At 26.0% G+C, this 134,520-nt stretch overlaps 5 protein-coding genes across 8 annotated transcripts; 1 reads left to right on the forward strand and 4 right to left on the reverse strand.

The window, feature by feature from the left end:
• Positions 1 to 3,854: 3,854 nt before the first annotated feature.
• LOC145840686 (microtubule-associated protein 1 light chain 3 beta-like) lies at positions 3,855 to 10,315 on the reverse strand. Its single transcript, XM_082948011.1, has 4 exons — positions 10,187 to 10,315; positions 6,866 to 6,921; positions 6,363 to 6,469; positions 3,855 to 4,721 (listed from the first exon to the last, which is right to left on the reverse strand). The coding sequence occupies exons 1-4, from the start codon at positions 10,218 to 10,220 to the stop codon at positions 4,562 to 4,564; spliced, it is 357 nt and encodes a 118-aa protein (XP_082804137.1). The 5' UTR covers positions 10,221 to 10,315; the 3' UTR covers positions 3,855 to 4,561.
• Positions 10,316 to 10,421: 106 nt separating this feature from the next.
• LOC145840685 (cytochrome P450 4V2-like) lies at positions 10,422 to 17,702 on the reverse strand. The gene is made up of 2 exons (XM_082948010.1): positions 17,045 to 17,702; positions 10,422 to 13,381 (listed from the first exon to the last, which is right to left on the reverse strand). The coding sequence occupies exons 1-2, from the start codon at positions 17,671 to 17,673 to the stop codon at positions 12,520 to 12,522; spliced, it is 1,491 nt and encodes a 496-aa protein (XP_082804136.1). The 5' UTR covers positions 17,674 to 17,702; the 3' UTR covers positions 10,422 to 12,519.
• A 19,518-nt stretch (positions 17,703 to 37,220) lies between these two features.
• Positions 37,221 to 62,090, reverse strand: LOC145841766 (adenylate kinase 9-like). Its single transcript, XM_082949121.1, has 33 exons — positions 61,956 to 62,090; positions 61,498 to 61,561; positions 60,925 to 61,039; positions 60,686 to 60,836; positions 58,618 to 58,803; positions 58,050 to 58,178; positions 57,356 to 57,571; positions 56,933 to 57,049; positions 56,581 to 56,778; positions 55,793 to 55,873; positions 55,653 to 55,727; positions 55,404 to 55,549; positions 55,178 to 55,324; positions 54,580 to 54,698; positions 53,982 to 54,173; positions 52,546 to 52,746; positions 50,659 to 50,864; positions 49,838 to 50,095; positions 48,943 to 49,077; positions 48,500 to 48,666; positions 47,995 to 48,214; positions 47,091 to 47,228; positions 46,603 to 46,713; positions 46,129 to 46,356; positions 45,586 to 45,808; positions 44,767 to 44,968; positions 44,117 to 44,287; positions 43,582 to 43,778; positions 42,181 to 42,384; positions 40,407 to 40,560; positions 39,876 to 40,040; positions 39,445 to 39,596; positions 37,221 to 37,663 (listed from the first exon to the last, which is right to left on the reverse strand). Exons 1-33 carry the CDS (start codon positions 62,058 to 62,060, stop codon positions 37,449 to 37,451), a joined length of 5,388 nt encoding a protein of 1,795 aa, XP_082805247.1. The 5' UTR covers positions 62,061 to 62,090; the 3' UTR covers positions 37,221 to 37,448.
• Positions 62,091 to 74,758: 12,668 nt separating this feature from the next.
• Positions 74,759 to 94,219, reverse strand: LOC145840390 (uncharacterized). Of its 4 annotated transcripts, none has more exons than XM_082947638.1 (7): positions 93,341 to 94,219; positions 90,934 to 91,080; positions 89,036 to 89,148; positions 87,340 to 87,466; positions 85,155 to 85,238; positions 76,895 to 77,008; positions 74,759 to 76,586 (listed from the first exon to the last, which is right to left on the reverse strand). In XM_082947638.1, exons 1-7 carry the CDS (start codon positions 93,525 to 93,527, stop codon positions 75,994 to 75,996), a joined length of 1,365 nt encoding a protein of 454 aa, XP_082803764.1. In that variant the 5' UTR covers positions 93,528 to 94,219; the 3' UTR covers positions 74,759 to 75,993. The 4 variants fall into 4 exon arrangements, with proteins under 4 accessions (XP_082803764.1, XP_082803765.1, XP_082803763.1 ...); XM_082947639.1 differs by having other exon boundaries at positions 74,759 to 76,577; positions 90,934 to 91,086; XM_082947637.1 differs by having other exon boundaries at positions 90,934 to 91,086.
• A 23,937-nt stretch (positions 94,220 to 118,156) lies between these two features.
• LOC145840140 (SMAD family member 4-like) lies at positions 118,157 to 128,800 on the forward strand. The gene is made up of 11 exons (XM_082947282.1): positions 118,157 to 118,254; positions 118,478 to 118,646; positions 122,461 to 122,686; positions 123,617 to 123,802; positions 124,124 to 124,288; positions 124,472 to 124,588; positions 124,695 to 124,761; positions 125,061 to 125,229; positions 125,501 to 125,639; positions 127,276 to 127,429; positions 127,780 to 128,800. Exons 1-11 carry the CDS (start codon positions 118,190 to 118,192, stop codon positions 127,838 to 127,840), a joined length of 1,518 nt encoding a protein of 505 aa, XP_082803408.1. The 5' UTR covers positions 118,157 to 118,189; the 3' UTR covers positions 127,841 to 128,800.
• The last annotated feature ends 5,720 nt before the right edge of the window (positions 128,801 to 134,520 follow it).

Here is a 134,520-nt window from a genome sequence, read left to right on the forward strand (position 1 = left end):
GCAGTTCGATTAAAATACATATTTTAGACTAAGTTTTTATTTCGTAGAGATTTTTTTCTAATAAAAATATTAACTTATAGTATTTTTATAATAGCTGTGTAACTAAAATATTTTTTTGCTGACAATGTCGTTTAAAAATTTTGTTTGTTTTATTTTTTAGTTTTGACATGTTTTCCATCACAAAACTAACTTTAATAGAGTAGGTAGAAGTTTTAAAATTTTCGAATCCATATTGAAAAAATAGCTATCAAAAAACAAGAGGGTTGATCACATCAATTCGATCATCAGAACACAAGCCTTTGGTAGACTGAGACCGGTTTCGTCCTCAATAGGACTCATCAGTTTGCCACCTAATTTCTAAAAAAACTTTCACTTATTTTTATAGAAAATTATTTTTTTAAATAATACTTTACAATTAAAACTATCAATTATTAGAAATAAAACTTAGTGAGTTTTTATTTTCTAACTTCCCTTTTATTTAAAATCCTGTACATAAAGCCTAAAAACGCAAATTTTTATCTTAATTAATAAAAATTACTCGTATTAACAAAGACTTGTGTTCATCTTTAAAAGTTTAAATGTTTGTTTAAAATTAGGTTTATTTTAAAAGTTTTGACAAACATTTGTATGACCAGTTTTGTACCGGAACAGGTTGTTTGGCCAGCATTATTGCTTCATAGCAGTTTTTGAGAATGATAGTGAAAATATTTAATATTACGATCTGCCTTATTTGATGAAAATTTTTAGCACTAAACGATTTCTTCATTAGCTGTTAAAACAATCATGTGGAAGTAAAATAGTTACATAGGTTTCGACCTTTTTGAAACCTAATCAACTTCAACTGGTAGCTAAAATTTACGGCCAGTGATGAAAATAGAAAGAAAAAATTCTGCTAAATGTACAAGCTTTTTGTTTTTTGCGGGAGTAGTATTGGAGTTAAATTTTGTATTTAAATTTGTAAATTTAAAATTTGTATTTTTTATAATGTATAAGTAAAAATTAGGTATACACATCGGCTAGAATGGAAGATAGAGGTAGTACAGACTGTACAGATTCAAAGTTAAGTTGTAGTTTCTGGAGATAGTTAAGAAGATTTTGTTCATGACTATTATACATTTACGTATCTTTAAGAGAATAGCAACTTAATTTTCATGAAAACAAATGGTCTCAGTTTATTTTATTAAAAAGGCAAATAAAACACACTGCTCGTAACAAAAGAAACAAAATGTTTTAATTATAGAGTGCATGATGAAAAATAGTTGTAAAATTTCCGATAGTGTCATCAGAAAATATACATCTATTCATACCGAAACTTTAAAGACCAACGTGAAGACTAAATTAGTACCTTATCAAACACTTTGTATTAGTTATACTTTTTTGTTTTTAAGGTAATACACTCGTTATAATGTTGTGGTATGTATTTATAACGTGCACAAAGGTTTTTAACTGTAAATACTTATTGAGCACTAGAATGCCAAGTTACTGAAAGTTTCTTTATTTCATTGGTACAGTACGTTCATAGCTACAACCTTCTTCTGTTGAGTTTGTGAAATTATAAACATAATTACTTACCTTTTTTAGTTACAAAACTGATTATTTGTTTACTAATACAATCAATGCTCAGTTTTATTAAATAAAACTATTGTAACATTTATTTTAAATATATGAAGCAAATGGTTACTTTAGTTGGAATCACAACCCTTTGCGGTAGTTTTGACATAAATGAAAAGTAATGTCTTTATGAATCACAAACAGTCTTTAACCGTTTTAAAAATAGCATATGTGCTACAAGATGTGAGTTTTTGTATATAATCTAAGCATAAAAAATTTGATGAGATAAAATAAAAAGTATATACTGTCCTAGACAAGATATAAAAGGTATCCAAGTGGTGCGCGAATCGATAACCGAAAGTTTTTTTCTTGAACCAGGTTGTAGTACCGAATATTTTGAGCGTTTTATTTTTGATGTTCAATAGACATTATATATAGTATATATACTAACTTTTCTTTATTTAATAAGCTTACTCAAATTTTTGGCTCAAATTAAGTTTGCTTTTAAAGCTTAGCGGTTGTAAATGAAGCTTCCTCAAACCGGTCTATTCTAAATTTTTTCATTGGTTAATCAACACTTACGCATGAAAATTCAAAAGTGGGAAAGCTTAGTATTTACAACATATAAACTAACAAAACTGTGCATGGACTATATTAGTTTTACGGCACATTCAAGTCTTTAAAAGCATCTCTAATAAAAATATGTTTATAAAAAAATTAAATGCTTAATATATTATTATAATCATATATAAATAATTAAATAAATATTAAAATATTGATATTTTTTATCAAGCAACTTTCAAAAGAAACTTTGGTTAACTTTCTTAATCAAAAGACTTAAAAAACAGCTTGCGCGACTTGGAAAATTTTACTTTGAAAATATCTAAAAAAACGTTTTGTTTAATTATACGCAATCGTAGGTATGGTTTTTGTAAAATAAAATCGGTTTTAAAATATTTTTATATAAAAATAAAAACATATTAGATTTCGTTAACTTAATAATCAAGTCTTCATTAAAGAACTAGTTAAGTTAGAAACAGTACGTAAAGTAGCTTAATTACCGTAAAACCTGTTGTTGTTAATATTTTTAAGGGCATAGGGGGGTTCACCTTGATTTTTACAAGTTGATCTTATTTTATAGAGTTTTATCTGAGCTATCAGACATTTTTAACCGCTTGAAAAAATTCAAAGTAATTTTTGATATATGAGCGATCAAAGTCGGTGACCTCAATAGGTTCCTAATAAAAGGCGCAAACTAAAAACGCGAAAAAAGACCATTTCACTTAAAATCTATCTCCTTCTTCATTTTTTAAGCAATCTTTTCAAATTTTCACAGAAAGTGTATTATTAAATTTAAAGAAGATTAAATGCAGGATTTTTTTTAATTTTGAAAATTAAATTTTTATTAAAAAAAAACTACCTATTTTTATTGTTTTTTTTATCTAAAATTTATATTTTTTAATATTTTTAAAATTCCAACATTCAAAGTCATTTAAACTATAGCAGGAATATTTCTTGAAAGTTTGAGGTCTCTAGCTCAAAAAATGAGGGTGAAGATAAATTTTTAGTGATTTTTTTTAATTTCCTAGAAAATTGACCCTGAAAAATTTGCGGTCCATACGCTTGTATCGGAAAAATTTTATAAAAATTACAATATCTCAAAAATTAAATGATATTTAATTATTCTATAAAAACTGGCTTGTAGTTTGTACTTAAAGCTTTCATATAAGATCCAATGTTATTTTTAGTAAAAAAAAAAATGTCGGACCCCCCTATGCCCTTAATGTTCTTTTTGGATATGGAAATATAACAAATCAAGCCAGAAACTTTTGAATTGCAAGATGAAAAATCTCCAGAACTCCAATTTATAAATCATCTTTTATAGCTAAAGCAAAAAACTGTTTTATCACTCGATTTATATGTCTTCGAAATAAATTTTAAATAATTTTTTATTCTTTCAAAGAAAATATTTTCAAACTAACATATATACTGTAAGTTTTGAATTTTTACACGGATCACAAAAAGTTTTAAATACAATTTTCTGCTCGAAGAGTTCAAAGGTGTGATGACCACCTCGATATTCAATAAAAATTTTGAAACTGTTATATTTATAGATTATATTAAAAACATTTTTATCTCTACATAACTTTATTTAATATATTAGTTTAATTAAATGATATAACTAAATACAATTGGACATTTAAAAGCAGCATAACATAAATTAAAACTCATAATGCTTTAAAATATTTACATTTGGTCTGTTGAATGCATCTTAAGAAGACAAAGCTAAATAAGACGACAAATTTACTCATAAACAAAATGCTTTATTTCAAACAATAACGAAATAGAAAATTGGTGAAAAGCCACCATGCCACATACAAACAGTAGAAACAAACACTCGGTAGTTAAAATAAAAATCTTGTAAAGTAACACTGCTGTTTTTTTTCTAACTTTTTTAGAAACTGACTCAAATAAGTCGACATTTTATTTGAAACTTTTAGTTAGAATTTTTTCAATGAACTGGAATTTTATTTAGTAATCATTTTATTACAGTACTCTTAGTTTTGATTTACATGTATATATGTATACTTAATGAGTCAATTTGTATATATAAGCAGTACAAGAAATAAGAAATACTATAAAAAAATTAAACTTACTTTTTTTTTTGATTACAAAATCGTTTATCACTTAGTTGTTATTAAGGCTTTTAAACATTTTTTTGTTTAGATGTAAAGGCTTTCTATTGTAAAACACATACTTTAGATACAAGATACATGAATAAGCAGTATAAACTTTGTTCGATCAAATTTTAGAACTTTTTTTAAAATTTTTGATTGTTTAGTATACATTTCTGCATAAAACTTTTAAACGCAAATTTAAATTACTAAAAAAACAATTAAACAGGATTGTGCGCTTGTAATTTGAATTGAACCATGAAAACTTTGTAAAGCGACTTTTTTTGTACGTAGAAGATCGGTTTTAGTAGCAGTGTCGTTCTAGGGTTTTCCCCTTACCCGAAGGTTTCCTGGGACGCGTAGGACATGTACAGGAACCCATCCTCGTCCTGCTCATCCTGGTACACTTCGGCGATGGTGGTGGACACCGAGACCATGGACCGGTTGCTGACCAGCAGGAAGAAAGCTTGCGACGGCGACAATTGTAACCTCCTCCTGAGTTGAAGTTGTTACTTATCAAAACTAGACAAGCCAATTTTTTATTAGAAAACGATTTCTATACTTTATAAAGTATAGCTGTCATACATTGTTATCAATTTTCTATTTTTTTAATTTTATAAACGATTTAATATTTATTTTCACAGATAATAATATAGTAGAAAAAAAATTGTTGTATAAAACTATTATTTTACTGTCTTTTATTTTTGAACAAAATCACGCTTTTTGTCACAAGTACTTTTGTTTATTTGCAAAACATAATCAAATGGATACGTTCTATTTTAATAAGCCTTATTCACTTGAAATTTTTTTGTAAACAAACAAAAGTACTTGTGACAAAAACGTTATTTTGTTCAAAAATTAAAGACAGTGAAATGATATTTTTATATTACAATTTGTTCCCTACTAAAAATTCTTAGTTTATTGTCCAAACAAATAGTTCACATTTATCTTGGACACCGGTGGAAAAACGGTAATAATTGTAGTTATAAAATAGTACCAATGGGAATTTTTTTTTGACCTCATCTACAGTTACATGATTCAAATTACGATAATTCAAATTATTAAAAAAAAACTTTAAAGGGCCAAAATTCAAATTTTTTTTATATATCTTAAGAATTAAAACAAACCTTTCGAAGATTTAAATTATAAGATTATGATGGTAAAAAAAATTAAACAAAAAACATTCATAAAAACAAATTAATATTTACTAAAAATTACTATTATTATAAATAAACTAATACTAAATTGTATACATTATAGATTATAGTAAGTTTTGAAATTTATCTTAGCCATATTTCAAAAATAGGTAAAAATATTAGTAAAAATAAATGCTTATGAAGTTTTATCAAGATTACAATAGTAAAGTTTTTTTAATTTAAAAAAATAATGGTTAACAATAACTCAGATTTATCAAAATTTGAAAAGTCGTGCACCCATTATATATTTACGATGTGGAAGATAAAGTTTTAAATATAATATATTAAGTAGCAGTCATACTTCTAAAAAAGTAAAAATAACAAAAAAAAAATTATAAGTAGAGAGCAAAACAAAAATACAGCAGAAAAAGCAATAAACTAAAAACCAAAACGTCCAATATCGTATATCTAAAGTTTCAAAATACTTATTTACAAACTATATTGAAATTTAAATCTATAAATAAACAAAAACAACAAATTCAACTAGTGACGTCAGATAAAGGAAGTTCAAACGTAATCATTCATCACAATTTGTTAATACGCACAGAACGCGTATTCAAAAGATATAAAAAGCAAAATATCTTGCGGTGACAAAACACAAACGTAACTTATGAGTCACATGCAAAAAAAAATTTATAGTCATATGATAGCTATATTGCATAATTTATATTTCAAATTAGTTCTTACGTAAAAAATGTTTTAGTAAGACCAAAAGCATCAAAGTTAACATTTTAAACACTAAATTGACTTTTCTAAAAGAGTTAAACTTTTCAAAAACTAACTGTCAAGTAAAGTTTCACCATAAAAGTGCATAAAAGTATTCGGCAAACTACGTTTTGAGAAAAGTATGTAGATTATAACGTTTTTAAAACATTTTATCTACCAGTTGTAATTAATATTGAACTATAGACTGATTCACGAATTTATGTTAACAACAAACCTTATAATTCTCACCAGGTCGCACATCGATACATGTTCAGGAACCAGAAATTTCGTTTTGTCAAGCACGGGCAGAGACTTTTCTCCCTTGTATCTTTCAATTATCACCTAACACGTAAAACTATAGTCAAAAACAAAAATTGTAAAGTTGTTTTTTACAAGCGATTATTGAAATTTATTTCTTGATTATATACAAATTAAAAAAAAAGTGTTTAAGGTCGTTTAAAAGCTAACAACTATACTATTAGTAGTATTTATGTTTGGTTTGCCCATAATTAGAAAATTAGCCCTTAATGATTTATACAACCTATTTATACGCAACATGACGTAGTGGTCAAGTTAATTAAAATATTATTGAACAATTATAAGTATAGATGACATAATATAATATAAGATTAAAATTTTAATTTATACTACAATTACATAGTTATGTAAATAAGAAATAAAAACTTTTAACAAAAACTAGTTATTCATATACTACTATGTCACCATATTTAAACTTACTGGTATCTTATTTGGGTGTTCTTTTTTAATTTGTTTTACATCGTTCAGTCTTTCAGCTGTTTTGAAAATAAATCATAAACAAAAGATAATTTAGGTAAAAAATATAAATATCTTGTATAAACAAAAAGTATTCTTTTTAAATTCAAAGACATAACTAAATATTATTAACATAAACTAAACTAGACACTTACTATTTATATAAAATTAGTACTGTGATTGATAAATTTTTTCATACATAGTATAAAAGTTTAGTTTTAAAAATGTGTAGTTTTTTATGAAACAGAATATTTTTTAACATAAAAACATATTTTAAAACAAAAATGGTATGGTGCAAATAATTATAACAAAAACAAATTATAATTAAGTAAAAGTAAAGAAAACCTTTGAAAAACTATTTTATTATAGCATACACCTAAATATTTTAAAGTTAAAGGTATTATATGTAGTTAACTATATTATGTTATTAAATAATGCCTTAAAAAAGAACTTTTGTATACTTATGTTTGTTTTAGATACAATGTGTTTATTTCACTTTTCTACGTTTATGACAACTAAATATATTATTATTATTATTATTAAATTGTTTATTGTGCAATGTTAGACTCAGGCATCGAAACTTGAGCCACTTAAACAGCACACATCAAAATATTTTAAATGTTTAGTATATATTCTTTTTAATATTAACAGAGTTCATAGTTCATAGAAGGTTCACAAATGGTAAGTGAATTTTTGGTGACTAAAATATCGAACACATGTTATACGTAGTTGTATAAAGCTGGACTTATTAAACTTTGTTTATTTCCAGCTCCAATTTCCAGCTAAAAACTAAACGAGTTCAAATGCGCCCTGTGTTAGATAAACCATAAACATTACATGAACACACTTCTACATTAAAAACTTATTAAACTGCACAAAAAAACCTCCATATATGACTGTTTTTACCAATTTTCTTTAACAATGTATAAAGTTCAATTTTTTGGATTTATTGTTATTATTATTTGTTCAAGTCAAAGGTGATTTGAGGGAAACTTAGGGGTATATTAACGAGGACCATATAGTTCAAAAATCCCATTGCAAATCTAATCTACATGTTTACTAGGCTAGAACACATACATAAGGAATACTAAAAATAAATTTTCAGAACTTTTGTGGATAGGCATTGGGAAATAACTTGTTTTAAGACTTACTTTTATAGCATTATTTGGATGCCTGGTACTAATACATATTCAATTAGCAATAGTCAATTTTTAGTGATTTTCGTGATCATTATTGTTCATTCTAGTGAAGAAGGAAAGCTTGAAATACTTTTTTATGGTGTCAAAGATTTAAGGCCATAGGGGGGGGGGGGGATAAACCATGTTGATCTGATTTTGTAGAGTTTTTTCTAAGCTTCAAGAAGATTTTTATCGCTTTAAAAAATTCAAATTATTTTTTGAAATATGACCAGTCAAAGTTGAGCCCCATAATAGGTTCCATATGGGAAGGGAAAACTAAAACAACAAAAAAATACTATTTTATTTAAAACCTATCTTCTTCTAAATTTTTCAAGCAACCTTCTTCAAACTTTCACAGTTTAATCTTTATACAATAACAAAAAAACGTAAAAATTTTGTAAAAAAATTTTTTTTGAAAAAAAAGATTTTTTTTTATTTTTTGTTATAAATTTTGTTTTTAAACTATTAAAATTTATATTTGGTTTTTGATGATTTTTTCTTTTAATATCAGGAACATTTCCTGAAAATTTGAAGAAGATTGCTTGAAAAATAAAGTAAGAGATACATTTTTAGTGATTTTTAAAATTTCTAAAAAATTGATTCCCAAAAGTGTGCAGTCCATACATTTGTATCGGAAACTTTTTACAAAAAATAAAATATCTTAAAAGTTAAATGATATTTTTGAATTCTATAAAAACTGGCTTGTAGTTTGTACTTAAAGCTTTCATAAAAAATCCAAATTTAATATTTGTAAAAAAAATGTGTTGGACCCCTCCTCCTATGGTATTAAACAACATTAATCTTAAAAAAATAGACCATCAAGAAGCATTGGAAGATCCACAACTGGAAATATGGTATAAACACTTGCTTTAAATCAACAATAATAAGTATTTAAGACCAAACATGTTTTCACTGACAAATCGATAAAAGAAGTTGTTTAATTAATTTTAAATGTTGTTTTAGATCAGGGGCCGGTAGCTTTTTATAAGTAGTAGGCCAAATTTTCTATAAAATTGCTTGCTATAAAAAAAAAAAAACTTCTAAGACCTCAGTTATTTAAAGCAACTGTAGTAAGCAACAGAAAAAACTTTGACAAAGTAAGAGTAATAAAGCATAAGCAATTACAAACTGTGAAATTAACAGCAAAATGTAAGTTTTTACCACACAATTTGTTTTTAAATTACTTAAAAAAAAGTATTTTTAGCTTAAGTATACCTCTGAGTACAAACTTATACTTAAAAAAACACATTTGGCCCACAAGCCAAATTTGACCGAAAGGTCGCAGTTTGCTGACTCTGCTCGAGATGATCTTAGGTCTTATTAACTCAATGATAAAAACTAATGAGCCAGTTATTTAGTATTTGGCCATAAGACCATGAAGACTGTCAAAATACTTCAATAGATTCAATTTATACAACAACAACTAATATTCTAGCACATAGCAATAAACTGATTGTGGAAAACCAAAGTCTGGGTAATTGATATTTGTTTATTTGCATTCTGAAAGTTATTCAAAATATTTTTATAAATCAAAATGTAACTTTTGATACAAATTCATTTACAATAAGATATTTAATAAAAACATTTATATGCCATTGGATTTTTTTATGTTATTTGTAATAACTACAATTTAGTTTTTAATAACTCTTTTCTTTGTACTTAAATAAACTAAAAAATTACTATCGTAACATATGTTTAATAACAATGCTATACTGTGATAGCTTAATGAACAAAAGTCCTTATACTTTTAGTATTTAGTCAGTGTGAAGGAAAGCACGAAAAATATAAAACTTAATTCTAGAATTCCAATAAACTAGCACAATTAGTATTTCTATAAACTTATATAAATCTTTGTATGTGGTTTTTTTTTCGAAAGTTAAGATGAAAATCAATTTATACATCTTTAATTCAAATTAGTATACTTTTTATAATAAACACTACAACCAAATGTTGAGTTTTCAAAGGTATTTTTTCTAATACCTTAAGTAAAGTATAAAAACTAGTAATTAAGCATTTAAAAAATAACAAATAATTAACTTTGTTAGTTTAAACAAAACATTTAAAAATATTAAATAAGTATTGATTAAAAACTAAATTTTAAACTTACTGAATGTTCTTCTCAATTTAAATGATTTTTCCATTGTAACTTGGCTTTGTTAAACAAGAAGTTGACAAACAACAAATAAAACAACTATTATCAATATTGCTGAAAAAAAAAATTTTTCTTAGTTTAATGGTAGATTAATACATTTTGTTTAGTAGGCAGTTAACTAAAGAAGATTGTTAGTAAAAATTGTAAATATCATTTTAAGTTGTAATAAATAATAAGTATAGATTTTTCACCGTATTACAATTTAAATGTACTACATTTAACGCTTAAGTATTTAAATAGTCAGATTATATAAAACATATAGTATCTACTAATCACTATTAATTTATAGTCAGGGTTTCCAAAGATTTTTTGAAAATTCTTTTCAGGTTTTTTAAAGAACAAGCTTTTTGGTACATTTTGAGTATATAACTAAAATAAAGGTAAAAGACTGTCTTAAATAGTATAAAAACATTGAAAAGATATAGTAAAACTACTTTAAATGTTTTTTAACTAAAAAAAAATCATTGATACAAAAATACTCTATCTATATGATAGATTTTATGTATCTAATCGAAACTTCATTACTTTACATGCAAGAATTACATAGTCTAAAATTTTAGGTTTTTTAGTGATTTATATTCAAAATTCCATACTTTTTCAAAATCTCTCAAATTCCAGATTTTTTGCCTAAATTGTCTAATTCCAGATTTTTATAGGATTGCAGAACTTTTGGCAAACATGTATCTAATGATGTAAAAAATATTTTACTAACAATATAACTTAGTAATAATACACAAAATTGTTACAACTTATAGAGTTAAAAAATGTTATTTATTAAAACAAAAATAAAACTGTTTTACATAATATCATGACTCTGTTGACATAGATATATAATAGTTGCAAAAAAAAAATTCTAAGACAAAACAATTAGATAAAAACAATGAACAATTTATGGCTGTACACTATCATTCAGCTTTAGTTGCACGCACGGCTCTATAAAACACTTATTAGCTTAGTATAAAAAATTAAAGTTAAAATGTTCATTAATAATTTAACAAAAGTTGAGAATAAACATAAGTTGTTTGATATAATCTGTGATGAAGCTTTATAATAAACCTCTCAAAGTAGCTGAAAATTAATTTAAAAAACATCTTTTCTTGTGTTATGAAAGTGTTAATTTAACAGTAAAAAAATTTATATAAATCAAAAAACCTTTTATAAGAGTATAGGGGAAGGGTTAAAGGCACCTTTTTATTTGTTAATCTTACTTTAGAAATCTTCCGTTTAGTTAACAGTATCTTATAGTGAAAATTAGTTTTTAAGATATGAGTGGACAAAACTGAAAAATTTGTAGAATTTTTATGGAAGGGCAAAGTAAAAAAGTTATATTTACTATGACTTTTTAATTAAATTCAATATTCTCCACACACAGTTTGAAAGCAGTCTCTCTCAAACTTTTCAATTTAATCTTTGAATCAGTTTAATTTGTTAATAAACAATCTATTGATAAATTTCAAAATTTTGATCTTTTTTTCAAAAAATTTATTCTTCTTTTTTTTTTTATTAATTACTACAATAGAGTTTTTTTCTTGAAATGCAAGAAACCTTTACTTTATAAACTGAGGTCCATGGCTTAACAATGAAGAAAAATATACACTTTAGTAAATTTATTGAAATTCAAATAAAGTTGATCTTCTTTTTTTTTATCTTATCAGGGTTGCAAATTTTTGTAAATTTCCTCCAGGTTTTCTGAATTTCTTCAAGGATTTAAAAAAAACAAGTTTTTTTGTTGTTTTTAGTAAAAAAATAAACTTTACTAAAAAAAAAAAGCTTTTAATAGTAAAACAACAATGAAAACATACTTTAAAGCTACTTTAAATGTTTCTGTTAATGTGTTTCTTAATGAAAAACAAAATTTTTAAAACAAATTTTTTTTATCTAAAAGATAGATTTTTTTATCTAATTGAATTTTTTCGTTTTAAATGTAAAAACGGTGTAAAATTGCAGGTTTTTACAGAATTTTTTGTTGTTTTTGTTGGAAATTCCAGGTTTTTTTTTTAATTTTTTGAATTCGAGTTCTCTCAAGGTTTTTTGCCTAAATTGTCAAATGCAAGGTTTTTCTAGGCTTTTCCAGAATTTAAGGTTTTTTGGTAGCGTTGTTTTATACATTTATATCAGTTTTTTTTATCTCAAAAGTTAACTTTTGTTTTAAAAATTATCTTTTAGTATATAACCTAAGATTTCAAAGAACAGCTAAGATTAATTTTATAAAAAATGTTTGACCTCCCCTATACCCATAATTCTATTTGCATTTTGTTTGACTTTTTCAAAATAAAAACTATGAACTCTTATCTTTGCTCAAACTTAATATTCAGCTTTTCTGCAACATCCATAGTGAGCAAACCATGAATCTTTAAATCTTCTTCCTTATCAAAAGAAGTCATCCTAAACTTTCTTACCAAATAAATAAGAACCACTTTGATTTCTTGCATAGCAAAGCGCTGCCCAACACAATTCCTCAAGCCGGCAGAAAACGGAATGAACGCAAAATTTGATCTTTCAGATTTCATCCTGTTATCAGTAGTATGCCTTTCAGGTATGAATTTGTCAGGATTATCCCAAATATCAGGATGTCTGTGGATGAAGTTTATAAAAATGGTCAAGCTTGCTCCTTTTGGCACCACTTGTCCGTCTATTACACAGTCCTCTTCAAGTTTTCTTCCAATTGATGGAGCAGGAGGGTATAGTCTTAAAACTTCCTTTACAACCAAGTCCAGATACTCCAAACTGGCAATTTGGTCCAAAGAAATGTCACAGTCCAGTTGACCTCCAAAATTGGTTTCAATTTCATCAAAAAGTTTTTCCTGAACTTTTGGATGTCTTCCCAACAAATAAGTAGCCCACATGAGCGCCAGGGAAGATGTGTCATGACCGGCAAACATGAAAGTGTCAACTTCGGCCTGAATTTCCTCTGCTGTCAGTTTTTGACCGTTTTCAAAAGTGGCCTGGACCAGCACGTCCAGGAACACTCTTCTCTTGTTGTTTGTTGGTTGGCTGGTGTCAGACAGCTTCCTATCAATCACTTCTCTTGTAAATTTATGCAAGTTCTCAACAACTGTTTGTTGCCGCCTTCCTGTCTCTGTCATATTGAACAAAATATCTGGAACCAGCAGTGGATTCAGCATTCTTTTTCCAATAAATACTCCCATTCTAGTAAAAAAAAAACGCTGAAAATTAAATTTTTACTGTTTATTTTTTAAATCTGCGCTTTAAAAATAATTTAAATTTAACTACTTACTATTAGATAAGCTAGAATATTTTTATATGTTATTAGTTTACTTAGTTTTAGAATAGTAAAAGCTTCCAATAAGTATGAATACTATTTTTGCTTACTTAAATAAAAAGTTGATAGAAAAAAGAAGCATCTATAAAATTTTAAATATTAAACAGCTATGAACAGTTTGTTTAAAAACAAATATAAGAAAAAAAATAGATATATATATATTTATTACAAGAATTTTAAAGTAAAATGCTGATCCACTTATTCGGACGCTCTCTTATATGGACAGTTTTAGTCAAGAAGACAATTCAAAAAAACTCATATTTCACACACATTTTTGTGTGATACAACTATTTAAGCTTTCATGCTGTAAGAAGACTTTAAGTAGTTTTATAAATTCTGCAATTTAGTTCATTAATATGAAGTAATAATACAACTAAATCTTACACTAAAACTTAGTTCAAAACTATTTTAGTTATCAAAACCTTTGTGTGTAAAGTAAGTAAGTTAGAAAAAAAATTTAACAAAGTTATAAAATTATGACTAATTTTTTTTCAATCTTTTAAAGTTTTTTTGATAGCTGACTAAATTTTAAGTTTTTTTCAGAATATGGATGTATAACAGTTCTTTTATGTTAGATTTTTAATTCAAACTATATTATAAAAGTTGTTAATCCAAACACTTTTTGTTTAAGATAAGGTGCATGACAATTTTTATAAACAAATTATATAAGTCTGACACACTCAGCATATCAGGTTTTAGAAACAGACAAGACATCAAAAAATAAAAACGAGTTGCACTAGTTATTGAAAATAAACTAGAAGTTTGTAAAATAATGTACTTAGTCTTATATAATGGAACAGTATGGCATAGGCAGGTTGGCTTTGTACAACATTTTGAAAAGTGAAAAAGTTTAAAGCAGAAAAAGAGGAGCTGAATTTTTATTATTTATTATGCATTTCATAATATTCATCAGTTATATAACATTATAAAAAAAACTTTTGTACTTATCTGGAAAAATGCTTATCCGGACATGTTTACAGAAAAATTTTGCCTAACATGTCCAGATAAGTGAATAAGCACTGTACTACTTTTTAGCTACTGTTACTAGTGTTAGGTATAGGGAGTACAGCACATTTTTTTAGTCATATTGTAATATTCATTCAAGTACATATGATTTGGATATGTTTTTGCTTCATTAATAAGAATCTGTAAAAAAAATAAGAAAAATTATTTTAAAAAAAGTTTGCTGCCCAAAAAACTTATTTCACCCTAAAAATCACATACTTTTTGATTTTTTGACTTAAACAATAATAAAATAACTTATACATGTTCTAGACTTATAATTTATGTCTTAAATGAAAGCTTATACTTATTAAATTATATTTAAAGACATATTAACTGCTTTTGATGTCTTATGGCGTCATAATCACCCTAAATGTGCAAAATTTGTCTGTAAAATGTAGGGGTAGGGATTACAGCACATTTTTTTGGTCATATTTTAAAATTCAAACAAGTACATATGATTCGGATGTGTTTTTGCTTAGTTAAAAAGAATCTAAAAAAATATATATAATTTTACAAAAAAAAAAAGTTGCTGCCCATAAAAACTGATTTCAACCCAAAAAATCACATATTTTTTGATTTTTTGACTTAAACAGTTATAAAATTACTTATACATGTCCTGGACTTATAACTTAGATCTTAAATTAAAGCTTAAAATTATAGGCATAAACTTAAGACATTTCAACTGCTTTTGTTGTATTATGACGTCATTGTTACACTAAATATGCAAATCTTGTCTGTAAAATTGTACTTTATTTTCTAATATAACAAGAAAATTCTTCTGCTGTTTTACTTTTAGTTTTTTGATTTAGAATATAAAATATGTCAAGTCAGCTAGGCAGAAAGATATTACTGATGTAATGTCATTTCAATTGCATGTTGATATATATATATGTATATAAAATACATTTTAAATCACTTTCCGTTATTAGAAATTATGATTATTGGGAGCACCTTTCTAAGAGTTAAAGATCTAGACTTATATATCATAGATAGAAAGTGCATGTAAATTTATTAAAATAAGTGTAATTTTATTCTTTAAATTTAATAATATTTATTTAATATAACAATAAATGTTTATCTGTATTATTCTTTTAGCTTTAAGTATGTTATTGTTTTCAAATTACTATTATTTAAAGTTTATAAAGTATTGTACATCTAAATAAATTAAAACTTAATTTGTTAGTTACTTTAAATCTTTTTATTCTCTAATTTCAAAGCTTTTTATCAAATCTTTTTTAGTGTTAAACTCATAGAAGTCAATTGTTATTGTATTTACTTATATAAAATGCTGTCAATAATTATAATTTCTATAACGGAAAGTGATTTAAAATATATTATATATATATAATTTATTGAAATAGCGATTTTAAAAATTCTGGAACATGTGTTTCATAAAGACAAAGAAGATCTTCTTTGTCTTTATGAAACATATGTTCCAGAATTTTTAAAATTGCTATTTCAATAAATTATTTAAAAGCCCTTCAAGTGGGCTCAGTAGAAAGTGTTTAAGTTTGAACATTAACCTTATTTTATATATATATATATATATTTATCAACATGCAATTGAAATGACATTACATCAGTAATATCTTTCTGCCTAGCTGACTTGACATATTTTATATTCTAAATCAAAAAACTAAAAGTAAAACAGCAGAAGAATTTTCTTTTTATATTAGAAAATAAAGTACAATTTTACAGACAAGATTTGCATATTTAGAGTAACAATGACGTCATAATACAACAAAAGCAGTTGAAATGTCTTAAGTTTATGCCTATAATTTTAAGCTTTAATTTAAGACACAAATTATAAGTCTAGGACATGTATAAGTAATTTAATTACTGTTTTAGTCAAAAACTCAAAAAATATGTGATTTTTGGGCAGCAACTTTTTTTTCCTAATTTTTTTTTTTTAATATTCTTTTTAGCTAAGCAAAAACACATCCGAATCATATGTACTTATTTGAATTTTATAATATGACCAAAAAAATGTGCTGTAATCCCTGCCCCTACATTTTACAGACAAATTTTACACATTTAGGGTGATTATGACGTCATAAGACATCAAAAGCAGTTAATATGTCTTTTAATATATGTCAATAAGTATACACTTTCATTTAAGACATAAATTATAAGTCTAGGACATGTATAAGTGATTTAATTACTGTTTAAGTCAAAAAATCGAAATGTATGTGATTTTAGGGGGTGAGATTAGTTTTTTGGGCTGCAAATTTTTTTTTTGTTTTTTATTTTCTTTTTTTCAGACTTTTCTTAATAAAGCAAAAACATATCCAAATCATATGTACTCATAAGTCAAGCAAAAATCACCCAAGTACTCCCTACCCCTACTAGTGTGCTGTAAATTTACATTCAACTGTAAGTAAAACAAAAAATTATTCATTCAACATTTAAGTTAAAAAAACTTATAATGTGTTAAAATAATTATATTTTAGAAGTTAATAAAATTATTTTTAGAAAATTTGTAAATTGTTTTTTACACAAAATTGCATATAAATAACACAACTCACTCTTCAACTAGGCGTATGTATTTACAATTTCTATCTTCTAATTGAGAATTAATTTTAACACCCATTGCTGTTTCACAAATTATGTCAAGTGCAAGGCGTTTCAATCTGCTCTTAGGATCAACAACTTCATTGTTTGCTATCAGCTCTGCAACTTTGTCTGTGAAAATACGAGCCTGTTCGTTCATTACAGACAAAAAACTCTTTAAGATTTCATAGTGAAAGCTTGGCGTAATGATTTTCCTTTGCTTATGCCACTTTTTACCAGTGGAAAAACCTAACCCATCTTTGGTCCAGTCTCTTAAAAATTTGTAGTTGTCAGACTTTGTTATGTTGGTGGTGCTGGTCAAAAGCACTTCTGCTGCATTGGGGTGAACAACAATAACCTGTGCCACAGGACCTAACCATAGGACCCCAAACTCCATATCTTTATTTGCAATATCTTGGCATTTGCTAGTGAAATAAGACAACATACTGTCAGCTTCACTTGGTATTCCTATGGCATGTCCTCTAATTGGACAGTAAGGTCCAGGAATTACAGGTAACTGTTTTAATCTAAAGTTTTTTTTGTGCACCCAGTAGACCAAAGTAAAAATTGATAAAGAAAAAACAACAAGGACTTCAAGAAACATTGCTGTTGGCTATTTTTGTTTAAAACATTGTTTCTGAAAAAAGCATACAATAAAAGTTTATTCAAACTAATTAAAAGTTAAAAAACTAGATACAGAGTTGTCAAAAGTTTTTGAGAAGATTTTTCTAGGTTTTCTGAACTTCTTCAACCCTTTTGAAAGTAAAAGTTCTTGGATTTTTTTTTAGTATTAAATTAAATTCAAGGTAGAAAACTGTTCTAAATAGTATAACAATATTGTAAAGATACTGTTAAGCTACTTTAAATGTGTTTTTTTTTTAATTGAAAAATTGATGTTCCAAATTGAAATTTCATCACTTTACAAGTATAAACAATTAAAAATTCCAGGTTTTTTAGTGATTTTGTTAATATTAAAGTTTTTTTAGCCTAACTTTAAAAATTATAGGTTTTTCAAGGTTTTTTGGCAACACTATATAGTACTTATTAATTGTATTTTGATAAAAACATTGCATAAAAACTAATATTCGACGTCATAATATTCTATTTGTTTCTTACTGTAGTTTTTTTTTACAGAACTTTATGGAGTTGTGTTAATTTTTTAACAAAGAGAAACATATGTTTTTTGAATAAAGAAAAGTACCGCACAGATTCTTAGATTTTCAAATATTTTATAAATCCAAAAGCTTTTTCAAAGAAAAAAGTGCTGAGGATTTTATCTCTTTTATTTTATGGAAAATTCATTTGTGATTAAAGATAGAGTTGCCACTGTAGCAGAGGGATGTTGGTATACTTAAGTGAATTTTTGAAAATTTTGTCTCTTAGAAGGCCCTAATTTTTTTTAATTAAATTTAAGGTTGTTATAAACTTAGTAAAGTTACCATAACAAATTACATTTTAAAAAGAAGTATAGTTAACACACAATCTGTTGTGCAAAGAACTTTTCCTTAACTGTACTACTGTGCTCAGAATTCTAATAGTTAAAGGACAATTTACTAAATTTACTGTACATACTCACATACACTTACTTAAAAGTGTCAGCTTTTTTGTTTGTATTATTGTACTTAAGTGTTATAGATTTTTTTTATTAGTTGAGTAAGGTTTGCTTGTAAAAGTTTTTTGTGAAAATTATGTATAGTTTATAGTGTCTTGATTACTTTAATCAAAAAGAATTTGTTATAAATACTGTAAGGTGCAGGAGCAGAATTTTAGTAGACCAATATAAGGATCTAAGACTGGGTTTCCCAAACTTTTTTTCAAATGGCCACCTTTAAAGAAATTAAAAAAGCTATGGTCCTCTTGTACCAAGATTACTCGAAAACAACCATAAAAAACACTTAAGACCTTTTTTTTCTGCTCTTCATTAGTATGACTTTTTAGATATATTTATTTTGGTAAAAAGTTTTTGATACAATTATATAGACGACCAAACACATGTTTTCATATTATTAATTTTCTCAGAATAAAAAAAATATTTTAAATTTTTTTGTTGAGCTAGAAATCTCAAATTTTCAAGAAAGATCTCTTAAATAGTTTTAAAAGAAATTAATAGTTAAATTTTCTTTTTATTATTAATAAAAAAATCTTAGATAAAATGCTAAGTTGTTTCAATATTAGTACAGTACTTCCTCGCTAATCCCGTCCTCGCTAATCTGGTTCCTCGCTAATCCGGTTCCTCGCTAATCCGGCCGGTTTTAGTCGAGAAGTTGACTTATTTACTTTAGCGTTTTTAGAGTTTAATTTCATTTTACTTCGAAAAAAAGTTTACGTTTTATAAGTATGCAAGCAATGTATTGTTACGTCATAATAAAATATCATTTGTATAATCTTAAGTTTATTTTCATACTTTTCCCGCTTAGTTGTAACAAACTTGTTTATAATTCATTTACAATTTTTCTGTCTATGCTTAGCAAGTTACACTTTAATATACTACAATCAACATATCTGGTTAAAAATAGATAAGACAGCAAAGAAACGAAAACGCGTTCAACTAACAATTGAAAACAAGTTAAAAGTTTGCGAAATGGCAAACAATAATGTGCCTAAAGCTGTTATAACTCATCAAATTTCGTGAGTTTTCTGCTAAGAAACGAGAAAGCACTGTAAAACAATCTTCCATTCTTTCTTTTTTCAAAAATAAATCTTAATTTAGTTAAAGTGTTAACAGTGTAGTTTTTTTCCATTAATTTTGAACTTATAAAATTTTGTTTGGTTTAGTTTTGTCTGTTTTATTTTTTTTTCTTTGAATAAAGTAAAATAAATTAAATTAACAGAAATTTTATAGTACGTTTTGTTATATACATTCATAATATAACGAAGGTCGATAATTTGTAAAAAAAGCAATATTTTGTTCTTATCCGGCCAAAGGCAAATCCAGCCATATTTTCAAAAAAATCTTGCCCAACTTGGCCGGATTAGCAAGGAAGCACTGTACTGAAAGAAGATAGATTTTCTGAAAAGTTGTATTTTATTGTTGTTTTAGTTTGTAACTACTACAATGAAACATATCAAACTTACATATTTTGATCCTTCATATCTCAAAAGTTACTTTGAAATTTGTTAAGTAGTAAGTATATTTGACACAGGGTTTGTGCACAAAATTTTTCAAAAGTAGCCTGACTTATCTCAATTTAGACCTACTTAGACTGACATTTTCCCAAAGTTGGCAGTTGTTATGGGATATAAAACTGCATTTCATAAAACTTTATGTTTTTAATGGAAAACTTCAGAATGAGACACATGCATTTTTAACGTTTTCTTTTATATAAAATATATTCACTCATTGATATGCCTAGTTTTTATGAGTAGCTTTAAGTGTTTAGTATTAGTATAGCTAAGACTAACTTAGTTATCATTTATAGTGTAGGTGTAGTATATACTATTACTATATAGGTCTCTTAATTTAAATAACCTACAATCCCTATAGGTTTACATAACATTGCGCTTTAGGGAAAACTTTGGCTATCAGAGGGTGTTAATTTATAAGGCAGAAAAAGTAAATTGGTAATTAACTAAAAACAGGACAATATCCAAATAACTGTTTTTTTATATTTATTCCAAGGGTCCGTTTACAAAAATAAGTTTGGGAAGTTCTGCCTTAATCTTGTTGGTCTTATTACCAGATGTAACGATATAATCTACTATATAAGTTTTAGTTGCAATGATTACAAAAAATTGAATTTTATAGTTCCTTTTTTATTGATTTGAAATCATTGAAAATATGACCTCTAAAATTATCAGTTCTCAGAACTTGAGTTGTTGTACAACTGCTACAGAATATCTAACATTTTACTTTCAGAGAAGTAGGTCACTTATTCTTTAATTAAATTTAATTTAATTATTACTTGAAATGAAAATCATAATTTAGTTTTAAAAAACTTCAAGCATTTGAACAGAAAAAACCTGAATTGTACCAACCTAGCTGATTTCTACAATAAAAAAAAACTTGGATAACATAAAACTTAACAAAATTAGATTAAGATGTAAAAATAATCTTAACACATTTAATTCATTTTTATAAAGGACGGTAAATTTCAGGCTAGTTTTTTTAATTAGTCTCAATCTTTTGATTGCGTACCTGAACAAGTCATAAAAAATTATTAAGGGCATAGGGGGGAGTCCAACATTTTTTATATTAAAAATAACATTGGATCTTATATGAAAGCTTGAAGTACAAACTACAAGCCAGTTTTTATAGAGAAAAAAAAATTATTCAAGTTTTGAGATATTGTATTTTAAAAAAAAAGTTTCCAATACAACCGTATGGACCTCTAATTCTTTGGGATCAATTTTCTTGGAAATTTAAAAAAACACTAAAAACTCATGTTCTCCTTCATTTTTTGACCTAGAGACCTCAAATTTTCAGGAAATGTTCCTTTTATAGTTAAAAAGACTTTGAATGTTGAAATTTTAAAAATATTATAAAATAAAAATTTGAGATAACTAAACAAAAAAAAATAGGTGGTTTTTTTTAATGAAATTTTATTTTCCAAAATTAAAAAAAATTCCTGCACTCAATCTTTTTTTAATTAATAATACACTTTCTGTGAAAATTTGAAGAAGATTGCTTAAAAAATGAAAGAGAATGAGATCACCGACTTTGATCGCTCATATCTCAAAAAATACTTTGATTTTTTTCAAGTGGTTTAAAATTTCTGATAGCTCAGATAAAACTCTATAAAATAAGATCAACTTGTAAAAAACATGGCTTACAAAAAACTATGCCCTTAAAAGTTAACCAATTAAGAGTTTCCTACCCAAGATAATAATTTTTCAATAGTTTGAAAATAATTAGAAATAAGTCTAAGGTAGATAAAGTAAATTGTTAAAAATTCAAAAAAAAAGTTCAAGTTCTAAAATTTGATAAGAATAAAAACTAATAATATTAGTTTTGGAAACTAATATTGACTAAATTGAAAGTTAATTACAGTAAAATATAATTATAAGTTTTGTTAATAACATTTTTTTTAAATAAGTGTTTTACAGTATCATATTAAATTTAAACGTAAAACTTCAATTTCTGTATTATTTTTTATTATATTTGAAAAAATTGTAAATTTATTTGAAAATAAAACAGCTAGATTTTTGGTATTCCTTTAAACTAAAAAAAAGTTATAAGCAGCAAAAATGAACACTTTTCTTAATTAATCTCAAGTTTATTTCAAATTCAAATTAAAATATAGATAAATTTGATATAACACATAAAATATGTATCTTTTTTCGTTTTTTATCTTAATAAGTAGTTCATGTTTTGGTTCCAGACTGGAAATACTAATTTCCTTTTTTTTACAAGTAGCAAAACAATTATAAGCTTAGCAACAACTAAACTAAATGTTTCTAGCAACAGGTCATAATATGACTTAATTTTTAATAAACGCTGATAGGCATTTAAGGCTAAAATTAGGAGCATAAAAATATATAGAACACTTATATAACCATTTATTGCACACTAAAAAATTAATTTAGCCTACTCAACAACCTGTTATGCTGCTAGTGTATAGCATATATCAGCTGACTTTGTTTACTATTTTAAAGATATCACATGACAGTAAGGAAATTAAATTTTAGGCCATAAAATCGATTCTTTTTTACTTCTTTATTTCTTCATTAACTAAATTTCAATAATAATTGTTTTAAACTCAAAATATATAAGTAAATAAAGTATTTAATACAGAATAAAAGTAAAACAAACTATAAAAGTTTATTCTATGGCTTTAATTCGTTTACGGTTTTAGTTTTTTTTTTTTTTTTTGAGTTCCGTAATCCCTATCTGTATAATTGGTTACGTTATTAATTTTAAAAAAAGTTTTACTAACAATGTTTGTAACTAAAAAAAAGTTTTATTTAGAGCAGTATTATATTAAAGTACAATTTTTTTTTAATTTTTGCATTATTTTCTCAATTAAAACATATTAGTTTCATGTATAACATTTATTATAAATTGTTAAATTTAACTTTTGTTTAGTAAAAGTATACTAAATACTTTACCATAGTTCTGAATTTCTAAAAATAAAACACTTATTTCATCAGATTAATTTCTAAACAAAGAAATAATATTAACCTATTAGATTTACTTTCCGAACAATATGGTTTAAGTAGACAAAAAACATTAAATTAAACGTTTTGAGGTTAAAAACATAAGTTTAATACAAAACTGTAAAAATAGGAACAAAAAAGCTAATTTGTAGAAACAGAGATATAAACAAGTGAAACAAAATTTTGTTCATCAACTTTATACCTAAGCTAATAATACCAGCTTTCAAAGATTGATTTTGAAACTAAAAACTACTTAAACTTTATAATATTTTAATTTTTAAAGACAAGTAAAACTTAAATTTTACATTTAAACTTTCTTTTAGTAAACCGTGAGTGTATTAAATATAAAAAAAAAATTTCTAAGTATAAAAACTAAATTTTTAAACATTTAAAGAGCAGTTAAAAGACATAAACTTATGAGGTAAAATTACAGTTTAAATTTCTTAGTAAATGAAAAAAAAACTAATAATAAATGTTAAACAGCTAAGCAAACTATTAAATTACCATTTTGAAACTTATTAAAAAAAAATTACTTTTTTTCTTAAGTAATAACTTAACTTTTGTTTTTATTTGAAACTTTTGTGTAAAGATTTTTTTATAAGGCTATTAAGTAAAAACTTAAGAAGATGAACAAATTTTATTACAAACACTTTAAAATTCAATATATTGTTATTAGAAGAGATTATCTACAAAGCAAAATTTTGTGTTGTAATAAGAATTATAAGTAAATGTAGCTATTAAGATATTATGAAAACAAAACAAGCAAATATCTAGGCTTAATAGTAAAACATTAAATTGCTCTGATTTTATTGGTGTTTGACTTAATTTCTATACTAGAAATTTTTTATGTCTAATTACTTAAAATACTTTAACACTGAGTAAGAGTTTAATAAAGTTTTTTGTTTTTAATTTTACATAGTACGTATTAGGTAAAGTCATTGTTTTAAGCTAAAAGTTGTGGCATTTGCTCGATTAACTGTTAACTTTATTTTAAGTACCAATCAAACGTAAATAAACTCAAGTAAATAAAAAAATTGAATAAGTTTGTTTTATATTTTAGATAAATTAGTATTTTTGAATACTCGCCCCTTTTTACTTTCTGTTATCTATAAAATTGTTTACTAAATTATTTTGAATTTTTGCATAGGTTTTGTTTTTCGAATAAGCTTTTGTAACAACCTAAGCAGACGTTTAAAGCAGTTTGGCCACAGAAAATTACTTATACTTGTATAAAATTAGCAAGTCAAATATTGCACGAAGGATCATTTTTGCACGAAATTGAAAAAATAAAAGAAAAAAACCAAAAAATTACTAATAAAAGTTATCAAAAAAAATCAAGAACAAAAAAAATTAATCAAAAAAAAACCAAAAAGAAGATAATAAAGTTATCGACTGAGAGTTAAGGTTAATAGTAGTAGTAAAATTAGATAAGTAAAAATTTGAAATTGATTAAAAAACAAAAAAAATTAAGCTGTGCAAAAGTGTCTTCGTGCAAACATGACCCTTCGTGCAATAGCGTCTTCATGCAAAAGTGTCCCTTCAGGAATATTTGACAGCTACTCGTATAAAATAAACACAAAAATTTGGCAACAAAAGTTGTATGTTTATATTTTTTGTTAGAATAATGTTATAAAGTAAGTAAACGGTTTTAATTTATTAAAGCAAAAGACAGACGGTATCAAAGTATATTATTTAAGTATATACACAACATAACTTTATGAAAAAAAAAAATACATTTGCACATAAAAGACTTATACGAACATTTTTAGTTGTTTTATATATCTGTTAAAAATAAAGTTTCTAATGTAATAAAATAGAAAATTAAAATTAAAAGAAGTTACCTAAAACTGGTTTAACTCATTCTGATTTTTTATTAATTTTGCGGATACGATGAAACTAAAGAAGAAATAAAAGTTTACCTATTTAAATAAGTTGTTTATATTTCAAACTGAAAAAAACTTTCACATGAACCTTAAAAACACAAACTGAAAAAAAAGTTGCAATCTAAAAAGCTAAAACTGAAGCTGTTTACGTTTTTTTAAGTCTTATTATGTAAAAACCTTTTGAATTGTAAAACTTCACTATAAATTGTAAATGTATTTATTGCTTAAATGTTTAATAAGTTGCATTTCTTGTCTCAAATGTTGCTTAAAATAAACAGTGAATAAAAAAAGTAATCTTAAAAATGTTCTGTTTGATAATAGATTTTTTAAATGCAACGTGTTTTTATTTAAAATATAAACACCTATAAAATTTTTTATTCTCCGAACTTATTTTTATGGTAGAGTTTTTAGATTTTCTAAAGTGAATTTTTATTTGAACACTGGCTTTTTATTCTTAAACATCGTTATTTGACTCGTCAGATTTCTTAAGCTATTGAAACTTAGATAATTATTCAAATTTTTACTTTTGTCATTACAAAAGCCCCAAACGAAAATTGAACTCTCATAACTCAATTTATACTTATACTAATGATAAACATGCTTTATTCATTATTGTTTTTAATCTTAAAAATTGATAATTTTATGTATATTAAATAGAATCCTAAAACAAATTGAATAAGATATTAGATAAAACTAAATCTAATTGTTACATTTATTTTTTTAAACTACAGTTTAAATTATCATTTTTTAACTTACAATTTTCATTTTCTAGGAAATTAAAGACATATTTTACAGTTTTGTGTTTATCTTAGGACTTTAACAAAGTGTTTTTTATTTGGTCGGATTACTTGATTTGATGACATCAAGTTTTAAGTACTTATTTGTTTTAAAGCTTAACAAGTTTTAACACATAGTAGTAGTAAACATGATTTTATTTTTTTTTACGTGACTATTATTTAGTTCTTTTTTTACTATTCATTTATTTCTACAGCGTAAATCACATGCTTAGAATACTAAGCATTTAGTAATGTTTTTACAGCAAAACGTACTCCTTCTGTTGTTTTTTTTTTTCTGATAAGCGCCAAAAGTACTAAAAAGAAAATTTGTATGGTAAATTAAAAATCAAAAAAAAAAAAAACCTGAACACATTGATGATTTTTAATAAGATATCTTGTATTTAATTATTTATTATTGTTTTACATAACAAGTATCTATTTATATTTAGTGAAAAATTCTAACAGAACTTTAGTTCAAACTAGTCCAGATTAGCTAACTAACTAAAAAACAAAGTAATAATAATGTTTAGGTATGTTATAACTTTTCTTTTTTTGTAGTTGAACATAGATCATCTTGATAAAATCCAAATTGTTTAATTGGTGTTATAGTTGCGGTAAAAAGTTTTAATTTAAAAACAAAATATAAAAAGTTCATTGAAAATAAAAATTATTGGTTGTTAAAAAATTGTGCATTCAGCCTAAAGAAAACCTAAATAAATATAACATTAAACAAATTATACTAATGATAAATAAAATATTAATTCAAGTTTAGATCTTACTTAGATTTTTAAAATAAAATTGGTTTAAAGTTTTAATAAACTATCAGAGAACAACATAGGGTATATATTTTCAAAGAACTTAATGATGATTGTTAGGTTTTATTACATAATATGAAATAAACTTATTTATAGAAAAATCACTAAAATAATTTTCCGAAAGCTTCTAACAAAGTTACAAGTTTACTGTTAAATATACTACTGAATAGTTTTGCTAAAATAAAAAAAAAAGTTAGAGTATTTCTTATAAAATGTTTTAAAAACTAGGGTGAAGTTTTTTCAAACGAAGTTGATATAAGTATAGTTGCTTTCTATATTCTTTTCTAGAATAAAATATTTTTTAAATCACAAAACTTCACAAAAATCAGTGAAAAAGTAAAACTTAAACAAACACAATGTGTTAGTTAGATTAGTTTCGATAAAGTAGCAATATAATTTCATAAATACTTAATCCAAATATTTAATCATAAAATGTCTTGGTCTAGTAATTAAAGGACTATTTTATCTAAAAACAGTTATAAGATAACTGATCGAAAATTCAGTATAAATGTTGATATGAAAGTTTATATACTTAGCGTATTGGAAACTGATGAAAAGTTTTTCATCGAAATCGCGTGGTTTTTTGCTTGAGTCAGTAAACTTCTGGGTCATCTTGTTTCCAAGGTAATTGATCAGTTTGCACTTTTCTTGCATCGATTTCAACTTGTCTTTGAAAAACTGCCGCAAATTTTTTTACTAGTTTTATTGTGTGCTGAAAGTATTTTTTAAATTGTTAGAGTAGAACAGTATTCAGTAGATTTCAGATTATAGATCAAAATTTATTTTCTATAAAAGTTTTTTTTCGTTTAAAAATGTTTAAATTTTAACAAAAAAAAACATTAAAATGTTATATTACTACTTAATAATCTATTATTTTACAAAAATGTTTGTAATAAAATAAACGTGAACCTTTTAAATGGTAAGCCATTTAAATAACAAAACTAGTTTTTGACAGATTAAAGCGAATCACGAGCGTTAACTTAGCTAGAATAGTTATTTTTATGGAATTTTAAAAAGCCCAAAACTTTTAAACTTATTATTTCACTTGTCTATAAAGTTTACTAGATTTTTTTCTTCTCAAAAAAACGTTTCCTTAACATACCTTTTACAATAATTTCTACCGAGTTAAGGTTTGACTATTGATGCAGGGCTCCTTTTTTAAAATATTGACTTTTTTTGCTCGTTTCTATTCTGATTGCGATAAGTAAAAGTTTTTTTTAATTTTTAATCAACTTATATTTGTATGTTTTCCAATTTTTTCTTTTTTTTTTTTCTAATTGATTTTATTTTTTATAAGGTGTTTAATTCAAGATTTCTAAAAGATTTATTAGCTTTTATATGTGGCACATCCTAAAAAATAAAAACAATGAGAAAACAACAATACAACACATAAAAATGTAGTTAATAAAAAATATATAAATAAAATACTTTTATACTTATAGCGATCAGAACAAAACCACGCAAAAAAAGGTCAAAAGTTAAGGGGCCCTGCATCAATAGTTAAACCCCAACTTGATGAAAATTTGAAGGTAGAAGAAGAAAGGACTGTTCTTTTGAAAAGAAAAAAAAAATCTACTTAGCTTTAATGACAAGGAAAGTAATAAGTTTTAAAGTTTTGAGTTTTAAAAAAGTTCCAAAATTGGGTATTCCAGCTAAGTTAACGCTCGTACCGTGAACTTTAATTTCAAAACTCTAACTTACTTTGTTAATTGCTTTGATAATAACAATACCTAAAGTTTTTTTATCAAATAAAGTTTTATTAACTAAAAAGACTATTGAGAAATTAAAGTACAAGATACCTCAAACATTCGATAACTAAACACTTTAAAAGCATCTTTTAAATATGTATTAAATTTATCAAATTTTTTATAGCATTACACTATACTTTTAGAAAATTAAGTATGAATGGTAAGCTACAAAATTTTTGTTCCACAGTATAAAAAATAATTAAGCAATAATACAGTAAAAGTTTTAAAAAAATTAAAATGTAAACTCAACTTTTTTGAGATATTTTTTATTAATTATATGTTTAGAATATCTAATGTTTTTATATATATGAAGTTCGAGTAAAAAATAATTAAGGCAGTTTTGGTTTTGAAATACAAATAGTTTATATTTAGATTCGGCTGAATAACCTTTGTAGCCTTATTTTCTAGCCTTATATCTGAATATTCAGGTATTTAAAAGTTTATACAAAAAATATTTGAAGAATAATTAATATAGATTACTAAGTTTGGTAAGATACAACAAAAATTTTAGAAAACGAAAAATGATGGTTTTTTTTTTCATAAAGTTAACAATTAGTTAAAGTTTTTGTGTTGCGAAAATAAACCACTTAGCAAGAAGTACTGTCTTCTTCAGAATTTAATTGTTTAATGAAGTTACGTTTCTGATTCTCAAACTCTTTATTAAATTATTTGAGTTCTTGAGGAAGTTTATCTTCTTTTTATCTTAGTGTTAAAAGATGTGCTTTGTACACTTAAATTTTGAACTTCATTTAAATACTTTACAAGTTAACATTTAAAAAAATAAATAAAAAACATTTTTTCAATGAAAAAGAAGTTACTTTAAAAAAACTACTAAGCAAAATAACAACGCCAGTATCATTTTTGGTGAAATTCCATGTCTTTTTTTTTTTGTAAAGACAGCCAACTCCCAAAAACGATAATGGTTGAGAATAACAAACATAAAAAGCGGCTCAAATTTTTTTACAAGCTCATAAAAATTTCCGAAGTTTTATGATTAATGTAGTTATTTACCGTTTATGTGTCATTTTTATTCCCGTTGTTAGCAATAAGAACAGTTGTGTTTTAACTCATTTTTAATTTAACTTTACATTTGTGCCGCGAATGATTTTTTAAATTAGTTTTCTGATCTACCGTACGAGTTAACATAAAAATACCATCGTTCTACAGCTCCTATTGTCTTGTTATTTTGTAGAAGTTATCAAGTTTTTTTTACTATACAGTATAAAGGAATGTAAATAAATCTAAGTTTTAAAATTTGTACAAATGCTTGCACAAAGTTTAGTTTCTGTTTAAGTTAAAGTTATAAACAAGTTTTATACAATTTTGACACACCAAAAATAAGATTATTTGCTTTACGATTTTTGCAGTCATTAGAAAATCACTATTACCTAACTCAGCTCAGTATAACTAAAAAGAAGTCATTATTTTGCCATAACCTTCAGAGCTTAAATTCTTTACACAAAGTGTAATTAGTGAAGTTATTTTAAGGAAAAAAGAGTAAAGAGTTTATAAGCTTGTTTCTAAACACCATTATATTCAAATTAAAGCCATCAGTATTTTTTTTTAGTTTAAAAAGACGTTAAAAAATTGTTTGAGTAAAATAAATGTGTTTAAAACTCTTTAAATGATCATTTTGTCTCATTAAAAACTGTTTAAAACTATCATTGTTATTTTTTTTGTAAAGCTTTGATACTTTAATATAAGATTATAAAAAGAATAAAATAAGTAACATTTTCTTTAGAAGTGTTTATACTTTTTTAATATTAGACTTTGTTGTTGTTCAACATGTAAAAGTGTTCAACTTTTTAAGGTTCATTAACTTCTTGTGTTTACCAAACAATCAGAATACAATTTAGGCAATTGGGAAATAAGTCATCTAACTTAAGTTTTAACGTTGTTAAACTCTTGATGTAATAGAATTACAAAATAAAAGCTCAGCTCACAAGTTTAAAAATATTAAATAAAATCACTACTTTTTAACTTTTATGCTGTAGTGTACTTAAATTAAGTTATAAAAAGTTTAGACCAAAAATATAAGAAAAAATATTAATAATATAATTAAATAGCAAAAAAACAAAACTGCTTTTGGCTTTAGAAAACATGAGTTAAATTTACCTCATTAACAAGATAAAAATTTTAATTGTTTTTTTAAATGAAAAGAAATACCTTAAAATTTACGTTTTTATTTACAATTAAAAATTTAAAATATACAAAAGTATTTTTTATAGAAAATATATTTTTTTTGAACTATAAATTAATCATATTGACATACTTGTTACAACCTCGTATATTCTATTCTTTTATTAAAAAAAAATATCCTACAATTGCTAACACATTAATGTATTATTGAATTAATATGCGTTTTTAAAGGCTGTATTTTAAATTCATTTTGAAATTTAAATAAAAATTACCTGTCACTTGTTGTTTTTTAAACTGTCTTGTGGTAGAAACATCGCAAGTTTTTCGCTTTAGTTTGTTGCTGATACTTCATGATTTGTTGCTGTATAATTCAGATTCATGAACACTCTTTTTTTTGAAACTAAGCTTTTTTACTAAAAAAAAACTTCGATCATTTAAAAAAAAATACTTAAAAATATTAAACAAACAGTAAGTTCTTTTTTTCTAGTAAAACATTACCCAAAGCTACAAATTATTTTTATCACGGTTACATTTTTAAAGCTGAAATGAGTTTTTTTTTGCAAAAAAAAAGTATTATACATAGCTGTAATTATCTTTATGCTTTGTACAATTCAAACTTTAAGAGTATTTAAAGTAATGAGTAAGGTGACTAAATATTCTAGCTTACAAAATATTTACAGTTATTGAAAAATCGACACTGAGAAAAAACAAGTGCTGCATGCAAATAGTTTTGAAAAAAACTACAGTTTCTTTGTTTCTACCGCAGCTAATCAGTTGTCTTTCGGCAGAATGTCATTGACAGAATCCCTCTCATCTCTAGTACTGCTGAGAATAGTTTAAGTTTCTTCTCGGACGCGGTACAGTGCAATGTTTATACGGACATTCGTCCGGTTTCTCACAATAATAAGCATCTGGACCAAAACGTCTATGCTTTCTACAAATTCTACCTTCATCAAAATTGAAATCATCGTAAATGTCGTCATTAACGTCGTTATACAAATTCTCACTGTAATTTCTTATAGTATCTTCTAAGTTCATGAGTTCAAACTGTACTACTTGCAAAAAATCTTTCATTGGTAGGTGCACTTTACTGCGAATCGAATTTTCAACATAATTAGGCACTTCTTGTTTGATAAAATTTAATATGAAATACTTTTTTGCGTCGTCTATGGTACAGTTCATTCTTCTGTACACCTCGGACAACAGTTCATTACCAGTTGGGCTAAATTGCCAAGATTCTGGTTCGAGTATTGCTGGAAAAACGTTTTGATTGTTCAAGTTTAACCCCGAGTTGGTGTTGACGACATTACAGCTATCAATAGTTTGCACGGATGCATCTTTTTTGTCGTCACTTTTGGTTTTTAACTCAAACTCAGCCATCTGTTTTTTTAAAATCCCCATTTCATCTTCTATCTTCGAAAATTTCACACCAATTTCTTTGAGCTTTTTCTTAATTGACCCCAAACTTTCTGTACTTACTACAGATCTCCCTCGGTTCGAACTACATTCCGATTGTAGACTCTCAGTATCGCTATATTCTTCCACTATGCAACCGTCCTCAGTTAGTATCAAAGCTGGTTTTCCATTGTCAGAAAGTCTCAGGTATTTTGTAAACCGGGGTTTTCCAAATTTCGTTTCAACCTCACTATTTTTGTCCATTTTGAAACGAATTACAGCTAGTAAAAACAATGACTTAAAACAATAACGCTACAAAAATAAACACAAACAAAATAATTTTTGTTAATGCGTTATCAGCAGGTATTGTATGATAAACTAGAATTCAAAATACATAAGTTCAAAAACCACTATATTCGAGAGAACAATAAAAAAAGTTAAGAATCTCCCAATTAAAGTTAGCAAAGCTTCTCTGCTTCAGCAACAAAGTAGAGAACAAAATAACATGAAGGTTTTTTAAGACATTGCAGTAAATAATAATACAATATGAAAAAAAAAAGTTTTATATCTAAATTTGAAATAAACTATCATTAAAGAGCTTTATCCTTTTACTTTTACTTCTTTATACAAAAAACAAAAACTCTAATTGCTTCTACAAACCACCGATTGACTTTTAATACTTGGTTGGCAAGAACATTACTAAAATATTTTCGTTGTTCAAAACATAACTACTATAAAAAAAATATTCAATAACTTTTATGTAAAAGTAATAAGAAAAAACCTTTATGCAGTAGCTTGCTTTTTTTTTTTGGTGTACTATTTATGTTATGACCAGCTCATTTTATGCTTTGTTTAAAAAGCATTGAAGTCTTCTTTGTATAATCTTATACTATTCAAGCACAAGTAAAATTGTGCGAAAACACATCCATAACATAACTAAAAAGGTGACATGTTTTGCATAGGCATGATATTTATTTGTTTGGCACTTTTTATTAGACTAATGTATACACGTGGGAATGTTCATTTGTTTATGGTTGGTTACTTTCCCTAATTTATCAAACTATCAGAATACACTTAAAGTACTTTAGAAAATAATTGATTATAATTAAGTTTTGACTCTGTTAAGTTCATAAAGTTGAAGAACAGTATTCAATTAAAATTAATTGAGTCGAAAAAATGAACAAACTCCTTAAAATCAAAACATTTATAAATACAAATTTTTTAAAACAAATTAAAATACGTAATTTAAAAGTTTTAAACTAACTAAAATTTCTCTACTCAAACTGTTAAAGTAACAAAAAACTTACTCATTCAATAAATTTATTTTTTTGTAATAAATTGTTTAAATTTGTTTTCTATATCATTTAAAACTTGACTGTTTTGGACGATTTGTATAGTTAGTTATTGTAAATAATATTACAAAAATATCAAACTGAAAACCTCGCATTTCAGCTAAATTTACTGTCGAAAGCTAACATAAGCTACATCAGCGCGAATATCAGAACTTTTGGTGTTTATTGATAATTCTTTGTAGCTTACTCTGTAATTCTAATTAAACTGAAGATATTGCAAAAGTATTAAAAAATCAATAATATGTTTTAATGACTATAAAAGTTTTTGAAACAAAAGCATGACTCAATTTTTATTTATACAAAATGTTCAAATAATTAGTTTTTTTATTTATGAATTTAAAAACTTTAGATGGATTGCTTTTTAAGTCCGAGCTAAAAAATCATTACTTACTGTACTTTGATGATACTTATCTTGTTAAAAAATATTCAGCATAAATTTAAACCATAAATCATCTTAGGGAGCTTAAGGATTTTTTTGACTGTTTTTATTTAAATTTTTAAGGATAAAGTTTAACGCCTAATTATATATAGAACTATAATTAAAGTGAAGTTTATAACTTGTTCGTTTCAAACACACTTACATTTTTAATTGCTAAACATAGTTTTAGGTTTAAAAAATTTTAAATTGACTATATTTATTTTTCTCTTGACATAGCCTCAAATTATATTTTTATGTTTACAAAACTTTAAGCTTACGGTTTTCGATTTTTAAGTCGTTTTTTTTTAACATACAGTTTATCTATTACACTTAAAGAAAAACGGTTTAAAAGTTCTAGTATATGTAACAATAACGCACGTTAAAGATAATACTATAGTGGTATTTATCTGAAAATTACAAATATAATTTGAGTTCAAGCTGATTTAAACTTAGTTACAACAACAAAAAACACAACAGATGTTTGAAAAGTTGTGGAAAGTTTAAACGGTTAATTTAAATTTCATAGGCACATTTGACATGTATATTTCTTGGTATTTTTATAACTTACAAGCTGAAATTAGTATATTTGAAGTAGATAAGAACTGTTTGAACTCGCTTTGGTATCAAAAAATCTAAGTGAGCTTTAATTTTATTTACTTAAATCACAATACGTAGAGTACTTTTTAATTGTTTCGCTATAAAAGTATATCTGCATGTTCAAAATATTATATTTAGAATTTGGTTTTCTTAGAATAAACGTTAATTTGTAAATTTTTTAAATTGTTTTTTCAAAATAATGAAGAATCTTGTACATTAATAAATAATATTTAGTTTGTCTGCACTAAAATATATATTTTTATATCGCTTAATCTAGAAAAAATTAAAACCTTAACTATTTTTTTTGTCTACTTAAATAAATGACTTACACTACGCAGTTTTTTACTGGAGTTTAAAAGTTGCAAAATTAACTCATAGTATATATAACACAGTACAAAACAATATGAGTAAAAACTTAAAACAAAGATGCATTTCAAAAACAGAATACACTGTTTAAAAATTTTTTTAAAGAAAAATATGAAATTATTGTATTACTAAAAAGTTTATGAACATCAGCATTTTACGAAATTATGTTTAAAAAAATAAAGTTTGGTAAGCTATATACCATTTGCAACTTAATATCAATAGATTATTTATTTTGTTTTATATGTTAATACACAAAGCTTTTCAAAACTATACGAGTTTCATTCTCAAGTTATAAATTTTTAATAAAATTTGTACAAATTTTTGGTAAGTGAAAGCTTAGAAAATAACTTTAAATTATGACTTATGAATAAATTCAAATAAATACAAAATTTAGAGATTTAGCAAGTAAAACTAAAGTAAAGGTATGTTTATTAATAGATTGTTAATGATTTTGTTTTTCCAATTGATGCTACTTGCGAATTTAAATTAGGTCGCTCTTCCTCAATAAATATTGATTCCAGGCTGTAGAATTTAAAGTTTTGAATTACGTCAGAGTTTTGACAGGGTGTGCAATTGAAAAGATGTTCAAATATTGCGCTGTTTTCATCTGTTCCGCAGTGGTCTGTAATTCGTCGGAATATTTGCCGTGATGTTTCTCTAATGTAAGAGATGCTTTGATCTGCAAAGCAGGTGTTTTCATAAATAACATTTGCGTCAAATACTTCCGAGCATTTACTTTTGTTGCTGAAGCAGTCAGAAACGTAATTTAAATACGCAAGTAGCATTTAATAGAAAAAAAAAGATTAACAATCTATTAATAAACATACCTTTACTTTAGTTTTACTTGCTAAATCTCTAAATTTTGTATTTATAGTAACCTCTCGCATCTTTACGCACTCGTGACGTTACGCACTCTCGTTTAGATTTCTAAAAAAATCAAAAAAAAAAAATTTTAATATTGCGCAAATTAGGTTTATTGTATATAGCTTAGGTGTTTTAACACCCCTCCATTTATACATATAAATATATAACACAGATGTTCTTGTGCTAAAACTTTATTTCAACTAACGGCGTTTCACTGCTCTCAAATAAATTTAAGAACAGATCTACGGAGTCTATAAAATATTAACACTCATTAGAAAAAAAGCAGAAAAATGTTTTCTAATATAAACAATTTTTATTTAACATATTTCTTATATTTTTGTTGAAAAGAAGAAATCCATAACATCACCAAATGCTTATTTTGGTAAAATGCTATAGATATAAATTTTTATATAGACACACCACACCATTTTTTAATAATAAACATATGCTTAACTATAAATTGAATTTGCTAAGTGGAACAAAATATAAATGTTAAGTATCAAAAGTCACGTATAAATAAAGATAAAGTCTACTTATTATTAAAATTAGTAAAATTTTTTTAACGATATTATTATTTTATATAAATTTATATATATTTTTAATATATGTATAGTTTTATCTTTTGTTTTCATATTTATAAATAAAGTAAACAAATTGTTAAAAGTGGGAAAGTCCCCAGTCTGATTTTAACTAGAAACAATATCAAAAAACAGCCATTATAGTAAGTATATTTGGTACCTCTCGTATCGTTACGATCTCTCGTATTTTTTCTGTGGACACAATGTGCGTGAATAAGCGAAAAGTTACTGTATTTGAATTTATTCATACGTCATAACTTATAGTTAATTTTCAAGCTCTTCACTTACCAAATTTTTTTTAAATTTCATTTAAAATTTATCACTTGAGAATGAAACTTGTATAGTTTTGAAAAGCTTTGTGTAATAAACTATAAAACAAAATGAATAATCTATAAATATTAAGTTGCAAATGGTATATAAATACGTTCAAAAACCTTTCTATAATAGTACTTATGAAAAGTTCTGTAATATTTTGTTAAAATGCAATTCTGTTAAAATTTTGTTAAGTTTTTATCCTTTTACTTTTGTTTTAGATGATGCACAAATAAAAATTCTTGAACGCTTTAAAAAAAAATAATTGAAAATCTTGCAAATAAACTTTTTTGAAAAAAAAAACTATGGCGAACGATATGGACAATGAGACTTTTAAAACAGCATTTGAAAATTTCCAATATTCATACAAAATTACCTTTAAAAAAATTAAAGCATGAAAAAACCACACTTAAAATCTAGCATTTTTATTTTAGACTTTTTATTTAAAGTATAGTTTGTTTTTCTTGTTGTTAACAATAAGTAAATGTGGTCGAAAAAAAAATAAATTTCAAATTTAATCTTTTAAAAATGTTTGAACTTTTATAAATATTTTATTAACTACTTAGCTATAAGACAATACGTAAAAAGGTTTCCAAATGGTGTACGAATCAATAACCGAAAAGTTCTCTGTGCACTAGGTCCTAGGACCAAATATATTGAGTGTTTTTTGTCGTTCAATAAGCTAGTAGAGCTAGTTCTACTGACTCGTTGAAAGTATACTTTTCTATGATACTTGTTGTTTTATTAAAAAAACTAAAAACCAGATATTTTGACAACTAAACTTAATTAATAATGTTTTTTTTTATTGCGGTTAATAAATGCAAAACAGTATATTGACACAGTACAAGACACAGTAAATAAAATATACACAGTGGTAATTCAAATAGACAAAACACACTTTTTAATTTGTTGATAAGGAAAAGAAAGTATGGACTTATTAATATGAAATGTTTAAGTTTTGAAAAATTGCTCACTTTTAATTTTGAATTTATACTTAACACATAAATATTATGTAACCAAAAACTATTGCAATGTTTTTCTCTTTATATTTTTATAGGAAGATCTATTTCTTTAGCGTCTTTAAAACTCATGAAAAGTTCGAGTTTTTCATCGAAACCACGTGGTCTTCTGCCGGGGTCAGTAAACTTCTGGGTCATGTTGTTTCCAAGGTAACTGATCAACTTGCATTCTTCTCGCATTGATTTTAACTTATCCTTGAAAAGTTGCCGCGAAAAACTTGTGCTGTTTTTATTGTATGCTGCAAAAGTGTACAAAATTTTTAACATAAGTCTTTTTTAGTGGTAGTTAAACCCATTTAGATACATTAAGTTATACTTTGAACAAAAGTAAAATTTTCATTTTATAGAAGATTCTCATAGATGGGCAAAATCTTATAACTTACTTAAAACATCTTAACTTGATTCGTATCATTGTCAGATAAAAAAAAAAACGTAAAGGGTCCAAATAAAATAAGTAGTTAAATAAAGATACACTCTAAAATCTTAGCAAAACTAAGTATTATATATAATTTTTATACTCTTTTAATATTGAATTAAACTAACAACTAAATATTATAAGAGCAGTTACATAAGTTTTTTAACTTGCAATTTATAACTAAAACGTAAAAAATGGACTTTTTATAGAATAAACTCTGTCTTATCTGAATTTTCTTTTATTCTCTATTTATTTTCTGTTGCTTTGCTTTTGGCTTAATGCCTAAACTTAATATATAACCAGAATATAATGGTATAAAGTTTTAAAAATCAATTTGATATTTAATATGGCGCTATAAAATTTGACGTGTAATACAAAATTTGTTTAAAAAAGGTTTAACTTTAGGTTGAAAAGTAGTACTAACCAAAATAAAAAATTAAGTTTACAGCATTAAAATTGTCTTACTTTTGTAACAATAAAAACTACTTATTTTTATATCTTTAACCGTTTAAGTCAGTTTATGTATAAGTATTCAAATGACACATAAAGGACACTCAAATTAAACAACTGAGTAGACTCCTGCTATTCTTATTAACAGTTACATTGCGTAAAAAAATATAATTTGTAAAATAAGATATTATTTTGTTTTGACTATTATTGCTTATTATGTTAACTGTATAATAATCAACAAAAGCTAAATTTGTAAACAAATCAATAATAACGCTCATTAGGCAAAACATTAATCAATAAAACTAATTCAAAACACAGTTAATATAAGTAAAAAAACATACAAAAGTCTTAAAAAAAAACATAAAAACAACATTTTAAGTAAACAAACATACACTACAATATATTTTTTGTCTACTCAGTTCTGATTTTCTAAACAAGATGAAAACTGGTTAAAGCTTAACCTAATCAAAATGTTACTGGAAGTTTTAAATATAACAAGTCTTTCTTAACTATAGTTATCTGCACATTATAAATTGTTAACCAAGTGTTATACTGTGGGCCTTTTGTTGCATTTATAACTTGAGTTGATTCTGTCTTTTATAAAAATTCAGATACTAAATATGAAAGTCAGATGCTTTTGTCTTTGAATTTCTTGATGAAAACCCGGTATAGTTATTTTGCAATATCAAATATGGTGTTATAACAAAATTTTTCTATAATTTTAATTATTCGTCTTTACATTAGATGAGGACAGTGAAAATATAGTATAGGTTTACTAAATAACTTTGAAATTTCGAATACCGTCAAAAGGAACATATAGTTTTGTTTGAAAAAAAAGAATAACTTTTTAATATGTGTTTTATAAAAGGCTTAAGTTTACTACTAATAATTTTTAAAAAGAGTAGTTCAAGTATACGGTAAACTTATTTGAAATTAGTTTAAAATGTATTACTTAGAAATACAATCCGATTGACTAGCACAACTTTTTAAAAAATTTGTTTAGCGTTAGAACCAAGTTGTGTAGTCTTTCTATTATTAATAAAAATAGTTTTTTGTTAAAACTGTTTAAATATACTCAAAAAGATTAAGAAAAATTCATTAAATATATGTAAATTTTTTTCTTTAAATTTCACTAAGTATACTTAAAATCATTACCTTTGAGATAGCAAGCCATGAAAAACAAAGCAGATTTTTTGACTGATAAAAATGGAAACTTAGGTTTGAGAATTCCAACTTCGTTTAGCGCTTTGGTTATGACATCGGCTAAAGTTTGCTCCAAAAATCCAAGTTTTGGGAGTTCAAGATGGCTAGTGAAATGTATTACAATTATAATTAAAATTTACTGCTTTAATTAAAAAAAAAAGAGTTTTAGACAACTTATACAAAAGTAAAGAGGGAAAAGGTATATTTTAATGTACATTTTTACTTAAATGTTAAGATGTAAATAATTAACTTTACTTACTGTTTATTTAGGGTAATATTTTATAAATTAAAAAACTTGTGCTAAGCTAATATACTTTAATTTTGTAGTATACATCTAAAAATTCGACAAAACAAAAAAAAAATAAATGTTTGATGAAAATAACTTGAGTTTGAGCTTCTTTGGAGGCAGTTTTTTAGGGAGGTTTAAGTTTTTATATTTATTGGGTTGCTGTAAAAACTTTTCGAGACATTGTTCGTCTTTAAACACGAACAAATTGCCCTCGTATTCGACTGCATAATTTTCATTCCCTTCTTCTATTGCTTCATACCTGCAAATAGTAAGTGATTTTAAAAACAAAAAAGTAAGTATAATTTAATCAAGAATACCTAATACTATTTTGATAAATTTATACTATGTTTAAGTTCACCAAATAAGTACTTAATTTTTAGATAAATGTCAAGAAAAGTCCTTAGTTTCAAAAGCATTTCACAAAAATATATCTTTAGTACACTTACCTTTATTTAGTAAAATAAGCTATTATTATTTATATCTACAGCTAGCAAGATAACATCAGTTATATCCAATCAGTAATTTTTGAGCAGCTTAAACATTTTTTGAATACCAAATCAATATCAAACTAGTTTTATTCCGAAACAATGCAGATATCTAAAATTTCGATTAAACAAATAACAACTTGCTGAATCCGTCAACGTAAGTGACCGGGCAATATCCGTTGAATTCCAGTTGTTTCGGGAACATCTGCTTCAGTTCTTCGCGGGTTATCCTGTTCGGCAGCACTTTCGGAAGGCTTACTTGTGCGCCGGGAGGAACGTATTTAGCAGGATGAGCTGCAAAATATAAATATAAGGAATTTTTACAGCTAAATTAGTTTTTAAAACCCTTTGTTTCAATTATTGAGTATTGTAAAATAAAGTAGCAAATGAGCTAAAGTAATATTTAATGCTGCAATCAGCAAAAAAAAAAATTAAAAAGTTCAAAGGCTCCTCTGTATGATTTCTATAACTATCAGAAGAATTTGAGTATCGGTTTAAATAAATTAATTTTGTTTTTTTAGATAAGATAATACTCAGACTCTTCTCACTATGCTTAATATAAATGTAGAAGATCTCTATATTGCAATAATTACATATCTCGAAAACTTTTATAAGTTAAATAAATTACAGATGTTTTTGTGTCAAAACTTTATTCCGACTAACGGCGTTTCACTGCTCTCAAATATATTTAAGAACAGATCTACGGAGTCTATAAAATATTAACCCTCAGAGATCATCCAATACAAAAGTACCGGGGAAAATAATAAGATGTAAAGTTAAAAGGTGTTAAATCCTGGAGATCCTGATAAGCTAAGCTTATCGGAATATATACCACAGAAGTTTTTGTGTCAAAACTTTATTCCGACTAACAGCGTTTCACTACTCTCAAATAAATTTAAATAATTACAAATAATTACAAATAAATTATAAGGATCTCCAGGATTTAACGCCTTTTAACGTTACATCTTATAATTTTCCCCGGTACTTTTGTATTGGAGGATCTCTGAGGGTTAATATTTTATAGACTCCCCAGACCTGTTCTTAAATATATTTGAGAGCAGTGAAACGCCGTTAGTCGGAATAAAGTTTTGACACAAAAACATCTGTGGTATATATTCCGATAAGCTTAGCTTATCAGGATCTCCAGGATTTAACGCCTTTTAACGTTACATCTTATAAGTTAAATATATAAAGTAATGGGAAAAAGGAAATTTTTGAGTTTGCTAATTTAAATAATTTAAACAAGCATATTTGTAAACTGTAAGTTCAAAAAATTTTTGAATAACGTTGTAAAAAAACTGTGTTGAAGAATTAAATAACTTTTAATTATTCTTATACCTAATAAACAGCATTAAAATTATTAAACTATATCAAAACAACTAAAACTAAACAACAACAAAAAATTCAAAAAAAAAAACATCTAAAGATTAAAATTGTTGGTAAATATAACTAAAAACTTCAAGTTTTTTCAAAATTTTTAAGCTATAACTAAAACATAACGTATTGTATAAGTAAACCTAACAAACCTGAAGTAAAAAAGCTAGCTTGATAGACCAAAACTAACTAGAGTCAGCCCAGTTAATAAGAAAATTGAAACAAAATGTAGTAAGAACCAATAAATAAAAAATACAGTGAATTAAAATTAATCATTCAAAAAGTATAATTAAAAAAACCTTTTAAGTTTTTGAACCTTAAACAAACTGTGTAATAAACATAACTTTTTAATTAAGACTTTATGCAAAAGACATCATAAAATCAATTATTATGGTTTATTTTTGAAGATCTATTCAGTACTTTTTGAACTATTCTAAGCACATTTACCAAAACTATTTTCTTAAGCAACAACGTTAATTAATCAAAATATACAAACTAAACTTACCAGATTTTATGATTAGTGAAATTACTTTAACTCACCTAAAAATTTTTCAACATGTTCAATTGAGGCGCATTTGTAATATTTATCTTTGAATTCCACAGCAAACTGGAAGTCATTAGAAGTGCAATCGACAAGTTTGTTTAAATCGTTCAATGCGACAGGGCAGTAATGTCCATATTCACCAAGTTTCGCTTCGAACTGTTCTGAAGTTACACACAAGTCAACCAGTCTGCCAGCTTTTCCTGTGAAAGAAACAGCTTTTATTTTACTATTTATAGTCTGAATGACAATTATTTCGTCTATCTATTTTAGAAAAAAATAATAAAACATAAACTGACAGTTCTAAACACATTATTGATATATAGGGCATTGAAGACATAATAATGTATTTTTTATTAAATACTTTATATATTTAATTGTCTTTTAAATATCCTACATTGGCAGAAGGAAAAAACTTTGGAACGAATTTTCGATGATAAATACTCTTCATCAGCTTTTTATACGAATAACAAGAAAAATAAATTCCGAATCCAAAACTTGTTTTTCCTCAGTCATTACCTGACTGATTAGCAAACTTATAGCAAGTGCATAAACTACTGCATTTGCTATAAAATCCAGGTTTTTAATGTTGATGTCATTACAACAGTTTTCTTCAAATCTGACTGCATTACTTTTGGTTTCGTTATGTTTTTCACTTTTAACTAGGTACACTACTTTAGGTCGATTGTTTCTGTTTCGTCTCTAAATACTTCACATAAAAATATTCTTTTTAATGATCCTTATGTACATCTGTGCTTTTAAATTTATTTCAAAATTTGCACCAGCTTCGGTGGAAAGGCATCGTGGCATTGTTTTAACATAAAACTGTTTTTGTAAAACTTAAATTTGTTTTTCTTCAAAAATTCTTGGGTATCAAGTGTGTCGATTTTATATTAACCTGAAATCCCTCTTTAATTTGAAAACATTAACTTACAATATGTTCAAAAAATAAGTACAATAAAAGTAACTAGTTAAATATGTTATCAGTAAATGTGTTCTGTGAAAACTAGCCACTGGAATGCAGGCCTTTATGTTCGAGGTTTATAAGGTGAAAAAGCTTTGAGTTAATGTAAGCACAACTTTGCTGCTTCATCAAATTAACTCGAAACAATTGAACTCATGTTTGTTTTAGTGTAATGAACAGAATAAATAACATATCTAAGTACATTAAACTATGTGAAACTAAAAGTTCATTTCATGTAAAACTTTGCCAAGATCACTTTTTTGGAATTTTTTTTTTAATTTCAAGATAACAAAAAAAAAGAATATATAACGCTTTAAATTCACCTGACCACCATCAAACAATAAACAGTTCAAACTTAGCCAATTTGCTTTCTTCAATGCTATCAACTATTTAGAATACTACAATGTACTACTTAAAAAAAAATATTAACAACAACCTTGATCAATATTGTGAGTGTAATCTTGCAGCAACTTGGTGTCTTCCATTACTTTTCTGTTTGCTTCCACCCAAGTCTTCCACTTCGACAAGCTCTTCTTTATGTTCAGCCAGTTTTTGTAAAGCACGGACAAGTTCTTGTGCAAACCACCGATTGTCTTTTCGTACTCTGCGTACCTTTTTCTTATAATAGCCTCGCTGTTTAAATTTTAACTGACATAACATAAGAAAGAAACATAAAGATATGGTTTTAACAATATAAACTGAATCTATTTTGTTGTGATACAGCTAAAATTCGAATTAAAAACATTTATAACTGTTGACAAAAATACAATATAGAACCTTTCGTGCTCGCTGTATCTTTGTTCAACATGCCTGATATAATAAACCAGTATAAAAACTAATTTTAACCAAAACTTTACTAACTTTAATCTATTTTTAACAGTAAACACGAACTAAAGTGGTTCGCATCAAAGTGGTAATGAACATAGAAAACTCTCAACGTTTATACTAATTAAAAAATTACAATATACAACCTTTCATGCAAAGGCTCACTGTCTTCGGGTCTGCTCTCAACGTCGAGCTTGGCTCGTTTTATGCACTCGTCCAAGCTTGCCTGCAGGTGAATTATCCTGCTCGGTATCACTCCGGCGTCTCTCAGAATTGTCACTTGCTCGAGGTTCTGCGGAAATCCGTCCAAAACGTATCTGTGATACGTTGTTGGAAATTTGAAAATAATCTTGATAAACAACAGATGTTGCTGTTAAATTTCACATGTTGTTTAGTTTAACTTTGAAAAGTTTCATTGAGTATTTTAATTAAGAAATATCAAATTACAAGTATAGCACTTTAAATATTAAAAACTAAGCTTAGCTTTAGATTATTTAAACTCTTTACTTAATTAAATAACAAAACAAAATAAAAAACATAAGCTCAAAAATTTCAGAATTTAAGTAAAAAATAAAACTTTAGTCTGCACAACAGCATCTTAATATTTCAGCTAAAATATTTATATAAAAAATATTGAATTTAAGTCAAATGATTAATGTTGTTTTAATAAACTTCTTAAATTTGTATCAGTAGCTTAAACTGAAAAAAATCAATAAAAAGACAACATCTAAATGCTTTAGAGTACAAATTTCAACTATCATTCCGATTTTTTGGTTATATATTTCAAAGAGCAGACCCTTGTGTTTGAGCTCTGGTGTCAAGCATCATGTTAATGACAGATTTCATGTACAACTTCATTGGAACTGTTTTGCCACTTTCCAAGTACTTTACAATCTCTTGCGCCAGAATGGTGTGGGCTTGCTGGTTGATTGTTTTTCTCAACGCTTTTCCAATGGACACGTGCAATAAACCAAACTCTGATGCGAACCGGGAACTTACTGAAAATATATTTAACAAACATTTTAATCTTTTTTAATATCTAAGAGTAATAGTTAGTATTAGTAAGTAGAATATTTATCTAAAACTTTTAAAAACTATGGCTATAAGTCTACTTAAAACTTAATAAAATTATAGAAATTCAAAAACCATAGACTTATAAAATTAAAAATTGTAATGTTACAAATTCACAGTGACACAAAAAATTTTCATCCCTAAAACTTAAACGACGTCTGAAGCTGTATTCATTTTCAGAAAACAATGATACAATATTTGAGTTGTAACTGAGCTACGTGGATAGAACTATTTCAAAATTATCACCCGACTACAAATCCATGTCGACGATCAAACTTAGTAGACTTATATAATATTCATCAGTGAATGTGAAAAAATCAAATAACTGATTAACTATTTTAAATTTTATTAGTTATGTCTACTAAGTTTGTTGTGTCAACTTTAAGTTATGAACGTTTAAATGTGTCACTTTGTGTAATACCATGTTTCTAAAGCTATAAAACTTGTAATTAAAGTGTGATGCAAACCCAACAACGTACAACCTTCTAAAATTAACATTACGAAATTCCCAAAAAAAACTTATTTGTAACAAGCGAAAACGCACTCAGTGTTTTCCCGGACTTGGGCGGACCGATCACGACGATGCACATGGGGACGACCGGCTTCAGTGGCGGCCGGAACCTCGTGTACAAGACGGAGTCCTTCATGAAAGCGTCGCGGTTTGCGGGGGACTGGAAAAAGTACACTTGCTGGTTATAGACGCACGCGAACAATGGATGTTGTTCGTCCCTCACAGGTGGCATGACTGTTTCCGGGTGCTCGTACAACTGTGCGGAAATTTTTTAGTGCAATATTGCACATATTGTATATAGCAAGCTACTTTTAAAAATTTCATTCCAATTAATTTTGTTAAACGAAAAAAAATCTATATGTGTTATCAAATTTTAAATCAAGCCTTACTTTTTGTTTCATTTTGTACTTTAAATGAACTATGTAGTCCATAGTTATTTTAATGGCATAATTAATAAAAATTTTCTCAATCTAACTGTTACCTTATACTTCAGCCAATCAAAAGAGTTATAAGAAACTTTACAAGTAAAGAAAAAAATCATGTGCACTCGCAACAATTACATCCAAAACCGTTTACTTTCACGGGGTCCCAGTAGGCGAAGGCGGACAAGTTCTTGTGTCCCGATTCGATGAGCTTTCGCGCGTTCTTGTACCCGATCGGGTAGCAGCGTTGGAACAAGGAGGCCCTGTGCTCGGTGAGGGGCTTCACTTTCTTGTTGATCAGGTACTGAACCACCGATAGCTTTCTGGAGGCCGAGATTGCCGAAGTTGGAATCTTCATTTCGTTCAGCTGGTCCAAAATGCCCTAGAAACATTTTGCTGTGAAAAATATATCAGAAAAACGTGATCGATTCTATCAAATTAAAAAAATCAAATAGAAAAATAAACATTTGTACACTTGTGTAAAATTGAAAAGTTTAATGATTAATTCTAACTGATGCATACATCGATATTAGCAACAACTTAATACTTAAATAAAATTTAAGCATCGAGTCCGTTGATTTAAATTTAACTCTTTAAAAATAAAACTTATTTATCTATTAACACACACATCGATATTAGCGATGTCACTTTCGTACTGCTCTGTGATTTCATCCTTCAATCTCTCCTCAGCTTCGTCCAAACTCTCTTCGTCTTCCTCGTCTCCATCTTCCTCGTCTTCCTGTGAAAATTATAAAAGTTTTGAAAGATGTATACAATGAGGTAGTTGAAATATTGACTTCGTATATTTTTTTAAATTTAGGAAGATTAAGAGCACATAGCACAGCATTTTTTGAGTTCTTCTAGGTATAAGCAAGTTATTTGTGAACTTTCTAAACTGTTGTATTTGAATAAAGTTAAATAGTACAGCACTAAAGATTTACAAATTTCATTGAATTGAACCGAAATATGTTGCTAAATAGTTTATAAGGTGTGCATATAAAATACTATACTAGTTGAAAAAAAATATGCTTTAAGCTAACTACCAAAATTAAATTGAAATAAAAAATCAGTTGAGTACGAATAAATCAAACAAGAAATAAAAAGAACAGCACTAACAGGAAACTCATCTTCGAGTTGGGCGTCAACTTCTTCTTCGATGTCAGCAGCTGAATCTTCCTCATTGTTTTCATTATCTTCATTTTCCTGCATCTTTTCAGCGATCAGCTCCTTACGACGCTTCTCCATCGCCTCTTTCTAACAAAATTGTTAGTAATTTTGTTTTGTATCCAAACTTTGTTTTGATAAATACTAGAAAAATACAAAAAACTATTATCAAAGCTTATTTTTATTTTATGCTAATTATAAGCTATGTTAATAAAATAAAACTGGTTAAAATTTTTGAAAGTATAGACACTATGACTTAAAAAACTGAACTTACAAACCAAATAGGAGTTGTTTGTTTTCCTTTATAAAAACTTCTTAAAAATAAACGTTTGATTGTAAATTTACATTCCTAGCATAACTCTTATAACTTAGTTTTAATAAAATTAATGTACACTAATTTATTTGATTTAAAACGAGATGTTGCATAGTAGACTAATATATGTGCTTTAGTTAAAAAATAAATAGTTAATTAGATATTAAAAACACATTTTCAATCTACTTTTAATTGACAAAAAATTACTTAACAAATATTATGAGCAAACCATTTTATAACGAATGAACGTTATACAAAAATAAACACTAAAAATTATTATTTCAATATAGAGGCAATAAATTGTACAGACTTATCATATATTAACTACAATGGTCTCTCTCTTGAGTTTCCCAACTTACTTTGGTCGCAGTCCAAAATTAAGTTGGGTACTCAACAGGATATTACTGTACTTAAAAAACAACATTTTATTTACAGCATAAAACACACTAAAAAAAAAACGTATACAAAGTAAAACACAAAAAAAAAGCAATTTGTCACATCATATGACCATTAAAATCAAGTTTTCAAAAATAAAACTCTTACTCTGCTCTGGTTCTTGTTGTTCCTTATTTCGTTCCTCTTCTTCTCTACGATCGCCCTCCGCTTCTTCCAACAGTCCATCCTCGGATGCAGCAGCCTCTTCGAAATTTCCTCCTCGTCCACCTCCAAGCTGAGGCACATGTCGGGGAAATACCCGTTGTCGCGAAGGTACTCGCACTCGTCGGCATTGCGCGGGAAATCTTCCAAGATGAAGCCGGTTGACCTGCAAACATATTTTTTTTGTGAAAATTTTGCAGCTGCAAACAAATATTTTTTATTAGTTAATTAAGAAGCTGTAATTTAAAGTTGAGAAAAAAGTTTTATAAAATTCATTTTGTAAATAATAATCTAAAATACTTTTGTATAATCTATAAATAATTTATAAGCTTTTACTCAATTTTAAATATTGACAAAAGCTAGATACAACAACTTGAAAATTTAGGGTTAGGAAAATTTATTCACATTCGTGATGCCATACTTTTTATATTGATGCATGGACCAAACTAACTTGTAAGGTTCGGAGTTGAAGAACTTGGGGATGATCTGATTGAGGAGTTCTGGAGGCAGGACCTCGTCGTCGAGCAGGTAAGACTGAATTGCCGCTTCCTCCTCCGTTAACTCCGGTCCCTCGTTCGATTCCTCCTCCTCGTTCCCTTCGGACTGATCGCCTTCTATCTGGTTATAAAAATATAAACACTTTTGACAGAAGTATTTTATAACTGACTGTTTAATCAGGTTACACGACAATTTAAATTCCGGCAATTCGCCTTCTATCTGATTATGAGTGTTGAATTTTTGATTGATGTAAAGTAAAATTGGTCATGATTAAAAATACACTTTAATTTATTACTAAAAGCAAGGTTTTTTGAAACTGTTGTGAGTTATTTTTGAGAAGCGCGTAAATCAAAAAGTACACTTAATATAAAAATACTAAATAAGCTTCAAACAAACCAAGTTATTTTCTTGATTGCTGACAACTTCCTTGCGAACCGCCTCATCGACTGAAACTTTTTTCTCTTCTGCCAGCAACCTTTCTTCCTCGTACTCCGGCCCCAGCTTTCTGCCCACCTTGTGGAAGATCATCTCCTACAAGAAAAAAAGAACTACGTCAAGTAAGGTAAAAAAGAAAGTTACAGCTGGCGATTTAATGTTTCACGAGCTATTGAGTTTTATAGTTTTTTTAAAGCCTAATACTTGCCATAAGCTATAAAATTATTGATAGTTTTTAAGTAAAAACCAAATAAAATATCTACTAAGATTAATATTATTTTTTGAATTACTTGTCAAAACCTTGAATTACTTTGCTAAATTATTCAAATTATAAAAACTGTTAAAACAAGTAAATTTTTGGTTTAGAACCTCCAAAACCATAAACAAGATTTCAGGCAGTGTTTTGTACGTTTTATGAAGTTAATAAACAAAAGTATATGTTTAAACATTTACTTACACTAACATAAAACTTTTTGAATACAAACACTAAAATTTTTATTTAATTTGTATAATTTGTCCAAAATTCATTTATATTGTAAAATGTTTTGTGTTTTAAAACTAAAAAAAAATTCAAATTAACTAAAAGTTGATAACTAGCCAAACTAATGACAATTTTAATTGGCATCGACTTTTTTATTATTAAACTTGATAACAAAAAAATAGTGTCCATGTTCTAATTTTTTTAAGATTTTATTTTACCTTACAACTGGATAACAAGAGAAACACATATTTGTCGTCAAAACAAAAATAAAAAGCAAGAACAGTAAACTTTTTTACATAAAAGCGTCGATTCAAGCAAAAATCACACCTGCCCACCTACTGTGGGAATTTCAAATCCTGATCAAATCTTGCTCACCTGCAATCTTTCCCGGAACGAAATGTGGAATATTCCCAGCTTGTCGGCGAGTTTCCTCCCGTTCACCGTCTTGCCGCTTCCCCTCGGCCCCAGCAGGAACAACCTGAGCGGGGGAGGCCGCATCGGAACGGAGGCATCGACGTAGTTGAGGGGCTCCTCGATGAACAGGTCGCGGTTCTCGGGGGTCTGGAAGGAGTAGAGGTGGTCCCGGTACTTGGCGATCACTTCCTCGTCCCCGGGAACCAGCACTTCGTGTTGCTGGTGCGAATGGAAGCAACGTGTCAAATTATATTTTGGTATTTCAAAGGTAGTAAAAAAGCTATTTTGTGTAATTACAAAAGCTAAAGTTTATTTAGATAATCTTAGTAAAAGAATTTTAAAAGTGGTACTATAAAATTGCACGTTGTAAATAAAGTTTCTTTTTTTTTGGTATAATAAGTTTTTACGTTGATCAAATTCTATTGTTTAGCTATTAAAAAAAAGACCAAATTATAAACATGATGTATCTACGTTGTCTTGTATAAGAAAATTATTATCAATTTTAATGGAAACATTATTTTTATTAGTTTTTTAAGTTGTTGTTAAAATCAAAAGGCTAAATCAAGTCGATAACGTTGAATCACGCTTTTTTGTTTAGTTACTTGTAATTAAAAAAAAAACTTTGCTTTTAAACATGACTAATTTTTACTTTTTATATGAAGAGGTAAAACTTTAATGGGAGTTAACAATCATTATCAACTTTTAATATTTTTTAAATTATTTTTACTATTTTTAAGTCACACCAACTGAACCCGGTATTTTGTTTTTCCCAATCAACAAACCTTGAGCGCGACGGCGTCGAACTTTCCCACTTTCCCCCACTTCCTGCTAACGTCTCCTTCTTCCTCCTCGGCCTCGTCATCTTCTTCCTCCTCGCGGCCCCCCTCCTCCACGTCGTCCCTCATTACCGCCCGCATCTGGTCGTTCATCTCGTCCTCCTCCGCCTGATCCTCCTCGTCGAACTCGCTCGCGCGCGGCATGAACACGTCTTGAATGGAAGGAGGGTCGTTAAAAAAAGTTATCAAAAAAAAAGGAAAAAATAATAATTGTTTTAAAGTTGGGTACAAGACATGCAACAAGATAAATGTGGAGATTGCTTCAACAATTCTGCCAAGTGGGCGATACTGTGAAAGTTTATTCGGGAAACCGTGCATTAGAACTGGCTCGCGTGAGGCATTGACGCGTCTTGATATGCTGTTTGAGACATCTATAGATTCTGGAACTGAAAGCACTTGAGTCATAAAGTGAGGCCGTGGAGGTTGGTAACTTATTTGTACATTATTTTGGCAAATATGAGGCTTAAAGGAGGTTTTACCTTTTTTTTACAATTTGGTTTATCATATTGTCTACCACGCCTTTGAACAAGAGATGGTAAAACTTTTTTTTGAGAATTCCAAGTGGGTACATAAGCTGAGGTAATATGGGCTTTATCTCGTTTTGTAAGATTTTATTAAAACTACCAGATTTTTATATCTTAACAAAAGTAGTGTTTGAGATATGGGGATCTAAGTTAGTGAGTTTAACAGGACTTTAGATAAAATAAGCAAACTAAAAAGAAAAAAAAAACTACTTCATTAAAAAATATTTTTGTTTACAACTTAAAATAATTTTTCGCCAAACTAATACAGTTTATTATTGCTATTTTCATATCTATTATATGAGAGTATTTTTGTAATTTGAGAAAAAGTTCCTTTGTACTAAAGGGGGTATATTTAGTAATTTGGTCATTTGTTTAATTTGAAATTCTTTAAGTAATTTTATTAAAAATTTTATACTAATATTAAAATATTTTTGAAAATTTAAGTTTTTTCAAGTCAAACTTAAAGTATAAAGAGTAGACTTTAAGTATTTTTTTTATCTTTTGAGAAAATTAAGGATGAAAAATTTGCAGTCTTTACAACTTGTATTAAAAAGTTATTACAAAACTAATTCTATATAAAAACTTTTTTCTTGTTGAATAAAAAGTTGCCTGTAGGCTTTAAGATCCAACAACGATAGTTTTTGTTAAAATATGTATTGTTTTTCATATGGCCTTAACACTTATTTGCTTATTTTATAATAAGATAACTTTGATTAATAACACTAAGCGCTTCAATCCGCTAAATAGAACTTGTTTTCATCTCTAAACTAATTTTTGTAAGTAACTTTTACAAATTAAATTGCAAGACATCCTAAACACAATTAAAATTTCTACTAATTTTTATCAAAAATAGTCGAGTGTAATGCAAATATTTTTTTACAAAACAAAAATAACTTTGATTGTGCAAAGATTTATAAAATAAAAAATTTCAAAGTAATACAGAAATGTCTTGTTATGATTGATTTGGTTAAATAAAAGCTAATGTAATCTATTTTAATAAGCCTGAAAGTGCAAACAAAAAGAACTCTATTAAGAAATTACATTGTTTTATTAAAACGCTATTTCCTTAAATAAATTGTACTTTGTTGGTTTGAGTACTACTACGTAAATAAGTATTTTATTTTTCTCTCACTTAGTACTAAAACTTTTTAAATTATTACTTTGATGCTTGGTATAAAAAGTTGCTTGAATTTTACTCTTATTGTCTCTCTGGTGAAAAAAAAACTGAAATTATCAAACATTGAGAGCTTAAATTTGTTATTCTCATTAAAAACGTAAAACTCTATCTGGATAAGCACAACTTTATTACTTTTAACAAGATGCTTGCAACGGTCCAGTACGGAGTTCGGAAACTTTGCAACGTCCAGTATGCTCAACTTTCCATCCAACAGCGGTTGCAGCTCCTCCCAAACGGGCTGGTAGCGAGCAACCAACGACTTCAGGTCTTGCATCTCATCCACTTCCATCGGAGGTACAAACACCCCTTTGTGGTACCTAAGTTCCCTCAGTTCTGAAAGAGTTTAAGAAATAGAAAGAATTATACAATAAAATAATTCAAAAAAATGAACACTGTTTAAAACAAGTTTTAGCGAGTATTATTTCCTGTATAGTAAAGCTTTTGGAAATTTAAAACACTAGTTTTGATTTTTTTTTCTTTTTATATCATTTAAATTTCTAGATTATTATACACTAAAACAAACTAAACTTATCTAATAGCTGTATAATAATGTTTACCTTTTAGATTACAACAGCACGCAATAACTTAGTTTTAACAACTTATCTAAATCCTGACAGAGTATAAGAGTAAATCTAAATGTGTTTAATAGCTTACAGTCATCAGTAACAGTTTCAAAATGAAATATTTTTTATAATCATTAATCTTAAAACAAGTGCAAGCTACTGAAGACACAGTGATGTGCATTAGGGTGCTTACAGATACGGTGTGACCTTTAAGCTTTCAGCTAGTTTTTTTTTTGATTTGCAAATACCACAAAAACACCATGTGCAAAATTTTAGATGATTTTAGATGATATTTTCAACCTGGCACGATTTAATTTTCTGAAAACCACCCCAATGCAAACTATATGGGGCCAAAAATGTGCAAACTTAAAGTTTTCAGCTGTAATTTTTTTACATGGGCAATTATCACAAAAACACATCATGCACAAGTTTAAGACAAATAAAAAAAAGTTTTATGAAAGCCTTTCTTAATTTTATAAAATTTGAATAACTTTTTGTAAGTTTTCTTGAATTTCCGTTTCTTTTTCAAAAAATCAAAAAGTTCCTCCATAAAACTTTTTTTAAATCGTCTTAATTTGTACACAATGTGTTTTGTGATAAATACTACATGTAAAAAAAATTCCACATGAACTCTAAGGTCGCATTTTTGGGTCTCATACAGTTTGCATTAGGGTGGTTTTTAAAAAACCGAATCGTGCAAAGGTAAAAAGCTTCTTCAAATCATCTAATATTTTTCACAGGGTATTCTTGTGGTATATGCCTAATGTAAAAAAAATTGTTAGATGAAAACTCGAAAGTTGCCGGATTTATAAGCAACCACCTGTGCATACATGTTTTTTTTTAGAATGACTTTTATTGCTTTAAATTAAAAATAACTTCAAATCACCAGGCTATTGGTAAACAACATGATTTTCAAGATTAAAACTTTAGAAACTACCAAAGCTTTAAAAAACTACAAGTAACACCGCTAGATCGAAATTTTGTTGTAACTTTTTAGTAAAGAACCTTGCTGAAGGCTGTCCAAATCAGGCTGAGGAGCATTTTCTTTTTTGTCAGACTCCTGCCCGTCTCTGGTTTCTTTACCGGGTCCGGGTTTACTCTGTGGTTCTTTGGGCTTATTTTTACTTTCTATGGGTTTCTCTTTTTCTTTTACAATTAGTTCTTTTTCTTCATTTTCTTCTTCTTTTTCGGAGGCGTCTTAATCGAAAAAAGATTTTCAATTTGAAAAGCTGAATTTAGATAATACTTCAAAGTTTAAGATACATAATGATCGTTTCTTTAAGTTTGAAAAAAAAAGTACTAATAGATAGAACTAATACCATGTTAAAAATATTGGTTTCCCAAAAACAACAGTAGTTTATAGTTTCAATAAAGCACTAATATCTATTTTATTATTAAATAATTCTTTAATGTTTTAAAAATGATTTTTAAAGTTTATATTTAATCAGATCTATTAAACTTTATAAAGTTTTTCATTAAGACAAAAAAAAAACATATTAAAAATCATACTATAAAACAAATAATACTTAATAGTTTAGACGCATCTAAACTTTAATATTTATGTATGTAGTATTTAAAAACTCAAGTCAATATATACACCAACCACTAGAAATTCCAGCAATTTTGTTTAGCGCTCTCTTTAATTCTTCGATTTGCTGTAGTTTCTCATTTTCAATTCGTTTTTTGTAATTGCTCACAGTTATCGGGTTTCTTTTAGCAAAACTAAAAACAAAATCTATATTACATTTTGTAACAAAACAACACTTATTAACAGTACAAATGGGTGCACGATAACTTAAACTAAGACCATTCTGAGTAATTATGAACTTTCCCTTTAAATAAACTTTTATCTAAAATTGGCTACCATCATAATGTTATAAATTAGACTTTCATGTAGATTATTTCTTAAGTTCAAATTATTTTTTGATATATAGTTAAAAGAAGTTTTAAAACTTCTTAAAGCATGGCTATTTTTTGTAATGCTGAATTTTCTCTCTAAATAGATGTTTCTTTTCAATTTTATACTATCAAAATCGAATAAGACTAAATAGACCTTTTTTTGGAATTTAAAGTTACTTTTCGATATGTGAACTCTTAAAAGTTTTCGTAAGGATTTGAAGAGTCACAATTCAAATACCACTATAACCATACAAATTTCATATTCATTTGGTTTCACCAGTTGAACAACTGCAACAACCAACTTCTTTCTTATGACGTCATAATCGTCGGAAGTGTCCAGCATGCCGATCCAGTGATCGGGAGTTATGTCTTCCGCGTTCTCCTCCTGCTGCAAAGCCACCAGCTGCTCCTTGGTCAACGCGAAGTTGTCGATTATCCAGCCTCCGGTTCTGAAAAAAATTTTCAGATCAAATTATTAGGGATAATGTTCAACTTTTAAAAATCATGAAACAGTGATAATCAGCATACTTTGGCGCTTCGGGATCACTTTCCAGCTTTTTGTCCACAACCTCCTTCACCGCTTTTCTTAGGATTGCAATCAACTCGTTTGGCGCCAGCTCGACGTCGTTATCGGTCACTTGAGCTTTTGCCATCTCCTCAGCAAGACTCACTACCTAAAATTAAGTTTGTTATCACATGGAAGTAAATGGTAACAAGGAATTTTTTTTTAAATTATATATATTTTTTAGAATATCTACACTGTATAGTTAACTTCACCTCTGTATCGCTTTCAGTCAAAGTTTCATCGTTACTTTCATTTTGAAGTTTTCTAAAAGCTTCTCTTTTGGTTTCCTAACATTAAACAATAATGAGTATAATCTTTTTATCATATTTATTACAACAACGTTTCTGCAAACCTCTATCTTAAGCTTAATTAAACGATCTTTTTCCGCATCTAGAAGATCCGAAGTCAGACACTTCATGTTTATAACTTGTGCCTATAAATTTTAGTAATAAATAATTCTCATTAAACATTTTCAAACGAAACAAAATAAGTTTAATTTTTATTTCTGTATAGTATTAATGTACTTATAAAAGACAGAGACTAATTAAAATCAAATTTTATTAACTAATTTTTATGTTAGTTATTGAATTTATAGTCTAAAATAACACAAGTGCAAATTAAGTATTTTATTTGCTACCAGCTTTTGGTGGTGAAAAAAATTTACGACCTTGAAAAGTATAATAAAAAAGTAAACTGCACTTAACAATGTTGCTTATCTATAATGTCATTCAATAACTTATCCATGCATGAAAATCTCATCAATAAAACTAAAATGTTGCATACTCGAAAAATTCAAGCTTATAAGTGTAAGATTGGGTAAATAAGTACTAATATCAAAACAAATTGAATTAAATTGATGTAATGAGTTAAAATTTTTAACTAAGCTATTCTTTTGAATTCTACAGTCAAAAAAAATTCTAGGAGATATTAGAATTTTTTATTTGTTGTTTATATTTTTCATTAAAACAACTAAGTTAACTAATTTTTTAACTTCTTTGTCTTTTTTGTTGTTTTTCAAACCCTTTATGGTTTACAACAGAAACAACAACAAAAAATTGCAGTATGCAAAAGAGACAAAGGAGTTAATGAAAATTAACGGTTACTTTTAAAAATTATGAGTTTTAAAGTATTCCAACTAACACCCAATTCCTTTGCAAGGTCGTGCACAAGATCGGTTTTTCCGGTGAAGGGCTGACCGACAACTGCTATCTTGCAGGGAAGTTGTGGACATGGTGGAAGCAGATAGGGACGAGGATTCTTCACAAATAAAGACATCGCGTCAGCGGATGACATAACGTACATCTTGTCAAAGAAAGCGCAGGCAAACTCCTTCCTTCCCTGAATTGCAATATGTTTTATTGTGAAATACATCCCTGAATTTCGTTTAAAGTTCACACGTTTCGGTTTACTGCACTTACAGTTTACATTTTAGTATCTCTTTCAAAGTCTTACAAAACAAGAATGTACATTAAGTATAAAAATGTTTACAAACTTTAATCATTTTTCCTTGTTTGAGAGCAACAGGGCAATAGTACGACCATTTCGAGTGTCTCCAGTTGTGAGCAGGAACTGGATTTTGATAGGAGGAAATAGACTGCATCACTTCGTCCTTGATAAATACAAGCTTATGATAGCAGAATACTTCGCTAAGATAAACAAAAAAATAAAATCTTATCAACGGAATTAAAACCTCAACCTTGGGATTAAAAAACTTTAAACTCTTTACATTTTCCAATAGAATAGTAATAAAACTAAGCAATAAGAAACGTAGACAAATATTAAAAGAAACAATATGAGACAAAACTTTTTTTTAATTTTCAAAATAAATAAAAAAAAAACTTATGTTTCGTGTTGTTTATTTAAAATTTAAAACGACTCATGTTTTCATTACGATCATATCTATCAACCATCGTACATAGTCAACGTCCGCAACGAAATCGTCCTCATCATCCTCCACCTCGTCGTCTTCTTCCTCGTCTTCGTCTTTTTCGGCTAGTTTAAGGGGGCGGACGGCGGGAGACATGGGGAAGCTTTCCAGCTTGTTCATAACTTGCTGGAAGAGAACCGAAGGCGCTTCGTTTCCGTCCAGAACGATCACGTGTCGCTTGCAGTGATCACCGATCAGCTTGCTCTGATGTTTTACAATTTTTTTTTCTATTTTTCGTTATTGTATGGTATGCTCGATTTAGGACTGGTATTAAATTAAATTAAAATTATATATATCAAATTTCTTTTGAGGTAACGTACAAAAAGCATGATAAGTTGTAAAACAAAATGTTTAAATTTTTATGAAAATGTTTTTCAAAGCTTTAAGTTGTTACATAAACAAAATAGTATAGTACTCCCAATTTATGTTTTTGTTAAAATAACACACTTTTATTTAAAAAATTATTAAAAACAAAAACAATTCAAACAATTAAAACTTTTTTTATTTTAATAAGTAATTGGTCCGTAAGTCTATAAATTAAGTAAAAAACTTTAAACAAGAAATTTGCAACTAACATGCATATATTGAAAATTAACAAAAAAAAAATATCATACCTTATAAAATAATTATTCATATAAAAAATTAAAACATATACAGATGTATTTTTAAATAAACAACTTACCTCTATTAAAGGATTGCTCAATTCGAAATATTCGTCCACAGTTTTATCTGAGGTGCTTCCGTGAAACTCAGGCAACTTGACAAGTCTTTCACGGGTTGCTTTGGGAAGAAGAGGGAAGTCTAGCTCATACTAAAAATTTTTGACTTCGTTGTTAAAATAGTAACTTTCAAAATTACTACGCGTTTAGCTTCTAGTCATACTTAAGCTTAACAAAACTTAATACGTAGAATTAAATGTGTAATATGTTTAATTGATAATTTTTGGTTTTGTTTTGAAAAAGGTTTATGCAATGCAATTCGACATAAAGTATGAGTTTGAAATCATGAAAAATTTAAAACAAAAAGGACAAATGTTCAGAGTTAAGTTTCTGTAAGTAAATAAAAGCCATTTTTGTGTTGTGTTTTTATATTACTTACCACGCTGAAAAAATTTTAATCCGCGCTACTACAAAAAATTATTTTTTGTGGTGAACCAGATGCACCTGTTTTCAATATTAAGTGAAAATTGTTTTCACAACAAGATCATGCTGTGAAACATTATAAAACTCATCAACGTCTTCAAAACTAACTGGATCTACATCCGTCGGGCTATCCTCGTGCTCCTCCTCCGAATCGTATCCTTCTTCCACTTCCAGCAGGTCCTCATCCTCCACCACGTCAGGCCTGTCCTTCCACATCCTCTCAATGTACAAGTTGCCGTTGACCGGGTCGCACCTGATGCTTCGCCTGCGCGCCTTCAGGTCCCCGCTTGGTATCTAAAAGTTGACATTGTTCAGGGTTTTTACAAAACAGTGCAGTTTTTCTGGATTTCAAAAGTAAAACTTTAACATGTCCTTCAAAACAGATAATTGTATTAACAGTTACAAAAGTAGGTGAAAACTATAATATACTATATTTATATATAAGATAAAACAGACAATTTTTTCACGTGTTTAAGACTTTTGTTATGCACCAAGTCTTCCCATGTGTTAAATTTATTGGTGCAAAATCTAGTACTTGAACAAAATAAGTTTTATAACAGCAACGTATTATACTTTAAGTTATATGTGTTAAAGATCATAGGGTCATGGGTGGTTTTTACAAATAGATTTTTTCTTTGCTACCTTATATTTATTATAGCTGTAAAATTATGTTAAAGCTTTGAAAAGTAAAGGTCATAGTCAAAAAGTTCTTTCATCGTTCAAAATTAAAAGATAAAAAGTATCTATCTAAACTTAATTTATCATCTCCTATAAATCTAAATTCTTTATTTGAAAATTTATTAGTATGATCTTTGTATAATAGCTTAAAGAGTTAAAGAAGTGTCTTCTATTTCTCAAAATAAATATAAATATGCCTTTCTTATTTTAGTCTTATTTTTTTGTTTTACGCTTTTCTAGTCATAGAATGTTCCCAAAATATAGAGGAAACTAGTTAAAAAACAAAAAAAATCGTGTGTATCTAAAACAAGTAATTTTCAAGTATGAGGGAAAGTGTAAAATGAAAAAACTGCTTTCATTAATTTTTGATAATTTATTTAAATTCCAAGTAAAGTAACTGATAGTTTATAGGTCTGATTTTTTGGTAAAAATATATTTCAGTTGTTGTTAAAGTAACTTTTTGAACCTTCTTTACATATTGAAAATGATCAATATGTTTATAACTTATACTTGTATGTGTCATGTAAGTATTCAGCATTAATAAAGTGTTATATAATCTTTTACGGTGGCCTTCAACCTCTTTAGAAGCTGTGTAAGAATGACAAATAAACTTTATGCACCTTAGACTATGAAAATCATCTATTATTTAAAACATGTGACTTGGTGTCAGACTATTATATTGTTATATGTATTATTACGCTTTGAGTACTTTATCTATAAACAATTCATTAAGAAGTGCTGATGTATGTTATAGTTAATTTTTTTTTTATAAAAAAGTCTACACAAACTTCATTTAAAGGTATTTTTTAAGCTAACTATTTTTTTCTCAGTAAATTAACCACTATGCACACTACTGTGCTCACAAGGGAAACCACTGGTCCAGCTCTAGTGTAGTTATAACTTTAAATAAATGCATCTATAAATATAAAAACGCAAAAACTTTAGGAGTATTTTTGTCTAATTTGAAAATTGTTAATTACAATGATTTTAAACTCGATAAGAATACAAAATAATTTTAAATAATTGCTAATAGTATTAAGTATAGTTTTCTTTTATAAAAAATTCAACATTATCTTATTGAAAGTATTACAAGGATACTCATATATGTACAAAAATATGGTGTTTAGGTAAAATATTTAGAAATAATTATTCATAAAAAGTAGTGTGATAGTAAAAACCTACGCAATGTTTAGATGTTCAATAGCTTCATTACAACATTAAAAAACTATATCAATCATGTTTAAAAGCTGCAGAAGTTTAAACTGTTTTAGTTGTTTATTATTGATGATCTTTTTTACATATAGTATTTCTATTCGAATTCACTCACTAGTGTTTTACCAAAACACAATAAATATATTAAAAAAACTGTTGTTTTATATGAGTATACTGCATGTACTTTTTTATAATTTCAAACTACTACTGTCCAAACGGAAAATACTAACAAAAAATAAAAATAAATCTATACTCAAGCTAAATTTTAATAAAAAATAAGTAAAACCTTTATATGGATAATGAAATCAGGGTTTAGTTTAAGCTTCTGAATAATTTCAATTTGGTCTTGCAGGTTCATACCACTATAACTTTGGTTTGGTAAACCATCAAGAACATAACCATAATGATTTATTTCTGGTGAATGAAGGACATTGTCACTAAAATGTTATATTTTAACTAAATTATTTCTACTGTTTATTATAGATTATTATAAAATTATTTTTTTTGTTGGTAGAAGTTACTTACTGAATAAGCTCTGCAACAAAATTTGTTGATAATGATTCTCCTCTCATTAATTTTCCAGACATCTCAACTCCAATTTCAGTTTCTGCTTTTATCTCATTCAAAATAATTTCGGTAGCTGCATTAAAAAAAACAATAATTTTTTTTTTGTTTTTTAATATAATACAGTTGCGTAAGATCACTATGATTTTTTTTTTTGAACACTAACTTTCACCACATCATTAAGTTTGATTTAAATATCTAATATGATTTACTGTCTGGTTTTAATTTTAATATATTACAACAACTTATATTTAAGATAGCTATAGAACATAAATTTTATTTTGATGTTAAAAGTAAGTACTATAAGTATTTAATGTTGTTTAGCCCTTAAAAAGAATTGATAGATTTGATATTTACCTAAGGTATATTTTACACAGTATCAATTCAGATAGTTAAATACAGAGAAAAGGATATTTTTACCAAGTTGTTTTACACTACTATACCATTTATATATTTTGTAATAATTAGAAACAGTGAGTTTTACTTGGAAGTTATTTTTTCTAATAGTTTACAGCTATAAGCTATCGAACTAACGATGAATTATCTTGCATTTCCAGTACTGTTGTAACTGTTTTGCAATGTGAGATTTTCCACAACCCTAAAAAAATACATAATACAGTTTTATGGGTTACTACGGTATAAAGATTGTTGAATTGAAAATTTATTTTATTTTAGTTTATTACCTTAGCTACAAAACAATTTAAGTTGTTATTATTGCCTTATACAGTTTGTGTAAACCTGAAGTAAAAACTTACAGTTTAATTTGCAAACTTTAAGCTTTCTTTAAAAAATGTATTTAGTATACGTAAATTTATTAAAGAAGTGACTATAAATTTCTGTTTATTTTTTTATACTTTTTAAAACTCTTTTTCAAATTAATAACATAGTTAAAACTTTATATGATAGTTTACTTAAACATGTAAAATTAGTAATACATAAATTAAAAAGAGTTTATAATAGTATAACTATATCAAAAAAATTAGAATACTAACAGGAGGTCCAACTATAACAAAGCACGTAGGCTTGGACTTGAGAAACTTTATTTCATTTAATTCTTCATCGTATACATCATTTGTTTCCTCATCTTCATCAAACATAGTTTAAATATATTTATAGCTCAATCACTTTTTGTTTGTTAAAATGTTACAAAGCTTTAAAGCATATAAATTTATTTGTACTTATTCAAATACTACAACTAAAATTTTTAACATATCAAATAATAATTAACAAAATTCTACAGTTAATTTGCTAATATATATACTACTTTTGAACTTAATTTAATTATTACTAAGAACATTCTACAAGTAGTAGTTGGCAATATTATACTCTGCCATACACAAAGACCTAAAACAAAAGTTTTAGACAAAAGAAAAGAAAACTTTAAAAAACCAATAAAAAAGCTGCTATACCAAAATATAATTTAACATAAAGTTTGATTGATCATACCAATTTGATCATCAGATCTCATCTGACTGACTAATGAGTTCTAATATGGACGAAACCAGTCTCAGTCTACCAAAAGCTTGTGGTCTGATGATTGAATTAGTGTGATCAAACTTAATGTCAACTTGAGCTTGTCTCACCGCATACAAAATTCCAGGCTTATGCTCTGTAGACTTTTACCAATGTTTTCGTTGGCCAAAACAAAAACAGGCAAACTATACTATTTTTTATGCTTTTTTAATGTTTTAAATCTTATTCTGATTATTAAAATAAATTATAAGTTATTGCATTTGTTACAAAAACCATAACTTATGTAATGTAAAAATACACCTGTATTGAAAAGAAACAGATAAATCTGAAGTTTTTAAAGTCAACTTAGTTGTTGAGGTTGAAGTTTTAAAGTTACAATTTTATCATGACTTTTTAAGAAAAATTTTTAAAAGTATTTGTTAAAGTACAAAACATCCAAAACTTTAATGAGTATTTAAACTTTAATAAAACACTATGCATGTTCTTTGACTTCCTTAACACGAATTTTTTTTAAACCTAAACTTAGATATCAAAACAGGTAAAACAGTTACAAAATAGATAAATAGTTTTTAAGTGCTACAATAGAGAGTAGTCTTAATTGCTCAAAACATTTAGAAAATTAAAAAAGTAATTACAAAACAATTGGTATTCCTTACAATACAAAATGTTATTTAAGTTAAGAAAAAACTATAATATATTTTCAATTCCCTTTCAATGAGTCATGTAAGGTATATTTTGCTAGGTTAGGAAAAGGCAAGCAGAGGTTAAATTAGTAAGACTTTAAGAATTAAAAACAGAGCAATAAGGAGCATTCATTTTAAAAGCTTGAATGAAAGTCTAGCAGTATAAAAACAGCAAATAAAATAGTTAGTATTGAAAATATGATTAAGAAAACTAAGAAGTTTTTCTGCACAAACTCGAAAAAACAAGTTTTTTTTTCTTGAATCTAAATAGGTGCTTTCATTTTGAACAACATTATGATTAAGGACATAGGAGGGAAGCCATGTTTTTTACAAGTTAATCTTATTTTATAGAGCTTATAATAAGCTGTAAGTTTCTTTTTACCGTTATAAAAAGTTTGAGTTTTTTTTTGAGATATGACCGGTCAAAGTGGGCCGAATAATAGGTTCCTTCTAGGAAAGGAAAACTAAAACAGCAAAAAACACTATTTTATTTAAAATTTATCTCCTACATTTTCAAGCAATCTTCTTCAAACTTTCACAGTCTAATCTTTATAAAATTACAAAAAAAAGTTACTTTGGACTTTATAAAAATCTAAGTAAAAAATTTTTTTTGTCATAAAGTTTATACTTTTTAAATTATTTAAATTGTTATGTAATGTTTTTTTCTTTTAATATAAAGAAAATTTCCTGAAAATTTGAAGAAGATTGCTTAAAAAATGAAGGAGGAGATAGATTTTTAGTGAACTTTAAAACTTCCGAGAAATTTGGCACCAAAAAACTTGTGGTCCATAATTTTGTATTAAAAACTTTTTACAAACTATAAAATATTTCAAAAGTTAAATGATATTTTTGAATTCTATAAAAACTGGCTTGTAGTTTGTACTTGAAGATTTCATATAATTGCCAAAGTTAATTTTTTTTAAGTAAACCCCCCTCCCTTCCTATGGCCTTAAGTAAGTAAACATATTTTTTCTTTGATTTGCTAGATTTTTAGTGTAATATCTGTTTCAGGAGATAATGACCCTGAATAAAGATTTGAGACTTGTTGAGTATTTTTGACTATTTGATTATTTTTGAAAGATAGGTAAAGAACTTTTTTACATGATGATCTTATTTAAGCATATTTTACCAAGCTTTCAGTTGCTTTTTACTGTTTTTTTAATTTAAATTTATTAAAATTTATTTTGAGATAAAAGTTAAATAGTTTATAAACTACGTATGAGAATTAAAAAATTCTTTATGGTAGTTACAAGTTAGAAAAGTAAAAAAAAGTTTATGTAACTAAAATTTTATCTCCTATAGAACTTCAGCTATTGCGACTAAACCTTTTAAGCCTAGTCTTAACTTAACAAGAAAAAACTGTAGTGTACTTTTTTTTAGTTTTGAATATTTTTTTTCTATAAAATTCTTATTCTTTAACTTTTTTACAAAAAATTTTGTTATTGAAATTCAAAAAAATACATTTCTAGGAAAATTGAGGTCAATTGTCTAAAATAAAAAAGAAAAATACAGACATATTTTACAACTTTTTTTAACTTCCTAAAAAATTTGCAATAAAAAAATGTGGTCAATACACTTGTATTAGATTTTTAACTCAAGAATTAATTGAAATGTTTGTTGTTATTAAAAGCTAATTAAATTTTACTATAAGTATAAGGTTTTGTTACTTTAAGCTTTCATTTACAAACTATTCTTATTTTTTGTAAAAAAAATCTTATACCCTTATGCCCTTGAATGCTTTTTTTTGTCATAATTGTTTGTAAAGTATGTTTTAATGTTAGTTGTACATAAATAGACGTTTTTTTTAACTTTAAGATGCATCTATCATTAATGTGAGATTTTATTGCTTAAAACTGATTAAATTACATATCAATATAAAATCAAAGCAAATAGCTAATAATTTATTTTTAGCCAACAAAAGTACATATATATTTATATACTCTAATTTAAGATATTTCACAGCTTTATTGAAGTATGATACTAGAAAACATAATTTTATAGTGATATAACCACTTATCTCTTCTTTTTTTAGTTAAGTTATTTGTAGCATTTATGTTATTAAAGAAAAATTAACATGAAAATTTTTAAAGTATATTGTGCTGCCTTATGGCCTAAGGGTCCTAATTACTGCATTGAAAACTTTCTGAGTTTAAATTTGTAACTTTAGAACCCAGTAGTTGACATATGTACAAAAAATTAAGATTGATAATTGATATTGAAGTTTTTAATTTTAAACTGTTTTTCAAGCTAAAACAGTGTTTACATAATAGTGATCAAAAGTCTTTCTTCACAACTATCTATTAACCATTATTGTAAGTTCTCTTACTTTCTTAAAAAATTGAATAATAAACTTGGTGTTTTTCCAGGTTTTCAAAATTTCCTCTAGATTTTTAAAAGTATACTTTGTTGGGTCTAATTTTAAATTAAAGTTTTGTTTAAAATAAGAAACTGTGTTATATAGTATAAAAACATTGAAAGGTACTTTGAATGTGTTATTTAATAAAAAAATTTTTGATGATGACAAAACTTTTTTATCTACATGGTAGATTTTTTGAGTCAAATCAATGTTTAATACATGACATGTTAAAATTGTTAAAGTTTTTCTCCAAAATTTTTCAAGTTCAAGGTTTTTTAGCCTAAATTGTCAAATTCCAGGTTTTTCCAGGTTTTAAGGTTTTTTGGCAACACTGTAAACTTCTTTTTTTTGTCATGTTTATAGAGAAAAAAAAAGTGCTCAAAAATTTTGGTTCAATGACATGTTTAGTTTAGTTTATTGAACAAAAACAAGAAAAAAATTTCCTTAAAAATTTTTTGGTTCAATAACTGGATACGCAAAAAGACCTCTTGGTCATTGAGTTGCATACCTAAACTTAATCAAAAAAGTGCACAAAAAGTATTTTTTTTTTTTTTTTTTTTAAAGGTAGAAAAACATCAGAAGAAACCCACTCTCCCCTCTACAACGATAAACGTTTTCTGAAGGTCATGCAAGTGAGTTTCAGCTCATCACGTGTTATTCCACCTGCCCTATCTTTTAAATTTACTAAGAAAAAAAAAATTACTTTTTAATTTAAAATAAAACTAAATCTGTCTGACAAAAAAAAAAAAAAAATGTTTAACTAACCAAAAATAAAAAACTAATCCTAACCCTTTATTCAAAAAACAAAACCCTTGGTGACACGCCATTTGGCAAACACTCACAAGGCTAAAATCTCAACATCAAAAACCACAAAATGTGGGAAAACGATGAAGCTCAAATCCCCAAGTAAGTATCCACCAGCGCTACAACAAAAAACTTATCAACAATCCAATCATGTGATCACTGCCACCAGTGTGAGCTCACAATCAGCTGTTGCAAACTCAGATAAACCAATATCTAATTTAAAGTATTTAGTTCTAGAAAAAACAAGCTACACTAAAGAAAAACTGTAAGTAGGAAAAAAAGTAACTATTTGTATTAAAAAAAATAAAATATATGTATACATTAACACTAAAATCAATAAAATAATAAGTGTTTTACAACTTTTTTTAGTATTAACTTGCTTCAAAACTCAAAAAAAAAAAAAAAAATAAATAAACAAATAAATAAAATAAATAAGTAAGTATAATAAATAAAATAGATATTAAATAAATAAATAAACAAACTAAAAAATAAAAATAAACATTTTGTACTAAATTTAAACTTTTACCTATAATATCTAATATAATAAAATAAAAATAAACAGAATATATATATATAAATAAAAAATTAATAAATGAAATGAACTATCTTAAATCTAACAAAATAACAAAATAAAAAAAACAAATAAAATATATTAACAATAAACAAAATTTATTTCAATAATTTATAACAATCACTCTTACATTAACAGGACATTCAGAAAATAAAGACCAACACACCACAATCTGATGCCCCAATAACATCAACCAAATTTCAACACAAACAAAAACATACTTGCAGAAGCACTCTAGATCTACTCCTTGTAGTTATTCAACAAAAATTTTTTATATGTAAATTTAGAACAATCTTTTTTTAAGTTTTTAAAAGTTTCAGGGACACTAGACCAAAACTTGGGACCCAAATACCTAAAGCAGTTTAGGCCAAGTTTTGTTCTAGGTCTTTCAGTTATAAATTTTTTTTTCTTTGAAAATCTTGTATTGTGGTTATGTACACCATGGCTACTGTTTAATGTCTAGTCCAGGACAATTTGCAGTAATAATTTAAATAACTTAACATAGTGATGTTTAATTCTCCTTAAAGAAGATAGTTTGAAACTAAAATTTTTCATTGTTATGATAAAATTTAAAATATATTATGGAGATAATAATCTATTTTACAATTTTTTTTTTGGAAAAAATAGTTTTTCAACTAAGGGAGTTTTTCTGTTAGCTGTAACAACATGTTGCTATGAAACAAAGTATATTTCAAGACAAAGACAAATCCTTAACTAGTATTGTTTAAGGAAAGAAAAAAGTTCTAAAAAATTTGGTCCAAGGACCTGGTATACGAAAAAACCTTTCGGTTAGTTAAAGAAGAAAATATATAAACGTAAACGTTTACATTCACAAAAAAATACATAAAATTAAAAAAAGCTTAATTTCTAAGTCGTTGCTTTATGCGCATTCTTTTAAATCGTTAAAATAGTAGGTGCTGATAAAATAAATCGAATTGAACGTGATGTTTAGTTTTCTGCGTTTTAAACTTTCAATGATAATTTTTGACTGGTTTTTTATTATTTACGCTTGAATCGTAGCAAACTTTATAAAGTTGTAAAAACATTTAAATTTCTAGACTTCTACCTTAAAAGTTAAGATATAAAAGTTTTGTTATTTTTAATAATATTTTTTTTTAAGAATAAGTACTTAAGTGTAATATTAATTAATTAAGCTATACCACGGTAACATAAAAAAAATTCTAAAGCAGTTTTTTTTTATTAAACATGAAAAACAATAAGCTTTACAGTTATTCTTTTTAAAGCAAACAACTATTTTTTTTTTACTTGAATCTTCAAGTCTTATTGTTTTCATCTAATAAATAAGGTAAAGCTAGTATTTCGGTTATAATATTGTAAATACTTTAAGAATTTGTCTTGTTTTGAAAACAAACTTTAAACAAAAGCAAAGTAAAAAAAAAAGCAAGCAATTGTATTTTAGAACGAAATTTACACTATCAATACTTGATCATTTGATTCAAAACTTTAATAAAACACTAAACTGTTTTAAAAATATATGTTAGTTTATATGTTTTTTATGTTTTTCTACCATCTAGATCTAGAATCTTAAACTAAGTGTCAATTTTTTTTGTTTTGAGATAGTTTTATTTGTTTTTAAACTCCGTTTGATTTTTTTTTTGCATAAGTATTTTAGAATCTATTTAGTTATAATGAACTATTTGTATTTTATAGTTTTAAAAATTATCTAAAATTATTCATAATTTTTGTCAAGTACCAAAAATACTTAACACAATAAAATTTCTTTTTTTCAAAAAGAAAACGTGAAAAAAGCTATTTAATTTTATTTGCAACAGCTTATAAAAAATATTGGGCCACAAAACTTTTATTTCTAAAGGTCTACTTTCAGTCCTATATTATATGTACTATATCAGATGAAATAAATTGAGATTTTATGTAGTATTTCTGGATACATAACCCTTAATATATCATAAAATTGCTCTTAAAGCACCGTTAAACTTAAAAATAAAATAAAAAGATAAAAAGTGTTTCGTTTTTTAGATAGTATGAAAAAATTATATTAAACACAAAACTATAAAAAAAGAACAGTTGTTTATAAATATTTTGTGTATTTGTTGCACTAAAGTAAACCTTAGTTTTGACATAAAATGTGTAGCATTTCGGTCATTATCAAATCTAATAAATTAGTTCAAAAAAAAATTTAACAAAAAAATCAAGCACAGTTCCTCTAAAAGACATTCAGACATTTATTTTTATTTAAATTTTATTTTCTTGTCACTAAAAATTTTAATTTACGCTTGCCAGCTCAATGTGTCTCAATTAAGAAGGGACGGGTCAAATATGTATGAAGGGTCATTTTTGCACGAAGAAACTTATTCACTTAGGGCAAATTTTAGACAAGAGTAAAAAGCCGAAAGAAATATAATAAATAAATAAAAATAAATAAAACAATAAAAATAATACCAATGGTAAGGATTAGGGGTAACAGTGATATTGAAAAATTAAAAATCTACCAAGGGTAGGCGTAGGGGTAATAATGATAAAAAAATAAAATTTGAATCAATTGTATTTTTTTTAGTTTTTATTTTGTTTACAACAACTGAGGATCTCCTATATGCAAACATAGAAATGAAGCATTGTTTTGTTAGTAATAAACTGTTAAAATAAATAATAGATAAAAATATCCTTAAAGACATTTAAGTCGAGAACTTTGAATTGTTTGATTTAAAACAAGTTACAATATTGCAACTTAATACAAGTTATAGAAAAATAATAATAAAAAGAAGAAGAAAAAAAATACGACCTAGGGTAAGGATTAGGGGTAACAGTGATAGTTAAGATTTTTTTTTATAAAGTGAAGTTACCGACTAAAAGTAAAGGTTAGGGTTAACAGAGAGTGTAAGAAAATAAAAAATAATAAAAAGGCATGTGTAAATTAATAGAATAAATAAATTCAAAATAAAAAAAGTTACAACCCGTGCAAAATTGACATTGTGCAAAAATGACCCTTTGTGTAAAAGTCTTCCTTTGTGAAAAGTGTCCTTTCGTGAATTTTTGACACCTACCTTAATTAAACTCCTAGAGATAGATCAAGAGGAACGCTAAGTGTATATCTGAAGCCCGCAATGTACTTTCTAGCTAAAAAGTACTAGTAGAGAAATCTTAGAGTTAGACTGTTAGTTTGATAACTGGTAATTAATATCAATCACTAGCCAAAGAAAAACTTTTTTCTGAGGTTTTAATCTTAAAAATTTGGTCCAAGGACCTGGTGTACGAAAAATTATCTTTCGGTTATCGACCGTACACCAGGATACAATTTAATGTCTTGTAAAGGACATTAAGAATTGCTTAAAAGCAATCATAAGAGTTAAAGTTATAAAACAGTTTGCTGCATTTTGTTATTAGAGCATGTAAGCTTAAGTTAAAACCTTTAAAAACAACTAAATAAAATCTCAAACCACTTATTTAAAATTTATACTTATGCTTGATAATTAGTACTAATAATTAAAGTAAAATAAAATTCGATAATACTTTGACTTAGGAATAAATTTATAAACGCACTATATGATATTTAAGTTAATCTGTACAGCTTAAGAATTTATAAATATCATCAAAGCACCTTTTATAAACTAAATGTAGCTAAGTTTTGTTGATGCAATCATTAAAACTAATTTTAGACTGTAAAAAGTATTTCCCAGCTAAAATAAGTAAAAAATATTTATCATAGATTTACTAAATTTCACGTACATAAAGTATCAAAACAAGCTCATTTTTTACCAATCATCTTAAGAGTTCTTAATAAAAAATATTGCATCTTTCTGACTTGCGTATTTACATGGTTCTCGCAGATGATGACTCTTTAAACTACTACAGAATACCAAGTGGCACAAAGACTTAATGCAAGTTGCAAAAAAGCAAAATAGAGGTCGCAAAGACGGATTTTTCGTGTATTTCCGCGATAACGAGACTTAAACTTTCAGCAATGGGGAACGTATAAGGGAGCAAAGAAAAAACAAGACGTTTTAATCAGAAGACAACTTTCAGTTTGTGGCTGAAGGCACGGCTAATAGTTTGTTTCGTTTTGCTTATACAATTATCAGCATAATTAAACTTTCTATGCTTCTAACAACATTTTAAGTACTTTTATTTGCAAGTTTATCAATGAATAAGTTTTATTTATATGTTATATAAAAAATTTAAGATATATAAATTGAAGTTAGGATCATAAACCCTTAATTACTATTAAATACATTTTTTTTGAAATTAAACTAAAATTTTTCACGACTTTTTATGAAAGTTTAGTTTGATGTAACACTATTTAGTTTTATACTGTTTTAAGACGTATAATATCTTATCCTCTATTTTTTTATTTTTTTTATTTTTTAACAATACAAAGCAATACAGTTGGATTTAAAGTATGTATAAATTTGCTTTTTATATAGCTTATAAATAAAAAAGTTGTTATACTATATTTTATAGTTTGGTTAGTGTTAAATATTTTAATAGAAAATGTTATAATCAGACTACTAAAATGAGCAAAATAGCATTCTACTAGCATACTGTTAGCTATACTACCATTGTATCGCTGCTTTACCAACTCATTAAGTCTAAACAAAGTCAATTATGTTGCATAATACATCAGCAATAGGTTAAAAAAGATTATCATTTTCATATGTTAAGCTTATTATGTTAGTTTTTTTTTAATTTCATAAGTAGTTTTAGTTTGATACAAACACTAAAAGCAATTTAAATAAAGATGATAATTGATAATAAGATACACTTTTGTTTAAATACTTGAATACTAAATTTTCTTGAATACAACATATGTTAAACACTTTTATTCATCTTTTGATCAAAAATATAAAGTAAGAAATTTTTCTTAATTTCACCACTTAAAATTAAGAGTCAAAGTGATCCAAAATCTTATAAAACCTATCTTTTGAAAAAATAGTTACATATCATTCAGAAAAAAAAGGTTAGAAGTATAATAGAAATACAAAAATAGAATAAAACTTTTTTTTCTAAAACATTTATGTTTCAAATTATTTCATCAAAATATGTGGAAAACTCACAAAAATTTTCTTATTTATTTGAAACTTAAAACTTGCTGTTTTAGTAGAGTTTTGGCAAGAGAATTGTATATGATGCCGACGCGCTTTTTATGCTCTGTTTTCTTTTTATGGTTTAAAAAAGCTAGATTTTCATGCTAAACAAATTTAAGGAATACTGTATCAAAACTAATTGAAATTTGTAACTAACGAGAAAAAAGTCACATTTTTTTTGATATGCTTATTCTATAACATTGCAAAATCATTATACCAAAAGTAGTTAAGTTTATGACGTGAAACTGCTTTGAAAAAGTTCTATTTTGTGAAAATGTAATATTAAAATATTTAAAAATTTATCAGTACTTTAAACTCCTAGACTTTTATGCATAACAGAAAATCTTCTAGCAATCTAAGTGACACCGAGAATATTCGTTTTCTTTCTGTATTAACTTGAAAAACTAAAAAAATATTAAAACAATTTTTTAACTGATTTACTTTTAAAATAATTATGTTTAAACGTTTTTTTAAATAAATAGAAATTATATTACAACTTACGTAGACTAAAAATATTATATATACTTTTTGTCTTTGATAAAAGATTTGTTAGTTATTTAAAACTTAAAACATTTTTTTTATAGAGTTTTTTGCAGAAGAAAAGTATTTGACGCCTACGCACTTTTTATACTCTGTTATGCTTTCTTCTATAAAAAAAATTTAAAGTAGATTTTCACGCTAAAAAATTTTTGGAATATTGTATCAAAACTAATTGAATTTTTTTTACATGTGAAAAAAGTTACATTATTTTATATTACTTGTTCTATAAAAGTGTAATATTATTAAAGTAAAAGTAGTTAAGTTTATGACATGAAACTACTTACAAAGTTCTGTTTGGTGAAAATATAATACTGGAAATTTAAATATTTTTCTTTAATACCTTAGACTTTTGTGCACAACAGAAAATCTACTAGCAATCTAAGTGACAATTATTCTTATCAATCAATTTACAATTATCTTGGAAATATTCTTTTCTTTCTACATTCACTAGAAAGATTAAAACAAATAAGACATTTTTTTAACCGATTTACTTGAAAAATTGTTTTTTTTAATATTTTGTCCAAGTAAATAAAATTTTTATTACGCATATTTACAATAACTTTTTTTTTCTTAACAAAAAAACACTTTAAGAACTTTAATTGTTTTATTGAACATTAAAAGTATACAAGTATATTTCCTTTAAAACTCTTTTATAACTTACTATTAATGAGAATCTTTATCTTGGTCAATTAACTGAAAAAAAAAATTTATGGACTGAGTACTAATAATTAGTTTGTAACATTATATATAAAGGCTAGTGAGGACAATTAAAAAACTTTAGATATTCAATAGAAGTTGAATACAAAACAAATGCAATAATCTTTTGGTTGACTACGCTCTTTTTAACAAAAACTTGGTTTTCAAGAAACATTTTTTTTAGTTTAACCTAAAAAAAGTATTCCTGTAAGTAGTAATAAATAAATAAAACTTGTTTTAAATAAAGTTTTCTCGTAATTAATGTAAATAAGCAAATGCTAGTGAATAGACAGCAGATTTTAAATATTTACGAACGGGGCCAAAATGACTAGATAGCCTCAAAAAATCCTTAACTAAATTAACAGTTAGGCGACACAAAATTTAGTTATTACTTACTTTAATATAATTTTATTATGTTTGTACTTAATAAACAGTTTGATCATTCAGCACTAAAAATCGCTTCAAAACAAATGCTGCTCATGCCATTTTTTATATTTTGTTTTAGGGGATACTGATTATTATTAAAGATTTGTGGTTTTAACATACTTAGATTAAACTTAGTGTACAAAATTTAAGATAAGGTCTTTTTAGTGCGCAACTTTGGTTGAGTACTTAGTTTTGAGATGTTTTCAAAGTGCGTACTCAAGTAAAACATTACTGTATATAATAAACTATACTGGTTTACAAATTAGCATGATCAAACTTTAACAGTATTCTTAGAAGTACTTTTCATTTAAAAAAGATGCTTTTATAATTCGAAAGGGTACTTTGAAGTAACAACAGCTAATACTTTTAAATACTATCTGCTTATTATCAAAATGAATTTATAAACACTTAAAAGCTATAAAAACTAAAAAAATTGAACCTGAATTGATAGTAAATTTCGTGTAAATAGTTTTAAAAAACTATTAATTTTTTACAAATTTCTAAAACGTAAAATCAACATATGAAGAGCACAAGTTATTTTTTTTTATTTAATTAACTATGTTTTTTGGCAAATAAAAAAAATCATATCTTGATGTCATTTTTAGTTCGAAAAATATATTCATATTAGTTGATTTTCTTTTGTAAATCATATAAACGAAAGCAAAACTTTACTGCTCTTATCATATTCTAAATAAATTTAAATGTTAAAATTATTTCTAACTCAAAATAAACAAAAAATTTAATTAAGAAGATAAATATTTGTTTTAATATTGTTTTTCTAAAATTACTTCAATTTTGATATAACAAAGATTAAGAAACTAAAAAAAAACTTTACATCCCTTTTATAAGTACTAATTTGTCATAGAATCAAGTTTACACTGGTTTAATTTAATTATAAATTATATAACATCAATTTTAAATTAAGCTGTAGTACGTAATGTAGTAAAACGGAAAAACAGTTTTATTTAGTTCAAAAAAAATCAATAATAAAATCCAATTTGTAAACAAGTAAAAAACTTTTATATGTCAAAGAAAACAAAGTAAACAATTAGCAATGACTTCAAATCAAAAACAAAACTTTATTGAATAAATAAAAACAAAAGCCTCTTATTTTGTTTGAATATTAATACTTAGTTAAGTTAACACATCAGTATCAGTTATTGATACTAAACAAAACTTTGTGTGAATGTCATTAATAATGATTGATGTATCAAACAAAATGCTAAAATTATACGAATATAATATAAACATAACTTTAACGAAAATATTAATGTTTCCAAGTGTTTGCAGTAAGCAAACCAGTTTTATGCATCAGTTTTGATAAAAGTTTCTAAAAAACAAGTTTTTGCTTAAACTTGACTTCTTTATATGTAAGTAAAAAATAGTTAATTAAAATTCAATAGTATATTATCATGTTTTTTTTTGCTTTGTAATTAATTAAATGCTGTAACTTATTTATACCTAAAACTATCTTCATTTAATATTTCAATTTTATATAGCAAGTTTTATATAATTTAGCAAACTATTTAAATGTTGCAAACACATTGATTGTTTAGTTTTACTTCTACAAGACAAAGCTTTTGCACCAATTAATAAAATTTTATAAAAGTTTAAAGATATTTATTCCAAGAAAAAACTAATGCAGCATTTTAAAGCAACCAAAAACTTGGTTTTGAAACTATTTTTGGTTTTACGTAGAAGACATTGTTAAAAATGTACAAATTGTTACACGTATCAAATTTCATTCATCTACAAAGCATTAAGTATCAACTATAAAAATCAAGATGTTATAACTTAAGTTTTTAGATTTTTTTTTCAAAGTTGTTTTGAGTTTAAAAGGTATAAACTTTTTCCAAAATAAAAATGAAGACGTGCTAATACTTTAAATAAACAGGTTCAAATTACTAGTTGTATCTACTGTTTTTATTTTAAGTTATTCAAATAAAAACGTTGCTCACTTATTAATACTACTTATCTAATTAAAAACATCAATTTTCAGATGGAATAAATAAAAATAGGTATATCATATTTGTTTAGTAAAAAGCTAATTTTTTTAAAAGTAGTCCTACATAGTTTTATGATGTATAAAACGAAATAGCAGTTTTAAATAAACTACCAAAAAAGTAACAATCACAAGTGTTTGTTAAAGTGTAAAATGGTTGCTAAAGTTTAACATTAAGCTACCAATTTTTCTAACAACATTATTTAATAAAAACTACCTTAAAATTCAAATAAATTTTGTCACTTAATTTAGTCCTAGATGTTCTAAATGTTTGAAAGCGCTAAAAATGTTTGAACAAAAATAAATTAAGTCTTACTGGGGCTAAAGTATTTCAAACGCGCTATATGGATGGCTGTACTATTACAAAAGTTTTTCATGTACTCGATTTTAAAATAGTCCTAACATAGGGAAAGTCCCTACTAGCTGTCCGAAGAGCTCAAGCTCCTGAACCGCCTCTTCCGCTGCGCCTTGACAAAGTGCTTACTCTGGAACGGCGTCTCCAGCTCCTTGTGAAAGTTCTTCGCCTCCTTGTCCCGTGACAGGTTGAACACGTCGTGGGAGTACCTGACGAAATCACCCGGCAACGAGTTCTGGTTGCCGTGGTGAACCACCAGGATCTTCCTGTTGTACGCCGTCATCATGTTGCTCCGGTCCTTCCTGAACAGCGAGTAGGCGGCGATGACGAACTCGTCCTTCCACGTCGCCTCCTGCTTCTCCCTCACGAAGGACAGGTACGCCTTGGCGCCGAACGGCGAGGTGAAGAAGACGACGACGGTCGCGTTGAACAGAGCGTCCACCATCAGCTCCAAGTTCCTGGACAGTTCGGCCGCTCCGAGCCACCCGTTGAAGTACACGTCCTCGTACCGGCCCGACTGTTTGAGCTCGAGCGCCAGCTTGTCGGCGGAGTCGGCCGCCTGGGAGGAGATGTCCCCCGTGGAGATGAGGACGACCGCCCTCCGCTTGAACTCGCGCTTCCTCCGCGCCTTGAACATGCACGCCACGACTGTGAATACTATTTAGAATGAAAAGTTTGTTTTTGTTCAGGTTGAAGTTGGGAAGGTTTGTTTTATAAATTAAATAAATCTTTTTGTTAAAAGGTTGGGAATTTTAAAGAAGATTTGCCTTTTTTCAAACATGTTAAGAATATTACATAATAAGCAATTACTAAATGAAGTGTATCAAGTTATTATGTTTACTTGTTTTTAGTAGACTTAAAATTTTAATTTTATTCAATTTTTTCTGCAAAGATAAACCAAAAAAAAAAAGTGTTGTTTAGAACTTTGTTAAGTAGGTACGAGCGCGTTCAAACGATAAACTCACAGAACAAAATGAAGATGAGTATGCTGAGGATCGAAATAAAAAGAAGCCTGAGTTGATGCTCCATCGAAGAGTGATCAATTGAACTTGTACTCTTTTCTTCTTGCCTTCGAGTATCTGTTTTAATTGAAAACTTTTATTTTGTTGCTTCTAGCATGTACTTTTGATTATTTTAGTTTAAACATGGTAAAAATTGCGTAAATAATTTACTTTGAACTGTATTTATTCTAAAATAGTTTCAATTATGGGGAGTATCACAGGTCGATTTCTAAAATCAGAAGTATAACCTATTGAAAACTGTTAAAATGTGTTAAAGTTAAAATTAATTTTTGTTTAAATCTACAAACGTTTAACAGCTTCTTGCTTAAATACATTTCTAAATCTGGCTATAATTCTTGTAGGTAGTTTGTTGTTTTTTAACATTACAAAGGCAAAATTGTAGTAGTGTGAGTAAATCAACACAGTGTACCAGTTTTCCGTAAAAAAACTTAAAAAATTATAACAAGCTCAGTGAAGGTAGCATATGAAACAATGAAAGTTGACAGAATGTTTGACTTTAAGAATAGTTTAAAATACTGCATAATCTTGACTCTTCTTTAAAATAATTAAAGTAGCAGACTTATCACACTAGAAAATAAAAAAAATTATTATATTACTTAAAAAACTGGTACCTTGAAATAACACAAGTTAAAAGTAAAAAGAATAATAGTACTTTAAAATTTAACATTAATTTTACAAAGTAGTTATACTAAGTTATTATCATCAAATGATGTAAGCTGTTTTACTTTAAGTTGCTAAGTTTATTTTTCACAAAACTTAAAGGTAGTCATAAATTTGTTTTTCATGGAACTTCTAATACGTTGGTACAATTATTAGTTACACGAAGGTATGGGAAAGGTTAATTGGTTTTGCAAAGCTCGATTATACATAGCCTCGGGGCGATGGCCATACAAGACTAAATAAAAGCACTATTTTTTATAAAAAGTGTTTTGCTATTCGAAGTTTAATCGGCTAATTTTCCGTCAGTGAAAGTTTAAAAAAAAAAAAAAAAATTTAAAAAGTAAATAAAACAAAAGTTTTTTTCTTAATTTTTAGTTATAAAATAAAACATATGTACCAAAATGCTATAACATGAATGTTTTTGATTGTTTTTTAAAAATCAGTTTGCCAATTTTTTAAGTTCATGCAAACTCAAAAAAAAATTAAAGCAAAAGCAAAAGATTGTCTTAAACAAATTTTTGATTTAAACTGTTTCCAAAATTTGATAAATTTTCGTAAACTAAGTTTACTTTTAACTGATACAAATCTATTTTTTGTTTAAATGAAAACTTATTTTTACTTCGATACAACTTTTGATTTTTTAAACTTTAACTGTTATATAAACTGTTTAAATTCAAAATTTAAGTTAAACAAAACTTTAAATTTTAGCTATTAATATTTGATCCATTTTCTAAAACTAATTTTACTTTTAACTTACACAAGTCTATTTATTGTTCAAATGAAAACTTATCTTTACTTTGAAACTTTTAATTTTATATTGTGATGTTAAAGTTATAAAGTTACAATTAGTTTTAGTTACAATTAGTTTATTTAAATTTGAAAAATGCAAATACTTAAATTGCTTTGGAACTTTGATTATTAACTTATTTTACTTTTTTATCAAAACTTTAAATAATAGTCGTAACTATAATTTTTTTAGAACAAATAATTTTGTTGTTTTACCGATAATTTTTTTAAATAAAATTTTGTTATTTTAAAACAAAAAAGAACTACTAGTTAATCATGAGTGCAACAAAATTTACAAAAATTGAACAAAATTAACTAAATAAAATTTTAAACTTGTTAATTAAAAAGTAATACTAAACAATTCTTTAATAGAACTAAAAAAGTATGAGCAATGTGGTAATGCATTGCTCCAACAATTTTCTTTTTTTTATAACTGTATAGTACAATACTGACCAAATTTTACAACAACAAAATACTATTGCTAAGTAGTTTAACCAATACAATCAGTTTAAATTCCTATTAAAGTCTAGCACATTTTTGCCAAGTTGCTAAACATGCTTATATGCTTTCCATCAATTGTTCTCCTGATGTTTTGTTTGCTTCATAAATATTTAAAATTGATTTTACTTGTCATGTTTGCTTAGTGTTCGAGGCTTTTGAGTTGAAAAACATTTAAAAACTTTGATAAACTTGTTTTTGTTAGGTCTTTACATCAATTATAAACTTCTAAAATTGATAAAAATAATTTTGATTTGTTTTTTTTACCTGATAAAAGCCTGCTTCTAACTCGTAGCTACTTTTGATCTATAGTGCTTAGGATACTGTTGTAATTAAGTTTCTATAAGTTTTGCAATTGTGTTTGCTTACGGTATTTACATTTCCTTTAAAAATGACTACTGGCGCAGATGAAATAAGAAAATATTCTAAAAAAAGTTTAATGACTAAAAGTTAATAGGAAACATAAGTATTAAAAAATTAAGCAAAAAACTTATATTTTAAATAGCTGAAAAAGGTATGACTAAAGTAAAATTTATTTCAATAAGTAATACATTTTACTGACAAAAAATGTTTATATCCAACGCAATAGTTGAGCTTTAGTTTGTAAAGTTAAATCTTATTACTTAAAAACTTCAAAAATATCTAATAAGTTTTGATATCAATTTGAACTGAATTATTTTGAGGTAGTAAATAATTATTTTTTATAGAATATTCCAGAGTAAATATGTTACTAAGTCTCTTACACAGTCTTTAATAAGTCTATTTTTTGACTGACAAACATCTGCTCACCTACGCAGTTATAGTTAAAACAAATTACTGTATATCTTCAAAAAAGATTACTATGCTTGATACTTTGCTAATTTAAGTGATATCTTTATGTTTTATATGATAAATATAAAACTTTGAATGAAAGGGTCATCAATATTATTCAATATATTTTTGTTAACAACTTTTTTTCTGATGTTGATTTTTTAATTGATTTCAAATTATAAAGTATTAAATAATGATTCGAATTTATAATAACTAAATTAAGTTTGTTGTGAAGTCAACAACCGACGTTTTTTTTGTTATTGTTAGGTTACAACTATTTCTATGCTTGTATGATTTTAACAAACAGTTTTTGTATTTTCGTACAATTTTCTTTTTTTAAATTTTATCAATTGGTTTTATTAAGTCAGACTTGGTTTAGAAAGTTTCTGAGCTATACTTAAAAAAAAACAACTTTTGTAGTTACCATTAATTATTTTTAATGGTTAACAAAACATAGTGAAAGTGCAATAAAATTATCTAATGTTTCAAAGTATTTGTATAGAGTAACTTTAATGTTTTTTTTGTTGGAGTAATAAGCAAAAAGTGTGTAACTTTATCAAAACTTTATCTATAAAAAATACTCAGTACTAATCTTTGAGAGTTATAATTTATCTATTTGCCAAAAACTTTTTTAAATGTTAAAACGTTTCTCACTAGAAAGTTTTAATTAAACGTGTTATTATTTAACAACAAAACTCGATTTTAACAATTGGTAATATTTATTAGGACTTGTAATACCACAATTTTTTCAGACTTATTTGAAGTTTTTGTTTATATGAAGCTTAATTTTCAAGCTTCATATAAATTTTCACAGCTAAATACTAAATAATGAAACATTTCTGTTGCTCAGTCTAAGTTCTTTTTAAATCCAATGGTTTTAATTTAAGACTAATATAATTAACTAACCATAAAATCATATAAAAAAGATATGTGTAGATAGTTTAATTTTGTTGGTTTTAGATGCGAGAAAACTCTAGCATATGGTTGCAGGTATTACATCCTATATATATATGTTTTATTTATTTATTTTGCAAAAATTCATCACGTATTTTTTCAAAGTTTTATTTGTGAAAACGAAACTACTAAACGTATATAAACTGCGTTTTCAATAGCTAAGTATTATATGCCTTTTAACTTTAAAAAAAGAGTATGTAAAAATAAATATGATAAACAGCTTGAAAAGTATTAATAAAGGTTAAAGAAGTAATTGTGCAGTAAATTTATGTTTATGATTCAGTAAAATTTTAAACAAACTAAATCAAGCCTAACTTGTGTAAAAACATTCATTGTTAGTTTTTGTATTTAAAAAAAAGTAAATATTTTTTTTTGTTTCAGCTAAAAAAAATATTTAATTTTGGAGATTATGTTTCAGTTTATTACAAGACAACACAATAGAAATAACATTCAAACACATCTCAAACACACAAAATCATCTCATCACCACACTTCATCATTGTAATATACTTGAAAATCCTCTGTAAATATTAAACTGAGTAATGATCAATAAGTAGTATTAATTTTATATTTCGTTTACTGGAGACAACACTCGCTACAATTCATCAGACAAAAACTAATTCGATTAGCTTTCTAGCATATAAAGTCATTTTGCTGAAAAGTTTACTTTTAAGTATTTAAAAAATAGTTTTTAAAATAATTTCCGCACACTCGGATATAAATTGGATATTATAAAGTCCACAAATCTTAAAGATAACAGTAAATTAAGTAGCTAAAAGAGTTTTGAAAAAATGTCCAATATATTCAAAATTACACAACACCAACAGTCTTGTAACACAAACACACTTCAAAAAAATAAACCAAAGTTGCACGACTAAGATCAATTTTTTAGGCAAAAAGTATGTTCCAGTTAACAACAAAGAGATACTTCTCACTTTAAACAAAATCAGTGCCATATAAAAGTGTGTGCATGCATACCATACACGTGGGCACAGCGTAAAACAATTCGCTAAAAAGAATTAATCAGCACTCACTGAAGTATCTCCTAAGTAAGGTTTTATCAAAATGAAAACATTGAAGATGGTAGTTTAGCCAAAAAATTCAGTAGTAAACTATCAGTAGGACTACCTTTGATGGCAGTGTTTAATGTTTTGAGAGGTATGGTTTGAACCATTTTACAATTATATCAAATATAGGAAATAATTACATTTTAAAAAATTTGAGCATTTTATATCTCAAGGTTAAAACCTGAACTGGATAAAAAGAAGATATTAGTTTACACGACTGTTTTGTTTTCTACCCCAAGGTTATAAAAACTTTTTTTTGTTTATTGATGATACTGGATGCTTACCTAATAGTTTGTTTTTGTTACCTTATTTGTTTACTTGTATTTATTTTTGTTATTTTTTTTTTGTTTTGTAATAGTTTTTATCGTAAATAACACTGACAAACTGTGGTTGAAAGTGCTTATGTTATTTTTGTTGTACCCGCTGTAATAAATTAAAAAATAAGTAGCAAAAAGCTATTTTGTATATAAAAATATTTTAAGATAAAAAAAGACCTTTGAATATTTAGAAAATCTTACAAAATTAAATTTTATTTTATCTAATATGCAATATGTTAAGTTTTTCAGAATTTATATTGCATTTATCATCGTTCATAAACCGAGTAAATAAATAATGCAAAAATGTTTTGAAGTTAAAAAAAAAAAAACTTTAGTCCATTGCTAGTTAAAAAAATCCAACACTGTCTGACTTGAATAAGGATTGTTTTTCGATGCTTTTTTAGTAAAGACTAGGATTGCAAATACTTGTTATAATTGTTAAATGGTTAATTGTTAAAAAAATTGCTCTGAAAAGCAAAATTTCTATAAGCAGAGATGGTATAACAAAGTCTTTTGATAGTTTTACAGATTAAATAGTTAGAAATTATTCCTTCTCATTTTATTAAACGTACTATTTATACTGTAAGTATTCCTATTTCACTTATTTTTGATTTGTCTCTAGGTATACCTTCTATACCAAAACAGTGAAATTTTCATAAGTTATTACAACATACAAGAAAGATAACAAAAACAACCCGTTTAATTTTATACCAATTTTCTTAAAATGTATTATTTAAGAGTATTAGAACATATGACTTCTTTAAGACTAATCAAACTATTTTTCTTGAAATAATTAAATACACCTAAAGAGTGTGGTTCTTTCTTTAAACGGTTATCTTGTTTTAATTTAGAAGATTGCTTACATTGATAGGTGTATTTTTAATAAATAAGGCTACATAATAATTTAAACAGGTATCCGTAAATCTTTAGAACTCGTGTCTCATTTATACTAATAAAAATACTATTTCAATTTAAAATTTGAAAAAGCCTTGTTGGTTGGTTCAAAGATTTTTTGATAGAAAACCTCGAAAGTTAGTTATACATAATACACTTTCAGAATATACCTGTATCGCAATCGACACAAAAAATATTTAAGCAAACTAACAAAGTTTTACAAATATCTTTGACAAGATCAACCATCGCATAAAAGAATTAAACTTCAATCTTAGTAAACATAAGGTTCTTGATATTCATAAAAATACTCTCATCTGGCTTAAAATTAAACAACAGAAGTTTACCTTCAACTAAAGTCATTTAAGATCTTTAATTTTTTAAACTTGAAAACAATTAAATAAAGTTTTGTCATTAATTAGGTTTACAGTACTTCATTTACTTTTAATACCTGGAATAGCTGTTTACTGCTTTAATTTATATAATAGCTCTTAACTTTTTGTATATGGTATACAATCGTCCTTAGTTGAAATACACCATGCCATTATGGTCTTCATAACTAAAAAAAATAAGCCTCTGGACTCAGTACTAAGTAAATATTTTAAATAAACTATAACCGCTGCAACCAGTCTCATCTAAAAACTACTAAAACTAAACCATAAACCTTTATAATTTAAAAGACTTTTTTACATAACTAATCATAGTGATATCACATTTATTTGTTAATATTTTTAAAATTTATAAAAAAACTATCTCAAAATGTCTAACAGAAAATTTAAGTACAGAAATCTTTTCAACAAAAATATTCTGAATAATTTGTAAATTAAAGTTATAGGTTTTCAAGTTAAATTGAGCAAAAAATTACTTAAAAAGTAAAAGCTTTGAAATTAGTTTTTTACTTATTATCATTTTCATTATTGGTATAAACAATTTAATTTTTTCACAAATAAATAGCTTGCAAACATAAAAATCAATAAAAAGAAAAAACCTCTAAAACAAGATAGTCATATAAATCACGAACTAAAACAAATAACTTTTCTCTAGTTTTTAAACTGCCTGCAAATTTTAAACAATGGGTATGTTAAGAATGGGCCTGCACGTTTTTATTGAAACTTGACATGCTTCTCATATAATGCAGCTTCTCAAAAATTGTGTGCAGTGAGTCAGAAAAGAATGAAAAAAAAGTGTTATTGTTATTGATGGAATTTAGTGCAGTAAAAAAGTTTAAACTTTTAATACTGAGTTCAACAAAACTTAATTTTGTAGCTTTTTTTTAAATAGTTTTTAAGGTTAAATATTAAGTTTTATGTTGTTTATTAAAAAAATATTCTGCAAACAATGTTTCGCTCAAAGAGCTCGTTAGTGCTTATAATAAACTCAAAATTGTAAAAAAATATATTTAAAAGTCATTGAAATCACTTACTTAAGCAATCACTTAAAATGTTGAGGTAAAAAAAGCAAAAATAAATTTAATGGTAAAATAAAAACATAATTGTTGTTTTCTATTTTCTTTAGAATGAGTCATAAAGAAAAAAAAACAGAAACAGCAAATAGGATTTAATTTACTGTTGTAGGATAGTAACATTTAATTTATAATTTAAATCAAAAACCAATTCTTAAAATAACACAAGTATTTTAAATTATTAGCAGATTTTTTGAATTTTTATTTATTTTCAGCTGCGTAGTTCTTACTCTTAAAAGAAACAATCTATATTGAAAAGTTTAAACCGTAAATACGCTTGTTTAACAAAAAAAAGCTTTAGATTCTTATAGCACCTTACTTATATCTTTTGTTTGAAAACTAGTGTTTTATCAATTATTACAAAAGTAGTTAGTCAACTTTACAACTTGAGACAATAACTTTGTTTTTATTGTATAGTTTTTTGTTTTGTATCAATATTTTAGCAAATTTCTTAAATAACAACCTTTTCCATGATCTTTAAATACATTTTTTTGAAATCTTACTGATGAGCTCTTTTAGCAAAACATAATTTGCAGAATATACTTTAAAAAAAAGTAGAGATCTCTAATAATTTTTTCAACAATCAAACGTATAGTATTAAGTTTTATTTTTTTTTTTGTTTTATCTGGTCCTATTTAGTATTCTTCATTTACTTTTTATTTTTATTTTAAAATATAACACGCCCATCTTTAATTTGTTCTGATAAAAAACAACATTTAAGTCATATCAACTTGATACTTTGAATAGTTCTAGCTAACCTTTTTGAGTGGCATTCTTATAAGCGCTGCATTCTGGAAAGAAGTCACATCCAGTGCTGGTTATTATTTCCTGGTCCAAACAACCTTAATAAAACAAGCTTATTTGAACATGAAAACATTTAGACTTATTTAGTATTTAAGAAAAGTTGTTTATATTTGAAAAACAATGTTTTGCAAACCAACTCGGCTGAGTAAAGTTTATATTTGAAATTTATTAAGAGCTTAACATAGAAATAGTTTTAGGCAATGTTGGTTTTACAGTGCTTTAGTAGCTTAAACAAATGAGAATTTGTTTTATAATAACCATTAAAGTTTTTAGATTACATGGAAATTTTGAAAAATTTTGAAAAAAATTTAAGTGGTCGAAAGGATGTACTTAGATAAAAATGATGTTGTTTTATACTTTCCCAGTAAAATATAACTTAAGCTTTTATAACTTTCTTATAGTTTAATTGTTTAAGTTTTATTTTTCAGTCAATAGGAAAAATTTATGTAGCCGATAAAAGTAAGAATTTCCGTTATATATTATCATTATTTAGTAAACAAAATACTCAACTCATTAGTATAGATATCTTCAATTTAGTCGAATAAATATGAGTATTTAATTTGATACATTGCAAACAAGATGTTTTTGAATTAAAAAGTTTGGAGCTTAGGTTACGTTTAAAACAAATAAACGATATATTTATATAGTTTTAAACATATGTAAATAATACGAACCACACTTTAGATAAGTGTGCCAAAAACAAAAAATGAAACCAAACGCTCTTCTAAAGGTTAAATAAAAAAATTTAGTTGCATAAAAATAATTTCTTGAAATTGAACGACAAATAACATTATAACAACTTAATTTCACACTTAGAAATTTTAACAACAGGCAAGTGCATCATATAGTTAATTAAAGTATTTTATTAATAATTCTTATTATTTACTTTAGCTACTATACATCAAAATCTGCAAGGTTGTTTAAACATATTTAATTACTTAATTTCAAAACTTTATTAGCAAATGTTCTTTGAACTATATTAACAGTTTTAGTATAACTTAAAAGACCAAGTAGTTTTAATTAAAGTTAATTTTATGTTTTTGTTATTGGATGTTGTGATCGTAATGATTATTTTATTACTTGCGAAACAACGATAATATATTTTGAATATGATTCATATTACCTTAACAGTAAATCATTTTAAAATAATTGATGTTAGAACTATTGAGTAATATTTGTTTAGACAGGAGTATTTTTATACATTTGAACAAGCAAAAATTTGTACTATAATTTATATAATCCGAACTTATACAATTTTTTTGACCTGGTTTTAATTTTAGCATACTTTGCAATCACAAATGAAACATTTAATTTTTTAAATAAGTTTTTGACTACTATAGTGTTTCACATTAGTATGTTATTTTTTGTAAACTTAATAAAACCGTTTGATAAAACAGTATTGACAATTATTATTAACTAAGTTAGTTTTTGAACATGTTTAAATAAACACTAAAAATAACTGTGAATACTTTGATATAGAACAATTGAGTGAAAGTTATATTTCTATCTTTAAGTACTCGTAATAAATAAAATAGAATATACTTTCAAATAAAAGCAAACTTAAAATTAACAAAATAGCTGTATTAGGAAAATAGATTCAAACTTAAATAAGTGGTACACAAAGATACAACAACTTTAAATCTAGAAAAAATTTTAAAACTTGTAAACTTATATCAAGATAAAACTAATACATATAATTTTAAAACTAACATTATTGCAACAAAAAACTAAATATGAAAATTATTACATAATATTACAATGTTTGAATTTAAAAGTAATATATAGGATTTAAATGAAGTATAGATAGATTAAAAAAAAATTGTTTACAACATTTTTTTTTTTTGTTCAAATTAGTTGTACAACAGTTTACAATCTCAAATGATCTTTGAACTAATATTTAGGCAATCTAATAAGTACTTCTTTAACTTAATTTATAGATAAGCATTGATTAAAAAAAGTTAAAAACAACCAAAAACGTTATTTCTAAAAATGAAACTGCTTAGATCATCCATTCTTAGAGATCAAAAATTTAATTGGTGACATTTGAAAAAAAAAAAGTTTTTAGTTTCACTCCACTTTTAAAAATACACTTTATCGTAAAGTCTTAAATTCAATGAAATGACAACAAAAGGTACGGACCTGGTATCCAAGCTGCAGCCCTGCACGCTCTCGATTTAGGGGAAGCCCGAAATTGAAAATAGAAAATTTGTTCCGGTGTCAGCCCGCTGAAGTGGTCCACATCCCTCAAATCGATTGTAAACTTTCCCTGAAAATTTTTGACGTGTGAAACATTACATCAAAGATGCTAATCTAAATGGTTAAGATATTTGTAATGGTAGGTGTCAAAAATAAAAGAAGGGACACTTTTGCACGAAGAGCCACTTTTACACGAAGCATTAAAACTTTTATTCATTATTATATTTTTATTACTTTTATAATATTTTTTAATATAACTGTTACCTCTAACCCTTCCCTTTTTCGGTTTTTTTTTTCTTATTTTTTCTTACTATTGTTTTGTTTTACCTATCACTGTTACTTCTAACCCTTACCCTTGGTCGGTAACTTTTTTTCTTCTTATTTAATATTTTATTTTTATTTTTTTCATTTTTTTACAATCACTTTTACCCTTAACACTTATCCTTGGTCGGTTTTTCATTTTTTTGTTATTACTTTTTGTTTTTTATTTATTTATTTTATTTTTATTTTTCATAATTTTTTCTACTGTCACTTTTAATTCTTAACCTTGGTCGATAATTTTTTTTAAACTTTTTTATTAATTTCTAATTTTATTTACTTTTAATGTTTTCTTTACTTTCGTGCAAAATTGACTCTTCGTTCAAAAGTAACCCTTCGTGCAAACGTCCTCCTTTGTGCATGTTTGACCTGTCCCCATTTAAGTAGGGTTTAGGATTTAGTTGACTGCGTTCTAAACGCATTGTAGGTATATCAAAAACTGCAAATTTTTCTTTTAGTTTTGTACTGAAGACATAATTTGAATTTCAAAATATGATACTTTTTTATCATAATATCTGTATATCAAAAAAATAAGTTTTCTAAGATATCTACTAGACTTTGCAACATACTACTAAATATAAAAATATTTAAATCAATTAATATTATACCTTAAATATACGTTTTTGGTTTTGTTTGTGGAAACTTTAAAGTAATCAAACTATGATTTAAAAGTTACAAAACAATGGATAATTGTTTATACATTTTATCACTGTTTTTTTTTAAAGCTATTTTAAAGCAAACAAAATCACGGTTTTACGGAAATTAATTTTATATATCAAAAAAAAAAGAATAACTAACACTATTGTATTGTTTGCTTAATAACTTATGAATTAAAACACCACTGACATTAGGGAACTAAAAACTATACAAACAATTTGTGAATTATATTATTTATCTTTTTAACAAGTGAAAAAAAAGAGTCTTAGTTTGGCAACAAATCACAATACAGTTAGACTTTCATTTTATTAATAAAAACTAAACTTATTTGTAAATGAAACTTAGCAAAGTGTTGTATAACAGTTTTAGCTTTAAATTAAGTTAAAGCTGTTTGCCAAAAAAAAAAACCTTCATTTAAGATAAAAAAGCTAAGTAGTTTTTGAACCATAACACAATTTTTTTCATATTAGAACAGTTTTTAGTAAGTTTGTACATCTGTTTTATACTATACTATGCCATTCAACTATATTGAAAGTTTTTTTTATAGAACCATCAGAGTATCAGTTGCTCATCTAAAAATTTACGCATGATAATAAGACAAACTAAAAAAACTTTATAAGTTAGAAAAAAACTCTTAAAAGTCTTTTAAAAAGTTGAAACTAACTCCTTTCGTTTGATCGTAATCCGCGGGAACGGAGGCACCGAAGCAATGGTTCTCCCCGTGGGATCCCATCGTCTGTATGTAGAAACCCGTGAACTTATCTTCCTTCGTTATTGCTGAACAACGAGGTTTTCGATTAGAGTAAAAAAACACATTTGCCAAAAGTAGTTTTGAAAAAACTGATTTAACAGTAAAAAAGTTAAGTAAAGTAGTAAAAAAACCGTAGGTTTATTTTATAAAAAAGTGCTTCATAAGGTGAAAAAAAATTCAACTCTAAAGTTTATAATGATTTAGCAAAAATTAATTTTAGCATGTTTTTTCTAGTTTCTATGAACCTCTTTTATTTTGAAATATAAGAGTCATTTCCTTTTTAGAGTAAAGAAACTAATTTTTTAACCTTAAGCTTTATTGGTAAACAGTTTACAATAACCCATAATATTTTTTTTTATTTTAACTAAGTATACTATAAAGCTAATATTTAAGTAAACTTGTTTTTATATACTTTTCAAAAAAAGTTTCATGTCTAACCAACGTATTGAAATCACATAAAATATTAATATTACTTAAAAACGTAAGAAAAAATAAAACAATAAATCATTTATGGTAAAAAAGGTTTTAGTTTTATATCATAACTAAGGGAAAACTAAACTAAGCATAAATCTAAACTAAAACCACAAAGTAACTTAAAGTTTCCGTTTATATTTTACAGACATAATTATTACAAAAATAAAATATTATTTACTATCAAAAATAACCCACAATCACATTAAAGAGTATTTTTTATAATTTCTTTAATTAACTTCAAAATAAAAGTTTAAAAAATAGTGTGTTTTTAATTGTCATTCAAGCTTTAGGTTTTTAATTCGAAAATGTGTTGTATTACACCAAATTCTAAAACTTTAGATATAATTAGTCTATATAAACTCAAAACTCATCGAATATTTAAACACTTTAATCTGTATTTTTATAAGTATAATACCTAGCTGATATATATATGATAAGTTTTGAGTTTATCTAAAACTTTTATCTCAATCAAATATCTTAAGTCTTTTTAAAGTATGGAAATAGAATAAAGATAAAATGAAAAAGATAATGAAACAATTGTTAAACTTATACTGTGAAAAATAATTTAAAAAAATATAATTTTGAAAACTTCTAGTATAAAATTTTAAAAACAATAAAATCTACAAAGACGATCATATCCAGTAAACCTTGTAATAGTATGTGTATCTTTAGTAATTATTTCTAAATCTTTTAATTAAACAATTTAAACACGAAATATTAAATGTTTAAAATGCATACTGAAATATTATATTTCATAGATAAGGTAAGATAAAATGTAATTGCTTTAACTGATAATTCAATGTGTTGAAAACAGTTACTATAAAGATCTATGTTATTTACTTGTAAAAGCATATACATTTTAAAAAGCTATTCTAAAACTAAAATTAAGTTATTCTTTATACATTAATAATTTTTATTAAATTTTATATTCAACGGTTATTGTAGTTAAATGTGAATCTTTAATATCTAAATTGAAATTTACTTAATAAAACGAAACATTTTATGCTTTTAGAGTTTTACTTTTTTGTGAAAAATAAATAAAATAAAAACATTTATCTACATTCTTTATCATATCAAAAGTACTCAAAAGTACATTAAATGTTTGAAAACAAATCTATTTTCAAAGAAAAGAATTATATATATATATTTAAAAATAATAAGGACTGTTTTATAATCTACTTTTGATATATTTCGTAGATACAAAAATAACATGACTTATTCAAAACTTAATTACATACTTTTTTTATGTGTTTTAAATTAAACTAAAAAATCACCAGCTTAGTTTAATCTTACATGTCGTAAAATTTTAAGATTTTCTAAGAAAAGCTAAAATGAACCTTTGTACTTGATTGCAACTTTCGCGTAAAATCTGCATTCGTGCAGATAAACGTCCATCACACACTTTGGCTTGGAGATTCTTCCAAAGTACCTTTGTTTGCTTAAGCTTTCAAACATCTCTTTGTCCCTGCCGCAACTTCCTCTAGCTTTACCTTTAGATGAGCATTTGCTTTGTTAGATCTTTGTTATAAAATTATTATAGGCAACTTTTATAAAACTTTACAACAAACTCACACACACATGCACTGTTAATTACTATTTAATACAATAGCAAAAACTGCATGTTGGTTATTTCGTTAGATCAACTAAATCTACCATGCTGAAATAAAAGTTTACATTAACCGATTGAATAATTAAATAAATTTTGTATTTATCACATTGCTTGTACAATTTAACAGCTTAAATAAACATTTTACTTACATAAAAATGTTTATACAAGGTTTTACACACTTGTTTTTAGTTTTAATACAATTTTAAAACTATTTTTTTATTCAAATAGAAATAACTAAATCAAACCCTAATTACAATATCATGTGCAACTATAAGTAATTGCTTAAGTTTTGAATAAAAATAAAACGTTAACAATTTCTAATTGCAGTTATTTTTTTTCAAGGGACTTATATACTTTTAAATTATTGTTTAATTGAGGATAAATGATAAGTAATAATTATAAAAAACAGTAAAACTTTATCATTTTATAAAATGTAATAACTTTCTCTTAAATTTTTTATTTTGACACATTATTAGCTATTTATCTATTAAAGATTAAATTAGCAATTGAGTAGATCCTAATAGTTTAACTTTCTAAATATTTTTACCTTATCTTTTTATTAATCTGTATATGGTAGACTTTATTTGCTTTCCTATTATAATCGAAAATATTTATGATAATTGATAACAAAATGTTGATTACTAAGTTTATACTACTTTTTTTTTAATAATGAAAACTACTTATTTTATTTTATACATTTTTAAAATGTTTTTGATATGAAACTGCTGCTAAAGTAAAAACATCTACTGTTAGTTCTGCCTACTAATACTAAACTGTGTTTAGTTTAAACTACTTTTTCTACAGAACAATAAACATTTTTCCACACTTTTATATAACTAGTTAGCTAAGTTGTAAGAATTAATACAAACTAAAAGCATGCAATGATTGTTAAAACAAAACAATTTGTATAACGTAAAATAACAACCAAATTTACATAGGTTTTTTATAAATCAATCAAATTTCAAAAAAGATAAAAACAAAGTTGTTATTTAATCGAAAACATTCCTTTTTATAAAATTAAAAATCTACACATGCTAAGTGAACATTTAAAGTGTAGATATTAATGTTGCACTCAGTTTCTGGTCCACTGCAATCAAACCTCGTTATCTAACAAAATCGTAAACTTGAAAAATTTTAAAAGCGCTTTAGAACAAAACAGTACCAGTGTCAATGTCAGTGTGGTCAAAGGGCATTTTCGTCGTTGGTGTGTTTCAAGAATTCACGAAAACACGCACAAAAGCAGAAGTACCAAACGTTTGTGTTTTACAAGCGCGTTCAAGCGTGTCCGGCCACATTGCAGGTCGACAGCACAACGAGGCGATCCACAAAGTTGGCATGCACACGGGTGGAGGAGGTTACATAGAATGAAAAAGTTAGTATAGCTAAAGTTCATGCTTTTTTAGTACAACACGTTGGTTAGTCGTTTTATCGTGCTTTACTTTTCTTTTTCAAAAACCTACAGTTTTAAATGAAATGTAACAAAAAAAAAGTTAGCTTGAAGTTTAAGATGTTGTATTTTGAATAAAACATGCTCAAATACATTTAAAACGAAGTGTGGGTGTGATATTAAAAAAATTGATTTAAAATGACAGATATTTAGGTTGTCATTTATATTGCTTTTTTTAACAATTTACTTAAAACATTCCTCAAATTTTTTTAACATTACTTTTTTAAATGGTTTTGTAAACTTTTAATAAGTTATTATTTAATCAACAAAATAAAATATTAATAGTTCTTTAATTTTATTGTTTTTTTAATTCTAAATATCTGTTCAAAAATATTTTAAGATTTTGATTTAATGTGTTTATAAAAATACAACAACGAACTTATAAGTATTTAAAGATTGGAGATTTCACTTTATAAACAAAAAATTTAAGCTATAAAATTTTTTCTAAACTAGTAAAAAACTTTAAAAAATCTTTTAACTAACTAAATTTTTAAACCATTTGTTTACATACATCTAAAAAAAAATTTATGTTAGTTTAAAAACTTAATAACTTTAATTTTTTTGTTTTAAAAACAAAATTCAATGTACTACTTTTTCAGTAGTATCAAATCGTCATTTCAGTATAGAAATAAAAACTAGCTATTTATGATTAAGGTTTAAAGAAAAATAATAAAATAAAAATTCTTACGAAACATCTGGCAGTCCGTCGCTTCGCTGTCCAGTTGCTCGACGAAACGGCATCGGAACTCCTTCACTTTCGACTGGCCGTTCCGCTGCTTCCCTCCAGAATGGTGCGAGGAGTTGGAGTTTCTGACGCTGGCGCACAAGCAGCACGTGATCGAGCTGACCACCAGGTAGAGGAGCAGCTTGTTCATGTTTCGACTAAATCTGCAACCAATTGTTTGTTCAGTGAGGTTTGTTTGCTTTCGATGATTGCGCTGCGTGGTCAAAAGTACACTTTTAAAGCAAGCTATTAATTTCGACTCAAAATAGTAACTTGAACGACTGCAGTTAGATAATAAAAAAAACTATTTATTTTGTTACTGTAGTTGATTCTTGCTATCTGAATATATACTCATAAGCTCTATAATTAGTGTAAAAAACTACACATACATTTATGTTTATTAACTAGGTTAAAAATTTGTTCAAAAAAATTAAATTTTAGATAAGTACAAACTACTCATTATAACTTTTTAAAGACAGTTTTCTTTTTAATTAAACTGTACTAAGTTCAAAATAAAAAATAATAGCTGCAGCGATACGAAATTATGCTTGAAAAGTGCAAATAATAAAATTTTACAGCAAATATTGATTTAAAACAGAAAGCTGTAATATTGAGCCGGTAGCTATTTCGGCTGCGGAACAATTTGAGATTTAATTTATTAAAAGGTTTTTAGATATATTTACTCAATTTTCTTTGGAACATTACACAATATAAATAATTCAATTTGAAAAAAAAATGTTGATGTATTATTAGTTCTGCTTATATTATTCATAAACAAACTAATCTGTTTTATGCACACAAGTTTAATTTTAGAATATAGTTTTAAACTTGTTTTGATGTAAGTTTGTCTAGAGATGTTTTGTAGTTTTTTAAAATTTAATTTAATTTTAATGTTTTTTAATTTTTTTTTTATCTTAATCTTTACTATTGACTGATTAAAGTAAAGATTAAGACCTAAAGAGCGTATTTCAATATGTTAGTTCAAAATAAGAAATGTGTATAGTTCGGTTAAACTATAAAGTATTTACATTAAATTTCTATCATTTTAAAATTCCTTTATTTTGATAAAGTGTGTAAATGTTTTGAATTATTTCTTTATAAAAAACTAAATCCAGCACACAATATTTGTTTATTAAGTTTTTTTTTATGTTTGAGCACAATTTTATATAAATTTGGCTTTTATTTTTTAAACATTTTTTAACCTATTTATTTTGTACATAATGTAGACATTTTAAAAAAATAAAAAATTAAAGATGCATCATCATCTTTTGTGATTTGTATAAAATGAGTTATGTTTCTAATTAAAACTAAATTACTAATACATAGCAGAATAGCATAGAGAAATAAAATCTTGTTTAAATAACTATGATAAATAAAGTATTTCAACGTTCAGTCAGTTTTGATTTTTTAATTGAAGCAGTGTATCCAGATAACACATAACCTTTTTTGTCTTCTGCAAAGGATCATGTTTGTATAAAAGTTGTTTATACCCTACTTTAATAAAACAACTACTTTGAAAGCAGAAGAAAATTATTACAAAGTTTTATTATTTTATAGTTCATAGAGTTTTTTTTTAATAATTTATTTTTTATATTGTAATAAGCCTCAACAACCAATTATTAAAAAAATATTAAAAATTAAATAACTTTAATTTTTATATTGTAATAAGCCTCAACAACCAAGTTATTTATATTAGACTTTGTTTAAACCGTTATGTTTGGTAGACCTTATAAAATTAGAGACTGTGAACACTAGATTTATTAGTGTTTACTCTTTTTTTTTATAACGGTCTTTGTTTCAATAATAATGATTTATTTTTCTTTTACCCTTAGAAATACTTAACTGTTACAATATATGTACAAAAAGTACTGAGTAAAACGAAATAGATCTAAAAGTAAAGAAATAGATTGACTAGGAAATTCTTTCAAGTAATTTTGTGTTGATTGAATTGTTTTTAATTTTTTTAAATTAATGCAACTCATCTAAGAAATTCTTAAAATTCAACTATATTAACATTTAATCCCTTAAAACTTTTTAAAAAAACTAACTAAGGAATTTTTTTTAGAATTTCTAAAGGTTAGAATTCGGTAAAACACAACAAATAAAAGTTTTAAATTTTGGGTTGAACAAAACTTGTTTCTCATTTACTGCTGAATATTTACCATTTTACTTACTAACTTTTAGCTTAAAAACAGTCAACAAAAAACAAAACTTTAGTTAAAATTTCTAACCGTTAACTATAATATATAAAAAAGTAATTTAAACTCACAAAAACGTCAAAAACTATGTATTATTATAAAAACGATACTTTTTTATCTAACAACGTTTTTTGTTTGTAAAATTTTTTAAAAGTTGTTACAATTTAAAAAACTCTTAAAAATAATTTTAGTTTTAAACAGATAATTTATAATTTTGATATAACTGCTTTTGTTATTTTTATCAAAAATGTTTTTGAACATACCTACAAAAATAGTTGTAACAAAAAATGGAAAATAACAAAAATTCCTGTAACTGATACTTGACAAAAGAACTTAAACAACACTAAAAGCTAAAAACAGGCATATCTAGCTATTTAAGTAGAAACACAGCTTTAACTTGACAAGCTAACTTTAATTTTACTACCAAAAAAACACCTATCAAACGAACTTGACTTGAATTGCAAAAATTAAACTGCAATTGTAGCGTTGACAGTTGTTTTAGCGAAACTCGTCAAACTTTTTTGCTTACAAATGCTCTGTAGCATGACACAAGCCAGTGTAATGTCATAACAAAACCTCTAACGCCCGCCTTTTTTCTCATCTCTTGTTTGTCTCTTCTCTCGTTTTTGAAAATTCCAATTAACTGTACACTTACACATACCAGAGAGAGTAGCGAAATCAGTGCGTAAAGAGCCATGTATCGATCTAGCATTGTTTTGTGCAAGCGAACAACGGTTTTGATTGTTTCAAGTTGAAGTTGGTTTTAAAATTTACAAAACATGGAACGTACAAAACATCAGTATTACCCCTGACGTACGAATTCGTAGTACACTCGGGTTTTTGCTTTTTATAAAGCCACAATAAACCGCATCTCTGCGCCGATGCTTCAAGTTTTAAAGGTTATGCGTAGGCAAGGGGCGCTTTTTCCCTTTTAAAGGTGATTTTGAATTCCAACTGTTTTTCAATTTTTTTAAAAAAATTTAAAAGTACTGTGATGTGTTAAATTTTCGAAGTTTGTAAAACAGTATTATAAATACAAATTGATTATATAATGACCTATAAAATTTTTAACTTACCAGCTAAAGATAAAAATCTCAGAACTAAAAAATTTAATTAACTGTATTGTTTGTTTTTTATGGGCGTTTATGGACACATAAAATTAATGTCTTAAACAAAAGACACGTGTAAATAGAAAGAAATAATAATGATCAAAATTCTTACTCGAAACAAAACGTACAAATACCCCGACAGTTTTATTGTAGCAATGTATTGTTTTACCTTGATAATTAAAACACATAAACACTGTATTTAATGAAAATTTGATACAAACTCAATTCATGTTTCAACTAAGTTTAAACTACTCAAATTGCCTAAAGCTTGATTAAACTGATACTAGTATTAGATAGTAAACATTTGTTCTTACTTTTTAAGTATTTTAATATCGTTAAATACAACTATATGACAACTTTTTGTCTTTGCAAATTCCAAAATTTTAAGAGACATGGGTTAAAACAGATTTCAACCTTACAAAAAATTAACTTTTTTAAAGTAATTATGAAATTTACTATTTAATAAATATTTTTTTACCACTATAATCTTAGTTATTAGACATGAGCATTGTTTATTTGTCGTAATTTGATTAGTCATGTTCTAATCAAATATTAATTTAGTTTCTAAATATTTTAAAATGATTTTTTTTTTTTTAATAATATAAAAGTTATTTAACTTTAAAGATTTACTTAATTCTGAATTTAATTATTAACTATTTTTAAACTTATTAGCAGTTTTTTTCAACATACAACCAAATGCTACAAAAACTCTTTACAAAAACCAACTTAAAATTTTTCAAACACAAATTAATAAGAAATATGTTTAAGTACTTTGAAGTAAAGGTTTTTGTTAATCTACTACACAACTTGGTTAACAACTCCACAAGCATTTTTTATTTAATTAAAGGTTTAACCTCAAACGTGGTTTTATCAAGTTTCATGTGTTTTGCCTTGCACGCAGATTTTCTGTCAAGAACTAACAAAATGTTTTTTAAACTGTGTTTTTATTTGTTATTTTTTCATATATTTAAAAAAACATTTTTTTGCTTAAGCCTTAGCAATTTAAAAACAAAACATTTGATTTGTATTGTTATAAAGTTTTTATCACAATTTAATTAAATATTTTTTATAATACTCATTAAATACATTTTTATTGTTTGTTAATAAAACACCGTGTGCTATATTTGATTATGATTAAAATTGAGTTTATATCTTATGACCAAATAGTTTATTACAACAAAATATTTAATTTTGGCAGAATTTTAAAAACAATCAACAATTGAATGAACCTAATAAACTCAATAAATAGTTTTTAACTTTTAAATAAATGTTTAGCAAAAGTTTTTTTTTATTTTGTTCAAACCTTTAAAAAATTGAACTCAAACAACATCCTCAAAAATAAATTCAAAATATTGTTTCGCACTTTACATACATAAAAAATTTACTATAAAGAACGAAATTAAACAAGCAATCATAACTTTTAATAACGCTTTAGAATTTTCCAAATAGTATGTACATATATTTGTACGTTGTAAGCTGTCTAGAGCGTTTCAGATAACCTAACATTTTTACCTATCGTGTTAAATAGTCTTTTAGCGGTTTTTAGGCTTTCACCTTGTTTTTTATATATTAACGTACATTATTTTTCAATAAAAAAATGTTTTACTAAAGGTGTAGCTCGTCGAAAAACTTTCAAGTTTGTCAATTTTTCATATACATATTTTTTACATATACAAACATCTGCGACTGAAACAATCTAAATACTTAAATATTTCAAAGTTTTCTATATCAAAAAAACTGTAAATAGATCTTTCAATAAAACGAAAACTAATAGTGAAGTATAGCTTTGAATGTGTTTGTTAATATTTTTTAAAATACTTGCAATAATTAAACCATAGTCGAGACAAACCTTAAGTTTTATTCATACTGCTAGATTTATAAACTGTACTTCTTTTGTTGTTTTACATGAAACTAGTTTGTACTATGACTAATGTGATTTAAATATGGTTAAACAAAAAATTAAATCTATCTGTATATACAAAAAACAACTTTTTATGTAAACGAAAAAAAATTTCACATATTATTTAAAAACTTAGTTATACACGAAAACGATTTACTTTTCTTTAAACCAATATAAATATTAGTTTTTTTACAAAAGTAAGTGGCTAACTTTAGTTAGTTGTCAGTAACTCAGTATGGTTACTTTAGATTATTACAATTTAAAAAAAAAAAACAATGGATACGGATAGCTTATAAAACACCTGCAAAAGTTTAACAACTAACATTAAATATTATAAGTATGATTAAATTAAACACAACTTATACTTTGTTCAGAGTATCATAATTATAGTAACCTGCCACCTAGGTACGCAGTTACGCACTTTAAACATATCGCAATAGTGTGTACCCAACCGGCAGTACGTACCTAGGAAGTTTAGTCTTCAATCATTCAGCCTAATACAAAATTGTTAAAAGCCACTAAAGTTTACAAATAAATTCAAAATCCCCCAAAGCAAAAACTTACATCATAAAAACAAAACCCATTTGTTGAAAGTAAATTATATATCTTGAATATTTATTTAATATATGTAAGTTTTTTTATGCATGTATATTTGTATTTATAATCAACCCATAAAGTCTTTTAACATATCTTGTATTTCTTTGAACCTTCAAAATTTAATAATTTTAAAAATAAATATTTATTAAACATTGATAATGCTTTTATCATATTGTATTTGTTCAAAAAGCTAGTTCAGGATTGAAAATTTTACTCCTGTTTATTTGTTAGTTGTACATTTTTGCATTTAATTGGTTGTATTAGTATAAAATGTATTGATTGTATGTCATGCTAGAGACAAATGTAGCTGATGTAGCAACTATAGAAAATAAAATCAGTTTTTAAGAATTTTCTAAATATTTTTAAAAGCAATAAAAAGTGGCTGGTAAACCAAAACGACAAGCTACACTAACAGACATGTTTTCAAAAGTATTTTGTTCTAAATAAATCTCAATTCCAATGTTTTTATTTTCATTAATATAGCTTTTTATAAGCTTTTTTCATTTTATTTCGGTCATGGGGTATGTAAATGTCTGTTGTAATGTTTATTATTTTTGTTTATCAAAATTCTATTTAAGATGTTTATATACTTTTTACAATTATGTTTCAATCATTGCATATGTAAATGTTAATAACACTGTTCATTTTTTTCGTTTGTGTAGTTTTTTACGACTATTTAAGTATTTTCTGTTCCAATGTTTTAGTCTTGGAGTATACAAATATTAATTGCAGTGTTTGTTGTTATTTTTTTTAATAAACTTTAACATATTATTTAAATATTAGACTGTATATACAATTTGTAAGTTTATAACTTATTTACGTTTCCTTTATGTTTTAATTTACTTAAATTTAACCTAGTATAAATCATTTTAAAACATTAAATTTTTTTAATACTTCTTTAAAGATTTTTTTCTATTAAAATAAAATTTTGAAAACAGCGTTTTTAATGTTCAAAATGCGTACCTAGTTGGCTGGTTACTGTACTTAGAAGAAACAGACTACTGCAATAAAGTTTAGAACAAAAAAGTTATTATAATCTTTAAAAAAAAATTAATATACTTTTCTGTTTTGTATTTTGATACTTTCAGTGCTTGTAGTAGTATACATAAAGTTTGCAGAAAACTAGTTTAATCTTAATTTTTAGATTTTGAAACCTTATGACAACATTTTTTTAGATTTTGCTTTTTAATTTGACCAAGAAACGTAAAATATTTTTTGATACCTTTTACTTTATATATTGTTACTGACTTGTAAAACACTTAAAAAATTACTTTTTAGTAAAACTTTATTTCAAGTTAAAGCCATACTAAATAATTTAATGTCTTAGAGGCAGAATAAAATCAACAACTTTTTTAAAATCATATTGTGATTTCTATGAAAAATGAACTAGCTTAGAAGCATGGAAATTAAAAACTTTACTACATATCTATAAGTATATCAATACAAAAACTGACGAAGTGTTTATAAAATCAAATGGATGTTGTTCTAATAAATGTTGTTTTATTTTATTGCTCAACATCCATTAGCAGATCTTTAAACATATGCTGCTTATTACGAAGGAGATAAGAATAAAGCTCACCATATGCTGTTGAAAATCATAAACTGATTTTTTTCGATACTATACTTTTAATAGTTTCTGGTTTTCAAAATTTTGTTGTTTAAATTGATATTTTAGAAGAGAATGCTTGTTTTTATAGAGTTTATAGAGGATGTTTTTTGACGTAAACATTTACAGTTTCGTTTAAGAAAGTAAAAATAACATGTTTAGTGATTTTCTTTAAGTTTTGTAGTTATTTAAAGCAAAACAAACGCGGGGAAGTGAATGCTTTTAAGTTTTCGTCTTTGTACTTTGCAAACTCCCTTTTATCAAAGAAACTTTTGATTAATTGTGATTTCATACAATAAGTATATCTCCCGCCTTCAAGTATCATTTTACGTATTGTTTAAATGATACTAGATACTTAAAAGAGAACAGAATAGCTTACTTACATTGTATTAATAGACTAAATATTTCTTTGGCTGAACATATTTTTAACCTTTTTATAAACAATAATCCTCACACTCCGTATTTAAATAAAAATTTAGTTCAATATATAATTTATTTTAGTCACAAAGGCTTGAACAGTATAATACATATTTTGTGTAGTAGTGTTTGTAGAAAAACAAGAGTATTTTTAGCCAAATACTTAATAACCTTTTCAATAATATTAAGAATTCTTGTTTTTAAACTAGTTTTTAGAAGTTTAAGTTAATGTTATACTTTATCATAGTTTAGTTTATATTGACTTTTTTAAATAGAGAAATGTTTTCTTTAAACTTTAAAATGCTTCTAAGAGCAAACTGCTTGCTAAGGATTAAAAAAGACAATTTTTTTAGATAGTGAAAACTAGTTTTAGAAGAATTATTAATACTAGTCAGTTTTATATTACAGTATACTAAAGTATACAAATTTATTCAAACATTAATTACTTCTGATTTTATTATCTACAATGTTATTTATATAACTTATATATAAAACTTTATATGCTTGCTTTTACTATAAAATATTTAATATCAAATAGTTCTATAAAAGCGTGTGAAACAGGGTTTAAAAACTCAATTTCATAATCGCCCAGTTGGTAGACGTTTATATAATATTTACCCAAATTTAATAGATATATCTCTTCTACTAGTTAATGACTAATGTAACATTGCTCCCTTTAAAATATTTCCCCTTTGATAATTAAAATCACCCAAAGGAAAGATGTTGCCCCTCTTTGAAATCTCTAGTGTGAACTGTGTTACAAAAACCTGAAAAGTTTTTTAAACTTAAAATGCAGAAACACTACTATGAAATAAAATTAAACACTCTTGGTAAAAAAAAAAATATTTTTAGTAGATTTCAAAATGTACAACCCTTCTATCTAAATAAACCGGAAGAAAATATTTTATTTTAGTTGTTAAAGTTTGCATTTTGTAAACAAACTTTTATCTAAGTGTAATAATTTGTGTTCTAACTTCAGATAAGTCTCTACGAAATTGTTCAAACTAAATAAGATTTTAAATAGGAGTTTTTTTACAAAGTGTAAATGGTAGATACTAGAGTCTCGCTTCCCAGTTTCATAAGCACTTAATTCAAAAAAGAAAGCACAGCAAAGTTCAACAATTTGTAATAAAACGACGTAACTTTAGCTTAAAGGCAAGACAAGCCAAAGCTACAAAATTTTAACAAATGACTTTTGAAATATTTTATTATACATTTTGAAACTTAACAAATTGATTTTTGATATACTACTTGTGCATAACTTGGTAATTCTTATTCAAGCAGATTTTAAACTAAAACCCTTGTTTTATGTTAAATATTAATTATTCTGCTCCTTTATTAATCATCGAGCACTATAATAAAAATTTTATTAATACTACACATAAACTATGTATATATAAATGTGTTGCAAAAACCATAATTTAATAAAAAATAGAATTTTTTCGGGCATTTTGACTCCTCAGCTATTTAAAGTTGGAAATAAAAGACTGAAGAGAAACAAAACACACAGAAAAACAATTTTTTTTTAGTTTTAGTTTTGCTTAAATATAGTTTTTGTGTTGACTATAAAGAAACTAAGACTTAAATAAGTATAACTTACTCGTATAAAAAACGTTTTTATTTTTTATGGATTTTTTAGTTTAGTTGATACTTTGTACAAATTAAAACTTTTTAGATAAACTTTTGGATAACTTTCAATTTCATTTAAGTTTTTACTCTAAACTAGTTCCTATTTTACCCAACTATTTATAAAATTGAAAGTTTTGAGTATGCAATATCTTAGTGTTTGTTTGTGTTTTCATGCATAAACAAGTTTTAAGTGGGAACGGGTCTAAATTGTGCGAAGACAAAATTGCACGAGAACAAAATTGCACGAAGATACTTTTGCACGAAGACTAGTTTGCATGCAGGCACAAAATTGCATGAGGGGACAAAATTGCACGAAGACTAATTTGCACGGAAGGTCAATTTTGCACGACAGACAGTTTTGCACCGAGGGTCAATTTTGCACAAATAGTAATAACTTAAAATAACTAAATAAAAAATATATAAAAACCTTTATATTTTATGAAAAAAAATAAAATAAGCATGTATTAGTGTAGTTGATTTTAAGTTATTTAGGTTTATATTAGTTTTAATCATTTTTTAATTTATTTAGCTCTTTTTAAATTGAAACTAAATTATTGTGTTTAAAAACTTATAAAAAAATTAAAAAGTTTTTAATAAAAATAAAAATAGGGTTTTATTTTAATAAAAATATCCCTTATTAAAGAATAAACATGTATTGATGTAAACTTAAATTAAATTAAAGTTATATAAACTTTAATATAAAATAAAACAAGATTAAAAAATAAAATGAAAAAAATGATATTTACATGGGTAGGTGTTAAAATTGCACGAGCGTACAAAATTGCACGAGGGGACAAATTGCACGAAGATACTTTTGCACAGAAAAAAACGAGCATGCAAAACAGTGAATCAATTAAATAAATTTAGAAAGGAGAAAATCCGTCTGATGAAATTTTTATTGTCCATTGTGTAGAAAATTCTGTTACGGCTGTGTACTTCCATAAATTATATTTTAAATTGTTTTTTTTTTTAACCTTTTAAACATAATTTATCAATCATTATTTTCTATTTGTCTAAACTTTATCTTAGTTGCATTACTATTTGCACGCGTTTTGCTCTAATTATATCTTAAGTTTCTCCTGCTCTGTTTTTTCTCTTTATCTAACCCAGACTTGCGCAAAAGCACTGGCAGAAGCAATATTTATTTACTTATTTTATTTTTAATTGTTTTTTTTTAATTTTTACTAAATAATTTTTACTTATTTTTTTATTTTTTTAATATTATATAGTTTTTTTTCGTATTTTTCTATTATTTAGTTATATATTTTTTTTATTTCTGATTTTTTTTTAAATATATTATATACATTTTTCCGTGCAAAAGAGTTTTCTCGTGCAATTTTGTCCCCTCGTGCAAAAATGTCTACGCGCAATTTTGACCCGTCTCTGGGTAAGAAACAAAACTCGTGCAAAATTGACCCTCCGTGCTAAATTGTCACTCGTGCAAAAATGACCCTTCGTGCGTAAGTATCTGCGTGCATCATTGTCTGCTCGTGCAAAAATGTACCCTCGTGCAAAAGTGTTTTCGTGCAAAAGTGAACCTTCGTCCAATTTCGTCTACGTGCAATTTTAACTTCGTGCAATTTTGTGCTCTCGTGCAAACCAGTCTTCGTGCAAAAGTATCTTCGTGCAATTTTGTGTTTTCGTGCAATTTTGACCCCTCGTGCAATTTTGTACGCTCGCGCAATTTAGACAGCTACCCGTTTTAAGTACCATTTTATAAACAACATTGTAAAGTGCAGTTTACTATTTTATTTACAAGGTCGGATTTTTCTCAAAAAAACTTGGTATTAAATAAGATAGCTATTTTGCACTGTTATTATTATTTAGTTTTGGTTTTAACAATATATTTTATTACAGCTCTTACCAGAAGAATGGCTCAGTGTATAGAGCGAAAATTCATTTAGCTGTAATATTTTTCTTTAAAAAGTGTTTATAGCGACGGGTCAAATATGCACAAAGGGACACTTTTGCATTAAGGGTTTTTTGGACGAAAGTAAAAAAAATATATATATAAAACAAAACAAAAAAGAAGAAAAAAAAGTAACCAATTGAGGGTAAGGGTTAGGGATAACAGTGAGAGTAAAAATAAAAAAAAGAATATAATCGAATACCTATTATTGATTAAACAATTAAAAAAAAACATTAAAAAATAAACAAACAAAATTTTTAAAAAGAAAAAAAAGTTACCGATTGAAGGTAAAAGTTAGAGGTAACAGTAAGAGTAGAAACAAAAAAAGAAAAATAAAGAATAAATAAAACTAAATAAAAAAGTATATACAGCACAAATAATTCAACCCGTGCAAAAGTGACCCTTCGTGCAAAAGTGTCTTTGTGCATATTTGACACCTACCCTGTATTATATACTGTGAAGTAGTTTAGAAAGTTTTAATCAAAATTTATTAATAAAAATTAATTGTTTACTTTTAACAAAGAAAAGAATAAAATTCCAATAAAACAAAAAAAAAATATTTTTGTTAATTAAAACTTAAATCATAGCTAACTAGTATAACAAGAATTTCCGATTACATATTTTAATAAATACGCTAAAAAGCTGCTAAATAAAAAGCTACGTAGTTTAAGGCTTGCTCTACAGAATTTAATTAGCTCTCCTTTTTAAGCATAGTTGTTTCTCTGTTCTGTTTTTTGGCAACAGCCTAATCACTAAATCACAATAAAACTCTTTCGCTTTTTATTCGTACAATTCAGATAGCTCCTACAAAAATTTTATTTTTAAATGAAATATTTTTTTTATTAGTTCTTTGCTTAACTAGTGCAGAAAAACTTAAGTTTGCAACTTTTTAATAATATTATTACTTAAATAGTAAATATGGCCCAATTCATAGTTTTTGTATGTTAAATAACAAACGAACAATTACACCAAGTATTATTTTTAAAATATTTTAAATTGGTAAATACCAAACTTTTCTTTCGAAAAAATGAATTGATTTTTCAAACGTGTTCTTAAAAGACAAACATATTTAATAAACCAGTCACGAAACTTCTGTCTACTCAAACAAATTAAGAATTTATACTTATGAGACTATGTTAAGCTTTCTTTTATAAAGATTCTAACAATCATTCAATGCGCTTACTTTCTAATCTAAAAATAAAGAACATGCTTCTTAATACAAGTTTAAATACTTTTTTAGTAAGGCATTTCATTTTTCTAAAAAGCAACCTTAAACAATTTCTTATTTTAATCAGTGTCTGACTGAACCTTTGTTACTTTTTTTTACAAAAATCTTTAATACTCTGAAAAACGGTAATTTTAAGCTTTTTTACCATTTTCATTAATTTTTTGTTATCTGTTTTGGTATTTGTTTGAAACTTTATTTAAGCCTTAATGTCTTCATATACTTTTTTTTTCTGGAATTTAATTGTAAGTGAAGATCTCATTAATCTCAATGATTAACTGAATAAAAAATTGCTTTGTTAAATAATTTGGTTTTGGTAGTGGTTTTGACTAAAAAATTTAAACATAAGTCAATTATTTAAAAAAGGTTTATTAATTAATTTCTTTTAGCGCAACATCAGAATAATTTTGCTAAAAACTGATAATAATATAGTGTAAATTTAGTTATATACAATGAATTTGAAAAGTCTAGCTAAAAATAGTTACGTCATAAAGTATAAAAGTCTGTTTAAAAGGTTTAAATTAGATTTAAGTGATACTTTGCTAACTTTAACTTATTTATAAGACAAAATTGTTAAAACAAAAACATTTAGGATAGTATAAATTTATTTGAAACTAAACTTCTTATTTAATCTAATTAATTAATATATTTACCTAGACTTTTCAAGTATTGTATATAACTAAATTTACACCATATTATTAGTTTTTAGCAAGGTTATTCTGATGATGCGCTAAATGAAATTAATTAATAAACCTTTTTAAAATGAGTGACTTATGTTTAATTTTTTACTAAATAACGAACTAGTAAATTTGTATTTTTTATAATATATAAAAAGTAACTTATTCCTTGCGCATTTTAGTTAAATATTTATCAGTTTGCTTATGTCAACCTAAATAAATTTTCAATATAAAAAATTTATTAAATATATTATCCAATCGATAAACATAACAGAAACCTACCAAACATAATCTATTTCGTATAAAAAAATGCGTCAAGATTAAAATAAATTTAATACAAAATATTTGTAGAATTTAAGTTAATTACTACTAAAATTTTAGCTTACAGTGATATAAACAAATGAAACTTTAGTTTTTGCTTTGAAATTATGTCAATTTAGCTGTTAAAAAAACAATTAAATCTGTAAAAAATAAATATAGAAATAACATTCTCATAGCTCTAATTATTTTGTTTTTCTACTTTTATTTTATACCGGAAATAATTTAAAAATACTTAACATTACTTTAAAAAAATTAGAATATTATATTTATCTGAAATGAAAATCGAGAACATGAACAAAAGTACGATTACAAAATATTAATCAGTCCTAAGCCAGGTTTTTATTTTCTTACGGAATTCAATCGTACTTTAAGTTTCATATTTATTTACAAGAAATGTAACAGAGTAATTCTGTAATGTTTGGAAAATGATAATTGAATGATTTAAGTAACAAAATCCAAGACAAAACAATGATTTTATATACAGTTTCAAATAAAAGAATATAATTTTTATTCGTCTCATGTTTGGTTTGATTACACTTAATCCATTTGTAAATTATAAATAAAAGCAAAACTGTTAAGTTTATTGCTGAATAAAAAAATTGCAGAAGAAATAACAATATCAAAGAGTTTTTTTGTAAACGATCACCCTTGGTTCTAACAAAACAAATTATTCATAAAAATAAGACTTTACACATTATTAAATAAACAGTTATTTATATAAGCGATATAAAAATAATTATTGAACGACGAAAAAAGGCTCAAAGTAGTTCGTTCGTTCTAGGACCCTGTGAACAAACAAACCTCTCAGTTATCGACTCGTAAAACACTTGTATACATTTTAATGTTTTGTCCAGGACTAAGTGACCTTAGTGTTTGATAAAAACTAGTTGTAGCTAGTTTATGGCTTATATTAAAAACGTTTTCAGAGTAACTGTAGTAATTAATATGTTTCTTTAATTTATTTTCAACTAAAATAAAATATTTAGATACATAAAGTCGTGTATAGAGATAAATTAACGAATAGTACAAACAAGCTTAACTGGAACAAAAACCTTTATCTAATGCTATATTAGTGCAAAGTTAAGTAAAAAACACAAAATTAGTTACAACTTGTTGTAAATGCATGTCTAACCAGTTTCTCATACGAACAAAGCTTTGTTTTTGAAAAAAATACATGTTAAACTGAAATGTTATAAATATTTGTTTTGCAAATTACTCTTTTTTTACTTATGTCAAAACATTGCTATGTAGAAAGTATCGTTACTGGTTTTACTAAAACATCACTCAAGTTGTCCTGGACAACACATTTAACAGTTTAGTAGTGTATGACGCGAAAAAAAATGTACATTAGGTTCTTGGACCATTCTTTTTTAGAGCTTTATTTTTCGTTCAATAAAAAAATTTTTTAGGTTAAGAAAAAAAAACAGTTAACTCTCTGAAAACGAACATTTTTAAAATTCAACAACGTCACTAACTTAATTAACTGTGTTAACTATTTCAAGTTATTTAAAACTTTTTCAAAAATAAACATCATTTTATTAACAAAAATAGTAAAAATTACTGTTTATTAATTGTTTTTTTTTTTCTTAATAGAATACTTTGTATTTATTTTGTTTTTATTGCGAAATATTTTATAACATTAGTAAAACAATAACTTTCTAAATATTTAAAAAAAATTTAATGTTTTCAAAAAATAGTTTTAAATATTTATTAATAGCATTTCATTGTTGCAATAAGTATGAATTTTTGTAAATTTTTGCTTCATATTCTTTATAAAAAAGTTTTATATTACTCAACTGACAATATTAATTTTTTTTGAACAAGACTTTTTTTACTTTATTGAAATAACAAATTTATTGTTTGAGTTGTACTTGAACGAATCATTAAAAACTAAAATAGTTAACTAAATCAGGTAGTTAGCATGGTCAAACTGAAACTGTTTGTTTTCGTGACTATGTCTGCTTCATAAGTTTTTATGAGATAAAATCAGGTTGCAGACTGTGGAACATTTTTAATGATTTTGCAGTTTAGTCTGACGCTTATAATAAAATTAAAAACAAAATTTTTGGCTCTTACTTTAATTATGATCAAATTAAACTTAGTATTTATAATTCGTTTTACATTAAAAAAAATTGTGAGTCTAAAGAAATAAATTCTTGAAAGATAAGTTTCTTAGTATAAAACGTTGCTTTAAAATAATCTAACTAGAAACTTTTGAAATATTATTAAGAAATCCTCAGAAATACTTCTTTTTATTATTACATTTATATCAACCAAGTTAGTAAAATGTCTATATTCATTGTTCATACTATATATATTTATATTTAAAAAAAATTTATAATCTCAGAAATATCTAGTATATATGTAAATATCAAAAAAGTCTCTAACAAGAAAACAAACTTACAGTCACCTCTTGCGAATCTACGCACATTGTATCCACAGGAAAAGTGCCTAACTAAACGAGAGAACGTAACTAAACGAGAGGTAGCAAATATACCAACTACATTTGCTATTTTCTTATAATTAATTTTGTTAACTACAGTATAGTGGTTTTCCAACTTTTTCGTTCATAAAATAGCGTACAAAACTGTGAAAAATTTTTAGAAAACATCTTATGTCTCTATACAAATTAAGACAAGTTGAATCAAGTTGGGTAACGAACAAATTAGCAAAAAAAAGAGACTTATTAAGTTGAAATGAAACTTTACGCCATAAATATTGTGAGGAAGTGAACATTCTACTATTTTTAATTTGAAGTTTTAAAGGGGGGCCACCTATTTTATAAATGCAAAGCCATAAAGTTCAACAAGTTCCTTATGGAAGACACAGTATAAAAACTAATAAATATCAATTTCATTAAAAATCAATCTGTTTCTATGTTATTAAATAAAAAAATTAATTAATTTATTGTTAACTAAATACATACAAAAAATTTACAGTATTTAAAATATTTCAAATTTATACTTTTGTAATTTATGGGAATTCTAAAATGCGTAACTAACCGAGAGTGCATAACCATAGATTCGCGAGAGGTGACTGTATATATTTTATACTTTATCTGACTAATAAAGCAAAATATAATAATCAGCTTTGAAAGTTGTCATAAAATTTGAAAAGTTTATTTTTATAAAAATGTTAATAGATTTATGCAAATTTTATATTTTATTCGCGACCGGTTTCGGTGGCAAGAGATTGCGACCTTTTCAAGCAAAAATAAAATATGAAACTGCATATAACAATGTTAGTTAATTATACTGTTGTTTAAAAACCTATTCATGCGTAAAGAATATAAACAAAAACAAAAATGTTGCATATTCGAAAATTCAAGCATATCAGAGTATATTTAGGTAAAATTGGTACTAGTTTTCAAAAAAAAAAGGATTGAAGTAATATTAATATAATAAGTCAAAAAAAAAAAAAAAAACTGAATCCAGAGCTTTTCTTTAAAAAAATAATAATAAAATATTTATATTTTTTCTTTTAAAAAAAAATAATAATAAAATATTTATACCTTTAAATTTATCTAAATGAAATTAAGAATTGTCTTAAATTGTGGTTTTAAGCCAAGAGTCAACAAAACATTAATAAAACTCAAAGTCGCTGAAGATTTCAAAATCTAATTTGTGCTAAGTTAACATAACAGTCAAAATTTAAACCGATTTAATAACTATCTAAAAAAAATTCTAAAACATTTATCTAATTTGAATTAACAACTGTTTAAAAAAAAAATTTTCCAATTTAAGTCAAATGTCGACAAAAACTCAATGAAAAAATCAAGAAATATAACCTATTTTTTACTATAATTATGATTTGGTTCAAGTTTTGTCTGCTTTCCAATTTATTAGTAAAAAATCTGTTTCTGTGTCTGCATGAGTTCATTAATTCCGTTCTTTTGTTGATGCAATTTGTACCGGATTCAAGGATTAGTAAAGCTTCTTTTAAGCACAACCTGCATGTCATAACTCCTGGTTTTGGTTTTTTCTCCCTTTGTAATATTTTCCAATTTTTTTGTATTTCTTATTTTTATTTTTAAATTTATGGGTTAATTTTGAGAGTTCAGTTGCTTGTTTATACTGGAGGTAGTTTTGTCATTTGGATTGCTTTTTATTGTTGTGTTGTATGTAGATATGCGTTTTTTTAGTTGATTACCACTTAGTCCAATGTATATTTTTGTTAAATTATCTGTTTCTATTGTTGCTTGTAGATTACATTTTCTGCTCTACATTCTCCTCCTTCAAGGGGGCAAGTTTCTTTCTTTCTGCAATTGCATGATTCATTTTTGTTTACTTTATTGTTGTTTATTACTTTTTTGTTGTGGTTTTTTATTATTGTTTCAATGTTTGACATGCAGCTGTAGCTTAATTTTATATTGTTTTTGTTTAAGTATTTTTTTAACTTACTATTTTCTCCAAAGTGCTATTTAACTTACTATAAAAATGTTATTAACAAAACTAGCTTTTTAAGATATCACTTAAATTTATATCAAACTTATTTTCATTCGTTTGGAAAATTTTCAGACTTTTTAATACTAAAGAATTTTTATAAGTTTTTTGATAATCACAAATATAAAAAAGGGTAGTGGAGCAACAAAACTTTTTTTTGCTTATTATTCTTTATTTAACCAATTAAAAAAAAAAAAGTATTAAAAACTTTTAAGTATTATCTGTATGATGCTTTATTATGTTTTAGTTATTTTTATGTTTTGCTAGCTTCAATTTCTCGAGCTTAAAACTAAGTTTTCGTGAGAATATAAACAATTACTTTACATTGCTTAATTCGAAAAATATAAAATTGAAACTTTTAACTTGGACAATTAAAACCAGAATGGAAAAAAAAGTGACCACCAAATATTTCTAAACGTTTTTTTGAGATTAAAATTTTATCTTTAGTAATATTGAGCAATATGCCTATTGCTACAATTGCAGCTATGACTTAACTCAAATTTCGACTAGATGAATTCGACATATTAGTTTGTAATTTAAAGGCTGTTTAAAGTGAGTTGGTGTCAGAAATGCACGAAGGGACACTTTTGTAGAAAGGGTCCCTTTAGCACAAAGTTACTTTTGCACGAGCAGTCACTTTTGAACAAAAGAATTATTTTTCATTTTTTTAATTATATTAAATTTTTATTTTACTACCACTGTTACCCCTAACCCTTATCTTTTTTAGGTGCAAAAATGATACTTTATGCAAAACTATCACTCGTTCAAAATTAACTCTCAGTGCAAAATTGACCCTACGTGCAATAGTGTTTTAGTGCAAAAGTGGCTATTCGTGCAAAAAGGTCTTTGTGAAAAACTGACCCGTTTTAGTTTATGATAGATTAAAACTGAGTATTTAATTTAAAGGTCCTTTAGAATAAGAAAATAATTAAGAAAAGAGATTTGAGTGTAAGATTAATTTAAATCTAACATAATTTTTGTGTTTTTATGCAGAACAGAGTTAACATTGTTTTACTTAAAGGCACTTTTATGAAACCCCAAACTATGATATAGATTTCCTAAACTTTGTAAAATTGCAAAATTTTTACAGAAGCCCTTTTTTTATAACTGTTTCAAACAAAATAATTTAGTATCTTAAAATTTTTGTTTTACTAGCAGGGGCGTCGCGTGGGGTGGAACGCTGGAGCTGTAGCTCCACCTAAAAAAATGAAAAGTTATGCTAATTTTTTTTTGGTTGTAGAGTTTAAGCCTTTAAACACGCTGCTTTAAATGGGACCCTGCTTCAGCTGTACAACCCCAAATTACGTCAAAGTAACTTTATTTTAAAGCTGAGAAATTGAGCTTTAAAATGATATAAAAAATATTGTCGTAACTAAAAAATAACGAAGTTATGTTATCATGAAGTTGTACACAAAATACAGCCAAATGTTTACATGAACATCGTTAACTTCCCTGCTAAATTAGTTTTTTTTTTTCAAATTTTTATATTTGATGTTCATAATCTTCTTAAAATTGGAGCTGCAAGCTCAATCTGTGTCAGCTGCATTTTAAACGTATACAACTTTTCAATACAAAAAATGTTGAAAATTTGAATTCTGGAACTGCATGAATTTTCACCACGAAGTGATTTAAATCGTGATCGCTGTTGAAAATTTACTACAACGCGAGAACAATAAGACAAGTTTAACTTGAGCAAGAGCAACTTGAGCAAGATAAAATCGAGCAAGAAAAACTCGAAAAGGAACAACTCGAGCAGGGGCAACATCGTTTTTTTAAGTTACTTGCATGTTTTTAGTTTTTATTTACTAGTTAGACAAGTCATAAAAATAAGTTAATAAACTTATAATTGTGCAGTTACAGAAACTTACATGGACACAAATAAAATAAAAGTAGCTATAGTTGTTAAGAAAGGGTGATGATATACATGGGTATGAGATATGTGTTTTTTTTATTTTTTTTCATTATCTAATCAAGCAAACATGTTTAACTTTTTTTTTTGATAAATTTGCTATTTTTTCATATTACCTTTATGATATAAATCTAAATATTTCAAATTAGCGGATTTTTTAATTTGACAATATAAATTTGCAGCACCCCCTAACAAAAAGACCACGCGACGCCACTGGTTACTAGACACTTAGAAAAAAGTATTAGACCAACAATAACCAAAACTGCTAAAAAGTTTATAAGTGTGAGGAAAACTAGAAAAATTACATCTTAATAATTAAATTTGTAAAATTCACAAATCTATCTTTAGAAATAAATTAAATTAGATACACAGGATGTAGCCGTCAAGTTACCATATTTAAAAGAACAAAGTTATTTTATTTTATTTGTTTTGATGTTCTCCTAATTTTATTTTAAGTTTATCTGTTATAAATAAAACTTCAATAAATTCGAAACAATTTCTTTTTTTAGATCTTAATTTGTTGAGACTAGATACCTGACGATCTTAGTTTAAGAAAGTATAACAATTTATCATAAAAAATTTAGTGTTTTCCTCAATACTTAAATTCTAGCAACTATGATCTTCACGAAAAAATGTAGTACATAATTTAATAAGAATATAATAAAAACTTATTTATATACTCCTTGATAAATATATGTACTGTTGACTGAACGATAAAAAAAGCGCTTAAAAAACTTTGGTCAAAGGGCCTGGTGTACAAAAAAACCTTTCGGTTATCGAGTCCTACACCACAATACTTTAACTAAAGTTAATAATAATGTAAGTCATACTTTTAATCAGTGGTCGGCACGCTACTTCGAATCCGTGAATCCTAAATCACAAAATTAAATTTCTGTGCACCCCAATTTGTATTCTTTAACGCCGCTAGTGTTTAAGAATATGTAAACACTTATAATTGTTTTTTTACTAATAATTTGGTATCACCCAGTTAATTTTTACACGCTAACTTTAAATTTACCAGTTTACCTAATCCATTTAAATAAACTTTTAATATCGATAATTTAATTTTTACAAAAATGTTTTACTTGTAACACCTAGGTCTAAAATATTAACTAGATTAATTTAATACATTGCAACTACCCCAGTCCCCAATTAACAATCAGTAGTCTTGGTACTTTTTATTGAATAGTAACTTCAAATATTTAGTTAAGTTAATTTTTTATTAAGCGATTACTATCTGTGTTTAAAAAAGTTATTGCCACGAACAAATTCATGTACCCCAAAATGAGTTTCATGTACCACAAAAGTCTCGTGCACCCTAAAAGAAATTCTATGTATACTAGTGTGCACCAGTGTACACCGTGCCGACCACTGCTTTAAATGCTGCTTTGCTTCGTCATACAAAGACAATAGTTGTTATCCTAAAACTGTCTAATATTAAATTCATATAATAAGTGTCTTTCCAATACCTTAACAAATATTTAGAATTTAGAATTGATGGCTTAAGAGTCTTCATGGGGACTCTAAAAAATCTCTAACTAACTAACGAGTTGAAAGTTGCAAGATCAAAACCTAGTGGTCGACTCAACACTTTAAAAAGTCTTAAAGTGTTCAATACAAGCATGAAGTTAAAAAAAAAAGTTAACAAAACTTGTAATTTTTGAGAATATCGAATACCTATGAAATTTCACATTATTCAATAGTTATTTCAAATAAAACAGGGCTGCTTATAATTAAACAATAAAAATAGAACAACAGCAACACTAACTTCTCGCGAATCCATGCAATTTTTTAATGCACTCTCATTTTTCTACGCATTTTAGAATTCCCTAAAATATACAAAAAAATTATAAAAATACATAAAAAAACAATTTTTTGAATTTTTTTCAAATACTTATTTTATTTCTAACGATAAGAATTTTCTCAATAATGAGAAAAACACTTTATGAATATATAGTATTAATAATTCCTATCTCTCACATTCTGTTCTAATTACCCTTATTTGATGTGGAGCAATATGCATAGATTTTGTGAGAGGTTACTGTAAATAACTATCTATAAATCTCCATAATGAGTCTCAATTTTTTTTTGTAATTTCTAATCATTAATACTCATTAAAATCATTGCAAAATGTATTTTTAAGTGTTTTTTAGTATGAATGTTTTATATTTTTTATTTATTTATAGGACATACTATTTAAAAAAAAATAATACTATGTTTATTGAACAAAAAAAAGTGCTCAAGTATTTGGTCCAAGGACCTGGTGTACGAAAAAACCTTTCAGTTATCGAGTCATACACCAGGATACAGTTTAAAGTCATGTCCAGGACAATGGTATTATTCTTGCATCTTCAACTCAAAGAATTGGGAATTTTAAAAGCTTCAATTAGGACTCATGCGCAATCAGACCACACAATAAATTGAAAATTATAAACAAGTATCTGTATTATGTAGAAATACTTATGTTCTTGTTTCAATGCTAAATCATTCAGTTTTAAATGACCTGGTCTTGCTGTTTCAATTATACCAATATTTAGAAGTTTTTTATTCCAATTTTTTATAAGTTAGTTTTGTTTTTTAGTCCTACAGTTGTGAAATTAAAATAGATATTACTGAATTTCCTCCCACTTAATTTTATATATTAAAATTTTAATAAGTTAGATCTGACTGAATTAAAGAAAAATGTTAATGCTCTCAACTATGGTCAATAGACATGGTATGGGGAAGGTTTTTTTATATAATATTGGTATTATTTCTGGGTTCGTGAGGGTCAGAGGCTCAATCAGTTTTTTTGTTTAAAAATTTGAGAATCTTAGTTTTTCTCAATTCAAATGCTTCAAAATTTATGATTAAAAATAACTGAGAAGTCTTTTTAAGACCAAATTGAGATGTGAATTTATTTCCAAATAATGATTTAGTTATCAAAGACAAAATCAGTCAGTATTTGTAAAAATAAATGCTTAAAACCTTTTGTTGAATCTCTAAAAAATATTTAAGAATCTTCATTATTTTGTTTTGAGTAGATTATATACGTCATAATTATGAAAATTCATAAAAAAATACAGTTTAAACATTACAGTTTACTTTAACAACTTAGCTGTTTGTTTGAATTTTAATACTCATGAAGCGTTTCATTTTAAGTTTTAGTAAAATACGACAATGCACGTCATTTTATTATAAATCTTCTGGTTATAGTTTTTTTACTTACTGCTTAATTAAATTGAACAATTGTGTTTAGTAATATATATTAAATTTTTTCACTAGTAATAGATTAGATATAACATTTATTATAAAAGTTATCACTGAAGTTGTTATGTTAAGGGCATAGGGGGGAGGAGGTGGGTCAATCACCTTTTTCACAAATTAGTCTTATTTTATGTAAGTAAGCTATGAGTTGTTTTTTGCAGATTTTTAAAGTTCTAAATATTTTTTAGAGAAAGCTAGTTGAAGTCGGATACTACAATAGTTCTAATTAAGACCTCCCAATATCTAAAATGACTTCTTAAGGGGATTTTCCTACTTTGAAAAAATGTCAGGCTAAATTGGTCCCAGTCAGGCTAAATAAAAAATATTTTGCGCACAAGCCCTGTTATTTTTATGTACAATTTATATTATTTTTTTAATATATTTTTTCACTGGTAAATATCATACAAAGCACTCTAACACAAATAATTCTTTGTATAAACAGTTTGATTTTTTGCTGATTTCAATATACAGTTAGAACCCATTTTTTATTGTTGTTGTAACTAATGTGTTGAAAAGTTAACAACAGTTAAAACTTCCTAAAAAAACCAGTTTGATTTTGTCAAGGAAAAATGACTATGTAAGGAAAAAGACCTGAAAGCTATACACCTATAATCTATTTTAGTTGTTTTAAGCTGTATACAACAAAAACAATACTTATTGAAAGTCTAAAATTGACACAACATCATTTCCTCCTCTAGGTTTCAAATTTTTTACTCAATTAGCTGTTTAAGGTTATTGATAACCTTGTTTTTACTGCATCTAAAGTTCAAGTTAATCTGTTGAGTAATATGATGTCACAACCAAAACATTTTTAGTTAAGAACTTTATTTTTGGTCCAATTTTGCATTTTAAGCTTTATAAGTATTACAAGCAATTACTAACAAATTCCATAGCTACTGCATAATATATACATACCATTAAGTACCTTTATTTTAAAGCGTATAAAGTTCAAATTAATTAATTCAAAAATATTTTTTTTATGAACAATATAATTATTTTAACATATACTTGTAATTACCCTCTAACTACCTTCTGATAAAAAGTCTATAAATATTGCCTATCAATTTTGTTATGATGTTTGTATACACATTTGTTTGTATGTAATATTAATTTCACTGGAAGCTTATAAGATTTGAAAAAAAAGCTTAACACAATAGCTTATTTCTCTCCCCATTACATAAAAAGTTGGTTGTATTCCTGTATTAATACATCAATGTTTTATTTTTGGTTACTGTTATAAATATTTTATTAGTACAACTTAATTGAATTATTATAAATTAATGCTTTTTTTTAAAATTTATTTTCTACTGAGTATCTAAGCTTTTAATTTAATAAAAAAAACTTAACTACTTATTTAAACTTCTTTATAATGTAAGTGATGTTGGAACAGTTAATAAAGTAAAAAAAAAGACTGACTGAATAAATTAAAGTTTTATAATGTGTTTCAAATTTTTTTGAATAAAACATTCTACTAAAAATATTGAAACAATATTGAATTATTTCACATTACTTAAGAAACATTAGAATAATAACGTCTGAACTTTCAAGTTTTATGTTTCAAACAAATAAATCCAAAGTTTTTGGCTTCTAGATAATTAAAAACCAAAACCATTAAAAAACAAAGTCAAATGCAAGTACAGCCAAATTCAAATGATGCCTGCACCAGCATTGTCCACAGTCTCATGTGCCACAGGTTTGTAATTTTCATCTGAATTTATTTTACTTTTTTGTTTATTTAAATTGATTGACATTTAAAAGTTGTGATGTTTAAAAGTTTAATAACTAAACTGTTTTGTCAAGTGTGTACTTTTGAATCTTTTTCGATTTGTAGCAAACTGTTGTGTCAAACTCTTTTGTTATTTATAAGAAACAACGTTTTTAAAACTGTTAGCATCCATGTAATATTTTGTGTTCAGGCAAGGTGGCGAAAGCGAGGGGTTTGCAAAAAGAGCCATTGAAAGTTTAGTGAAGAAACTTAAGGAGAAAAAGCCCGAGTTGGAAAATTTAATTTCAGCCATAACTACGAGCGGTTCTCACCCTACTACCTGTGTAACCATACAAAGAACACTTGATGGCAGGCTTCAAGTAAGTTTCTTTTTACCATTAAGTTTTTGTTTCACTACTAAAGTAGTTTTATACTATAATATAAATTTTTAATGTATAATCAAAAAAAATATATTTGTACCACTGTTTTGTTTTATGCATTTAAAAGAATAAAAACCATACAAGTTTCTACATCAAAAATTATTTTAATTTAAAGTTTAAATTTCTTTGTTGTTAAAAAATAATAAATATACAACTTAATACAACTCTGTTTTAAAATTAGTTTTATACAGAATATGTGTTTATAAAAAAAAATAAGTAGGTAAGTATAAATATAAACTAATATCATAAAGTCAAAACTGTAGGTTGATTTATATAAAAATAAACACATTTTTGCCTTAAAAAGTAAACTGTACTACTATATAACTTTATATATATATTTCAAAACTTTAGTTTTCTTAAAAAGCTTAATTTTTTAGTTCAAAAATTATTTAATAGAAATTCTTGAAGACTTTTTCGATTAAAATAATTATGAATCATTTTATTTTTTAGAATGGATATGTAGGTAGTTTGCCTTTTTTAGATTGAAATTTAACAGTTTTTGATAATTTTACAAATAATTTTTGTTTATAAAATAATTAGAAAAACTATTAGTTCTTTAAACAATAACACTTCGCAAGAGAAAATTTATTTATTAATAAAATCATTTTTAATTCTGCTAAAAAATACTTACTTAAAAAGAAATAATATAAAATGTTAGTTTGGATATGTTTAAAAGGTAATAAAATTCAGATCTAATAAAAAGTACATGAAATGTAAAAAAATTTATTTAAGGCCAATGATTATTTATTTTTAAAAACATACTAAAATTTCAGCAGAATTGAATTTTTTTTGTTTAAAGAATTGAGAATATTTTTTCATTGTTTCAATCCAATTTTTATTTATATTCAAATTACAGTAAACTGCAAACTTTTTGATGACAGTTTGTTTGCTCAAGTTTTGAATTTTTACTATATACAGGGCTGCCACTTTTCCTGGAAAAACCTAGAATTTGATAATTTAGGCAAAAAATCTGGAAAAACCTAGAATTCGAGGAATTTTGAAAAAAACCTGGAATTTTAAACAATTTTTACATGTAAAGTGGAAAAATTTTGATTTGACACAAAAAATCTACAATATAGACAAAAATAAAATTCTTTAAAAAACACATTTGAAGTAGCTCTACAGTATCTTTTCAATGTTTTTATACTATTTAAACAGATTTTTACCTTAAACTTAAGTTTAAATTAAAAACAGACCCAAAAAAAGTACTTTTGAAAACCTGGAAGAAATTTTGCCAAAATTCAGTGGCAAAAACCTTGTATAAAAAAAAATATATATTGATATGCTTTAAATTACTGTCTCTAGTTAAATGTATTTTATCTTAAAGTATTTTTTTATTGGATTTGAATATAATTCTATTTTAAACCTATGAAAACTAACATTTTATTATTTTTCTCTATATGTAAGTATTTTTCACCAGAATTTAAAATATTCTACAAAAGATCTCTTTTTTTTACATTGCTAAATGTTTTTATTTAAAGAATTGAGATAGTTTTTTCAATGTTTTAGTAACTGATTTTTGTTTGCTATTTTTGCTTAATATTTATTTAAATACATTTAATGATTTTTTTTTAGACACTTATCCACTTTTTTATTTAATTTTATACAACATTTTAAATAAAATACAAATATTTGTGACCTTGTGTTGTACAGGTCCTAAAAGGGGCTTTATTAGTTGATAGTTAAAACTTTATGTTTAGTATCAATAAAATTTTTTTACAAAATTTCAAAATAATAGGTAGTAAAAGTTATTAAATTTTTAATCAAGTAAATAGTGGGCTTAAATTTAGAATAATTTAGTTTATTATATATTTTTTAATAGGATTTCCTTATAAATGATTAGATTAGTTTTATATAATAATTTTTGATATTAATACTATTATGGTTGGTATAAGTTTTTATACATCTTTTGATATTTATCATATAAGATTGATCATACCAATTCGGTCATCAGAATACAAGTTCTCGGTAAACTGAGACCTGGGTCAACCAAAAGCTTGTGATTTGACAATCCAAATGGTATGATCAAACCTTTATGTTAGTTTGAGCTTGTCTCATGGCACACATAAGTCAAGGCTTTGGCCTGTTAGATTTTTGCCAATGTTTTATCATTTTTGTTTTTAGTTAGTGTTACAAAGTCATCGATCGATAAAAGCTAATTTTTTTACCATTTGAATTCGTTTTGAGTGTTAAATTTTGACTTACAGCATCTGAAGCATAGAATCATAAAAATAAAAACTTTTTTTTTGTGGTTGAAAAATAACAACATGTTTGTTTAGTTTAGTTATACTTACAATCAAAGTACACCAAAAAGAATAAAAAACAACCAAGTTTCATAATGGTCTTTGTATTTGTATTTATTTAACTTGTTGTTTTCTTCATGTTTAGCTAAGTGCCAGTACTTTTGATATATGTTTTAAAAAAATTTAACTTTCGAGTTTTCAGCTGGCGACCATCACATAAAAACATTGTGAAAAATTTTAGCTGATTTAAAAAACACTTTAATTGAAATTATTTTTGATTTTTTTTAAACAATTCCAGTGTAATCAACTGTTGGATCCAAAAAATGCTACCTTAGAGTTTCTAGTAAAAATAGATTTACATGTGACAATTATAACAAATACACATTTTAGGGAATTTAAGATGGTTTGAAGAAAGTTTCATAAAGGCATTTATTATTTTTTTCAAAAAATCTTAAAACTATCAAAAATTATAGAAAATTAAAAAAAGTCTTCCAGAAACTTTTTTCAAATCGTCTTAAATTCTCCACTATGTGTTTTTAAAACAATTGCCACATATAAAACCATTTTAAGCTAAAAACTTTAAAGTTGCATTTTTTGGTACAATACAGTTTACATTTGTTTTCAGAAAATCAAAAATAGCCTCTTTTAAGGTTTTTCCAAACTAACTGAAACTTTTTACCAGGTGTTTTTATGACAATTGCTACATGTAAAACAAATTTCAGCTTAAATCCCAAATTTGGCTTTTTTATAGGCAACCTATTACAAACACATGCACTTTTACATCTTACTTAATCACTTTGATTTTTTTGGTTTATAGAGTAGATGATTGTCTCAATAAAACTATAGCAAAAATTTTTTTAATCTACTTGTATAAAAATATATATTAATGACTATAAATGTTTTATAAATACTCAATTAAAAAAAAAAATCATAGATTTGTTCTCTAAAAAGTATAACCCAATTCCATAAATTTAGAAAGCTATCAACCGGTACATTGTAAAATATATTAGATAATACTTTTATTGTACGCTTGATTGAGTTGTAGTGTTTTAAATGTAAATAAACTAAATACACATTTATATAAAAATGTAAAAGTATCTAGATTAGTTATTTATTGCTGCTTAAACTTTTCTTAATAAAACATATACTATAGAACTTTGGACTAATTATTGAACTTTCTGTTTGTATTTTAAGTGTTAGCATCTGATAATAAATATTTATAAAACTTATCAAACATTTTAAAACACTTTTTTTAAAATATTTTTACAATACTTCTAAAGTGCAATCATTAAACAGCTTATAAAAACTACTGATATTTGAACTTTTTTTATAATATTTTGTACAATATTTTCAAAGTGCAATTATAAAAATCAACTCATCTAAACTTACAGATGGCCTGTTACTGGTTGAATATTTAATATTTTACATATACATTTATCATTTTATATTTTTATCATACTTTTTTCTGTAGCATTTTCAAAGTGCAGTTGTACAAACCAATTTGATTTAAGGTGGCGGGAAGAAAGGGGTTTCCCCACGTGATATACGCCAGGCTGTGGCGGTGGCCGGACCTGCACAAGAACGAGCTTAAGCACCTGAAGATATGCAAGTACGCGTTCGACCTCAAGTGCGACTCGGTGTGCGTCAACCCGTACCACTACGACCGGGTCGTGTCGCCCGGCATCGATCTGTCGCACACGCTGACCAGTTTGACGCTGCAGCATGCAGGGCTGAAGTGTGAGTTTTGAAGTTTTGAGTTTTGAAAATTCTATTGCGTTTTGAATCTGTTGTTTGTTGGTTGTTAACACGCCGGGTTGAGATGCAAACTAGTTTGTACGGCTTGATATTTATAAATACATCTGTATTTCGTTTGCGAATCTGTTATTTGTTAGTAAAATTAATGGTAGTAAAAAATTAACGGCAGTAAGGACTAAAGTCATTTTGTAAAAGCTTTTTACATGCTATCTGATTTACTGGGCTGTTTTTACATTCAGAAAAATCTTTTTCTCAAGTAGTAGCAACGTGGTATCCTATAAGAAAAATTGTAAAGATATATTTAAATTTTGTGTTAGTTTTTCATTTAGCTTTAAAACTAGGTCTAGTTTTTAGTTGTCTGTTGATATTATTTTTATATTTATTATCTTAATATAAATGAATTCAGTGACTGTTTAATTTTACTAAGTTTCGTACTAAAAAGAAAAGTTTATAAATTTAAAGGCTAAGTGTCAAAATTGAGATTTTAAAGATTTATTTATGTTTTTAAATCGATTTAGGTTACTTTATTAACTTTTAGAAGTTAAAACTTAAAAGTTTGTTTTATTTAAAATCACTAAAAAAACATAAACTAAGAATCTAAATTAGCGAGACGTGCAGAAACTTCAATCCAAGACGTGTATTTTATCTTGAAAACAAAAGGTAAAAAACAAATAGCATTTAGAATTTTCGCAAGAAATACTTGGCAATGCGCTTTAAACTTCGTTTTCAATACAACTTTGTTTGCATGATCTTTCTGTTTCAACTTGCTTGAAATTATATATTTTTTAAATTTGTTTTTGCGAACCGCGTACATTTCTTTTGACACCTTTATTCAAAAAAAGGTTCTAACAAATCCTTCCCGTTATCAAAAAAAAGATTTTATTCTAAATTGACATTGTCGTCACCACGCAGCGCAAGGCCAGCTGATCAGCCCCGACCTGCGGTGGATGAACCACCAGAGCAGCCAGGTGGCGGGCGGGAGCGGGATTCCGAGCTTGAGCAAGCAGAACGTGCAGCAGATCACCATCCAGCACACCTCCGCCGCCCCCAACCCGAGCAAGTTCGACGACAAGCTGAAGAACCAGCACGCGCTGCCAAGTTCGTTTTCAGATTTCGGTGAATTGTTTTCAATTGAGAAGACTGAGTTGTTTTTAAAAAAACTAGAATAAGAAAAAAAATTGGCGTGGTTGTTTTAAACAAAAAAATTGTTGAATACCAACTTATCAAAAGCAATCTAATGAGGCTTTTTTTACATTAAATATATCTTTTCAACTTTATTAACGAATAAACATTGTAGTTTTGGTCAAAAACTAAAGTTTTTTAAGTTACCATTTTACGTTCTATTTCCCAAGAATCATGTAAAGTTTTAAAGTGCACATATATAAAAAAACTAAACACAAACCACGTGAACAACAACAGACCAGTGGCAGCCGAACAACACGGCGCAGTACAGTTCGCAGAACATGCCCTCATCGCAACACCAGCTGAGCAACGGTCAGCAACAGCAGCAGTACTTCAACAACCAAGTGGCTCATCAAAACAATCAGCAACAGAAGTACTCCGCCCCGCTGTCCAATCACCCGAGTAATTAACATTGAGTTGCTTGATTGAAACTCGGCAAGATAAATTACTTGTTGCAAAAATAGTCAACAACTTTCAGTCTGCTAAACGTTTAAGTTTTAAAAATAAGTATTTTTCTTTATTTTTACAACAATTCAAACTGTTTCACTCAATTACACTAACATCTCGAAATAATAATACGAACAGCTCCGGAGTTCTGGTGCTCGATAACCGCGTATGAGATGGACGTTCAGGTCGGCGAGACGTTCAAAGTTGCCTCTTCGCTGCCCGCAGTCACCGTGGACGGGTACGTCGACCCGTCCGGTTCGTTTCAACACTTTTGTGCTTTTTGCTACTAGAGTGCTAATTAATCATTTAATTTATGTGAGTATGCTATATAATATGTTAGAACAAGTGCAATAAATCACAGGAGGAAACAGATTTTGTCTCGGCCAGCTTTCCAACGTGCACCGAACGGAAACTTCGGAAAAGGCCAGGTACACTTAAAATTGATTATGCCTTTACGAGAGCATTTCTAACAAACCATTAACTTAAAATTTTGGATATTTATAAATTCCTTTCAAAGTTTCTATAGAGTTTTTACATACTAGTGGCTCAAGATTTCAACTTTAAACGTTAAAAGATCTAATTCAACCTATTTTATTTTTAGATTGCATAAAAATAATTCAAAGCTCGAAATTAAAATAAAATTTAAAAAGTTAAAACTTATTTAAAAGTCCACATAGACTTCTTACGTACTCGGCTAACAGCTCATGAAATGTCAATGAAAATTCAGGTTGCACATAGGCAAGGGGGTGCAGCTGGTGTGCCACGGCGAAGGGGACGTGTGGGTGAAGTGCTTGAGCGATCACGCCGTCTTCGTGCAGAGCTACTATCTGGACAGGGAGGCCGGCAGGTCGCCGGGCGACGCCGTTCACAAGATATACCCCAACGCCTACATCAAAGTAAATAAATGTTATAAAGCTAAAGTAATTTGGGTATTAAGAGATGAGTTTTTCCAAATTTTTTATCACAACCGCCTTGTTAGAACAGTTTTAGAAAAAAAAACTCAACCCTATACTAGCTAATAAACCATTTTTAAACATTGCTTTTTCACCCATTATTAATTATTGCATAACATTACTAGTTATCGCCCCAAACAGGGAGATATCTTCCATTTTCGGAAACCCTGCTTTAAACTGTTTAACAGAACCATTCAAACCAACAATTTTTCAGGTGTTCGACTTGCGGCAGTGCCACGTTCAAATGCAGCAGCAGGCTCACACCGCGGTGGCCGCCGCAAACGCTCAAGCCGCCGCCGTATCAGGGAAAATCCCCGGTCCCGGAAGCGTGGGAGGAATTGCTCCCGCCATCGGTTAGTTGTTTTAAATTTGATGGTTTTTTTTTTTATTTCATTGAATTATTACGTGGAGTCCTAGCCGAGACAGGGTTCCCACTTTACCTCTCGTGATTTTTGAAGTTTTATTTAAAAAACACTTAATTTACGTTTTTTTTTGCCCTAGTGTTGGACAAATTTTAAGTATGTACAATTGAAAGCTGCTACATTGAATAGTTATTAAATATTAAAGCATTTATAATATAATACTAAAATTTAGGTTAAGGACAAACTGATTATGAAATTATTTTTGTACATGGAATTGAGACAGCTAAGTTTAATTATTACAAAAAAAATATAGTTACGGTTAAATATTAAAATCTAGACTAATTAATTAACTTATTGACTTAATAAAAACTGGAAATTAAAGCAGAATATGTGATTTTATTTAAGTTACAGTAAAGTATTTTTGATTTTATTCTTTTAATTAAATTTGAAATCGTATCGTATTACAATTCTTTTTAGATTCATGAAAACAGCTTAATTGAATTTGAAGTTATGTAGAAAGCGTCATTGATAGTAGTAGTTGTCACTTTTGTTAACAATCAAAATTTCCTATGCTCTAAATGTTTCATTAATTAATCAATTTATTTTACAACGCTAGCTGCTTTTCACTTTGAATTTTTTTAATATGAAGAAATTTACATATATATTATTGTTCGTTTTGTTGCTAATTATTACAGGGTTGCCAAAAAACCTGGAGTTTTTAACAAATTTTAAAGTTAAGTAGTAAACATTTAAGTGATAAAATTTCGTAGTAAAAGTAGTAAAAAGTAAACATGTTAAGTAGTAAAATTTCGATTTGACACAAAAAATCTATCTTATAGATAATTTTATTTTGTGACCATTAAAAATTTTTTTAGTTAAAAACACATTTAAAGTAGCTTTACAGTATCTTTTCAATGTTTTTATTCTATTTAACACAGTTTCTTACCTTAAACTTAACTTTAAACTAAAAATAGACCCAAAAATGTTTAATTTAAAAATCTGGAGAAAATTAAAAAAAAAATTTGGCAACCCTGTTATTATTTAATAACATTTAATAACATTTATTTTTAATAGAAGTGTGTCAAACTAGACTATTATAAAACTTGAGGCCAATTGAACTTGTTTTCTTTTTTTTTTTTTGATTTATTTAATGAGTTTTTGCCTGTTCAACATTAATGATTGTAATGAAGATACTTACAAGATGCTATTTATAATTATCATCAATTTATAAATGTTCCCTTTTAAATAAATAATACCATCATATTCGCAATTAATCTTTTATTTGAAAATTTTATAAACGTTAGCTTGTAAAGGCAGTTTTTTTATTCTAAAAATCATGTTTGTCTTGTTTTGCAGAATGCTTATCTCTTAAACGCATTATCAAAAATCTTTAGTCTATATGTTTATTGAAAATTGTGTTGATCACATTCTACAATTTCCACCTTAATGTTTGCAGGTTGAAATAAATAGAAAAATAATTGAAAAAAAACATTAAAAAATATTTTAATAAGCTGTAGTTTTTTAGCGACTTGAGAGGTCTCGACTTTTCCATTTGAAAAAAATTTAACACTCGATAATCCTTTTTGCTTTAAACAGCAAAATTAACTTTGTTGATAAATGTTAACAGGATTCGCGGGATTATCAGCGGCGGCGGGCATCGGAGTTGACGATCTGAGGAGGTTGTGCATACTGAGGATGTCGTTCGTGAAAGGTTGGGGACCGGACTACCCGCGTCAGGACATCAAGCAGACCCCTTGCTGGATCGAAATACAGCTGCATCGGTATTTTGAAATACGATGTTTCTCGTATAAGTAAAACTATGAAAATAATTAAGTTTTGGGAGAGTGAGCCCAAATAAAGTTTAATGTTTATGTTTGTACCTAGTTGTTGATTTTAATACTTCGAATGTGTGATGTTCCTTCTTAATGAAAAGTTTAACTAAAAAAAAAATTAGCCTTTTAGAAAAGTACACACTAAAGCTTTTTTTTGACATAAACTAATTTTGTACCATTAACAAAACGAGTTTACTATTCATTAAAAAAACTGTACACACTTCAGAAACTCTGATCTTTGGTGTGCTTTGATTTTCCATGTTGAAAATAAATGAAACTAAAATCACATTAATATATAGAGCGCTGCAATTACTCGACGAAGTTCTTCACACCATGCCCATCGCCGATCCGCAACCGTGATTGTGCAGAACATACTGTAACATACTGGTGAGAATGGTAAATTGCATGAAAATTGACGGACAACATGCTTTTGTTTTCTTTCACGTTTGTAAATTGTGAAAAAAACTATCATGACATCTTTTTTTATTTTGATTAAAGTTTTTTTATATAAATCTTTTGTTTTAAAAACAAGCTGTTTTTAGTTAAATTTCGAAAACACATTTTTTGTTATCAACTTTGAATCAAATACTAAATAACGTGTTCGAATGTTTTTTTTTTTTGAATAATCACGTTTTTATATGACTTTGTTTAAAAGTTTTAGAAATGAAACTTAATAAAACTACATGTTTTTCTTTACACTTACAATCAGCTTTAAATGGACTAAAAATTTAAAAACAAAGTTGAACAAGTTATATATTTATTTTTCTTATTAAATGAAAGGTTTTAAATTGTAACACAATTTAACATTATTTTATTTTTAATTTTTCAATTATGTGATACGACGAAGCACTTAAAAATTTTATGCACAATTTTACTAAACTAGTTTACAGCCAAAGTCAATTACATTATGTTGTAGTCAAAATATGTTTTCAGTTATCGTAAGTTTTTATGTGGAACATATACAAATTTACTATATGTGAGCATTTTGATATAGACCAGTTGTTTTTTTTAGATAAAATGTACATCAAATACTTGAAACTAACGATTTTTTACACAAAGATGCGAAAAAGAAAAAACTAAGCATTTAAGCACGAAAATAAATTTGCTTAAAAGTTTTTCTCTTTTTTTACGACTTTTCTTTTTGTTTTCTTTCACATATCGATTATTTTGTACATTTAGTTTTATGTTTAGTAAACAAAACGTTAATATACGTTAATAAGAAAATAATTCAATTTAAAATGGTATTACACTTATAGACAGTTACATCTAATTTTTGTACCAAATTCATGATTTTTGTATTTTATAAATAGAATGAAAGTAATCAGGTAAATAAACTGTAAATATTTCAATTTTGAAATGAATAAATAAAAGTAATATGTATTTAAAAATTTGAACATATTTTGTTTATAATAAAGTTTTCATTTCTAACTGTTTTTTAATTAATCAAAAGTGTTTAACCAGTTTATTGTATGCTAAAATATTTTACGAAGCTGAGAAGCTATTAAATATTGATCGTGTATACTAAGTTTAATTAAAAATGTTTCAGTTTATTTGTTCTGAATAAAAAGTTTAAAGTTCATACTTGTATGGTTAATTGCTTGTATAACAATAGTAAAGTTTTTTTTTTTGAACGTTAGTGCTATTTTAGTTTAATTTGATGTTTTTATATTAAATAGGTCATTTAGATGTTTAACAAAAATATGTAGTAAAGATAATTGAATTTCAAGCCCATTTAGCCAAAGTTTTGTAGTATTGCGTCTTTTATTTTTGAGCTTTGTTGTTTTTTTTACTGTTTGAACTTGTACCTCTTTTCGTCCAATTTAAAAAGTAATAAATTTGACTGTTTTTAAATAGAATTTTTGTGCTTACAAAATGTTCGACCTTTTTTTTTCAAAGTTATTGTTAATAGATTTAATAGATTTAATTAATAGATTATCAATTAAATAAAAGGTAAAGACTAGAAAAAATACAGAAATTCTATTATCTTAAAATTAAGTTTTAAAATTAGATAGAAGTTTTGGTTTATATGATGGTAGATTGCATGTTAAATGAAGTATCTTTTTTTGTACTATTTTTATACACAGGAAAAATTAGTAGTATTGAAAATATTTTTTATACATTTTATGAAAAACGATCCATTTTACTTGATTATTGGTTCTTACAAACTTTAAAAAATGTAAATATTTTCTATAGTTTTGAACTACTTTATTAGCTCTATAAGAAACAATTGTAAATACAAGTTCTTGCTTAAATATTTTTTATCATAAAACTATAAATGTAATTTTTGTGTGTACGACAATAAAAATTCTAATATCGGAGTTATTTTGAGTAAACTTTTATAAAAAAATTTCACACAATTTTTAGACTTACATAAAAAATATTTTGTTTAAATTATTATTTGATATGAAGCCCCATAATTTTTTTTACAAGATATTAACTTTTTATGTAACCGTAATTACTATTTAAATGATAATTATTTTAGATTATGTTCAAGTTTAAATCCTGTATGTCTACATAATCGTATTTCATTTAAAAATATGTTGCAAGGTTTGTACTTAATATAAAAGTTATTCAGTTAGTTATTTGTATAATAATAGCAAGTTAGGCCTAAAAGTTTATAATTTTATAAGAATCACACGTTTTTTAGATTATATTTTGTTTTATATCATGTCTTTTTGAATACCTTTAAATATGTAAACACAATATTCTATGTAGTTTCTTTTATAACTTTTTTTCGTTAAATATCTTTTATTGATTAGGATTACCTTAAAAGTTTAATTAATTCTCTTATAAACATAAGCTAATTCATAAAAGTTAACTTTAAAGTATGTAATGATAAATTAACATTACAAAAACTAAAAAAATATTGATTTGAATAAAAGTAGATTATATAAACAGGGTTGCAAAAAAAAAAACCGGTAACTTGACAATTTAGGCTAAACAACCAGGAATTTGAGAAGTTTTAAAAATACCTGTAATTTTAAACAAAACCACTAAAAAATCTGTAATTTTAAACAATTTTGAAATATTAAGTTGAACCTCGGTTTGACACACAAAATCTATCGTAAAGATAAAAAAATTTGTCATCATCAAAAAAAAAATTCTATTAAAAACATATTAAAAGAAGTTTTTTACCTTAAACTTATTTAATTTAATAACTTTTAACTAAAAATAGACCTTAAAATCTATAGTTTTAAAAATCTTAAAAAAAATTGTCAAAAACATTTGGCAACCTTGTATGAAAAATTAAGTTTAATTCTTCAAAGCTTATTTTATGTTTAAAATTTGAATCATAATCGTTTTAGCTACTTATACTTAATACTTATATTAGAATTTTCGAATTTACTTAAAAACTATTATAGTTTGACAAACAAACTTGCAGTAATTGCGAATACTTTAGTATTTTTTAGGTGTAGTGTGTTTTTATTCTAATAAATAATAACTGTTTCTTTAATTTGATAGAAATCAACTTGACATAAGAAATTAAAACAAGATAAATGCTGAAATATTTACTGGTTTTTTTTTTTTTAATAGCTTCTAACTTTTGTTGTACTAAAGCTTACTTATATTTGAATACCAACATGGTTGAACGTTTTTTTTATTTTGCTTATGTTCTTTACAGTCTTTTAAACATATGATACGGTTAAATATTGTATACTCTGCGTGCTTAACTGTTATTTTAAATACAATTCAGATTTTTGTATTTTTTTATTCGTTCTCCATATAATTTAACAAAAAAAACTTTACTAAAAGTTCCTTAACTTGTTTTTTATTTTTAGATACTTTTTCCTGATAAATAAATTGGTTTAGTATAAACAAATGTAATAAATCTAATTTCTTAAACTATTTTTATTTTTGACTAGAAAAGGTAGTTTGTTGGATTTGCTGTATTTTCTCTGTGAATATTATACTTTTATAAATATTGTTTAATCTTTTATTAAAATAATTGATATTTTTACCGTTAGAAAATGGGTCATCAACGTACTGTAATACACTGATTTTGAAATCATTGCTCTTCAATAAAAGTTTTATAATTAAAAACATAGAAAATTGAAAACAACTTAAGAATTACTTTATTAATCATTTAAAAAACAAGTTTTAAAAACATTTGACAGTTTTAAAAATCTAGTTATGTTTTCGTCGAAGTTACAAAAAAAAACTTTAAAGTTAAAAAGTCCACAGGAATGTTTCAGTTTATACTCTAAAGTAAAAATGAAACTTATAAGGGTTTTAGTTTAGCAGTCCTATAAGATTATGTTGTTGATGGTACGTCAGGTTTCTGAAAGTTTTAGAAAGTTACGGCCCGCGATTCAAATCTAGGCTGTTTAGTAAAACCAACTTGTTCTTGAAGATGTTTTTATTTTGGAAACAACTTGTGCAAAACGAGAAGATTTATTTTTATTTAGTTATAAACAAACGTGTCATTAATAAAACTGTAATTAAACAATCGTGTTTTTTTAATACCATGTAAATACAATATTACCTTTATAAATATTTTTGTATAATTTAAAAAAATTAAATAGTCTACCAAGCTTTATTTTATACATTTCCTGCTCGCGAAAGATGTTTATAGATAATATGGTCAAATGTTTTTGAAATATAGCCGACAATATTATAGACTGTTACTATTTTGAAAAAAAAAGACATTACTTTACATAATTACACTGCCTTGGCTGCAAATATAAGGCGCTTCTGATTGGCTTACATTTTACTTTACTTATTTCTATTTTAATTTTTTGGTAATTTAATTTCTTCAGTTTAAATTTTATATATTTTGTCAAGCTGGGTTGGGATAAGGGTATAAATAAAAAAGTTGGGTAAAAATAGATAAGGGTTTAGATGTTCTTAATATATTGTTGTACTATCATTTTACTTCATTTGCACAATATTAATAATGAAATAATTTCAAAAACCTTATAACTGCAGCCGACTGTTTTATAATTAGTTTATAACTTCAAAAACTATGTTCGTCCCGAGGGTGTTTTCCCATGGTTGAACATGGCTTCTACAAACAACAAGTGTACTATATAAACAACAATAAAACATTAACACAGAAGTTTAAATAGTTTTGTTCTCAACAGACACTGTGCTGCATTTTATACACTGGTGATACACATACGTAACTAAAATTAAAGTAGCTAAATTTCAAATGTATTTTCTTACTATCAATTTGACTTAACAAAAAATATTAAGGGTTAAATTGTCTCAAAACTGTAAGGTTGTTTTATACTGAAAGTTAAATGAAATGTAAATAATTTTGATAAACAGAAAAGAAGAAAAATTTTAATTTGTCAAACTTGAAGTTAATGTTCAAAAGTTAAAAAAAAATATTGGTTTTTGTATGAAATGCATTATTATGTATAAAATATTCTTAGTTTAATTTATAAAGTTATATGTAATTAACTAAGAAATATCGGGAGATATAAACAGTTATCTGAACAATTTCTTAATTTGTGTGTTTTAAATAGTTTATCAGTTACAAAATCAGCAACCGGAATGTTTAGAATATAAAATTAGATTACTCCAAATAATTTTTTGTTACAAACAAATTTTTCCAAAAAATGCTTAAAAATTATAAAAGTTACATATACTCTAATATAATTTAGAAAGTTTCTAATTATCTGAGTCATTGCTTAACCAGATTAAGTTTAGCTGACCTAAGTTTCTTTTATAATAACTAAGTAGTAAAGCAGGTTTAAGATGCTTAAAGGAACTAGTTAAACTTATGTGCTTTGGATAACCTTTAAATTTTAAGAATATAAAAAACAAACAAATAAAAAAATATGTCTTCAGAGTATAGACTACAGATGTATTAAAGTTACAACTATGAAAAGTTTTTTGTTGATTATGAAAGTTTTGATAGTATATAACTTTTTAATTTACTTAAAAAAAATAAAAACAAGCTGTTGCAAAAATAATAAAAAAGTGACCTCTTTGGTAAAACTAAAAATTATTACTCAAGCTAAAGTGTTATTCTCTGTCATTAGCACTTTAGTTGTTCCTGGCAGTAACAATTGCTTAAATAAATTTAGTTGAAGATAGCATTGTGTACTAAGAAAATTATTATTTTTTTGTATAGTTCATGAAAAGCTGGTTTCTTTACGATACCAACTAGTAATTGGTTTAAAACTAATTGAATAAATAATCTTTTGTTTTTGATTATGATTTACAAAACTATTTTACTATGCTGATTAAAACACTGTTTATTGATTTATGTTTAAAAAATAACATTTTATAACTTAAGTGGAAAATAAACTAAATTAACCAATTTTTTTAAATTTAGAAAAGTTGGGTTGCATATTGTTCAGCCTAATTTAAGCTAGTAGAAACGTTTAAAAATCTCAGAACAAATTACTTTTTTGAAATGTTTTGAGATTTCTTTAAAATGCGGGCATTTTTATTTTGTTTTAAACTATTTGGAGTTTTTTAATTTTTAAAATTTAATAACATGTTCTACTATTAATTCTTTGTAAATTTTACAATGTTGATTTTAACATTTAGTAGTGTTCTTACAGACCCATATGGCTGGTTTCTAATCAAAAATTGGCATATCACTAGTTTTTGCATATGTTATCCAATAAAAGATCAGGATGCAGTTATTTGAAACAAGTAATTTTTTTTAGCATTTATTTAAGCATGTTGCACATAAAGTTTATTTTGAGGAGCACAAAACTTGTTTAGGAATGGACAAAGTCCATTTGGAAACTTCACTAGATATTCTAAGGTTTGTGTTGAAGAACAAAAAATGTCTTTGGTACATTTTAAGGAAATTCAAATCTTACACTAAATATTCTTAGGTCAAAATAAAGATGAAAAAAAGTCTTGCAAAAGGTTTTTATTGTAAAACTTGCCCATTAGGGTGCATCTGTTGCCTCTCAAGTTTTTAGTTTTTGTGAAGTCAGCATGGGGGATGACATAAGAAATACACAAAAAAAATAGCTTCCTAGCTTTTACCACCATTGCCTTATGACATTTTTTTTTAAAAACAACCTCTACTTACATTGCATGAGACCTTGAGATTTAACCTTTAAGTTTTTGAT

Source organism: Thalia democratica, chromosome 7 (assembly GCF_965202585.1).
Source record: "Thalia democratica chromosome 7, ktThaDemo2.hap1.1, whole genome shotgun sequence".
Lineage (NCBI taxonomy): Eukaryota > Metazoa > Chordata > Thaliacea > Salpida > Salpidae > Thalia > Thalia democratica.

What these genes read in the sequence shown, in the direction of transcription:
- LOC145840686 (XM_082948011.1), bottom strand. Translation starts at nt 10,220, where the DNA reads ATGGAAAAATCATTTAAATTGAGAAGAACATTCA. An exon ending in TAAATTGAGAAGAACATTCA is followed by an intron (nt 6,922 to 10,186) that starts GTAAGTTTAAAA and finishes TTTTCAAAACAG; the next exon opens with CTGAAAGACTGAACGATGTA. An exon ending in GACCTGGTGAGAATTATAAG is followed by an intron (nt 4,722 to 6,362) that starts GTTTGTTGTTAA and finishes ACTTCAACTCAG; the next exon opens with GAGGAGGTTACAATTGTCGC.
- LOC145840685 (XM_082948010.1), bottom strand. Translation starts at nt 17,673, where the DNA reads ATGTTTCTTGAAGTCCTTGTTGTTTTTTCTTTATCAATTTTTACTTTG. An exon ending in TACATACGCCTAGTTGAAGA is followed by an intron (nt 13,382 to 17,044) that starts GTGAGTTGTGTT and finishes TTTTTTTACTAG; the next exon opens with AATGGGAGTATTTATTGGAA.
- LOC145841766 (XM_082949121.1), bottom strand. Translation starts at nt 62,060, where the DNA reads ATGTTTGATGAAGATGAGGAAACAAATGATGTATACGATGAAGAATTA. An exon ending in TTCAACTCCGAACCTTACAA is followed by an intron (nt 48,215 to 48,499) that starts GTTAGTTTGGTC and finishes ATATGTTTGCAG; the next exon opens with GTCAACCGGCTTCATCTTGG. An exon ending in CACTCACAATATTGATCAAG is followed by an intron (nt 42,385 to 43,581) that starts GTTGTTGTTAAT and finishes TTTCTTTCACAG; the next exon opens with GAAAAGCTGGCAGACTGGTT.
- LOC145840390 (XM_082947637.1), bottom strand. Translation starts at nt 93,527, where the DNA reads ATGAACAAGCTGCTCCTCTACCTGGTGGTCAGCTCGATCACGTGCTGC. An exon ending in GGCTGCAGCTTGGATACCAG is followed by an intron (nt 85,239 to 87,339) that starts GTCCGTACCTTT and finishes TGTTTTATTAAG; the next exon opens with GTTGTTTGGACCAGGAAATA. An exon ending in ACTCATCTTCATTTTGTTCT is followed by an intron (nt 76,587 to 76,894) that starts GTGAGTTTATCG and finishes CATTCTAAATAG; the next exon opens with TATTCACAGTCGTGGCGTGC.
- LOC145840140 (XM_082947282.1), top strand. Translation starts at nt 118,190, where the DNA reads ATGCAAGTACAGCCAAATTCAAATGATGCCTGCACCAGCATTGTCCAC. An exon ending in CACTTGATGGCAGGCTTCAA is followed by an intron (nt 118,647 to 122,460) that starts GTAAGTTTCTTT and finishes ATTTGATTTAAG; the next exon opens with GTGGCGGGAAGAAAGGGGTT. An exon ending in ATCGAAATACAGCTGCATCG is followed by an intron (nt 127,430 to 127,779) that starts GTATTTTGAAAT and finishes ATTAATATATAG; the next exon opens with AGCGCTGCAATTACTCGACG.